At 31.4% G+C, this 144,179-nt stretch overlaps 2 protein-coding genes and 5 long non-coding RNA genes across 14 annotated transcripts; 3 read left to right on the plus strand and 4 right to left on the minus strand.

Annotated features, from left to right (window-relative positions):
* The first annotated feature begins 370 nt into the window (after positions 1 to 370).
* LOC121126907 (uncharacterized) lies at positions 371 to 2,649 on the plus strand. Its single transcript, XR_011782545.1, has 4 exons — positions 371 to 554; positions 600 to 726; positions 808 to 1,121; positions 1,176 to 2,649. It is a non-coding gene; the product is annotated as an uncharacterized lncRNA (long non-coding RNA).
* A 5,995-nt stretch (positions 2,650 to 8,644) lies between these two features.
* Positions 8,645 to 87,584, minus strand: LOC121126945 (integrin alpha-PS2). 5 transcript variants are annotated; one of them, XM_071892024.1, is made up of 16 exons: positions 87,286 to 87,517; positions 57,813 to 57,943; positions 42,215 to 42,637; positions 41,234 to 41,389; positions 40,901 to 41,021; positions 40,786 to 40,847; positions 30,991 to 31,033; positions 14,720 to 14,895; positions 14,453 to 14,671; positions 11,377 to 11,881; positions 11,167 to 11,315; positions 10,896 to 11,107; positions 10,563 to 10,836; positions 10,016 to 10,501; positions 9,313 to 9,964; positions 8,645 to 8,830 (listed from the first exon to the last, which is right to left on the minus strand). In XM_071892024.1, exons 4-16 carry the CDS (start codon positions 41,309 to 41,311, stop codon positions 8,721 to 8,723), a joined length of 3,087 nt encoding a protein of 1,028 aa, XP_071748125.1. In that variant the 5' UTR covers positions 41,312 to 41,389; positions 42,215 to 42,637; positions 57,813 to 57,943; positions 87,286 to 87,517; the 3' UTR covers positions 8,645 to 8,720. The 5 variants fall into 5 exon arrangements, with proteins under 5 accessions (XP_071748125.1, XP_071748123.1, XP_071748124.1 ...); XM_071892022.1 differs by lacking the exon at positions 41,234 to 41,389 and having other exon boundaries at positions 42,543 to 42,637; positions 87,286 to 87,584; XM_071892023.1 differs by lacking the exons at positions 41,234 to 41,389; positions 57,813 to 57,943; positions 87,286 to 87,517 and adding an exon at positions 52,543 to 52,976 and having other exon boundaries at positions 42,543 to 42,637.
* On the plus strand, positions 53,091 to 55,466 carry LOC121126950 (uncharacterized). Its single transcript, XR_005867361.2, has 2 exons — positions 53,091 to 53,574; positions 53,831 to 55,466. It is a non-coding gene; the product is annotated as an uncharacterized lncRNA (long non-coding RNA).
* A 16,215-nt stretch (positions 87,585 to 103,799) lies between the features above and the next one.
* LOC121126947 (uncharacterized) lies at positions 103,800 to 109,238 on the minus strand. 4 transcript variants are annotated; one of them, XR_011782544.1, is made up of 8 exons: positions 108,875 to 109,238; positions 108,473 to 108,679; positions 107,296 to 108,417; positions 105,911 to 105,995; positions 104,892 to 105,837; positions 104,448 to 104,832; positions 104,192 to 104,340; positions 103,800 to 104,095 (listed from the first exon to the last, which is right to left on the minus strand). It is a non-coding gene; the product is annotated as an uncharacterized lncRNA (long non-coding RNA). The 4 variants fall into 4 exon arrangements; XR_011782542.1 differs by having other exon boundaries at positions 104,178 to 104,340; positions 106,050 to 108,417; XR_011782543.1 differs by having other exon boundaries at positions 108,748 to 109,238.
* LOC139906732 (uncharacterized) lies at positions 109,035 to 110,511 on the plus strand. Its single transcript, XR_011782552.1, has 2 exons — positions 109,035 to 109,174; positions 109,234 to 110,511. It is a non-coding gene; the product is annotated as an uncharacterized lncRNA (long non-coding RNA).
* Positions 110,512 to 113,211: 2,700 nt separating this feature from the next.
* Positions 113,212 to 114,091, minus strand: LOC121126946 (peptidyl-prolyl cis-trans isomerase). The gene is made up of 4 exons (XM_040722311.2): positions 113,875 to 114,091; positions 113,609 to 113,825; positions 113,418 to 113,554; positions 113,212 to 113,353 (listed from the first exon to the last, which is right to left on the minus strand). The coding sequence occupies exons 1-4, from the start codon at positions 113,941 to 113,943 to the stop codon at positions 113,282 to 113,284; spliced, it is 495 nt and encodes a 164-aa protein (XP_040578245.1). The 5' UTR covers positions 113,944 to 114,091; the 3' UTR covers positions 113,212 to 113,281.
* A 24,829-nt stretch (positions 114,092 to 138,920) lies between these two features.
* Positions 138,921 to 141,002, minus strand: LOC139906800 (uncharacterized). The gene is made up of 2 exons (XR_011782748.1): positions 139,419 to 141,002; positions 138,921 to 139,360 (listed from the first exon to the last, which is right to left on the minus strand). It is a non-coding gene; the product is annotated as an uncharacterized lncRNA (long non-coding RNA).
* Positions 141,003 to 144,179: the final 3,177 nt, after the last annotated feature.

The following is a 144,179-nucleotide window of genomic DNA, read 5'->3' on the forward strand; positions in this document are numbered from 1 at the left end:
ATTGTCAGTTGTCCCAAAGGGTTTTTTCCTACAAGGACATAATTCCATCAGAATCGCTGTAATCACATACTTCTGAAAATCAAACTTATACTGAGTCACCATGTAAGGGTGTTAGAGAGGATACCCAAACCACTAAAGGACCAATTATACATGACCGTATAACAAGTCACACAGATTTCCAATTCCGGATCAATACTCAAACTGACTTCATCCACTATAAATAATTTCACACTCATCAGGTCTTATTTAATTTAAATTATGTATAAAAAAAGGGGGCATGTTGAATTATGGACTGTTTAACTTTCGATACATAACTAATATTTGTGTTTAGGTTCTGATGAGAGTCCATGTTTATTTTGTAAATGATATCAGTTACATTATTGTAAATAAAGAGATCACATGTGTCTGAGAGTTAAGGGGAAAATAAAACACCTACTAACAAAAAAGGGGGGATCATGGCCTACTTGTTGATCTAATGGAGACTTAACATGTAGTAGTAGCCCCATCACTACCAAATTCCACTATTGGGAGACATCACAACGTCCCTACATTGAGTACGATACTTTTTTAAGCTGGACTTACTTAAGAGATACTTTCAGGTACCAATGAACAATGAAGTTATCCCCAAAATTGTAAAAACGACTATCTTTGGCTCTTACACTTTCAACTATTCATGTTTTGGTCTGCGTAACTCCAGAACACCGTTCTAGAGACTTGGGTGAAAAGGTAATTTTAGAAAAAGTTAATCAGATAAGCTCAGTTCGTTTGAAATTATACTTTCCATTCCACATCCTACAATTGTCCCAGTTGTAGGGAAAAGGGTGGAGTTACTTTGCAAATTACAGGAACTGCAATGTTTTAAATCTCTTGGACATAAAAGAAGTAATTGCAAAGTGGAGAAAAGGACTTTGTTCGATGAGTTTGAAGAAAAGTTAAGAAAAAATAGAAATTAATATGACCAGGAACGTGGATAGATATGATCCTGTCTCTGATGAAGATGAACCGCTATTTTTGGTCGAGAATTTGAAGGACATCTGAACAAATCTTGGAAGTATTCATGCCTAGGGATCTACAAACACCTTCAGTTCTATAGGATATGCTTTCAGAAAGAAACAAAGTTGGTAAGAATGATGAAAAACATTTAACATTGAACAGTTAGAAGAAGAAGTATTTAGGTTGCAAACGCTATTTGCCTCAGAAATAACGGGAGAATTGTATTGAGAAAACAGAAAGAGGTGCTCCAGAAGCCTTCACCTTGTCCTAACCCCCCAAATAAGAAGATTCGAAAAGGACATCAAATCCTGTGAAAGAGTCAAAAGAGAAGAGATCTAAGTAAAATAGCATTATTGAAGATGTAAATCATAATCCTACATTAACCTTAAAATGACGTAGTCGGAAAATATTCATCTCCGAAGGACAATATTATTATAATGGGAGACCTCGATATAAACAGATAGCTACACAGAGACGCGATAGGATCACGAGCAGACTTGTTTTATCGAGGATCTTAGGGAAACTACATGAATTAAAAAAATACAGCTATATGCAGATGATTGTACATTATTTCTCACGGGATCTCCTTCAGAAATACGGACTTCGATTGACACTTTACCCAAGGCCATGGAAAATTTAAGGGAACCGACTGGGTCTTGAAATAAATAAAAAGAAAAAATATATAATTACAATATATATTAAGTTATATAATCAAATTATACATTACTATGTACTTCCCTGAATTTGAAATCGAAGGAAGGACCAAGCTCCTTGGGATTTTTATTGCTTCAAGCTCAAAAATAAGTGAAAAGGCCAACAAAATTGTGCTTATCAATAGATTACAAAAATCTTCATCACATTTCTCAAAAATCCTTCACAATAAGCTTCATAAGACCAAAGCGTGGGGGATCAACATCATGCCAAAAGTAAAAGTGGACTACACTTGCTGCAATACATGCCGTACTCAAAAAACACCTGTGAAGAAATAAAGAAAATATAACGACATTTCATCTTGGTACAATAAAATCCTTCTTATTGTGAAAGAGAATGAACACCCCCATTAGTTACTGTGGCATGGGAGTTACCCTAACGGAGGGAGGCACTCTGGAAATTACTTAATTTCTCCTGGTTCAAACGTTTACGTCTGAGCAAAGTTTTTGGGCGTCACGAATAAAAATGAAACGCATACAACAAAAGGGTGTCAAATATTGTGAAAGGGGGCCAACCCAAATTATTCAAGTCGCCAAGAAAATAGAGACCGGATGGTCGAACATGGGTAGATTTTGATCCTCTATCATGTCTTCAGTCCTCCCACTAATGGATCCAAACTAACCAATAAATTATAATACACGTTTCATCAGTGGCCAAGAGATCTATATATCGACCGGATTGACCTCAATGGGACAGCTATGGATCAGGGGTTTCACCCCCTAGTGCAAGATAATTTCTAACTCTCAGGAGAGTATTATCAAAGTCTAAAAAGAACGAAAGAATGTGTATAGGAAAGGATGGATGGATCGTGGGAAAAAATATATATACTATAAAATTATATGTTTTGTACTTTACACTAATTGTTGGTTTTTAAAATGATATTTTTTTATTCTTATGTTTACATAGCCCGAGGTTAATAGAAATACAAGGTTATACCATAACGCATGTACGATATATGTTTGATTTCCACCACCCTCTTAAAATTGACGTCATGGTAGATGAGGGATTTTGTGTTGTATTAAAATCTGTTGTTTTTTTATCTCCTTTGTTTTGTTACGTTGGAGGAAGGGGGAAATATAAATTGTCTGTATAATTTTTATATTAGTGTATAATAGTTAATGTTGTAATAATGGTAATAATAATTTTTTTTATATATCATTTTCTGCAAAAAAAAGTTATGGTTTTCCCTTTAACACACGATACATAGTGCTGCCAGAAGCTGCATTAGTAAAAAGAGAAAAGTTATGGATAATTTTAACGATAATTTGGAACGTATCTTGAACATGGATTCCATTTTTTTATAACTCCTTCCGGATTGCGAAAATCGTCGAGTTAGAAGCGAGTACTAAAATAGAAAATTAAAATAAACCCCTTCGAAGGATTAAAAACCTTACACACCAAAATATTACTCAGCCTCGGTAGTAGAGAGAATAGAGTATTCGCGTAAAACTTCAGAAAAGCAAGAAGACATTGCTAAGGCATTTCGTAAAACCTTCCAAAAGTTAGTTGGTAAAAGGAAAATAAACTTTATCTTCTCTAACAAGATATAATGTGAATATATAAAGAAAATAATTAGGTTTTTGGTCTAGATAGGATTGGGCGAAATATATTAACGACATACAGAGAAGAGATCGTCCCGTATTTATATAAAATAGGAAACTTTATGGGAAAGGCGGAATATCTGCCAGAAACTATAACTAAAGGACGAATTGTTCTAATCACTAAAAAGGGAGATGGCTTAAACCTTGACAATTGGAGGCCAATCTTTGTACTAAATGAAACCTACAGAACACTTTCAGGAGTTACAGCAAGTCAGCTTGAATTTATTTTAAATAAAAAGATAGAACCAGAGCAAAAGGTGTTTTTAAAATATAGAAAAATATCTGACATTTCCCGGAATATGCAGACATTGATTTAAACATTGAATAGAAACAAGCTTTTTAGAGCTATTATTATGATAGATTTTTCAAAAGCATTCGATTCTTTTTCTCATTCTCACATTTTGAGATCGGCGAAAAAACTACAACCAAGCCGTTTTTTTAATTCTATTAGGGTATCATCGAAAGTAATGGTTGGAAGTAAAGAGAGAAGACCATTATACTTCAGTAAAAGTTGTGGACAGGGTTGTCCTTCTACTCCCTTGCTCTTTGTAGCTGCAATAGAAGAACTAAGAACCACCGTGACAAATAAATATCTAGAATTTGGTGTCAGTTTTGGATATATAAAACATCTCATAGATCTTTATACCGATGATGCCGTTCGAAAGAAAGTTGGTATTGAAAATTCATTAATCAAAGACTACAATACTCCCGATTGGCTTATGTCATCGGGGAAAAGGTTTGAAAATCTCAAATTGTTATACCAAAGAAATGATATCTGTTTTAGGCATTAAATGGGTGGGTTTTGGTACCACAGAATCTCATGGGCACAAATAAAGGATAAATGACATAATTATACAAATAAGAGCACTGCTTATTGGCTTTGATTTTATACCCATATCAATGCTATACAATTCGCCATTACGAAGCTTTAATAAAAAGAATTAAAAAAAGTGCCTTTTTTTGGCCCTTTTTTAGAGCCACCGACAATAAATTTTCAAGTCCTATACAGCAGCATAGGCGCGCTCCAAAATCCAAATGACTGGTATATTTAGTTTTTATAGACCTTGAAGAACGGGAAAAAGTCAAATATTAAAAGTTAAAATTTGAACAGATCTAATGTACAAGGATTGCTGGAAGCAAATGACTTTTAGAATTAGGTGTAGTTCAAAGCATTCATAATATGTATTGTTATTTAATAATTTAAATATAATCAAATAGCAGATGAAATATAAAATATTAATTATTATTATACAATTCAAATCAAAGATTGAATTTTTGACGGATTCTTTCTTTGAGTCGGAAAAGACTTCTTGTAGTAGGTAGACTACGGATAAAATAGAGACCCAAGATTAATTTTTCATGACTTGATGTCCACAGTCGCCGTATCCCTAGATCTTGTCCAAAGTTCCTTGCTCTTGCTTACATAAATGAACAAGTATACTTCCTTCGTATGCAAACCGCATGCTATACCGAAAGATGCGAAGTCCGTGAGTGAATTGTTCATCAGATGAAGTAGTAAAGTTTAATTGTCAGTTTTTGCGTACCCTTTTATAGGTTCCAGTGCCCACGAGTAGGATAGTCTGAACACTGGAAAAGGTGACAATAATAACTGCATAATTTTCTGCATTACAGGTTTGGTTAATCAAATATATTTATCGATGCTTGAAGTCTCTAATCAGTGTGGTGGAAAACCAAATTTTAAAGACATATTTCTTACTATAATATTTTATTGAAAAATAAAGATGAATACCATATATTAATATATATAAATTTGACTATATATTAATAAACTTGGTGGTAGAGTGTACATTTACAGTAGGACTATTGGTTCCTCTGCTTGTCCTTATGAGTACCGATGGACAATGAATATTACATTCAGGGAATGTTTTCCCCTGGTTGTGTACTCTACAGGCGTAGTGGCATCATGAAGAAAGGGACTTGTAGGTTCTTCTAGGAGAGGTGGGGCACGATATTGTGATAGAAGAAGATGTACTAAATCAATTATATTGAAGGAATCGTTGTGAGAGGACATTATGGGTTTTGTATATTATATACAAGTATTTTTCGTACTTATAATTAAAAAACTGTTTCAACAGCTACACTAGTTGTTTTTATTGTATTCATAAAATAATTCCGTGTCAGGAGGGTTCCCCTTGAATATTTTTGTTAATATTGAGCAATTTATTAATAATTATTAATAACCTTCTTATAACAAAGAAATAAATTTTAAATATACTAGAATTTATTTATATTATACAATAAAATCTTAATGAAACTTTTAAAATTCAGCATCACAACTTTAAAATTGAAACTGCTCAATCCTTTTACAAATATAAAATTTATATTAAAAATATGATATTCTCAAATGACTAGAGTTTACAAAAACGACCTTTGAAGACTAAACCTTTTCAAATATATATTTTTCATCAATACATAATAAAAAACAGACAGCCGAAAAAGGGGTAAAGCCTAGTACATACATGTGTTAAGATAGAAAATTGGAAGTTGCTTTTGAGTTTTTATATTCTAAATTTTGACTTACCATTTGTTGATTGACAATTTGTACTCTCTTAAAAATTCATGGAAAATTGTAATTTCATTCTATTTGCATAACTTACATTTACAAAAACTAATAATAACATTATAGTTAATATGTACAAAGATTTATTATATTTAATAAAAATAGACGGAATACTAATTTTTTTATAATTTATGATGTTATTGACACTGGAGCTTCCATATCCTTTATTCCATCGAAAATTTACAATTGTACTTCCAGTCCTATATCAATAATTTTATTCTTTGTAAATGGGGCTAAGGTTAATGTATTTGGAAAATTATTATTTTGTATTTTGATTCACTCTTTAAGGACCTTTCAATATCCCTAGGACATAGTCACCGATGTTCAATGCCCCATTCTAGATATGGACTTTTCTTTGGTCAAAAGCGATTTGTAATAAAAAAATAATTTTAATAATAAAATGTATTCAAACTTTCAAGCTCAAAATGTGCAGTTCTCCTTATCCTATTCAATCGTCAAAGCTAGACAACTCAACTCAAAAAATCAATCGGGTTTTTGTATTTACCAACCACTTGGAATGATTTCTTTCTTTGGAAAGGTCTCAAAACTATGTTTTTCTTCCATTCGTTATGGTCCAAAATCCTCACAGTAAGAGGTAGATGCATAATTGCCACAAATTAACGAGTTAGTGCACACATATAAAAACAAAATAGATATAAAATATAACTAACTGATATTACATCAGCATACTAGAGAATAACTACATATCATAGTTTCAACAGTTGTGTGAGATTATATGGAGACATAAATAATATATATACAAAAATGTCTCCTTATAGTCCGCTGACTCAATAAATTTTGGGAACCCCTTGACTGCCTTGGAGGAAAATTTGACATCTTGAATCCCTCATGATGACAATGGAGTAGATACTTATCTATCTTGTGATTTGGGGTAGAAATTAGGGCTCCTGAAGGGAAAAATATATTTTTATTAATTTATGAGTCACAATTTCGGCAGTCAAAATTATAGCAACAGAAATCAATAGCAAAATTTTGGTATCTAATTGAAATATGTGAGCTTCAGAGGTTTCGTACATAGTGACCATTCATATGAATGTTGATCCAAATCGTTGTATGAAAAGAAGACTGCGTTTGCGAGATCCAATTCTGGATGAATTTTTATGAGGGTACAATGAAAAAAGAAAAGATAAGAATATGAAAAAACAATATGGGATCTTATACTAACAGCAATACAAACAGAATAGCATTGGACATTTACTTCACCCCGAGAGTATTTTACGATCAACAGAACCTCTGCAGTCACTATAACAAGACATGGACATTAGAACACAACTTCCGGGAGTGCAAAAGACTAGAAAAAGTGGTGGGAGTCCTGGCTGAATATATTTTCCAAAATATTGAGAGAACACCAAAAAAGCATAAACTAGTATACTGCTTCTTACCGCACAGCCAAAATGTGGCATTGAGGATAGTGTTCAACGCAGTGGCAAAGTTCCAGACAATGGTGGCGAATAGGGCATCCCTGAAATGTCATATCTCAAGAAATTGGCCTACGACGCAATAAGTGATTTTTTCTTCTTCTGAGCCGCAAGGGCTTTAGTTATAAATATTTAGATGTACATAAATAAAAACTAAACACATAAAAGGAAATTTGCATAAAAAACATTATTTAAGTGAATTCAATATTAAAGAAGTCCTTTGTTGGATAAACTATTGAGATTATTCCATTGTGTGTTTTTTATAAGTTTTGCTATTGTTTATTTATAAAGAAATGCTTTACTAATTAATTCATTACATTTTTTTAGAAATTGACAAAACTCGAATCGATGAATTGTATTTTAGAATATTTAATAATTTCTAGTGTGGTTTTTATTTGTTTTAACGGACTTTAATTAATTTATCGTGTGTACATTATGGATATATGTATATATATTTTATTTTTCTCCATTAATCAATTACTAGTGATATTGGTGTTTAATAAATTTTAAAACAAAGTATAACTCTCCACCATATCCACAACTTTATTCTCCATCTTTTCTGAGTACACATATGTGTGGTTACTATATACATAAATGTTCACTCCTCGAAATTAAATTAATAAAGACAAGAGCTTTGGAAAATAAAAAACACTGTTGGGAAATACTTAGAATTCACAACTCTATCAATAATTTTGACTTTGTTAAATATTGTTTTTTTTTTAACTCCATTTTAATCACATAAACATTTATAACATACAAAATATTTCATAAGTATAATATTAATAGGAGTGTTAAATTTGATATTCGTAAATTTGTTTAATTTACTATATAAGAAAAAAAAGTTTTATTTTATATAAAAAAAAATGGAAAGGATCACTTGCGGCACTCGGACAAAACTATTTGTAGATATTATTTCGTTTTATTAGGTTACATATTTATTGATGTATAAACTTGTGATATTGTATTTATTTTAACCTTAAAATTTTGATTTCAAATATGATTGGTGCTGGAACGATTTCTTAAGTGGGGGGGGGCAGTTTTATAAAAATGAGATCACTTTTTAATGACACAAGAATAACTCAAATTTTCATAATTATTGTTTTTCAAATAGATTATTGGCCCCCAATTCTGGCAGCATTGATGATCCAACTAAATTTTAAGCCATATTTATGAATATATTTATAAAAGAGGTTCAGAGAGAAATCAGAGCTCGTAAAAACTAAGTTACCTATTTTCTTGAGGACAAAAGTGATGATAAATATCGAAATTTTAAGCCTATCTGGATTGAAAATAAATAAATACGAGTAAATTATAGTATATTTTTGTACATATTTATTATTAATTAAACATTATATATTATCACAGTAATTTTATCAATGTTTAGTATATAAACATTTAGAGATCGTGATTAACATAGGAAATATTTATTAGAATTAAACGATTAATCATTAGATTTCTTATTGGAAAGGTTATCCAATAAAAAAACACTTTTTCAGATATATTAGCTTTAACCATAGATATATAAAAATGAAAAATAACTTTACATTAAATCTCAAAAAGGGTGTTTCACCCCAACAACTCAGAATCTGATCAAATTTAGTTTATATGTAGAGTTTAACCTACAAACTCTATTTTTTTTTAATAATCCGATGATTGATTCCAGAAATAAGGAGTCCTTTATTTTTCTAATTTTAGAAAATATAGGAAATTTCCAATTGTCATATCTTTCATATCATGTTGTTCCATTTCAACAAATAAAATTATTATGGAAAGAAAAAAAATCAGGCGTTTGTAAAATTATAGAATTAAAAAAAAAAATTGATTGAGAGTTTGCATATATAAATCTAATCATCAAATTCTGAGGTAGTCGACTTAAAATTTGTCATTTTTTGGACAGTTTTGAATTAGAATGACACTGTTATAAAAAAAATAATTTTATCAAAATAGTAATTATGCCACTATAAAGTGTTTCAAAGCACAATATCACCTGGTTGAAAGCTATGACAACTATTAAATCGACTTTCTTTGGTTGTGTCCAATGCTAAAGGTTGTCTTTCTTCTGAAACTTTTACACAAGAATTATTTTTTTCCACTATTATATTATTATAAGGTCTTTTTCTACGGAAAAATCCAAATTTGTTAAGTAGCAATGACAGAAATGCTAGAAATATTAGTCCAGCAAATATTGAAAGGACTAAAATCCAAGCTGGAATTTTGACAGATTCTTGATTTCCAACTAGAGTTTGCACGTGAGTTGTAATTCGAAGACTTTCAAATCCTAAATAAACAGGATCCATTCCATAAGGGAGATCAGTGACACGGGAAATTAACTTCGATGAAATTTCAAAATCTTTTTGCCCATTAGATTTTGCCAGCTCTGAAATTGTTTTGGACCAAAGACGGGAACGCAAACGAAACAATGCAAACTCTCTTTTATGTAAGGGGCCAATACTACAATATATTAATGTACATTTTGTTTGCCCACAATTTAAGTGACTATCGATATCGTTTACGCGGCTTAAATCCATTTCACTAATGTACGAAGAAACAATGTTCTTCGAATTATTGGTGCGTATACTAAGCTGACTTCTCTTTTCTCTGAATGATTCAGAAATTTGCATGTTTCGTTGTTCGTTGATCTGAAAAAAAAAAAAAATTACTTAAATACTGAGGGAATTTAATAAAATTACCTTGATTCCATAAGGATTTACATCATCTACATAATTACATTTGACATTTCCTCTGATTTGTGGTTGCGTTGTTAGATAAAGAAGTGGTTCGTCCTCATAAGTTCTAAAAGATGGCCACAAAATAAAAACTTCAGCTCCAAGAATGTCTGAAGGACCCTTGTTTTCAACTTGATAAACATGAGTCACCTCAGGACCTACATCATTTTCATTGAAGTTTTCAACAAATTCTTTATTAATCAGAGCATTTTCTTTAAAATCTCGTAAATAACTATCATATGCAGATATATTGAACTCCAGTGGTTCAGGATCAGATCTCCCTCTTATTTTTAATTCAGTCTTTATAATAACGGGAACTGATATATTTCTAATATTGTCTTCAAGAGTATTATCTGACTCTGGATTTGAACTATTCACTAACATTTCAAAATTTAATGAGGAAATTTTTCTTTGATCAAATACTGGTTTCAGAACAATTTTAAATGATATCTGAAATTAAAGATAAAAGTATAAAATTTAAACTTTATATTATTAAGGATATTGATAAAACCTTTGATAATGTTGTCATAGGGTTTCCTAAGTCACACTTTAAATAAAAATTATTCTTTTGAGATGGAGGAGAGCAAAGAATTTTAGGAGTTCGATGTTTTATTATTGAAATATTTTTTTCATTTTGTATATTTATCATTCTCATCTTCTTATAATATACTTTATTTGGTATGTGAAGATAGAATGTTGTTTCGTACGCAGCCTCGCCATGATTAAAAATTGTAATATCTAATTCAAAACGTTCTTCACTGCCGACAAGATAGTTTTCTGTCGATCTTAAATATTAATGAATTACTTAAAGAAATACTCTGTAAGGCATCATAAAAGTTCTTACTTGTTAAATATAATTCCAAGATTGGGCACACATATATTATCAATTCCACAGTCTTTCTGAATAAAAATTCTATCTGTCACTTTCTTTTTTATATCTCTAGGATCTAGTATAGGCTGAAGAGTATTATTTCCATAATATTCTTTTGAAAACTTTTGATAAATTTCACAAGTCATGCTTGCATCAATTGGACTTAACTTATCCACAACTTCAGGCTAACAATTAAGATGTAGTTTATTTTAATACATTAGTTTATAAAATTTTAACGACCTACCAGTAAATATATGAGTGATCTTGAACAAACAGACATATTTCGCTTTAGTTTCATTATTTTTTTTTGAGATCGTGAGTGCTCATTATTTAAAAAATACATACGATAATTATTTTTCTTTCTATAATCGAGCATCCAAGTTACAAGAAAATCTATGAAGACATTAAAAAATATATTTATTGACCTGTATAAAAATATGAAGAGTATGAATACCTAATTCATCTTCAACACCTCGTCCAGTATATTCCAAACAGCTTTTAATATAAATACAGGCAACATGTAATCCAGAACTTAGAGAACAATTACGACTTTCCGATTTGATTTTTCCACCTACAGATTCAAAAAATATTACAGAATTGACTCGTACCACAGCTCTGGATCGAAATAAGTAAACTTGGTTTGAATCGGGAGCACCAACAATTAAATCTGGGTATCCATTTCCATCTAAATCATTTGATCCTGATATTGCAAATCCAAAACCTTTAGGAATGGTTATTCCCTGATTTGAACCATGAATAATTTGATCAGGTTCTTTTGATATTCCCTTTGATGAACCAAGATGAATAAAAACTGATCCACGATTATATTCTGAATATGGTGCACCTATCGCAAGGTCTTTGAACCCATCTCCATTAATATCTCCCAAATTTGTAAGTGAAAGACCGAAACGACCACCTATTTCTTTACCGTCTATTATATCCCAATGTCGAAACTTATGCTAAATAGGATACAGAAATAAAAATATCATTCTTAAATATTTTATTGTAATTTTAAAATAATATTTCAATATGTCTTAAAAAAGTGTTATTTAATAAGTACTTTTTAAATCACCATGGGCACACAAACATAAATATATATTTTTCCTCATTTTAAAAATAATGGTTGACCAAAGAGTATAAATGTCAAAATGTAATAATTCCAAACCAAGAAAATAAATATTTTTATTACCGATAATTCTAATAAATTTAAGAAATGGGTAAATCCAACAAGAATATACCAAATGTTCCTCTACATTACTGAAATTGTTTGTTTCAATTACAAAAACACTTAAAGTGGGGTATCCCATCTGACATCATGATAAGAGTGCACTCAATTTATTTCTAAGAACTTAGCATATTATAATCTTCAAACCTCAATAACTCTACCTGTCAAAATAATGAAGTTGAGTGATTTTAAATAATTATTATTTGGGGGAGGAAAAATGACAATATAATGATTTAAATTAAGTCAATATTGAATGTAGTATTGTTTTTTTTTTTTTCACTAATACAAAGAAGGTACATTTTAAATCAAGAAAACTTTTCCTCTTGAAACAGAGAGTTGCTGGGGTTTAAAGATTATAATATGCTAAGTTCTTTGAAATAAATTGTCCATACACGTATTACGTGTTCACAATAGATGGATTTGGTACCTTACTTTCATTTGCAACTAAATAGTTTTCCATTTCTAATTTGTAAATATGAGAAGTGAATACTTCCTTCGTGGAACTCTAGATATCTGGAATAAGAACGGCATTTGGGCTTTTTTCAACTGAGTCAAATTTATCTTTTGTGTAGTGATGAAAATTGTATATATAATGGGCATATTAAAAAAAAAAAAAAGAAACAGAAAATCAACAAGGTGACCATGACAATTTGAAAAATATTATGAAGGAGATCAGTTACAATCAGCTGTGACAAGAGAGGGGCGAAGGCAATAAACAATAAACATTACTTTTTTTTATTTCCAAAACAATAGATACAAACAATTTCGTGTTTTAATTTTACACTTATTCTTGATGGGAAAAATACTGTTCAACCTAAACAAGTGCTTGTTATACGGACTTTACTCCAGCAAAAATAACAATTAAACGTTGATTTGGGGACTTCTACTGTTTTCGTAGACCAATGATGCAGAACATAGAAGACTTCCAAATGAGGCAGTAACAATAGAATACATAAAAAAACTCCAGAATGAAAACGATCATCATCTCAGTGGACAGATACTGATGAAACTCGTCCAAAGCGTCTGAAAGCCAAAGAATCCGTGGGAATAATATAAGTAGTGTCACACTGAGCTCAATAACTCACAAACTATATAACAAATTGTCATTATATTTTGACTGCTGTCATTTTGAGAGTTGGTACTAACTGAAAATGAAGTATTTTGTGATGTTCATGCTATAATATTTATAGACTACGTTGAAAAGAGAAATACAATCAACAGTGAACATGATATAGCGTTATCAGGTTGTTCAAAGTGCGAAATCCCAGAAAAGCTTCCACATTTGAAGAAGAGGAATGTGCTGTTTCACCTGGATAACACACTATGTCACAAGTCAATCAAAACCATAGCAAAACTAGATGATTTGGACTTTGTATTGCTTCTGTATCCACTGTACTCTCCAAATTTGTCTCCAGCTACTACTGGCTCTTCATGGACCAAAAAATAGTCTTGCCAGAAAGAAATTTCGCTCGAATGAGGAGGTTATCGCTGAAACTAAGGACTACTTTGTTGCAAAAGATAAAGCATTTTATAAAAGTGGCATTGAAATATTAAAGAACTGCTAAGAATTTATTTTTTGTTTTATATAAATTAGTCGTTTGTTTGTCAAAAATTCGTTTTCAGAAAAATGCTTTTAAGTCCGACAGGGTCTTCTTGAAGGGCAAAAAAATTGCTATCAGAACCACCTCTGGACCCTTAAAAAACCTACATGAAAATTTTCTGAAAAATCAATTCATTTATTTGGGCATGATTCCCAGACACATAAACACGCACAGACATTTGCTTTTAATTTAGGGATAACACCATTTAACAGAATTATTGCCACGTTCTGAAATCTACGATCATTATTGCTATTTTAGTTGTAGAACAAGAAAAATGCAATTAAAACAATCAACATATATAGGTTTATAGATTTTTTTTTTTTTTTTCGGAATCCACTTTTTACAGTAAAACTACAACTCAGAGTCATATTGCGACGTGAAATCTCTATACGTAATTAACAATTATAAAAACATTCAAGCATTTGAAAGATAAATTATTAATTAAGTTATCTTGATTAAAACTCTTAAAAATATGTCTAATGATTAAAAAATTGAATAAAATCAAGAATTTTATTTGAAATTTAATAAATTATTTCCCGATTAATATACATTTTTTCAATTTAGCTTTTAACTTTCTAATTGAATATTAGAAAAATATGGAATACAAAGTTGCGTTGAATAAAGCTAAAAAAAAGTATAATTAAGTCGATTTTATGACTAAACAAGTAATGAATACTAAGTAAATAAATACATAATTGACTTACAGCAGCGTTTTGATACACAACATATACTCTGCCAGTCTCATATTTTTCAGAGAGTCCTCCAAGTAATTTCGATGACTGAAAAGGAGCACCAATAGCCAAATCGTCTAAACCGTCTCCATTACCATCAAATGTAGCTAATGAATAACCAAAGTAGGAGCCAACTTGATTTCCAGTTAGGTTATGAAGATTAAAAAGACGTCTTCCAGTAAAAAGAACTACCTAGAAAAATTATTTTAGAGCTATATGGTTTTATTACTTCATATTTACTTTTCCGGTAAAGTTTGCCCCTCGAGGCACACCAACTGCTAGATCTACTGAATTTGTTCCAGTAAAATCTCCCGTAGCTAAAGAATATCCCAAATAGCTGTCATCTTGATTTTCAGGTCCTTCTTGAGAAGCGAAATAGTCTAATCGGTTCTTTAAATTTTGTGAAAATACTTGTCCTAGATTAAACCAAACTGAATTAAAATGGTCCTTTAAATTTTTAAATTATTCATATAATCAGCCCGTTAAAGATTTAGTTTAAACATTATACAATATGTCATACAATTGATGTATTAACATTTAAGAGGCGCAAAAGGATGTAAAATTATAATAAAATCAAAAAATATATTAGACAAAGAGCAATAGTACTGAACTTGCTTGGACTTAAGAGGCGTTGACGTTAAGACAATCATACAAAATAATATTTCTTTAATAATATAGATATGTATAGAGTTGTAGAAACTAAGACATGCTGGTATGCAACAAAAATAAACCAAAAAATAATGCAGTAATCCTAACAGTTTGAAAAATGTTTTGGAGAAGTGAAATTTAGCTGACTCGACGTTGTTTTAGATTAGCTACAAGCAGCTATAACAAGAGAGGAATAAACACAAATCCCACTCCGTATATATCAAGGACAAAGACAAGAATTACTCCGATGTCGATCATTAATTATACCAACATGCCTAACATGGACTTACAATTATAACTCCCCTTCAAATCTTTCGTGTTAATTTCAATCTTTCACGAGTACACGAAGTAGTGATTACTTTATACAAAGAGGTCATTCCTTTCAAGAATTAAAAAAAATATGACAAAACGGTTTTTTTTAAAAACTGTTTTACCATGTCACATATAGGTTCCTTTTTTTTTTTTTTTTTTAGCATACCGGCATTTTAAAAAACTCTAAATGTGTAATCCCCATAACAAAACATATTTTGACATTATAGCTTATAATTAATATCCTTCAAATACAACCCCATTATTCATAATAAAAATTAAGTAAAATGGTTATCGAAAAAACAAACAATTAAAACTACAACAATACAACATAATAAATAAATAGAATAGTATAAAACATGATTTAATACATAATATCATTTTTAACATATTCTCTATATTTACTAATGATAAATTGTACAGCGTTTTCATGTCGCACCAACATCTGTGGGAATTATTTTATCAAATCTGATGCATAATTCCAAAATATACCGTCGCAGGTAGGGATATTCAATGAAAGTGCAGCGTACCTTGCAGCAGTGGCACTTTGTATAGATTTTAAATCAATCAGACAATTAACCTGGTATAGTCTTTTGAGTAATAAATTACTTTTAATTACTAAGAGACGCGTTTATTGCCTTCTCTTTTTGCGAGATCTTGGTCCTTCCAGGATCAAATTTAAGAATACAACATATACTTGTATATATTAACAAGCAAATACAAATTTCAGAAAATATATGACGTATCGAAACTAAATATTAAAAAAAAATCGGCCACCTAACGAGATATGACATATCTCTAGAACACGTGAATATGGTCTCATTAGAATTAAACGTACTATATGGTATGTTACTCAAAATTGTGAACAACTTATACTTTATGTGTAAAGTCTTTAGCTGTCACCGTTTTGGCAAAAAAATCATGAAAATTAAAAGTGACATAATTCATACAATTTTGAGAAGACTAGCACCACCAAACAAGATAAATATTTAAGATCTCAATATTGTAATAAAAATTGCATGCTCTATACTTTTCTCAAACTTTGTCCAAAATAGAGATATTTACAGACTTCAGGCATAAAAATAAAGTTGTCCATAATTCTGAGTTAAATCTGGAAATCTATTTTTATAAAATTCTGATCGAAGCAGGTTCTTGGCTTTTTGCTAATAATTTGATTTTTTTTTTAACAAAACAACATGAATTCCTAGTGTTTTCAATGTTTTTTTAATGTATGGGTTGTCGTTTCGAAAATGAACAAACAACAACAACTAATATTGTACTAATGGAAAGGGGAGAATTCATTTTAATTATCAATTAAGAGATAAGTAGAAGTTGATTGACTTATTGGTCTAACTACCAGACCAGATGATTTCGGAACTTTTTACTGTTTCTTTTTGGAGGAAAGGTTACGTGATACAATAAAGGTAACGATGCGATGGAAGATGAAGAAGGAAAAAAGAATAAATGAATTTTGCTATGCAACATTAGTTTGCCTTAAACTTGGCATAAAAATTATAAGGGTGCCGTCCACAGAGCCTAGCTGGCGAAGCCCGAATAAACGATTGTAATAAAATACAAGATGGCTCATTGCGAGAAAAAAAACAAGGTAAGTCTTTAAACACTTTTAAATCTTTTTATATTGAAGAAATTACATTTTTCTCTTGAAAATAAGGTATATATTTAGATTGAAATAACTTACTCCAAAGGCAACATGGGCCGGCATTGGCATTGCCCTTTCACCCCCACGGATTATGAAAAAAATACATTTTTTTGTGAAAATGATTAATCTGAAGTTGTAGACAGGGTATCTATTAATTTTAACATCATAATATATCTACAAAAAACTGGTTGTATACCAATTAAGTGGATTTTTAATACAATTTACATTCCAGCCTACATCACCTAGTTTCCAATTGTTTAAGAATGGATTTCCTTTAATTCACAGAAAAACGGAATTTTATCAAAAGATTTACATAAGCAATTTCTTACAAATTTATTATGAAGGAGCTTTATTTAGGTAAATAATTGAATATCTTTTCTTGAAGTTTGTTCTTTTGATAAAATACAATTTTTAAAAACCAACAGATCCTTATGAAATCTAAAAGTAAGACATTTGTATCCTCAAGTTCCTCAATATCTACAACATAAGCAAACATTTCAGTATATGTACTTAGCAAGTGTAAACTAACTTGTTCTATTCTTTTTGTAAGTTTATTCAAAAATAGTTTCTTATCATTGTTTTTGCCATTAGAATTTAAGAATAAAATAAATTGATTTATGAATTTAGTAATTATTATGTAGATAGATTATAAGAGTACAAGCTAAGCATAATAAATAACGAATCGTTAACAAGGATATATGAGTAGGAATGTAAAAAGTAACAAACAGTATTAAGTATTATAATATAATGTACTAGGACGTCATTTTCCCTTTTTCTGTTAGGACAATAATTCGTCTCATTAATTTTTAATTTTTTTTTGTGTATTTTTGATTTTTTTTTTGTGCATTTTGGATCTACAAACCATACCTTAAAAAACTATGAGACGTGGGGAATTCATCTTGTTTTATGAAAAAAATCAACTTATTATCGAAAAAACAAAGTTGTTCTCAATACAACATGAATCTGGTCTGATCAAAATGAAACATAGCCTTAGGTACGTAACTCAAAATACAGATTTTTTTTTATTTTTTGTCTATCTGTCTCCGTTTTTGAACTAAATACACTGTTTACGCGTTTTTATTAGCAGACATACATAATAATATATTGTAGTAGATTAAGTGAAAAAGGGAGTCCACTTAAAATTACAATATCAACAATTCAAAAATAGTAGGGTGGTACTAAACACACACGAGTAGCTAAAACCTACTGAAAATCCGATATTTGTTAATAAATTGATATACTAAAACAGTCAATCTCTAATTTTTCAATCAAACCCGGAACACACTTATCGATTGTCTTGATAAATTGGTAGATTATTATATGATAGTAAATAATAAATACAGTTACACCAGGCACAGTAAATGACAGTAACACTTAAAACATTGTAAAATATCACTGGCAATACTATCCTAGTCTTGCACTTTTTATCGGTTGGAATAAGAATATATATGTCGCTGTGTATTTTCTTGAAAAGTTATAGAATGTTGTTAAGTCTGGTTACTTTTCTATTTTCTGAGGTGTTACATAATTATATTTAAAAATGCATACCCCTTTTTCAATTTTTAAACATATGATGAAAAAAAATTTTGAGGGACGAACGATTTTGTTAAAAAAATTTCATGTATAAGCTTGAAACTGCAAAAACAGACAAAATGAACTAAATCTGAACGATACATGAGTAGTCCTCTTTTACAAAGAATATGTATAAATTTCGATTCATATAATACAAAGCCTTTTGTTAGCACATTATAAATGGATCTTTTGGTTAAGTTTTATCGAATTAGGGTTACTATTGAAAGGGATGTATTATTATTATTATTTTTTATTTTTTTGACAAGAATGCGACAAATAAACAGTAATAGATAAAATGACTTCTTCATAGTATATAAGCTCATTAAGGGATAATAAAATATTTAAAAGATTTGTCATTACAATCTAAACATAACCTGAAATTTTGTACAGAGGTGATGCACATTGAAATATGTGATAGCTGATTTCTAGCCTATTCAAATTTTTATTAAGATATCAATCGAATATTCTTTTAAATTTTTAGGAATTGCTTTATCGAATTAAAACAGTTTCCTCTTTAAAAAAAACATAGATCAGAAGTGTTTCTCAATTATATTCTTGCCTAAAAGAACAAATTCAATAGACTAAGGATAATAATCAAAAAATTCAACCATAAACACAATAAATATTTAAACCAAAAAATGTAATGTACATATGATAATTATTAACGTCCAACCAGGAACACAAAACAAAACTTCCAAAAAGAAAGGTGCATGCTATTGTGTTTCTTATTTTGTTGGATACGGATTCAGCAGTAGTGGTGGTAGTTCGTTGAATTCTTCCTTCATTGTAGTCACAAACGTTCTTTATATAACTACATATTATTATTATATAGTGTGAACTGGGTGTGTATTATTATAACAAAGGGGAAAACATTTATATAATGTAAATTCGGTGTGTTTGTAAGCTGACCTGCTAATTTGTAGTATAAAGAAGTTATTTCATTTTCCTTAGCAGTTGTCATTATTTTTAAATTCGTTAGGTGTGAATATCCTTTTCTAAATAGATTCAATTATATTCTAAACCTGTTTGAACGTTCGTGCGTGCTCATAAAAGACGGCGAGTAACCCTGAGAATTTGTTGCAGAGTTATAATTGCAAGTCCTTTTTGGACTCAAAGTAGAATTGGGGATCGACATGGGAGTAATTATTGTGCATATCCTTGTTCATATCATTTTCTCCTTCCTCTCTTGTCGCAGCTGATTGTAGCTGATCTAATGAAACGTCATGAGCATTGCTCTTTCTCTCCTCCAAAACATTCTTTAAATTGATAGTGTTACCATGTTGATTTTTCTTTTCTAAACATGCCTATTATACACTGGATTTTCATCATTGTATATCTTATATTAACAATGACTAAGGGTGATAATTTTGGTAAGAATAGAAAAGCGTGTGAGGAGGAAGGAATAAATCCGCATGGCATCATTGTTTAAATAGTATACATCTTCTTTTATCAAGAACGTTATCATTCCCGCCTATATTCTTCACTATTAATATAATATTAGATACTGATAGTCGATAGAGAACTGAATAAAATGCCTAAAATAACGTCGCCTTCTGTCTGGATTTCTGAAAATGGAGGCCCAGGAATTTGGAAATACTTACCGTCCGAGACACATTATTCTTTGGCTTTGTATGGATCGTCTTGAACGAGTTGAATTGTGTCAAATAAGGAAAACTATCTATGTTTAAGTAGTATCCTTTGGATATTTGTTAAATAAAAAGTTTTTACTAAAGAACAACTAAGTATATTCACTAATTTTCTTTTTAATGATATGTCATCATAGATTGACAAGACAATGAAGAATTCACTTATATATATATATTATCCCTTTTTTTTCCATGACTAGAATCATTTCGTTATTTTAGAGGAAGATATCTTCAACTGATACATGCACCATGCTAACTATTTTTCGGTAAGAACAAGCCATTCCTGTTATTGTAAATGTCAAACCCGTTTTATAAGTTTGAGCTTCATTTCAGTAAAATTTTCCATTATAGTATTAACAATAATTATCATATATATAAAATACTATTTTGCGCAGAGATGGTGATCCAATAAATAAATATTGGGACATATCAAGTTATCCCTTCTTTGGAAACAATTATGAATGTTTTTTTATTTAAATTGTGGGCCGCATCAATGAGGAGATGAACTCACTTTGAACTATCTTAAGGGTGATAAATTGGGTCTGAAAATTACCTCCACACAGATTACGGATGCATAATTTTCTATTTATTGTGTGATTGTCAATAGACAATGTCACAACAGTGAAACCTATTTCCCAAAGAGTCCTCAAATGGGATTATCCTGATTAAACAGTAAATCGACTCTTAAGTTTACCACAGGGTCGAGGGCAACAACGTCCATGTATTACTCCGAAGCTGACTTTATAAGGAGTCTGAGGACATTTTTAGACGTTTTATTATTCATAGTTCCCACAAATTTTCCTCCGACAAACTGTACTCTTTTGGCCGAATAAATCTCGTCGATCATTAGTGTCAAATTTTTTTCCTACTCTTTAAGCCTCTCATTCGTACTTTTAACTAACTTGTTGATTTTACCTTAATAACACTGAATATGGTCCTAAGATATCTGAGAGACGGAAGTGACAGAGCATTGTATGTATATATTTGCTCGTTGAGGCCTGAATTGACATTGTACCATATCCAGAAGAATATCTTCTACCTTGAGGTTGATTGAAGAGATGAAACATTTGCTCCATTATGAATGAGAGCTTGGAAGATTGAATCTGGTCCATTTCTGCCGAGTTAGAAATTAAAAAGCTCTTCACAAATGTTGTCAAATGTCTTTTTCTTTGTCTGACCGTCCGTGGAGCCAAGAAAAGCTCAATTTTGATGGATCGTATCAATCGTTCACCTTGGTATGACACTTAGCTGTTTGGTTAGATTTTTGGAGTCTTTCATGGGGAATTTATGAAAGCTCAAATCCGGATCCTTTGAAATACTATCATAGCCCTGCTTGCATCCAGGAGCAGAACACTTATCACGATTACTAATTAAGAAATAACAAAATAAATTAATTAACCTTTGTGAACCAAGTTTTTCTTTGTTATTATTTATAAACTAGAGGAAGAATGTATCAGCCTCCTCGTGTGGAAAAAAAGTGAGTACGATTATAAGACACACTTCAAGTTGTTTCAGTATTCCTTGTTTTAATTTACATGGAATTCTAGACCAGTGCTGCAACTCATAGGGAATTTAATTGTCTTAGGGATGAGTTATATTATTAGCACCACGTCTCTTACTTTTAACTTGTTGTTCAGGATGTCGTCCCTTTGAAGAACATTTTTGGCTCTCTCATTAGTTCTAATCTCCATTAATTGAAGGATAATTCATTGTAGCGATTAAGAACATTATTATTGTCAAATTGAATTCAAAAGACTCTCCAACGAACAGTTAGACTATGAATTATCTATAAATTGTGTCAAAAATTCTCAAATTTACGATTCCTATCCCTGAGATTGAAGATGACAGTACTAATGTCATCTTCAATAAAAATAATGCAAAGATAGGACTCCAAATTTATATTTTATATCAGTGTTGCAATAAATCAGTTAAATAATTTTACTTATACTCTAATTACTTCGGATATAAGTCTAAAATTACAATAATTTAAAAATAAAAATACTCATTTGTCTTTTGAAATTTGTCGATTTTATATTTGATCCTAGGAGAGTAAAGCTTGTTTAAATTATAAGTTATATATAGAATATAAATGTGCTTAAAAAGAGTATTTTTGTAAGTTAATTTTAATACAGCCCATAAAGTAATGCTTATTACTTTGGCAAGGAGTAAAATAATAGATATAAATAATAATCAATAAACGTTTGATAATTTTTCTTCTATAATACATTTACTCTCATATTCGCTATAAGTTTATATACAAGTTATATTTACACAATCATAGAAAAAGTAACATAAATTGCAGTGTATTAATTTAGTCGAGTAGTCTTGGAATGATTGTTTTTTGACTAGTAGAGGGAAAACATTTTAAAGCCATGAGCTGATCATATCAGAAATTAAATTTCAGTCTTTCATTACAACTCTTCCTCTCCTATGATGGATATAAATATATTAACTGTTAAAAACTTATTCAAAGCTTTGTTTTGTTCTTATTTCTAGAATTAGCATGGCGCATACTATGAAATTCTTATCATACAGAACGAAGAACATATCCTTCTTAACATTAACAGATATCTTGATTTCAATTAGTACAAGAGAAAATTATGACAAGTAGTGAAATGTAAGAAAGTTTTAAGTTATATTTTTAAATGGACATTACTTGGAAGCGTTTTTTTGACAATTTGTGCAGAAATCTTTGAAATCTATGGCACAGTCCTTATAAATGTAAGGAAGCTAAGCTTGAATGATATATTCATTTTTACTTGATATCCTAGTAGACACAGTTGCTTTGGAAGTGGTTCTTTGATATATCCGTTTCTGAGTAGATGAAGATTTATAAGATTTAGAAATTTGTGTTAGCAAAAGGTGGCAAATAAGGTTTTTGAAGTTGGTTCTCCTATATGCATATAGTATTCTCGAAAATCCCTTCGTTTGTCAATAATGTCAAAAAAAAAAAAAGTAAACATGCTGAAAGTGGAGTGAACAATCTCTTGAATATTCAAAAGGGGCATTGTCTAAGAATAACTCATAGCCAGAAACTTGGAGTACTCGTCCTGAGAGAAATAATGAGGTGATATGGAGAGATTTGTGGATTCAGTTTCCTAACCAGAATAAAAATTAAGAAAAAAACATTTTCGGCATAATGAGAAACGAACTTGACGGATATTTTATCGAAGAAAAAATCCAAAAACTTTTAATCTCCTCACTCGATCGACTCAATGAAAATTCAAAATGAAATTATATGTTCAGCTGTGTTTTTTTAAATATTTCAGCAATTTGTTTCTTTACGTCAATTATAAAAAACACATTTTGGACGTATTTTGTCCCGATTATGAGCGTAAGGAAATGTAGGGAACTTTACAAGGAGCTACATTCTATATTTTTGTAATCTTTGACTTCATGTTCAACATACCTCCCCCTTTTTTCGGAAAACGAACAAAGTTCGAAAAAATAAAAATATACCTATAAAGATTAAAAAAAAAGTTTTAAAAGAAAAAAAAAAGATATATATATATAAATTAAAGATACATATGGGTAAGGCTGGACACATTTGGTCAACTAAATTACTGTTTTGAGATTAGAAAAGGAAAACGGGGGTTGCGTGTCCTCTTTCTTTTTTCTTATTTTTTAATTCTTGTTTTATTAACAATTGTTCTGATAACATCTTCCTCTAATAAGGATATCTTAAATGTTGCATTCTTAGAATATCCTTCGCAAGGAAGGAGTCAATCTGCTCTCTTGATATGGATAATCAAGTTAAAAGTATATTTTGTCGATTTCCTCTATCTGTGTGTGGTCCTATCTCTTGAACAACATGTTTGTAGAATTTCTGTATTTTCTTTTCATCAAAAATACAAGCCCTGATTTTCGCACTTGTAAACTATGTTGTAACTAGATTTACGAATAACAACTGCCTGAATGGTCTCAAAGGGGGGCTTAGCTTAAAATGGTGTCTTAAGTGTTTGTCTAACATTAGTTTCTTCGGGTAAACACTTGGGTATGCTCCATGGATTTGAACATATAGATGTGTAATTTATTTAAGATAATTATAAGTCTTTTCTAGTGAATTTTAGTATGATAAGATGAAGACTGATTTTATATCTTTTACTAATTAGTTTAAATATTTCATTAAAAAAAAATATCTCATTATATTTTGTATATATATGTAATTTATATTTGTCACTAATAATTTGTTGAATCCAGTTGTAATATCATTAACTTTTATATTGTAACATTTGTCATCATTAATTTGTTTGATTTTCTATGTATAACTTCCATTAAAATTTCTAATTAATATTTTTTGTAATAGCTTTGTTAAGTTTTTATTTTGCCCATACTTTTTTAACTTAATATCAAAAATATACGTTATTATAATTTAACTTATCGATTTAGTAGTAATCTAATGTTAAGGCTAAATTGTTAGCAATTAGTTTTTGATTACTCATTGTATAAATATGATATTAGCCACTTTAAGGGAAGAAATAGAAGATATTTGAATGTTAATAGATCTATAACATAGAAATATGAAAGTTTTTTAAATTAGTTTCTGAAAAGTAATCAAGTATTCCTGAATTAGTTAATTTCGCCTACTTTTTATAATAAATATTCTAGTGTTACTTGAAATATATAAGATTATCATTTCTATAGCCGATTCAAGGTATATTCTATCCTCCAAACCATAACTTTTAACCAAAAAATGTCGTTAAAACCCTTAATGTTTTTGATGCCACGTATAAATCTCTACTTAACAGTTTTTGATCATTTGCAAAAGCATCAACCTGGGCTTTTGTTAAATTGGACATGGTAGATTATGGCAGCTGTTCTAACTGCGAGATACTAAGTTTTGGAGATTCCGTTCCGGTTTTATCATTTTGAATGGCGATGTAGCAATTGGATGGATAAATAAATATACATATTTATTGATAATCGGAATGGGTCCCCCAATTATTAAATGTATAGGAATGAGATAATAATAGTAAATATTCTAATATAATATATTTCAATCCTCATGTATTTGAAGGGTATTTAAAAAAAACTTATGTGGTATGGACGACTTTTAGACAAATAGTTGCATAATTTAACATAGAGAGGGTAATCCCGGAGGATGCCTAGCGCGGGCTATCATGATATATAAAATATCTATACGATATACATACTTCTTATAAATTGCGGAGGAGTCTGGAACACTAATTCGGTTGTCCTTCAATACAACTTCTCTTAGTCTAAGAAAAAATTGGTACATATAATCTTGTATTCTGTCCAGCTCCTTTATATATTCCATATTTATATTTCAGCTAAACAACATTGCTGTTTGTCCAGATCCTTTTGCTGTTTAATATTAGCTATGATTAAAGGAAGGGTCTTTGTAAAAAAAAACAAAAAAACTAAGTTTAGAATAGGAAAACGGTTGACGCTTGTGCTTTTTTAATAAGTTTGTTAGTATCTCATTCGGAAGGAGAGCTCTTGCCTATCATTGGTGTAATTTGTTTTACAATGCATAATAAAATAAATATAAATTAACTAAAATATGAGTTTCTTTTGTAATTGGAAAACAAGTGAAAGAGAATTCTAGACAGTTACAGATAATATGATTGTATTTGTTTCGATATTTTTCTTTGGAAAGCATATTCTATTCTGTTATTGCACAAAAAATAGGTATTTGTAACTGTTTTATGGGTAACTATGGGTTTAAAAAAAATATAAAAGTGACCTCTTAACTTCAGTAGACTTCTATTGGAGTATCTAAATACCATTACAATTCCCAAACTTATTGAGCTTCTGAACAGCTATTGCTTGACACCATATTGGAATATTATTTTGTATAAAAGTATAAAAAAATCTTAATGTTTAACATACGAAGTAATTATAAGGTGTTTTACGGAAAATAATAGTTAAAATTTCTTCATCTAGGACAAATGTATATTTTTATTTGTGGAGTTTAAGTATTCGTTGTTATTAATAAAACCTTCACTTATTTTGTGATAAATGTTTTTATTGACATACTGTTGGGCCATTTCTTATCTCTGATAATATATTATTGCATTAAAAAAGATCCTTATGAATTTGCACAAATAGTGAATCAAGCGCTACCCAATGTTGACATCAACAGGACTATTAAAGCGTCGTTTTTTACGTATCAGCATATATAGTAATGTTCATTCTAAAAATCAAAACATCCCACGCAAATTATAAACTACTATATCATTTTTTTTATTTATCTAATGATGTGCGCAAGTTGATAGAGCTCAACCATTCAAAAGAAAATAGATAAAATATGAATAATAGAGGTTGATTGGTTTCAACTACTAATATAATATAATTATCTTGTGTGTTCACTGTAAAACTTTGTATGGAAATTATAAACAATGATAAAACAAAGGCATTATTATTTCTATCAGCCAGTCAGTCTTATCTTCAAACATATGATATATAAGTCAAATTCAAGAGCAAACAGAGTTCAGTTCCATATTAACAATTGTATGCGAAGAGGATCATATCAAATAAAAATTTAATGTTACAAGTATATCTATACATGCATATTCGCAAACGGAGCTGTTAACAAGTAATTTTTATGACCACCAATATAATTTCAACTATTGAAAGATAAGCTCGAGTGAAGTCTCAAAAGTCAATTCCAATATCTCCAAATACAAGTCCAAGTCAAGTCCCAAGTTTTTGGGCAAGTCAGTTTAAACTGAGTATCATTAAAAACAGTAGATCTGACGACGATTTAATAAGAATTAAGTACTACCAATTCTGATTATTGGGTTATAATAATAATTAATTGATGATCGAATAAACTGAATAATATTTTTTTCACTTTACTTCTATTAATTGAATGTAACAAAAGAAAACAGCATGCACTTTGAAAAGGTTGCGTGAACCGTTCAAATCCTCAAGTAGAAGATAACTTTCGCCCAGCCTTAGTCATGTATAAACTTTAGACGATGAAGAGAAGGCGTGCAAGAAGTCAACAAAATTTCAAAGAATTTAGAAGCACTTAATTGTAAGTATGTGTAAATTGTAGTATATTATTTAGTTATCAAATAAATTAAAAGGCTTTTATCCTTACAATCTGTATATATATCAAATGGTCCTGGGGTTCGTGGTTCCTAAGTCCGAGAAGTTCATCATCAACTCTTGCAAGGATTTCCGCCCCCGTGTGGAGGCTGTGATTGCTGCTGAAGGCGGCCATATTGAATGAACATGTTCATAAAGGTCGTGTCTCAAAGTTGTTAAAAAAAGTTTCAAAATTGTTTATCAAAAAATAAAATTCTTGTCATTATTCTAAAATCAGTTATTCAGTCCACGTTTTGCTTCCGAGCCCTGTATATATACATATCTATTTATTTTCCACAAAAAAACTTATTATAATTTATTTTTTTCGAAAAAACATTCCAGACACTATAGAATTACTAAGGGGGATAATTTTTGTAAGAATAGAAAAGCGTGCGAGGAGAAAAGAATAAATACGCATGGCATCATTGATTAAATAATATACATCTTCTTCTATTAATCAAGAACGTTATCATTCCCGCCTTTATTATTCAATATTAATATAATATTAGATGGTGATATTCGATAAAGAACAGAATAAATTTCCTAAAATAACGTCGCCTTCTGTCTGGATTTCTGAAAATGGAGGCCCAGGAATTTTGGAAATTCTTACCGGATGAAAAACAGATGGTTCGTCGGATTTGTCGATATAAATGTGCCTTTAATCTCCGGTCTAGAATTACACGCCACTCATTATCCTCATCTCATATCAAGAGCATAGATATTCATATAAAAATCAAGTTAATGATGAATACATCAAGTCAGACTTTAACTCTGATCTCACAAAGATGCTTATTGCATGTAATATAACCTTATCCATTGCTAATCATCTACGTTCAAAAAATTTGGGGAGAAATACATGGGTAAACCTATCCCTTCCCGAGGAACCATCATTAAATTAATGGAGGATGTTGGTACTGATGTCATTTATAGAAATACATATAAAATTTTTTTGAGTCATCCACACCAAATGACGATCAAGTTATCAGTAAAAAGTTACTATATATTATTTATATTTACTAAATTCGAAAGAGAACTCTGAATTTTGTACTATCTAACAGTAAGTATTCAATTTTTTTAAATCTAACCCTAAAATATGATTCTATTTTAGCCAAACTTATCAAGAATTATGATACACAACTCATTAAATAGTAAAAACAACTGCTTAAATGGTCACAACAACGGGGTAGTAGCTTTGGATGGTTCGCAACTAGTTTTCTGAGACTAGTTTCTTCACTTAAAGACTTGGGTATGATAATTAGGTTTGTCAATGTTACATAGCCAATAAATATTACTCTTTTTATCACTTAAGGCTTAGCTATGGTTGATAGGCTCCAAGAAATGGTGTTCAAAAAACTCACAAAAGGCAAAACAACTACTTAAATGGTAACAACAACGGGGATAGTTAAATTGGGTGTATCATTATAATTAGCAATTGTGTATATCCTTCATGATAATAGTATGTTGTTATATAAGCATAAATAACGGGGAAAATATCTTTTTTTTGATACTCTTAATAAGGAATAATATCGCCGGACATTACTACATAATTAGCTTTTGCTCTAAATCTTTAAGATGGATTTATTTCTAACATTTTTTTATTAGGATATTTATTGTCTACTTTTATGATTTTGACATTTACTTTATTATTAATAATTAGTTAGATCTCATCGGTAGAGATATATCTATCCTGTGCACAATTGTATATAACAACTTCCACATGAAGAAGAGGGGTGATTATCGTTTTGATTAAACTCCACGTCTCGCTTGTGTTTTGCAACCTAAAGTTATGACATATTTAACTGGATTCCGGTGTCAGAACAAGAAAATATTATTTGGATCAATCTATAATTTCAATATTCTGTATTTATAATTTATTGTTATTAGTTATATGATTCCAATTGTTTAATTTTGTATATTTAACATAAATGTATGATGGTATATTTTTTATTATGTAGATTATATTTAATTAAAGCCTTCTTTTTTAAACCTGGAACATCAAATATATTTCGAAATACTCTACTTTGTCGCTTTATTAGCTATTATTCTGAGAATAAGGTTCATAATAAATTACAATTTCATGGAGTGTGCCGTTTTCAAATCTACTGAAAAAAGGTCTAAGTCAATTATACGTAGTATATCTTCATGAAACATTTTGCAAATAAATACTTTCGTTATACCCTCAAAAATCATAATAAAGCAGGCAGATGATAATCACATCAGTATTTTAAACAATGATACCATATGTATTTCCCCCCCTTCTCCTTGCACGCGTTTCTCTCTACAATATTATCAATTATAAGAATTAAATATAATACTTTTCCCCAGATGTAATAATACTTATGTACACGGCCAGTTCACACTAGATGTAACTGGTGTTAACAAGACACAAGTAAACTTGCAGTTGAACTGCAAATGTATAACTATATAAATAAAACTTCTGTCTATAATAAAGTTATTATTAAATTAACTATCCTCTTTGTCAATAATACTGTATCCGTACACAAGAATCATACCTTCCTGACACAAGATTTATTATATGACAATTTATTTTTTATAATTAGTATGTAAATAAATAAAATTATGCTTACCTAGAACAAATTTCAAACTCTGGTTATGTCTTATGAGTATTAAAGAATATGCGCTGCTGATATTTTAAAAAAATAAGAAAGCAAAATGACATCGTATACGTCGTTATATTACATAGTTATGATGTTTTTTAACTTTTATAAATAAGTTATCATCTTATCCTCCTTCAGATAGGAAATAAAATGGCATCGTCAATATGATAACATCTAAGAACATTAACATTGTTTTTAGTTTTTTGATTAAAAAATCATGCTAACAAAAACTGTTGTAAAAGTTATAGGAAACTATGTTAGCATACAATTATTATTATTCTTTTATTATATTTAATTATTATAATTCTTATTTAAAAGAAGTTAATGAGGTACAGTAAGGTAAAAGCATCTTCTAAGAAACCTTTATTCTTCTTTTCATTGTCTTACTAAAAATTTACATTTCATTGTATTTTTACACTCAATTATAAATAATGTACTATTTTTCATATGTGTGTAATTCGCAATATTTTTTATTGTAAAGGATACAGTTCAGTCTTTTTGTAAATTCATGTATAATGTCACAACATCCCTATTCAACCGGATGCTTCCTCTGCTATAATTAAGAAAGTATGACGTCAGCTTCGAAAAAAATTAAATATATTTTGATACACATAATACCGCTTGTCAGCTGTCATGATATCAGAGTGATGGGCATACGCCGAAGTATTTAAAATCATAAAAATTTTATTTAAGTAAAATCTCCCAGCACTAATGCATTTTAAATAAAGAGGGTTCTCCTCTCTAAAGCAGTAATAATTTTTTTGCTCTTCAAAATCATTAAACAGGAGACGACGTTTACAAAGGGTATTAATTAATAGTACCATAATTATCAATACATCTTTCTCTTCGGTATCTACAAAAGTCTAATATCTACAGATAGGTATTCAAATCGAAAATCTTATTCCTAATTTATCTTGCAAAATTCACAATGACATAATTAATTAGTAAATAATGTATAATTAAGTAAATAAATGAGATCAGATTTTAATAAAAAAATATTACCTTGAGCATAGTAAGCACCAATAGCACCAATGAAAAGTCGATCCTATTATACAAAAGAAAAAAATAATTCTAAATTAACGATGTATTTTCTAGATAACTTTAACAAAGTTATATATATAGATAAGGTCGTATTAAGGAACAGTTAAAGACAATAAAATATATAAGATTTCTTATATCTTTACAACAATAATGTTGATTATATATAATGAAAGATGTTAAATTCAAGATAACTTTTGAAGTAAGATAACCAACAATTCTCTTAGGTGGACTTTGGAGTAAAAACCAAATTTTTTCAGAAACAAAATAGATTTTACTCCTTCTTGGGAGCCTTTCTAATTTTAAAAGATTAGAATAATTGACAAATAAACACAAACTGGTAATTAAGTAGAGTACACAAAACCTGTAAACATCTTACAGATGAAACACAGTAATAGTTTTTCCATAAAAAAGGAACTGGAAATAAAGTAGTGGAAATTTCTAAATTATTTCCTATTTAGTCCTGCTCTCTTCGAATGAAGTTTTGAATCAATTCACATTAACTTGTCAAACTCAATTATTTCTGTATTTGTTTTTGTTTTTTTAAATGGTTTGCACTTTTATATAATGCATCTCTTGGGCACCTATGAAATGTAGTCAAGTAGTCACTCTGTCTTTCGATCTTCTTTGTATTTGGCCTACATATTAGGCTCCACACTCAAACTATGAGAAATTAATACAATAGACTACTCAAATTATCTCACAGTCAACCAACATGAACAACAGCTTTTGACTTAGGAAATTAGCAACAATTGTATTTGCCCTGTTTGCACTTCATAAATTCTACATTTAACGTCGTAGGTATATTACTTGAAGGTTCCAGAACTTTGTCCAACAAACTACACCTTTGAAATTTTATGGTTGTTTAAATACAACCATCGGTAGATATTAAAAATTCTAAAATACCAGAATTCCACCAATTTTCCCACTCTTATATATAAAAATTTTATTTATATCTTTTTAAAATACGTACAATAATACCTTAAGACAAACCCTGATATCTATAGAGGGGAAATGTGTCTATTTGTAGAATGACAATAAAACTTTGACCTTTTTATTAATATTAACTAACTGCTTAAATTTTTCCCAATGTCTCAACTGTATTGATAATTCGTAACATTGTATATTTTGAGGGGGGAAAAAAAGTATGTTAATTTTTATGAGACAGAATAAGTTATTTGACGTACTTGGGTTAAAATTATAAATTAACTCCTAGTTAGATATGGAGCATATCAAAAATTGAACTATTTCAACATACGAGTATATAGGTGCTACAGCGTTGACATCCTCATGTTATTGTATACTATAATGCAGGGTTTTATAACCTTGAGCTTATAGGCCTATTCAAGGGCCCATAAAAGGGTCACTTTGAGTGAAGCTCTAATTAAAAATAATTTTAACTGTATTTATTAATTAACTACTAAAAAAATTTCAGAGTCCATGGACTTCAGTTTTTTTTTTTTTTTTTTTTTTTTTTTGTTAAATTTTGTTATGAGGAAATTATACTGTAAATAATTTAAATAAGTTTATTGTTTGTTTTTTATTATACTACTTTACTAAACAATATAATTTATAATGGCATGGTTGTAAAAAATTAGTAACAACACTTACAGCATCAAATTTTACATCTGGCTTGAAGACACCATATTTACAAATTGATATGTGGATCCGTCTTTCAAGGTCATCGCCGTTAGAACATATCTTTTTATGTTTTTTTTGTTTCTTACCAAATTTAAACAAACGGATTATATACCATTTAATCAAAGAATATTGACAAATTGTTGAATTGACCATAATATTTATTGAAGGTAAAATGCTAGGTAATTTTAAATTTTTGCTCTCTTTGGACACTAACTTCTGCATAAAAGGCTTATAACTTCTTATTTGCCTGAGAAGATAATAAGTCTTGCTGTTACATGTATTGTTACTTCCAGTACAGAGTTATCTATTAATCATCTTATGTTTATGAAATAAATGCTGATTACCCGGGAAAAAGTAGAGAGAAAGTCGACTAGATATCTGGAGTGGTTCGAAAATTTCATAAAATCTAGTGAGGATTCTACTTATCAATGATGCAGGAAAGAGGAGACTGGGATTAGCATTGGAATACTAAGGTCGTACTATCAATAAAATCAATCAACAAAGGTAGTTATGTATACAATTGTATATGAACTTCTACAAAAAGAGTGACAAACAGTAAAATGATCAGAAAGATACACAAAGTGTACGATTAAGTATGTGATTTCTAGTTTTTTTTATTCTATTAAGGGTCAGTTGCACTAACTCGATTTAAAATGTAGGGTTTACTTAAACTTAAGAAGATCTTTAAATAAAAAGTAAATAACCTTTTTTTATTCTTACAAACAAAGCTAAGTTGTACTAAAATATGATGGTATCAGATAAATCTATTAATTTTCATAAACTTCTTTTTCAATAAGTGCACAATTCAAATATAGGTGGCCAGTATTTCAGATTTAAAATAATAATGGCGAAAGTTAGAAGCAAAATTCAGTGATTCCTTGTAGTATAATGCGGGATAAGCATAGTCTTGTTTAATTTTAAAATAAGAATGATATTATTCATTATCAATTTTCAGAAGAAATAGTTTTGATTTTGAATTATAATATCGAAAATATTGAAGAAAACATAGAAGTGATAAGAATTGAGCTATTTTACATATAATAGAAGTTTAATAGAAATACAAGGTTAGACCATCATATACTTGGGCTTGCTAAAATTTCAATCTGTTGTATTGTACCCACTGCTGGGCAAGACAAGCAGATTTTGACGAAACATGCAACCACTCATAGTTTGTGACGTCACTATGGCTAGAATTTTCAATTTAATTTATCGTACCGACTGCTAGGCAAGAAAAACAGATTTTCACAAAACACACAACCACCATCTACTATGACGCCAATATTGCAAGTGTAGTGGAAGTCAAACATCCGTCGTACGCGCGTTATGGTATAAACTTTTATTTCTATTAACCTTGGTATGATAAAATATTTATTTATTTAGATTTCATAAATTAACTTTTTGTAAGAGAGTAAAAAAATGTCGTCTGCAATAGCCCCACTTAACGAAAAATATATTGAATTTAATCTTTCATTGCATCAATTTCTTGAAAGTTTATTGTATTTAATCAATTGCACCTGTATCCCAATATAAATTCCTGGTATACTTAATGCTATCGAAAGCAGGAAAAAATCATGTAAAGTAAACCCATATGACAAGCTTAGGATTGTAGTTCTGGCTCACTAGGAAAATTCGCCCACACAGATGTTCAATAAGCTGATTGCTTCTAAAGTTATGACTGGTCATCCATCAAACTACTTAAAGGTCTACAAGTCATCAGAGAAAGATTGGAGGTTCCTCAAGAAATGAACCCCCATAAACTTATGTCTGCATGTTCTTCTGACATTTATCATGTTTTAATTTCTAGAGCATCCGATTTGTTAGGGGACCTGGAAGATCTAACTGATCAGTTATACCATTTAACGAAGAAAAAAGAAGATTTTACATTTCAATCGTCTCCATCACGGAGAAAATAAAATCTAAATAAATTATCATCACTGCATCTCGGTCTTGTGCCCTTCCAAAGTGATCAGAGATAAAAAATATGGGGGTCTCATGTTTTCTTTGGAAGAGATGCAAAATATTACAAACTGTGGTGTCATTTTCTTTGTAAATCTGGCCTCAAAATCCAAACATCATCATGTTCCTTACCACCTCATCGCTTTTCTTTAACTTCTAATATCAGTATGAATAAACATAACACTCATTCGGCAAACTAGATGGGCACGTTGATTGGACAGCGTTTATCTTGCCTTTACTTAAAGTTGTCGCAACATTTGGAAGCTCATTTCATAAACAGAAATTTTAATTAACACTGGTGCTTCAGTCTCAATTATTCCTCATCATATGGTGTTTACTTTGTTATCTTCCCTTTACCTCTAAAGCTAATATCAGCAAATGATAACCACTTTGATGTCTTAAGTTAAATTACTACTTTATTATCAATTCGAGTATTGCCACGGCAACTTCTTTAAACTTTTATAGTGGCTTCTCTATCATCATTTATACTAAGTATGGATTTCCTGTGTTTTTATGGTTTTGTTATAGATTGCCGATCAGGACAGATCTCCAATCCTGAAACCAAGATAAAATATATAAGAGAACTCACTGAACGTAGAGGAATGTATTCTGTTAAAAGCAAAATGGATTCAGTACATCCAATAGTCAAGGACCATTTAAAATCATCACCATTTTTGATCTTTGCTGAACAAGTCTATAATCTAATCAATATACCTGAGAACGTCCACCACTCAATTGATGCAGAAGACACTCTCTCTATGTCTTCTAAAGCTAGACGTTTGTCTAAAAAAAAACAACTGGATATCAGTTAGAAAACATTAGATTTATTACTAGATGATTTTTGGGCACTGAATTCTAAAACTGTCTTAGATAAATATTCACTTCCATTCATACAAGGCCTAATTTCAAGCTATATAACATGTAAGCATTTATGAAATTGATCTGCACCGAGCGTATTACAAGAAATCTTGTCGGAAAGGATTACAAACATCAGAGGGCTATTACAACTCTTTCAATTCTGTTACTTGCCTTTCGGTCTGACAAATACCAGTGCAAATTTTCAACGATTCATGGACACATAATTTAGTGACTGTCCGTTTGTATTAGTTTATTTTGACGATATTCTCATTTTTGGTCCACCTCAGTGTACATAGCACAACTATCACGTTCGCTAAGTCTGAGAACCTTCGCCATGTATAACCTCTGATTTGCAACTGAGAAAGGCGAATTTTATTCTGTATATATGTTTGAAAAAATCTTTAACATAATGTTTTCCGTTTTTTAGAAGGGCCAAATATATATGTTTTGCTAAATTCAAATTTTGAGAATAACTTTTTTTATTGTAAAATTTGGTATTCGGTTTTGTGGAACTTCTTTTCTATGTATATTTTAAAATATAAAAGATTACTTGATAAGAACATATTTTTTGATAAATCTGTGAATGAAGGATTCTTAATTTTTCAGACAAAACATATAGTCTAGGAGTCCGCTACGGAAGATTTCATCCCATAAAGTACAGAATATTTGATCTCATGAAATCACTTATGTTACCTAGAATATTTATTTTTTTGTCAGCCTGACCCCCCTGCTAGGTCCAGCCTCCAGACCCCCCGAATATAGCCTCTGGACGGGTTTTTGAACCATAAGGTACATGAACAAAATTTGCAGAATGTATAGTACTATGTCAGGACAGCATAGAAAAATTTTGGTCGCAAACTTGAGATCAGACCCCCCAGACACACACCAAAAAAAATATTTGTTGAATTTACGGTTTATTTCACCCCATAGACAAAACTTGCATCAATGTATGGTACTATCTCAGAGCATTATAATAAACTAATACTGATAAATAATTTTTGTCTGGGAAAATTAAGTCAGAACCCCAAAAACCACTACCCCCCCCACCCTAAATTACAATATGTTGATTCTGCTTTATCAGGACATTATAAATAATCCCAACCTTGAAATGTTTTCAGTTACACATTGTATTATAAAAGTTACAGATACATATTTAAATGAAAATTACAAAGACATTTGCCATGGATAGTGTGGATTTAAGTTTTAAAGTATCCCCTTACAACAGTTCCACTATCAATTAGTCATGTACATGGAACAATGCCCAGAACTCCCAACGCAGCACTTAAGAAGTATCTCGAGTCTCAAGTTTCAACAAACCCTCCGGTATCAATTATTACAACCATCATCGATGCTTCGTTCTTGCTATATCTTCAGATTAACATTGATATTCTGTCCAGATTTGCCTAAAGTTCTCACTTTATTCTCAAGAAGATGCTTTTATCAGATGGAGACATTATTCACTTTGTTTCAGACAAATTGCTTGCTCCATCAATCAAGGACTGGAAGCGAGATTCAAAAGCTTCATCTTCTGTTGCAAACAAAATTACTGGATCATCAGAAAAACGCCAAAGTAACTTCATTCAATCCCTCAAAAATACCAGTTTTAAAGATTCATTGAACAAGTGCATTTTCGACAGTTAGGAAGATGTTAGTTTGGCATATGTGTTGTAACAGAAACCCCTATTTACTAATTAAAGATATAAGTGCTACATGAAGAGCTGAATTCTACTCTGATTCCAACAAGGATTTACAATTATAATTTGCAATAAATCCTCAGGGTTACACTACGTATTTTATGAGTACAATCGAACGTTCAAACAGGTTTTGAATATAATTGAATCTATTTAGGATAAGATGTTCACTACTCAGGAATTACATTATAATGACAACTCCAAGGAAAATAAAATTCCTTCTTTATACTACCAATTACAAATTAACATACTAGTTAAAAAGCATACCAGTTTCACATCAAACTTTCTATTCAGTGAACCATGCAATTAAAGAAATTCCATATTTTGCACTTTATTTGATAAATGTCTGTAGGATTTGATTTGGTACTCACCAGAAAATTCCAATCAGACTATATTGAACAAAGATTTGGACCATATCGAATGATGACAGGGGCAAACGTTTTCAAGCAGAAAAAACTCTTTGATTGAGATCTTTTATAAAACATACAGAGTTGATCGGATTATTTTAAAAACCAATGAATTGGAATGTGAAAAAGTCTAAGATTTTGCTCGTGCCATCTGCAACAACCTCTATAGCACATAAATTAGGTTTATAGATGGAGATACGACACTTGTTAGACTTTGGCTCCTTCACATATCCAAACATATATAGGATCATGAATGTGAATGATTCATGAACATAGTTTTTACGCCAAAAAACAAGGTTTTTTTCGATTGTTATCCCCCTCCCCTATCGGACGGAGGGTTTTTCTTACTGGTGAATTTTTCCCTCCATGCTTCGAGTATGTTTTTTACTTTTTTTCCCTACCTACATACTTTTATTAATTTAAATTGTTATTGATAATGCACAGGCATCACCTTACTTTTTTATATAAGGGAATGTATAAAATTACTGGTCAAATCTTTATATTATATTTTGTTATGCATAAACTTTTTATGGTATTTCAGCACTATTGAATTATTAGTCTTTTTTTTTTAGGTACTACACTTGTAAAGGTAAAAAAATTGGTGGCAATCCCAGTCTATTGGTTATGTTCACATATGGATATTTAACTCATTCGGCGAGTAAAAATTAATCCCTCCTCCCTCTCTGTTCTCTCTGTTTGATGAAGGTATATTTTATAGTAGTTATGTAAGTTACAAAGGATATTTGTTTGAAGATGTCCTCGTACGCTTCAAAATACGTTTTAATATACTTCTCTAGTGATTACACATGTCTTAAATTACGTTGATCATCAGGGACAAAGAGATGAATTAAGCATGAGAATAGAAAGGGAGCTTTCGAAAGTGGATACTCTTTCTTGGTTTAGTTATTTAAATTCTTTGGCCCAATTACCAATGATTATCAAACGGCCTATAATTGTTCCATTTAATCAACTCATCGATATATTGGTCGAATTCTAATTAAAGTCATCACAATACTAAATAATATACTTTATTTTATATTTGATTCAAATTTAAACTTACTAATGTGTGATGTTCCTTGTCATTTCCATCCAATTTGTGAATACACTCCACAACTCATAAATGCCAATTATATAATTACTTTTTTTTTTAAATTATGACCATCAACAAGAATTACATTTTCCATCTCATAATACTAAGTGTAATAATTAGAGTTGTAAAAAAGAGATATTTCTTCACGAGCAGAGGAACAGTCATTAATAATTTTGTAATTCGTAAGTCGACCACTAATGCTAAAACCTGGTATCAAGTTTAAATTATTATTTATTCACAAATTTCTCCTGAATAGGCCGAAAAACTCATTCAATCTCTATAGAAATTCCCCAACAACTATTTTTATCAAAAGAAACAATGTTACAAAGTTTCGTTGAAGATTAATCTCCTTTCTCGTTATTTGTTAATAGATATTTGTGTGATAATCGTAGACGTGATTTTTAGGTTTATCGGGTATTCCAGTTACTGTATTTGTGTAAAAGTTTGTTTACAAGTGTTATACTAGCACAGATTATATAATCCCCTCACTTAAAAAATTATTTAACATCTCTTGACATCGCATAAACTATTAACTAATGTAATTGATGCTTAAAACATTTAACATTATGTAGTCTTCTTTAAGCCATATTTTGAAGTAATTTTTGAAATGTACCATTATTGCCTGACACAAACTTAACTTTTATTTTTATTTATTTTTAGAGTCTTGTACTTGTCAGCTCCCTAAACATAACTTCAATAATGCTCTCGGCTTTACCATTTTCAAACGAAGTCATTAATTAGAGGCGTTCATCAACGCAATAAATTTGCTCCACTAAATGTAAAAAATTTGATATATTATTCATAAGATGAATAATTTCACTTTAGATTAGTAGACTGGTGTATGAAGCATTTTTTGAAATAGTCTAAATGGTTTGAGTCATTTCAGTGTATATTGGAAAATAGAGTAAATATACATTTAGAATTGTACTTATCAATAACAATACACTAAAATTCATAATTGCTTCCTCGTAGTGGAAATTGATTAACTACTTAAAATCCAATTATATCTAGAGGAAATATAGTAGCGATTACGAACTCTCTGTTCATTACAAGGAAGAGATCAAATGTATTGAATCGTTTATTTCTGTCAATTTGAATTAGGTTAAATCGCCTAATAAGTTAAACATTATTTAGGAGCTGCATGCTTAATTTAACTTTTTCTAGTTTCAATGACATATTTCTAGTCATTGGACCTTTTAATTGAGAAAACAGAATCAGTCGATAAGGTTAAAATTCCAACACGAAGAAAAAACTCATTTTTAGAACCAAATAATCTCATTAGGTATTCATTCACTCCTGTCTTGGTTGTTCAATACCTAGGTCACATACTGATGCACTTACAGGTGAACCAGTTAAAACATAACTTGGTTACTCTAAGACGACGTGGATATAGTCACTCCCATCAAAGATTGTATTCACTAAATATTATTTATTTCATTTCCCTCTTCCTATAGATGCTTACTACATAAATTAGGTTTGGGAAGTTATCAGTATTTTCGAGCCATTCACGAATATACAATTTGATTACCTACAAATTGCTTCCTCAGACACTAATAATACACTCCACAATTAGTCTTACGTACCAAGGGCTTGAAACTGTATAGTTACTAACTAATAAGTATAAAAATATAAATAAACCAAGAGACTTCGATTAAAAACGAGTTGAGTCCAGTTTTATTAAATTTAATATCACAAATTATGAAAATAAAGATAGCTTTATATTTTTTTTTACAGATTCTGTAGTTTGGAAGTAAAAAATTTCATTTTTTCTTATTGGGGTGGGAGCACAGGTACCAGCTTGGATGGATACAACCTCCAAGTGCCCCCTCCCGTAGTATCAGTACAGCTTGATAGATAGTGAAAATGCTGGAGTTAAGCATTCAGAACAATAACAACTTTATTAAAATCCTTATAAAACTGAATACAACAAATTTCGTTTGTTTAAGAGTCTTTCTATGACAATTCATCAGACCGTAACAAATCAATTTTGTAGAATTTTGTCAATTTTCTTCGTAAACTATATTCTGCAAAATCATACTACTTTATAAAATAAATCGTAATACCTTACTAAAAAAGAAATTGTTTATTAAACATTTTTAAATAATCATATACTTACATCTGAAATTGCACAGGAAAATCCTGCTTGACAATAGCCTTGTTGATGGAATCCCCATGCCACTATAAACAGTGATGATTTTCATTATTTTATTTATACATGATAATTTATATACCTGTTCTACATGGTGAATATTCTGAAAATTTTGAAAATGAATCTGTTGCAGTGTAACAAGTTCCAACAGGTTCTCTTCTTTGTCTGTTTAATGAAAAATAAACATATCGAGGAGCGCATGCCTAAATAATTGCATATTTTATCACTTAGAAATAAAATCACACTAAGCAACAGCAAAAGTAGTTCTGGAAAATTTGTAAGCTTTATTTTTTATAATTTCATTTTATTGATCAGATGTAGTTGCACTGTTTAAGTAAGTAAACATTATAGTTTTACATTTACTCCCTCTGACTCAGGAACTGCCTTTGAACTCCATATTTATTAAGCATATTACCTTCTTGAAGAACACCCAAGATGCTAACCTACGCTCATTAAGTTCAAACGAATAATTATTCCTCTGCATGTTGTCCATTGAGCTATGCCGTTACATCTTTTCTTGTACAACTATCTTCTTTAATTGTAATTTGACATTATTTTTACGTTACAGTTTCTATATAAGAAGAGTTAAATTTAGATTACATATTTCTACACACATTTTTTTCTTTCTTAATAATTTCGCCTATTTAATCATTCAAAACTTATCTAGAAAGACAGACTCGGAATATAAATCAAAAAATATTTTTAGCCTTTGTAACTATCCTATAAACATAGTTTATAGTTTCCTCTTATTGTTTGATAACAGATGGGGCATTTCATATCAAATCGCACAAAAGTATTCAATTAAATATTTCAGAGTTTATGAAAATTTGGTATGCATGTAGATTTTACATCCAAATACCCAATCCAGTTTTTTTGAAAACAAATCATTTGATTCCGAGAAAAAAATTTATATCATACCATTTTAGAAAAACCTGTAGTACATACCAAAATTTCGAATAATTATATCTTTTGAACCTGAAGTTCAATTTTAGCAAACAAAGTATTTATCAAAAAAATTAAATATTATACCCTTTTAGTTGTAACTTATTATTACGTCATTAAGGAGCCATAATCAAATATATGTTTATGTAATATATATATTTTTTTAAAGATATTTCGATAAATTAAATCAGTCTATTATATAAATACGAATAATTTGTTTTTTTCATATTATTCAAAAGATCAATTTAGAATTGACATGATGGTGGTATCGATGAATATTTATAAGAGGATGTACTCGTATCATCAGAATTTACGACAACAATTTATATTATTTTTTCTATCAAAAACATTACATTTGTATAGTTTATGGGAGAATGTTTTGCTATTACACATGGTAAAAGTACTTGCAATGGAATTGGCAGTATATAAAGAATATTGTTAGAAAAATAAATACCTTTGAGGATCTCAGTAATATAAAAGCAACATGCAAATATTTTATTTTTTTCCATTTCAGAAATTTGCATATCTTGAAAACTAACCATTAGATTGCAAAATAATATACTTGGAGTTTTCCATTAAAAATCTATATGTATAACAAATTTGAGCAGGTTGTTTGAAAACGTTTTGTAAATTTCATATAAAGTAACCCAGATTAAAGTCATGAAAAAATGTATGTAATATCGTAAAGAAAATCAAATTTCATATGAAAAGGTTACAAATATTCCAGAATTATTAAGGTCAAAATTTGTTGCTGAGCGTTTTTTAATGGAAATATTGTTCACCACAACAATTCCGTCTTCTCCTGAACTATACAAGGACGCACCAAACCATTGTAGGGATTTGTCATCAATAGTTGTTCCTGATATATTATTGTTACCTAAAATAACGAAAATATTTTAACTAGAAAATCAAATTACAAATTGTGATTGCTTTAGTTTTTGTTAAGCTACATATGGTGGACCAAGCAGCGCTACCACTCTTAGGGACTTTAATTAGTTGTAGGGAAAAAAACATGTGATTATGGTAAAATAATGCCTGATGCCAAGGTTTGTTTTCTTTACGGAAAATTGTTTTCTCGCTTTACAACTATAATTCCTTACTTTTCCTTTTGCTTTTATACCACCGTTTTAAAGTATTTTTGTCAATTTTTGTTTTTACATCATCAATAACAAAATACATTTAAGACGTAATACTGATTATGTGCGTAGGAAAAAGTAAGGATTTTTAGTATCAGCCAGTACCAAAAATGAAAATTTGAGCTGAAAGTAATATAATATAAGAGTTATGAGGGTTCGACAAATGAGCCTTTCTAAGATAAGTATATACAGGCTTATAACATAATTTAATGAATTTTGGTTTGTTGATTATTCTTTGTGGAAAAAAAAATACAATTTCTTATATCCATCTGACCACTAGGGCCTTACCTTCAATATGAAGACCTTGTGACTCATCTTTATTTTTGTGGTGAGTTAACTGAATTAAGTATGACAGCATATTTTTTCCCTTTTAATATTATTAATTTCTACATAAGCATCATAATAATAATGACGAGAAAGAAGATATGCGTACAAAAAGTTCGATAGTTTGAACCAATTAGTAATGGTTCTTAGATATTCAAAATTTCAAAGATAACACTTTTTATGAACAATCAATTAAATAACTATTTTCAATTATTCTCAGACAAAGATAATCATTTCATTCAATAATCTAATTACAAGACAATATGCAATTAAATTGTGTTTAGAACATGATCCTTCTATTACAAAAAGGATATATATAATTAAGGAAATTCTAAAATGATCCAATGGCTCAGTAGAAACATTTTTTGTAGAAACATTTTTTGCAGATACAATAGGTTTTATCTGAAAGGGATAGATCGATAGGACAAATGAAAAAATCCATGCACAACCAGGTTGATGCAGGAGCATCAATGGTCCTTAAAAATAAAAATAATACAAATTACACCAAATATAAACTACAATTTTCTATACTAATTAATTGAAAAGTGCTAAATAGCAATTTTTAAAGTGTCTAATAGAACTTGAAGGGAAGTAGTTCATCATATCACAAGCGTAGTTCAATGAAAAGATATGTATTTTTGAAGTTTTTTGTTTCATTCAACAACTGGTTGCAGTATATATAGTTTTATCTTCGTTCAAGATTAGAGTAATAGAAGTTATGACATGCCAGTCTTCTAAAATTAAGAAACTAATAATCAACATAATTGTCCAGACATTTCAATGAATTTTTTGGAGCAGAGCAACTTTGTTGTAATGAAATTTAATTAAATTAGTTGTTAGTAGCTATGAGATGACGGAAACAAACACAAATGATACTCCATATCTTGCTAGGACATGGGCAAGATTTACTTTAACTTCCATTTTCAATTCTACTCTGAGTCCACAAAGGACTTAGACTTATACTTTACATAAAATCGAAACTGTTTTCCTTTGACCTACTAATGAGTGATTACCTCATACTTAGATGTTTACTCTTCGTCCAGAGAAAGATCGAAGGAATCGAATGGAGATACTTATAACTTGATTATTCATCTCAAGAGATGATCTAGTTCGGAATTCTGTTTTCCCAAGGAACGAACGGATGAACATTCACCCAAGAAAAACTATCAAACATCATAATAGACTAAGCTTGACTCCGTTCTCGGTATGATATTCAAGGATTGAAACGATGAAGAGATGTATTAACGGAGAGTAGAGATTTTAAATAAGATTAATTATTATTTTATTTGCAGTCACAGGAAGCGCGGTATAATATGATATTAATTACTATTACTTATCACGGAATGTGACGTCATTATAAGAGAGTGAAATTGTAAACAATATTAAGGTAATGTTGTCTTTTTACTAATACACTCAATAAAAAAGAGGATCATTCAAAAATACAGAATCGAACTAAACTCCTTCGAGATGCAACTTTTTTTTATTAATATGTTTACTCTTAAATAAAACATAACATACTTTTCTCCAATAGAAATTATTATTATCCTTATCATAATGAAGGATGAAGAAGTGATAAGCCTTTACAAAATTGAGGTGAGCAATCGATTTTTACTAAAGAAGTTATAACTTCTTTAATCAAAAAGAACTATACAGATTCGAAAGCTTCGAGGTATGATGGTGTTAATGGCAAAATTTTCAATTGGTGTATAGATGGTGTTGTTCCTCACCTGGTTAAGATAGGAAAGTCTTTGGAAATATATGGGCATCTACCGAAATCGTTGACGAAAGAATCCCAAGAAAAGTTCGCCTACGGATGTAAATCACTGGAAAACAATTACTGATCTTAATAAAGGCTATAGAATCATTTCTGGTATTCTTGCAGACAAAATGGAGCCAATTTTAAATTTTTGGGTTGATATGGATCAGAAAAGGATTCCTGATGATTTCCGACATATCAAGAAACATTCAAACTGGAATTTGAGAATGTACAAAATAGGGGGAGCTTTGGTGTAATAATGGGAATTGACTTCTACAAGGCCATTTTGAGATCTATAAATAAAATCCTTCCTAGAAGATTTTTCAACCCAATTAGAAATCTTCTATTCAATGGGACGTCGACTATTGAATCATATTATTTGGAAAGTAATTTAATAGTTCTAAAAAAAAGGGTTATTTCAGCTCCGCTACGTTTTGTTGCAGGGATCAAAGATCTCGAAGATACCATAATAATAAAGTTTGGGGGTTTTGAAGTTGATTTTGCAACTTTAAAGACATATTATTGATATGCACTGTGCTGATGACATCCCTTTGATATTTGAGGCAAAGTCAGAAAAACAATTAATAAGGAAGAGTTCTTTTTTAATGAACTACTTCACGAAATATGAAAAAAGGTATGGTTTGAAGATTAACAACCAGAAGACAGTTATTCTCCGCTGGATAAATGGGATCCCTTTGAAGGAATTGGAATAGCTTATTGCTCTACCAAAAAGAGTGTCGATAATTTAAGAATTAAGGAGGAAAGTAAAAAAAGGCAGAAAGGGGCACCAGTCTTTTTATCACATTCTACTATTGACATTGTGCGTCCAAAAAGTAATAAATAGTTTTTGTTAAAAAAACTCATAGACCCAAAAAAGTTATGAAACTATATAATCTGGGGTTATGATCTTGACCACAACTCTTTGTTCAATAGTGGAAAATTTTTATATCTACTGAAAAGAGTTGCAATCCTCCATCTCACCCAAATTCCGTGGCACTTAAGAAGAAATTTTCCTTCCAACTATGAAGAACTTGTGGATAAAATCTGTCATTGATATTTAAATTGTTTGGATATACCTAAAACATGGAAGAAGAAGTTCACGAGTTCCATATCTAAAATCAGGGATAGAAAGAGGAATTTCAAATATCCTCTGGTTGTTTATTTTTTTAATACTCCTTGTAAGGACTGTGGCAAAATGTTCAATACAGGTATACATGCCCTTACGACTTGCCATATAACATAATATTAGAAGTTCCATTTTTTTTTAAAAGGGTCAAATTGGATAAAAAAAATTGTTTAGAAGGTATTTTCTTACTACAGAAAGGATAAAATTATGACACACTCTGTCACCTACCTTGCTGAAATAAATTGCAATAGATGCTCCGAATTTCTAAATAAAACTCCTCTTGAATATGTATATTCCAAAATGATTATTGCTCAGACAATATAAATATAAACTTGAAAATGCAATTAGTTAAACAAATATATGAAACTTGCAATTAAACGTAAGTGTAATTAAAACTATTAATTAATTGGAGGAACGATAATATAATACAATATACTATGATCAATGATCAATGAACATGGATAACTTTCCTTTTCTCTATTTAATATACCATGCGTTTTCCTTCTTATCTTCAGGTAACAACGAGGATACCTAAGAGTATCATATTTCTTCAACAGAAATACCTCATTTAAGAGTATCATTTATATATTTATTTGGATGGTTTCGACTATTTGCTAAAAAAAAACTCAATATTGTCGACTCATGATGAAATCTAATGAAATAATATGATAAAATGAAATGATATAATGTGGTGTGGAATTAAAGTAGAAGGGGATTATTTTTTAAAAGTCTCTTAAAACTGCAAAGTGAAGACGTTCTTCTCACCTCTATGGGGAGGCTGTTCTATATCCATATAGTTCGATTAAAAAAGCTATGTTGGAGGTAATTCGTATTTGTTGATGGATGAACTAAGTAAACATCGGAGGACGAACTAGTGTTGTACACCTTACCACATACTTTGGGCTTATATTACAATTAGTCAGTCCCTTAATAACTTTTAGCATGATAATAATATCCTGAAGTTTCCTCCTCTTTTCAAACGACAACAGCCCGACTAAATATAAACCAACTTCATAGGATATATCGCCGCATACCATCTTAATACAGCGTTTCTGTACATTTTCAAGAGCTCTGACTTCTTTTCTACACATTGGATTCCACAACTGAGAAGCGTAGCTAAAATAGGCATAACATATGCTTAATAAAGCTTCTTCATCAACTTTATATTTCTGGTTTTAAAACTCCTTTTAATAAACCCAAGCGCTCTGTTTGCTTTTCTAACAATATTGTAAATATGAGTGCTGAATTTCATATTACAAGATGTCAGCACTCCAAGATCCTTAAAGACACCCACATTCTTCATTTCTCCAAGATCAATAGCACCTCCCTGAAAAATCATAAAGGAGCTCTTCTTAAGATTTACAGGAACTCTCCAACAGTTGTTCCACCTCAGAAATTCTCTGAGGTCATGGCTGGACTTCTCTTCTGAGTAGCAAACAAGTTTTGTGTCGTCACCATACATATATATTTTGGAACTGAGGTTGTCACACAGGTCATTAATATAGACAGAGAAGAGGGTTGGTCCAAGGACACTACCCTAAGGTACAGAAGATGGGACACCTATTGAAGCTGATCGAATGCCGTTTATCGGAACTCGCTGTTCTCGATTTCTGATCACTTCAGCAGTTCACCCCCAATCCCAATGCAATATAGTTTGTGTTCGAGCCCACTATGCAGCACCTTGTCGAACGCCTAAGTGAAGTCAAAGTATAAAGACATATGTATCCAGTGAGGAGTCCTTACTTCGAGCGATATCATCCCAGAATAAGAACAGGTTTGTAACATAAGATCTTCACATTCCATTTCTTCATCCCTCACCCCTCCTTGATATTTAACTTATATAACATATCATAAATTCAATCATTGTATCCCTTAAACGCTGCATCATAAAATTTTCGTTTTTCTTTCGTTCTGATCGATCGTCTTAATTCACTATCTGATGATATATAAGTCGTTTGCTTCTCTTCATCAGTCATATGAAGAATAAAAGTTTGTTTACCATTCATTGTCTTCATCAAAGGGTTCGTAAATTTTCATAAAAAACGCCTAATTCTTAATGTCACTCTACTTGATCCGTGAACTTTCCCAATATGATCATTCTTGCCAATTTCTATAATTTTACCTGTCCTTTCCTATTCATTTGGATTAACAGTATATTGATTTTTTTAATCAGCAGTAGGTCTCCAATCTCTAAGGGTTTCTGGAATCTTGATCTAGTAATTTTAAAAATTGTAGACCTATAACTTATCTCAATCAGTGATATAAAATCCTTCCTTGCGTTATAGCAGCAAAAGTTTGACCCTATTCTGAGTAAAAAAACATGGTATGGATCGGAAGGGGTTCTTTCATGAAAGGAAAATAACTGATATGTCAAAAAAAATTACAAACAGCAATGGAGACTTTGTGAAATAGGGATAGTTTTGGTACTATTCACAATTCGTGTTCTTTTAAATACTAAACCTTCCTCATCAGCTATGTCTTCGAGCATGTTCTTAAATAATCTTACATAACGATTTACTACTCCATTTTTTCCTTTCTTTCCTTCTGGCTTTTTCTTCTTTTCCAGGATAATCTACTGCTGCTCGGGACAAAGTATATGTAATAATATAGTCTATTCCTATCTCCTATCTATATTTTGTACTGGTAATGCTGAAGGAACATTCTAATCTTCTGTAATTGGGTTATAAATTTGGTTTAAAGAATAGTTATTGAAGATAGTGCAGAGATAATTATGACCGGTTATTACTTCAAAGTGTAGTAGTCCACTTCATGGCAATGTTTTAACTCGATCATCGCATATCTGTTTCAGTGATGAATCTCGAACCATATTCAACAAATCTCAATCTTTCTTGATGTTTTTGTGATCGAATCCAAGAACTTTCAATCTGTGTGCATCCGTTTTGTAGCAAGTTTCCTTCTTCAGATCAAATTTAGCGAAAACAGGAGTATTCCCCTATATGTCCTTTACTTCCTCCATTGTATGGGACAATATATACACTAAAGCAAATTCATTTTTTCATTTCATCAGATGTCTTAATGGTTCTGCTGCTTTGGTAAATTTTGATGAAAAGCCTACAAGTTGATTTATTTAATCAATAAATGATCTAAACTCAATTCCATTTGTCGGGAATTCATGGATTGCCATTAAATTCTTTCCGTCCTATGCTATCCCATTTTAACAAATTCGATAGCCAACAAAATAGATTTTTTCACGTGCTAATTTAAATTTATCTTGATTATGGATTAATTAAAACGGCCTCTTTAAGTGTCTTCATAGGGTGAACTAATCTCTTTACTTTAGTATTTAATAAAGTAAGATCTATTGTTACCCGTATTTTTCCATATCTTTTGGGTAGAACAACAATTGGATAATACAATTCCGTCACCTCATATTCTATCTTCTTTATTACGTCTTTCTTCACTATGTCTTCTAAACTAGTTTTTTCAAAATTGACACATGTCGCAAAATGGGATTTGTCTCGCCCCATGAAGGGCAAATGGCTTGGCAAAAAAGATCTATTTGGATCAGAGGGAATTTTATCGTCTTTAGTTCTTCATCAGAAGTAATTATATCTGAAAATTCAGCTATCAAGTCTTGTAAAAGATCTTATATGACTCATTCTGATATGTTGGAATCTAATTTTTTTTTTTAATTTAATATTACCTTCACTGACAATTTACTAATCCATTCTTCCTTTAATTGTCAAAGAAAACCTGGGTGTATAATTTGCTATGCAATACACGTATGCTTTTATAAAAGCATATCCTCTTAGCCAATATTATTTACAAAATAGACGATCTCTTTATGCTGATGATTACCGAGTTTAAATATTAGCTTACCACTATTGATAACTTCCATTCTTGAGCCATTCACTCCGACTATCGTGGGGTTAGCAAATGGATGCCATAGTCTTTTTGATGGCAAATCTAAATCATAGTAAACTTTTAAGCCTACAATAGAAGCCATTGCACCACTATCACATATAACAATGTTATTCCCAATTTATTTTATACTTACATTCAGAATATCAATTAGAATTCTATTCAGTTCACATTCACAAACTAAATTCACGAGTAATACTGAACTTATGTTCTTGGACCGGTAAGCTGTTGCAAAATGACCTTTCATCCTACACTTTCGGCATTCCATTTCTTTAGCAGAAAATAGTCTTCCGTATTGATGCGCCTAGAATCCACAATATCTACATAATTCCCTGTTTCTCATCCATTGGGTTTCTTGACTGTTACTTTTACTTCTTTCAACTGCACTTTTATAATTATCGGCCTTTGAAATTCTATTAATAAATATTAATACTAAATCATTTAAACTTTATTTATTACTCTTTGCAGTTTCAACTGTTCTGCACAAGGTAATGGCCACTTTCGAATTAAGTTATTCGGCGTTTTCTAAAAGTATTAGGTGAACATTACCGTCCCTGACTCCACATGTGACAAGAGTGCCCAAAAAATCTTCTGATTGCATTTAATAAATTTCGGCCTCCTCCCCCAACATCTTTAATTTACAATAAAATTCAACAAAATCATCCAAATTCGATTGTTTTCGTCCAACAAATTTATATCTTGCTGCCACAATTTGCTTTTAATCTTTTAGATATTTATTCACATTTTGAATTATTTCAAAAATGTTTTGGTAGTACTAGCTGTAATTTCAACTAAGTAGCGTACCTTGATAGGGAATCCAGGGGAGCAAAATGTTCATAACATTACAATCTGTTCTTCTGTGGTAGTTTCCTCTAAATGTATCAACTTCATATAATTATCCCCAGGTGTCCATCCATTTCAGGAAGTCTGTGTCTTTGATATTTTCTTCAATTTGGTCGGGTAATTTTGTCTGAATATTTGGATGTGTTACTATAGTCACTGAAGGTCCATTGAATTGTTCTAACGTCTTTCAAAATACGTATCTACTCGAGATTCAATTTTGATGAGCTTTCCTCCTATGCTTGTTATATCATTTTCTTCTTTTATATTCTCTTGCGAGGATTCTTCCAGAAGACTTAAAACTTTTTTGGTTTTTTCATTATAGTTACAGCTGCATGTTTAAAGCTGTTTAAGCACGATTGATTATATGAGGGTACAAAGAGAGAATGGGAGAGGTCGGGATCAAGGGAGCTAATACCTTGCAAACAGAGATTGTTTGTAACATTCAGAGTACTTGAAGAGGTGTCCAGTGATGGTAGACCGGAATTTGCAGCAGAGGAGACAAAAGACATCTTCAAAAAATGGGAATACACCACAGATTATCATAAGCTTATCCAACTTGACTAAGGACGCCCTTTGGTGGCTCAGAAAGATGTCCTGAGAACAAGAAATGTGAGGTAACAAGAGCGCCTACAAACTAGTACTAGAAATATTACCCCCTCCAAAGGCATGGAGATAGTGTCTATAATCAAGAAGGACCAAATGCAAAAATTGCGATAAAAGTGGATTGGTTATCCAATTGCGCCATACAAAGTTCCTAGGAATTTTTTTTAGAACCATCGTCCTTGTCCCTAAGGTAGACTAACAACCCCAAACAAGATTCGTAGCCAAAATGATCACCAAACTCAAGAACATCAACCTCAAAACGAATCGTTCGATGAATCTTTGGACCATGGACTCCAACAAAAATACATCAAAACTGGATATAAATGTACCAGAGGTCAACCCACGTCAAGCAATAACTAATTCGAGATCACCAAGCAGTTCAAAGACTTCAACCTCACTGAGACAGTCATCTATGACAAGGGGAAAAAAATTTATGATCCCTCGTGAAATCAAAACGTAAGTCTATCCATGATCCCTCTATTACATTATTAGTCTCGTAATACCGTGGGAAAGATGCACAGGTTCATACCGGAATATCACTAATTTTCATTAGACAAGAAGGGCAGTTGCATGATTAAAATATAAGAAAAAGGTTCTAGATTGGATCCTTTTATTTAATTTATATCATAATATTTTATGTAAATAATAATTAGTCATTGTCCATATTATTATATCTCAGTTGTTCCGCAACTTCGAAGAATAAACATGTACATTCTGAATGGAGGACTTTTGTTAAATTTTGTTCGAGGAAAATTAACTTTCTCACATGCAACAGTCTTTTGGAAGCACAACTGAAAAAGATTCAATATCTTCCGAGAGTCTGTAATAATATTGTCTTCATTGATAATTTCCTTGATGACAGATCTAGAAAAACGTTGTTTAGAAAGAAGGTTTTTACAGGCGTAACCTTTTACTTTAAATTCCAATTGAGGAATTTCGGAAAATCGAAAAAGTTTATAATATCTGAAGTAACAGTTCGTACAAACAAGAAAAAAAATCCCAATATTTCCTGAATATCTAGTAAAAACGACATTTCTTTCTTTACGAACACACTCTAAGGTAGTAAATTTATCTGTATGAAACAGAAGTTGAGCAATTAATTTAAAGGATACCTTTATTGATAAAACGTGTTTGAAATTTGTTGTTAATATTTTTGTCATCCAGGCAGCTTTGGATTCTGGGTGGCATAATCCCGTTCATATGTTTTGCGCGTAGAGCATTTCCGAGACCTTGGAGATAATAATCTCTATTTTGAGACAATCATCATATGAAGGTGCTTTGACGACGAGCCTATCCAGCTGGATTAGTTTCACTTCGAATTGTGGCTAAAATATATGTCCTCCACCACTCTTAATATGGATAAAACCATTTGGCAAATGTAAAAAACATGAAATGATGTCTCGGTCTCATTCTTACAGAGTGAAAACTTTCTATCCTCTGGACTCGCTCTCAATTTATTGGTAGAAAGTGAGGACACAGGTAACTAGTATTCAGCCACTTCATGTGAGAATAGCATACAGGATTTTTCAAAATTACTATTGGGTCTAATTTTTTCATTTCTCTTTTTAGGTCCAGTCTATTCCCTCTTCTCTTAATTAAAGCGGAGGGGTGTTTCAAACCATGGCGGTTGGAGAAAGCTTCTCTTATTATTTTACTAGACAGTTTCTAGTGCAATATATAGTGGAATTGGAGGCTCTAACGCATCATATCTGCTTTTTAGATCCGGAAAAGGGTTTTAGTCCTCAATGAGAATATGAAATTGTTCAAAACGATGCCATTTGAATGGAGCTGACCGACGTACGTTATACCTTGGTGTTTGATACTCATCACAACTTCTCTGACGAGTATTAAAGTTGATGGGCTCATCGAGCCTCAAAAGTGGCAGCACTTATTCCATAATTGATATCCATGATGAGCAGATCTCTCTACAGTTCTGTCTACATATATTCACGACTCTGAAAGCTTCCAGTACACTTGCAATGATCATCTTATTAGAATTGTATTCCGTACTAAGGTGAAATACATATCGAATTTTCTTAGTCAGAAACTGTCGTATATTAGAAATCTTTTGAGCCATGATAGATTCAGTGTCTTCCACATGGCTTCTACGTTTGTCGAGCCAAGTCCCCAACTTTTGAATGCAGGTTTGATGCAGTTTCTTGGAACATATGCACGAGACTGTCCCCACACAAAGGTATTCCCTTATTTTATAAAAAATTTCTTACTACACCTGAGAGTGAATATTTCATAAAGTGAAAAACTATTTGAAAGGATATTTATGTCCCAAGCCTTGATTTTTTTCAAAGAGTGTGAGGGGCACTTTTGTAAAATTTGAATCTTTTTTACTTTTTACTTTTATATAGACTTCGTTTCTAATTGCAACGATCTTCCCCTTCGTAGATACTATAATTCCAAGAATTGACGTTTACGGGGTGAATTCAACATTTTGTAAGTGTATCTTCAGGTGGTCCTCACATTTGGTAAGTATTTGTGTCTTTTGGATATTTATAAATAGACTATATATTTTTACGAATCCATGTATTGTTTCAATAGAAGCATCAATTGATTGTAGCAGTTCCTCTCAAGTTCCTTTACAGAAAAGCGTCAGGACGTCAGCGTATACAGACATTTTATCGACGTGTTACTAAGTTCTATTCCTTTAATTCTACGATAAGAATGGATATTCTCATAAATGTCGTTTATAGCTATTATAAATAGAGTTGGAGAAATAAGATCTCCTTTTCGTCCTCCTTCATAAAAATAAAACGTTTTATAGGGAACTGATATGTCTGCCATGATGAGTTCCTCAGTGTGGAATATATTCTTTTAATAAATCCATCTGGAAATCCATATTTGTTTAGTTGCCCAATTATGAGCTTATGGGAGACAGTATCAAATGCTTTCTCAGTCAAACATAAGTGTAGCAAAGTTTTCATTATCCGAACAGTCAATTGCATCTTGGATTGAGGAGGAATATTTTCAAGGAGCCTTGATTTAATTAAAGTATTTTGGGCTGGAGAGATGAATTGCGGGAGGAATTTGACTATTCTATTATTTAAAACACAAGCAAGGATATGTAAGAGGTATTTAGAAGAGATATTGAAATTTAATTTTTTTATATCTATTCCAGAACGATTTTTCTTCTTTATCAATGCCAGAGATACGGTGCTTATGAAATCTGGAAGAAATCCCCTTTGAAGTATATCTTTATAGACCGCGTGAAGAGTATTCAAATATTTATCAAATTCAAGGGGTAGACTTGAGGGCCCTGGAGACTTAAACTTTTTTTTTGTAGTTCCTGATAAAGTTACTAATCTTAATTTGTGTGATTAAGTCGTCTATACAAATAAATTTATGACTAAACCGCATGATTTTCGCGTGATATTTAGGTATCCAGCATAGATGCATGTTACCTTTTGTAGGGGAATACTTATGTACGACTTTAGAAATCCGACAAGTTTAATGGAATCGCCATATCTCATGGACAGCATGCTCAGGAGTTATTACCTTGAACTTAATGCGTGTACGTTTGCGCCCCGGTGATTCCTAGGGAAAGAAATATACTTTGAATTGCATCCAAAATATTCCTATGTTAGATAGAGTAATTTATGTTTACTTATACTTAATCAGTGAAGTGCCATCTATCCAATTAAAGTTACATAAAAAAATTGAATCGTAATTTTGGCCATATATTGCATAGAGTCTCATGCAATTAGAGGTTGTTTTTATCCCAAGAAAGTCCAAGTCAACAATAACATAATTTTCCTTATGATCAAAAGCCACATGCTGAGGATCTAATGAATATATTATTAATACTACAACCTTCTGGATGGGTGAGACTGCGTCCTTCAATCTTTGGATAGAAGCATACATGTGATAATGAGCTCTTAATATCATCAATTATTGTATCTGTTAAAACGATGATGTCCGAAAGTGAAATAATTTTAAATAATCAATTTTTTTTTACTTTTTCAATTGTTGCAATTTAGTTAACGATATTAGTCAACAGACTAGCCATAATAAATGTTAATAACCATACCATTTTTTTATCCATTTTTAAGACTGTTTGGTTTTTTTTATCAATGACAAATGTGGAGCCTCTTCTTGACGGTGTTGGGTTTATTCTAAGACTATCTTTAGTTTGTCTGAGATTGTTCACCAAAACATCTGTCATGAGTGAGGTTAGTATGCATCTCTTCAACTACCTCGGGCCGCTTTCCTTGACAGAGAGGAGGACACCAGGCAACTTCGAGATGTACATTGCATCTTTGCTATTTTATTGGCCTTAGTGGTTTAAGAACTTAAAACAGGAATCTAGTAGGATGATACATTGGTTAGGTTTTACGATCACTTATATCTGTATTTCTCTCTATTATTATTGATTTTTGATTCCCCTAAAAGATTTTTTTGATTACTTAAGTCAGAAATCTGCAATTTCGTTTGTGTTGGTTTTGTTTTTATCAAAACGGTAACGAAAATGTCTTCCAGATCCGATAATCTTGGCCTTTCAATCATTCCTGTATTTTTAGAAAAATTGTGGTTATTGCTTCTATAATTTTTAACTTTTTAGAGGCTGCGCGTATGTTATCAGGGATCCATTTATTTTGCCGTCCACTTTAAGTTGATTAAATAAATAGTGCCTATATTTTCTTATCTTTACCTTTTCCCTGGTACATATCTTAGCTGCATGATTAAAACGAAAGTAATTTGAACATTGTTTTCTCGCTCTGTTGTGGTAAATTTTGATTATCTGACAAAGGAATGGAAGAGTAGTAGGTCATTTTGAAGGATTCCCTGCACATTGAAATGATCCGTACTAGTACCAAGGGGGTGAGTCGATCCTTTTAGTACTGGATGCTAATCTAAACTATTATTATTCGTCTACAAGCGAATAATGCCCGTCATTTTAATTTCTTCTGTAAATAAGTCAAGTGCATAATTGAGGTCGTCCTTAGATACTTTTCTCATATATCTGAGAGCCTGTATTTGAAACATTTTAGGCCCTTAAAACTCCATGGTCTTTTTTTTTAAATCGGCAATATCTATAAAACACCTTTTAATGTACTCTAAAAGCAGCTCTAACTGTCAAACTTTTCCACAATTTCAATGGATTTCGTTAAACTCCTTTGTTTGCTTTTACGGTCCCATTTCAGAAGTAATGTAGGAAAGATCGTATGCCGGTATCCCTGACTCTATAATGGTTATTGTTACCGCATCAAAATCTAGGAATTCATACTATGTAGGAAAAATTCATTTTATTTTCTTACTAAGAATTTCAAAAAATCACAAAACCTAGATACATTGGCAGTTGCATTTTCCTCTTTATTGAGTTCATCACTGTTAACATTTTGATAGGCGCCATGCACATTATTTAAGATCAGAACTTTAGTTGAAGTTTGTTGGTCTGCTTTGTCATCTTTGAACGGTATTAAAAATATATAGCTCATTTTTTTTAGTAAGCCAATTTTTTTAGTGAACCATTGCTTGGTACGTTTTATGAGAGTAGAATGTCGTTTGAGGGTTTCATTTTCTCCCAGTGAGTGGACATTAGACCCCATGAGTCGAGACAGGATTTCCCAAAATGCACCCTGATGCTCTTCAAGAAAAACTTTTTATGGTATTCTTTTTTGTTATTTGAAGTTTTTATATATTTTAAAAATTATCATAGGAATTCGAGCCAGGAATTACACAGGCAAGTAATTCATAGTTGATCAAAGCTCTATAAAAGATATTTACATATGAAGAGAAAAAATATATTAGTTTTCTAAACAATAATAAGAGGTCTAAGAGTACACTCTCGCAGAAAGAAAAACAAAAACCGGCCGAAACAAAGAGAAAATATCTTCAATTTTATAACTTTTCAAAGCCCAAGGGTCTATTCCTAGTTGGTTCTTGGGAGGAGCTGAAGATCCAGTCTAGACCCCTCAAGATGTAGTCTAAGGCGTCCAAACTGAGAAAAAACACACTAGAGCAAATTTTCACATTTTCATTCTCTAACAATATAATACATAGGTATTTGATCATTGTTAATTATCTTAGATTTTTTAAAATACAAAAATGAAACACTTTATTCTTCAATTGACTTTTATTTTATATTTAAGTAAATGCATATTTAATATTCGGTTAGAAAAAACCAATCGTACTCTTTTGCAGAAATATATTCTCTTTTTACGTTCTATAAATCTATTAAACTCATCAAAACCGGATATTTCATAAATCCCACGGACGCTCTGTAAAAGACGTAAGAAGAAGATATTTCCGAGAAAATGAGGACTATGGGTTAGTAATATAGCAGCAGTTTTTTAAAATATAAAATCTCTGTTTTTTAACCCTCAAATGTCATAAACAGAGAGCGGAGTTTTAATTAGGAAATGTAACTTACCCATTGTATCAAAAGGAATTTGATCACAATCAAAAGGCCATACAGTTTGACATTTGTACACAGAACCGGGTCGATTGATTCCAACTTCACCTTGAAAAAAAGATTCGTCCTCTGGTGCTCCAACAATAATCCTAAAAATGTATAATAAAAAATAAGCTTGTGATTTTTCCTTTAGTTCAATAATTTATAATTCTCTGAAGAAATATTTAAATAATTGTTCTGATATATTATATTTTTAGTTCTATTGTGATTACACTATGCAACAACAGATTGATTCTATGGAATTAATAATTTTATTATCTTTTCTTACACTTTGAAACATAGGAGAAATTTTGGCTTTTGTTTTTTACATATTGGTTTTTTATAAACGCATATTAGAGACTCTGACTGCTTCTTTAACATGAAGAAAATTAGAAAAGGAAGAACCAAATACATAAATATTATAGACAAAGGTATAATATATTACGATTATATAATGTATTGTTTCTTCTGAAAATTGAATGTTTCCTTTTAATATTGTAGAAAATTATTTATTTTGGTCAGGTCGTCGACCAATACATAGGTAAATTTCTATATCATTGGGATCCTATAATCGTATTAAAATAGTATACCCTATTCGTCAGTTTTGGTTTATTTAAAACGCCAAATCTACCCCTGAGGATCTTCAGTAACTTTTTTTCCTTTCGTCTGCTTTTCTCCCACTCTTGAAGGAGCTCGTCTAGTCTTACCATGTGTGTGAGGGTTCCTAAATATATAGTGGTTAAAGTGACAAATCTATCTATGAATTTTCCTTTAAATATTAAAAGAAGAAAGATGTAATTATCAATGGAAACCTGATTGTCCTTTGAAAGTGCAAAAAAAAATAATACCTGGATTGTCTCATGCAAAGGATCTTTCGAGTAAAGAGCAAAATGTAGATGAAACATTAAAAAAATTATGTTTATATTGGAAACGTTTGTAATCTTTTTAACATAACTAGACAAAAATCGGGGGGCTTATACTGTTAACTTAAAGCCCATTGAAGTGTATACTCATCATTTCAGGTTCAATGAAGATTAATTAGCAGGTCTCAGACCGGTTATGATTCTGGTTTGGCATGCTTTCACATAAAACTTCCTATGGACGTGTAACCCGAATATATATTTTTTAAAAGCTATATAATCCAGTAGAAGGATCAAATGGTCAAATTTAATCCATAGTTAGGAAAATATAGATACTGAAAACTTTCAGCTCGACAGCAAAATAAATTGTAAGGACTTGATGAAGAAATGCACCGAAGTGGTCGATTATTACCCCGAATTAATTTCTGAAGCAGAAAAAAAATTAAGAGTTATAAGTCTGATTGGAGGACGTCCAACTTAACTTTCGACGTGAATGGCGACATATCCAATATATCACAAATAATTACTGAATGGAGTGCCTGGCTAACTTGATGCTTAGTGGAGTACCCCAAAAATATCAGAGATGTTCTAATATTGGTCACACTTGAAGTAATCATCTTTGCGTGAAGATCAACAGGATTGTGCAATAGATTTAAAAACGAGATATCTCAAATAAAAAAGTAGTAGGAAACCTATTTCGAAATGTATAAGTGATTCCAAAGAGTGCTGTCCTTCGAATAATGACTAAAACTTTCCTTCCACTTTTCTTCGTAGTGATTGCATGTCCCTATACTAGACACCAAAAGGAGATAATAGGTTGATCATAGCTGGATTCAACCAGAGAACTTTTGTCCTATGATTGCCTTGGCCATATTCCCTATCCGAGAACACTTGGAGGCTTTTTTCCAAATGCTCTGTCCTGGTGATTCCTTGATTAAAATTAAGACTTAGGTACTCCATATGTGTGATATTTACATCATATTGCCATCTATTTTTAATTGTGGAAAGTATTTTGATCCAAGTTTATATTTTCGAAAAGACTATAGTGCTTGATGTTAACACATAATTCTTTTCCCCATTGTATAAAAGTATTGATAGCCCTTTGTATTTCAATGACAAGGTGTGGGGATTTCTTCCACTAGTTAAAGGAGTATGTCGTCTGCGTAGCCAACGACCTTGATTGCTCCTTTTTTAAATTTATTAAGTAAGCTATCCATAATCATCTTCCAAACGAATAGCGATAGAATGCTCCGTTGTGTGCTCCAACGCGATGGATTGACACAAATCTCTTCGGCTTAAAGCCTGGCTGTAGCCTTATGGGTACTTAATATATTTTTGCACCAGGATCTGATGCACTCTAGAATACTCAGTTTTTCCATTGCTGCATCAGCCAAATGAAATTGTATATAATCAAATACTCCTCTGCAATCAAAGCTAACAAGTGTACATTGCTCTTGATAGATCTCTATGTCATCAGTGACTCGTGAAAAGGGTGTCTTAGTTGATAAGCCGTGTGTTTAGATATACTGTGAGTGGAGTATTGGACTGACTTCTTCAACTCCCCGATGTAAAATCTGGTCAAGTCCTTTAAGCATAAAGTTGGAAACAGTTATTGGTCTGAAGGATATGGATTTATAATCTTTTTACCTGGTTTGGTAGAAAACTTACTTTCATTTCTCTCCAGCATCTTGGTGTATAACCAGTGATGAGGATTACTTTATAAAGTTATGAAATATAAACGACGATTCTTTCCCTAAGTTGTTACAGTATAACTATTTTCTGTTCATCAGGTCCCAAACTTTTTGTATGAACTGAAGGAGTTGAAGGATACACTGACATTGTTGCTATGCAAGAAGGCCATGTTAAAATCATTTACTTGCATGGATGTTCCAGAACACGTACATTGTGAGAAATAAGTTTCCATGAGTATTTTTGCTAATTCGGCAGGTGACTGCGTGTTGCCCTGATTAGTTTTAAGAAGACCAACAGTACTTCGTTTTTTGAAATTTATAAGTTTTGGACCTTCCGTCTTGCTGGATAAACTCCTCCAAGATTCTCTCTGCTCTTTTCAAAGCACTGAACAAACACTGTGGTAACTACTATGACGCTTCCGTTCGAGTTTATTGAGTTTATACCTTAGGGTGGTAAGATGTTTGGTCCACTAGGGAATTGATTTTATCCTAATAGTTTTTCTTTTTGGACATCCAATATATAATGCAATGTTGATTACCTTATTAAGTGTTTCAGTAAACTCATCAACAACATTTGGGTTTGAATTTATAACAGGTAATAATGCTGATTGTGTGTAGGTTCTGAAAATGCCAATTAGCTGACGACGTATGCAGTCTGTGTCAAGTATTTTAATAACTTTGTACCATTCCATGATGGAAATATGGTCGCTGTTCTTTCTTATTAATACAATTTCGTTTGCCACTTCAGTATTGTAAGCGTAAAGAAGCTTCTTTTAGGGCCTTATTTCTTTTTAGTATTTTATTTTGTCCTCTGCAGAAATTTGAAGAATATAAGTCCTCTTTGAAGGAGGAGTTTGTTGGGCCTTCTCTCCCTCGTCTCGTAATGCTAGGGACTAGCATTGAATCTTTCCTTTTTTAATCAGTATTTTTCTTGTTTTTGGCCTCTTTCCGAGTCTCTTTTTGGGATCTAACCCTCTTGGTTTTCCCATTTCCTACTAATTGTTCGGTCGATATTTGAATCATCTCCATATTTATAGATTAAATAATTTTAGTAATATATTATATCTATGATGACAGAGGTTGAGCGATATTGAAGTCTAAAAAGTTCCGTTCATTATATAATTATTTTATTTGTAGTCACAAGAAGACAAAGTAACAGCTGATTTTCTTAATTCTTAACCCCCTCGATAACTTTCCAACGAAGAAAAGGGGAGATCAAGGTAGTCCAAGTAAGCCTAAGTCCTCAAAAAAGTTAATAGGCTTTTATATCACAATTTAATCGAATGGAAAGGTAAACAAACACTTCTGTCTTCTAGATTTACATTTAATACCACAGATGTCAGACAAGAAGTGTAGCTTGTTAAACGTAGGTTTCGTGTATCTCCATTCATGCATATTAAACGAATAAAGAAAGGATGAAGCGGTATGATGCGAGTTTTATAGCCCTCAAATCCCGTGCTACATGGCGTTAGAAGCCATACCTATTTTAATTATCTGCAAGAAAGCCATCAAAGGCCAAATTATGGGTTATCCGGCTGATTAAAGGTTGTAAACTTTCAGAAGATGTACTGAAGAAATCAATAAAAATATTGAGGAACCCTTTAATGGACTCAAAAGAAAAGTGGTTCCACTACAGGATGGCTACTTCCACCCTTTTTACAAATAAATCGAGTTTCAAAGATACAGAGAGAGACTGCACACTCTATAAGTCCAGCTTGGAGACTTTAAGACATCTGTTTTAGGATTGCCGAGAATGGTTAATATTGTGCACATGACCACTGAGATTTTGAGAAAATACTACAATTCAGAAATAAAGATTGGCGATTGGCTTGTAATGTCATCACCTAGACATAGATTTACTTCAAAATAGAATACTTTATAACAAAGGTGCTATTTATTATCTAGGCTGCAAGAGTAAGAATTTTTTTCATACTAACTAGTCCTCTTAAGATCCTACAAAGTGCTAGAGATGTTCGATATGAATGGAAATGGAATTGTCCCATAGTTTTGTTTTTAACTTAATTGTTGAGCAGATTTACGTTCAGATGTTATTATCCTTTTTCATTTACCCATACTTTTTTGTTTGTTTGAACAATGAATAACAGATGATTGTTCTATTAATTAATTAACATTATTTTTAATGAGGTTGCTATGTGTTTTTTGGAATGTATAGATATATAAAATCAATGTAGAGAGAATAAAGTAATTATGTAATTGAAAAGAAGAAAAGGAAAGGAAAAAAATACAAGTCAATTATATTTTTTTTAAATACGTTATCACTTAACAGTTCCCAATTACTATGTATATGTCATAACTAAGGGTGATAATTTTGGTTAGAATAGAAAAGCGTACGAGGAGAAAAGAAGAATTACTTATGGCATCATTGATTAAATAATATAAATCTTCTTCTATCAATCATGAACGTTATCATTCCCGCCTTTATTATTCAACATTAATATAATATGAGATGGTGATAGTCGATAGAGAACTGAATAAAATCCCCAAAATGACGTCGCTTCTGTCTGGATTTATCAAAATGGAGGGCCAGGAGTTTGGAAAATACTTACCGGATGAGAAACAGATGGTTTGTCGATATAAATGTGCCTTTAGTCCCCTGTCTAGAATTACACGCCACTCATTATCCTCATCTCATAACAAGAGTATGGATATTCATCTATAAAATCAATTTGACGATGAATACATCAAGTCAGACTTTAACTTTGATCTCACAACGATGATTATTGCATGTAATATAACCTTATCCATGGCTAATCATCTACGTTCAAAAAAATTATGGAAAAATACAAGGGTAAACCTATCCCTTCCCGAGGACCCATCATTAAATTAATGGAGGATGTTGGTACTAATGTCATATATAGAAATACATATAAAAATGTTTTGAGTCATCCACACCAAATGACGATCAAGTAATCAATAAAAAGTATTTACGAATATCGAAATGGAACTCTGAATTTTGTACTATCTCACAGTAAGTATTCAATTTTTTTTTAAATCTAACCATAAAATATAATTCTATTTTAGCTAAACATATCAAGAATTATGATACACAACTCAGTAAAGGGCAAAAACAACTGCTTAAATGGTCACAACAACGGGGGTAGTAGCTTTGGATGGTTTGCAACTAGTTTGTCTGAGACTACTTACTAAGCTTTAAGACTTGGGTATGATAATTAGGTTTTCCAATATTACATAGTCAATAAATATTACTTTTTTATCACTAAAGGCTTAGATATGGTTGATGGGCTCCAAGAAATGGAAATTTTGATGCTCTTAATAAGGAGTAATATCGCCGGACTTTACTACATAATTAGCTTCTGCTCTAAATCTTTACGATGAATTTATTTATAACATTTTTTTATTAGTATATTTATTGTCTAATTTTATGATTTTGACATTTACTTTATTATTAATAATTAGTTAGATCTCATCGGTAGAGATATATCTATCCTGTGCACAATTGTATATAGCAACTTCCACATGAAGAAGAGGGGTGATTATCTTTTTGATTAAACTCCACGTCTCGCTTGTGTATTGCAACCTAAAGTTATGACATATTTAACTGAATTCCGATGTTAGAACAAGAAAAAATTATCTGGATCAATCTATTATTTCAATATTCTGTATTTATAATTTATTATTATTAATAGTTATATGATTTTAATTGTTTAATTTTGTATATTTAACTTAAATGTTTAATGGTTTATTTTTTAGTATGTAGATTATATTTAATTAAAGCCTTCTTTTTTAAACTTTGAGCTTCAAATATATTTCAAATACTCTACTTTGTCGTTTCATTAGCTATTATTCTGAAAATAAGGTTCATAATTAATTACAATTTCATGGAGTGTGACGTTTTCAAATCTACTATAACAGATAAAAAACGTGGAAGTCAATTATACGTAGTATATCGTCATTAAACATTTTGCTAATAAATACATTCGTTATACACTCAAAAATCATAATAAAGCAGGCAGATGATAATCACATCAGTATTTTAAACAATGATACCATATGTCTTTCCCCCCTTCTCCTTGCACTCGTTTTTCTCTACAATATGATCAACTATAGTCATAACAGAGTAGAATTTATTCTACAGACCATAATATTGAGAGAAGGGAGGAACAGTAAGGATCTATAATTATTTTCCATTTATTAAAGAGACTCACAAGTAATAAAGAAATTATGGCTGATAGCGATGAGTGATTTCTGTGTTCTATACATCAAGTACACTGAAGGAGTATCTAATCAATTGAATAGGCTTGGTTTTTTTTAGTAGTAGACGAAGGAAAGTTGACTTAATGATGAATGGACCCAATAATTCAAATAAAAAAGATGTGAATGGAGGATGAGAACTCCCTCTGTTCCTCACTTTTACTTTGAGTCAATTATTCTGGCTTTTCATGGAACTCTTTCATTGTAATAGAAGTATGGAAGAACATCTGGACTAAATTACGTGGAGAGGCAATGATTAAACAGGTCAGAAGTTACTATCACAGACCTTGAAGAAAAGTGTAATCTCCACAATGAACTATCCTTCCATTATATAAGATGAGACACACCGAGTGAGGTACACAGAAGGGAAATCCCTTCAACAGAAAATAACGTTGAAGAGAAGATGAGAAGGCATGTTGCTAGGATATACATAGAAAAATATAAACTCAGAGTAACAGGAAAAATAGATGGATAGGATCGATTTATTTGAATGCATCGTGCAAAATGTCCATCTAAATGACCATGTATTAAATGTCTTTCCACGCAGTTCCAACTCTTCTCTTCTTCTGGGGAGTAGAATAAAAGCAAAAAGAATGCATTAATCAGTCATTTACACAGAGGATTTTTATCAAAACAGCTGACTCAGTTTAGTATCCACTCTTCACTCATTCCTTATAGTAGTCCTTCCTTTAGCTGATCCCACTTTCCCTTATTTCATACACCTTTGCTACTCCCCATTCAGAATTGCTAATACATATATTATTATATGCAATTTAATTCCCTAGGAGTAGCAGATAATTTATATTCAAGTCTGACTAGAGTCACAAGTCATTCTTTACCAAAGTCAAGTAAAGAGTCATTTCAGTTCGAGTCAGACTCGACGCACAAGTTGTTATATTAATGACTCGAGTCTGACTCAAGTCCACATCTCCGGCTATTTCTTATTTTCCACAAGATGTATATCCTCTTCCAAGAAAGTTAATTCACATCAAAGTGTAAACTGAAAATATGGACTATCCAAGTTACTTTTATATCTTGTTCTCCCTGACGTAAATATTATAAGTTGTACAAGTTGCAGCCAGAAGAAAATTTATTTTTCCAAATTGTGGTAATTCATTTAGGGGGTTTAACGGATATTCATTGCACCACAACTCCACATGACTCATTTAAGATATTAACCAGACTCAATTTACTAAAACCTGTGCAGTCTCCTTTTTTTAGAATGAGAGCAATTTTTTCTTAACAAAAAGTTTATACTTACATATTTTCCAAAGATTAACTTACAATTAAAAGAAACGGTTAAGTTTCGTCGTAAGGGCAAGATACATTTATTCCAGATAATTCAATATCTATATTATTCAAGCCTGGAGATAGAGTAGAAAAATAACGCTGTTCATGCTGTCTGTTCATTATTGAGCGTCTGAACAGAAAAAATCTATAAATAGCGTTTACTTAATGGCACATTGTTTTATAACTTTTTTATTAATTCTCAAGGGAATATATATTTTACCTGAGGAAACGAACACCACATGATCCATGTATGTGCTAATGTAGTTTGCAACTTATTTTTTGCCATGGCATCATGAATTGATCTTCAAAACTTAAGGTAACTACCCAACCTCCATGAATTCAAAAGGTAGCAAAAACATAGCATAACTCATAAAAAAACGAATAAGTCATCAGCGGAAACATTAAAAAGCGTAGCTTACTAAAAAAAAAGTTTCTGGTCTTTTTATTAACTATTACATTTTTACTACAATTAATAATTAAATAAAATACCTAGAGGAAATGCATTATAATAATATAAATGAACATTTTAGTTTAAAATTAGACTTCCAGTGATAGACCAATTCATCTGTTCTTTTAAATATATATATGTATGTATATATAAATTCAAAAAAATTTACAAAAAAATAAGGTGTTCATTTAACAATATTGGAAGTAAAATAAAAATGATAGAATTAACAAAAATGTTAAAAGAATTGACAATAATACTAAGAAAGCGTTAAAAGTTATAATAAAAATTACAGTAATAAAAATTTCCAAAGCTATAGCTTATCTGAGAGACGATGATGCTTTCTAAAAATTTTCACAATATGTTTTAAATTCTTCAAGTGACGTTCTGATTCAGAGGGTATGAACTTCACTATATCAGAGGCAAAGTCCAATAGCTTTCCATAGACTCTTAGTTTTTTTATATTAAAGACAAAATATCTTGCTGTGGCATCTATTAAAATTTCTCTAAAATCTTCTACTCTGATCGGCGCTCTGAAAGTGAGTTTTTTGCCAATATATACCTTGGAACTTAAAAGTCCATAGTACAGTTCCTTACTTTCTGGAGGTGAAGTTTTTGTCACGGATAATCCAAAAAAGAATAATGGTCGACAGATAAATTTACTTCGTATTTATGAAAGCCTTCATATTTACAGCAAATAGTCTAAGTATTTCCAAACGGGGGCACTCAGCGAATGCCTGGATAACTGAGTTATACATTTTCCCACAGTCTTTACACGGTTCAAAGAAGGAGATACATCCTGCCGAGATCTGTAACTGAGCCTTAAATTTACGACTGTCCAAGATTCCACATGTGGATCTTAATATTCTTTTGATACAGATTGGTGGGAGTTTTAGTAGTATTATATATTCTTTGGACAACTTAATTGGTTCGTCTTATGTAATTTATCCTAATTTAAGTTTCACTGACTAATGTACTCGGGCTTGGTTCCACTTCGAGTATCTCATTAACGGACACAGTAACTTCCCCTTTAAAAAAATATTGTCTGAGAAAGCGTCATGGACAGAGATAATATTTTTCTCCACCGCTTCCTACTCGAAAAATGCTGAATCTTCTTGAGCCTTGAAGAAGTATTTCTTTTTATAATTTTGGTAGATGATATCCACAGTGGAACTCCAGTCGTACACTGGAGAACCTCGCCATAGAATTATTTTCGCTATAGTCAGTGATTCTGATATATCCCCACTAATATTATTGTTTGATAAATTTGTACCCAACCCAATCTACTTAAGATTTCCATTCAGAATCTTGACTTTTTTTTTTAGATCAATGAACATATTTTTAACATTTCTGGCACAACTTTTTGCAACAAAACAAGGCCTCCACTTAGTTACTTCTTCGGTCATTTGAGAGCAGGGATATATCTACGGTGAATTTTTTTTTTAACAAAGACTTTTCTTCATTTAAAATTAATTCCCCCTATTTTGTATTTGATCCCGCCTTATATAAAACTAAAGAAACTACCTGGGTATTGTAAAGGTTAATAGGTTTTTGAGATTCAAATGTCTCGAATCATGCATTTTTATCAAAATGTGTCCATTCAATTTGGACCAATTTTGGTCGGAAACTCCATTTTTGTTCCATTATAATACAAGTATTGAAGCTCTTTCATTAATAAAACAGCCCCCCCCACATGCAGTTATTCCAAAGGCATCCATGAACTAAATAGAAAAATGGAAGAATTCTTCGTGTTTACTGTGAGACAAGCTCTGACATGAAAAATAGCGAAAAACTTCAATATAATTTCAGTCCTCTTTTTTAGTTGTTGTTTTTAGTTTGCCTCAACCATTAAAGTAATATCATCAGCATAAAGGTTGATAACATAATTTTGTTGTCCAAAACTTACTTCAAAATCCCTATATTTACTTAGAATTGTTTCCATAAGTTCGTTAATAGCAGCTATGAAGAGTAGCGGTGACACAAGGCAGCCCTGACGACAACTTCTCATTATTTTGATCGCCTTTCCTTCCATATTACATAACGTGACAGTCGATGTCCCATTATAAAATAAAGTTCTTATTGAATTAAAATATTTTTTTGGAAGAAGTTTTTTTACAGCTCTCATGACATGTCAATGTTGTATAGAGTCAAAAGCTTTGCAAAAGTCAACAGCGATCAAGGCTCTATATGATGCTCTTTTAGACACTGATTCAATTGCAAATTGGATATTCCATGAAATATCTGATATAGTCCTTTCTTTAAAAAAAAAACCTTTTGCTCAATAACAAGCTTCGCGTTCAAAATAGGCTCAATCTGTTTAGATAATACACCTGCTAGAATCTTATATGCAACGTTTAATGTTGTAATTGGACTCCAATGGTTCAAATCGGTACCGTTGCCCTTTGTCAGTAATAAGACTATTCTGACTCTAGTAAGGGGCTTTCGTAACCGTCCTGATTTTTCCATGTATTTTCCCAAAAGGAAGAGATAGGGACCTATTTTTTGTCCTTTTTGCCGAAACAAAAATCTTTCTGCTAATACCATCTGGTCCACTGGCCTTATCTGCCTTGAAATGTTGGTTTCTATATTTGATTATATTGTCCTCCGAAAACACGCTAAAATTCCAAATTACCCTTCTTCTTGGGAAGTTATTACGCCTCCCTCCAAGTGTTCTCTCAAAATTATCATGAAAGTATCGTAAAATATCTTCGTTCCTCTCCAGAACTTTTCCGCCCGAATGTATTTTTTCCACTCAAGGTAAAGAGAAAATATTCCTGTCTGTCAGGTATTTTAACTGCTGGCTATGATTGTTTTCAACTTTGATTTTTTCCCTGGTCTCTGCCTCTGCAATTTCAGAGACTCTATTAAGATTTATTACTTCCGATGTTAATATAAAAGGAGAAAAAAAAACATGTTATTTAAGTTTACATTAAGTTCATTTCATTCCTCTTTTTTTTAATGAATTTACACGAAGTTAATCTGATTATTCGTGTGAGACTCATAGATACAGCATACGACGAGTCATACAAATTGAAGTGGTCTTTCAGCCGTCGCCATAGTATTTGATGAAATATCTTGTCGAGTATTACACATAGCGGGACTTTAAATTCATATCTGGTTTTCGGGTGTAGAAAATCTATTACCATTAACTTGTGATCTGAAGAGGGTTCGGGACAACACTACAAACATATTTTTTTTTTACAAGAGGTCCAATTTTTTTCGTACAACTTCAAAAGGAATGACTACGATATATCCAAACAAACCCTTCCATTTATGGTCAGGGCAAATAAATTATTTAGTAATACTGAACTATATAAATATAATTTTATAATATTATTAAATTAACAATATGATAAAAATACGAAAAATAACTCTTTCGAACATATACGTCCATACAAACAAAAAAAAAATATCAAAAAAAAAGGTATATATTAGAGATGAAAACAAGGAAAGAGTATAGGATTGTTTTTCCTAAAATCAGCCAAAAAAAGTTAATTGCTTTCATTGCTTTTATACTACAATTTATTACAATTTCCTAAAATCAGCCAAAAAAGTTAATTGCTTTCATTGCTTTTATTCTACAATTTACTTTCGATAAATATTTCAATTATCCTTCTTTAAGGATAGGTAATTAAGGTTAATTATTATGAAGAGTATTTTTCTAAACAATTGGAACTCCGAAATTTAAAAGGAGGTGCTTCTTTATATGCCAAAAATAACATATATCTGAGTTTAAGGAATCAAACTTTAAAGACTCCATCTACCCCAAATCTCAAATCCATTGGCCAATTTTGTGAATTTGTGTCTTTTTATGATGTGAGTTAATTGAATACAAGAAAGAGGACTAGAGTCCATAGTTTGAAGACGTGCGACTCAATTTGATTCTCACAATAAAAGACTTGAGACTTGGCATGGACTAAATAGTTAACATTAGCGATTCCACATGTACTCAAAAACTTGTTATACTAAACTCAATAAAAGCCTAAGCTCTATCCACCCTATACTATAAATTAATTATGGACATGAAATGGGCTCCAAAAAAATATGAGTACTTGATTAAAATATTGGAGGAGTTGGACTTGTTGAATTCTATTAAAGAAGAGGATTATTTTTTCTCCGCAAATCTTACAAATTAATAGTGAATCTTTAATCTAGCTTATTTTCTTGCTTTTTTGAAATATAAATCTACTGATTTACAACATCTTCACTGTCATTGAAACTTTCATCGTGTAATTACAGTATATATTACTTAGAAAGGAGGATCGCATTGCTGAAAGATTGGGAATATCAGAAGTAGATGCCTTACACTTCGAAATAAAAGTTGTTAATCTATTAGATTCAGATAAATTTTAGTTCAGATTATAATATATTACTAATTTCACAATAGTTAGAAAAGTATTTGGGCTCAATTTTAACAGTAAATAGTTAACAAATTTGGTTTCATTTTATAAAATAAAAATGTTCTTACTTTTTTATTCATTGTTGTGATAACATATTACACCAAGAAAGACAATTAGCTACTTACCTTAGTGCGATAGAATATAATTAATGTGATTAATCAAATGCCTTAAAAAAGTTCCCCTACACCTGGATTGTAATTTATAAGATCTCCATCAATCCATTGTTCCTAGAAGTTCAGGTTTTCCATTTAGGTATCCTAGCCACAGGCCTTCTGATCCTCTCTTCGACTTCATGTACAAGAGATCTCGCATCTTTGTCCCTCACTCGGTGGATCTCTTCTCCTTTAGTGGAAGGATCCTTCATTGTGCAAATGTTACTTCCCATCAAAGTCTGTGATAGCGAATTCTGACCTCGTGAATCATTGCCTCTATGTTCAAGAATACATAAACTCCTCCAGATCTTCTACGGAATCATCGTATACTTACATAAGAACTAAGGAGTTCGTGAATAGTTAAATTTTTATTTGAATATCCTAGCAACCTTACTTTTGACTTGATCTTCAGGGATCTCGTGCTTTTGAGGAAGGTTTTTGACACTCTCATATCCACTTAAGCATAAATATCCATGATAGTGACTTCCAATCCCTTAGATCATCGACTCAAGAATGTATCAGCAGCTCCGGAAATTATATAGAATCGTTGTATACTTCTATAAGAACTGATAAATTTGATATAGAGGAAGAATAATCAAATAAAAACCTAGTGAGATATAGAAGAAGTTTCTTCCTCCAGCTACTTCATTGAAACTCCTTAATCTATTCCTACTAAAGTCAACTCTACTTTAAAAAATTCCTTGATCGATTTAAGTCTTTAATATATATAACAAGCAAATTATTCATATCTAACACATTTATAAGTGTTCTCAATTCTATTTATAAGGCTGATTTCTTCCTATACAGTTATTACAAACAATTACACATTCAGTATATTTCACTTCGCTAATAATTATTACTTCAATTTGAGTGTCTCTTATTTCATTGAAAAAGTGGATGGCGATATTAGACTCCCAATGTCATTGCTAAAGATATGGATGGAAAGTAGGGCTATTTTTCGTATTCAAAAGGTGACCATTGCATTTTCATGATTAGTCTATTGGAACTTTCTGGCAGTCTCCAAATGATTTGAATAAAAAGCATGATTATTGTAAAATTGGATTTATTTTTGTTCAAAAGACACTAAAATGAACGATAAGACCATGAATTATATTAATCATAAATAAATTATGTCAATAATTCTCAAGTTTAGGATCCTTATCATTGAGATTGATGTATCAATACCAATTTTTGTATAATCTTAAATTATAATGCAAAGATAACCGTCAAATAGGACCCTAAAAGTTATATTTGTTTCAATGTTGAAATAAATAAGTTATTTAATTGTACTTATAAGCTTGCTACTTCGTTTTTATAGCTTTTCAAATTTTTTCCTTTAAAACTTATCGATTTCATAATTGATCTAAAGAGGCTAAAGCTCGTATAAAATAAAACTTATTTGTAATAATGAAAAAAATATTTTTATTGAATAGTTTCTAAGGGAATTTTAATACCAGCCATTAAGTTATATTTATAATACTTTGTAAAGAGTAAAATAATAAATGTGGATAATAATAAATAAGGGTATATTGATTCAATTTCCATAATGTATTTACTCTTATTTTAATTATGATGTTATAGATCAGGTATATTTAGACAACCATAGACAAAGTAACGTGAATAGGAATGTATTAATTTGGCTGAGTAGTTTAGTCTTCAAGGGGTTTTCTAGTAGAAGGAAAATATTTTAAAACCACAAGCTGGTCATATCGGAAGTTACATTTCCGTCTTTCATTGCAATTCTTCCTCTTCTGTGATGAATATAAATTTATTGGCAGTAATAATTTTCAGTTTGGTATGTCCGATATAAACTTAGAGCGTGTAGATTGAGCAAAACGCCAGATGAATATCAAAAACTTATAGTGCTGAAGTACGAAGGAAGAAAATAATGAATAAACTTGATCAAATGTCTGAAATTTTTAGACGATGACTTTCCTTTTCACTTTTGACCAAATTTGGCATTATAGCCAAATTTTGGAAAACGTTACTATTTTTTTAACTGTTATATAACAGATTGACTAGACTTAGCTTGAGATTGAGTGCTTCTGATCCTCTTTCCAACTTTAGGTTCTGTTCAAGGGATCTTGCCTCTTTGTGTCTCACTCGGTGGATCTCATCTCCTTTAATTTATTTCAAGATAAGTATTGGTCGTTTTAAAAACTTAACGAATTAATTAACTCATCTTTTTTAGTTTTTAATCTGCCTTAAAAGACAAAGAATGATGATTTTACAACCAATTTGAAGTGTGATATGTAGAAGACAGACTTTACATATCCTATAATTAGCATATTTATTTCTATAAAAAATGTTTCATAAATCTTGTATATGTATAATTTATATTTGTCAATAAGTATATGTTGAATCTTTTTTTTTTAAACTTAATATTAATAACTTCTATATTGTAACATTAGTAATTATTAATAAGTTCCCGTAAACGGTTATTATAACCCTGTTGTATGATGTACTTATATATAAGTATATAGAAATTCAAGAAACCAAACTATATGATGGGTATCTATCTCATGTAACGTTCATTTGCCAAGAATTCCTAGATTACTTATCATCCAAATTTAGACAATAATGTTAAATAAGTTCAAACCTCAGAATCTGTTTCTGTTTTTTTTTTTTTTTTTATTCTGACCAAGGTCCGACTACCAAAAATAAGAAAGAGCTCATATCGCTTTGGATCAGGATCTTTCAAAAGAAAGAATGAAGTCTATTTATGAATATCACATTGTCACGTAGTTGAGGAAATTGACCAATATTTTTTTCCCCAAAAGTCAAGATAAGTTTGTTTGAGAAATTATAACTTTGTGGCTCCTTAATAACGATAACGACAAGACTACAAACAGAATCCATCAAAAAGATTTTTCATGAAATTTATAGAAACCTAAATACTAAGTTTATCAGAGGCTCTGATCTCTTGTATAATGGAAGGAAATATCGATATGTTTCTATTTTGATTTAAATTCTTAAATACAAAGTCGTTTGTTCGAATAATTAATTAATCCACCATAAATCACCCATGACCTTAATCAAATGAAATCAAAGAGTTTTCCTAGACTCGTATAACTACTAAAAGGACTTCTTATGTCAACCTATGTATTTCCGAAAAATACGTGCACTCTCCATGTATATGGTGCTCCCTGGATGGATGTAAGGAGGAGCGACGAAAATAATCCTTTAATTCTCCGAGAAGAATCATCAACCATATGATCACTACCCCATCTTAATACTTTAGAAAGTAGAGAACTTAAACACTTCACGCCTTACAACTACGGAATACCCAGTATTTTATTTTCTATCATCCCATTGGTGACTGATGTTTTACCCCACGTTAGAGTAAACTAATTCTTACAATGATTAATGCCTTACTCTTTAAGAAACGAAATAACTGCAAAAGTGTTATGAATAAGGCCTTCAATTTATTATAAGGTAAGTTTCAAATAAATTGAGGGGTGAACGGAGCGAAAAAGTGTACAAAATAGAACACAGAGTTAACTGAACTATTAAAAAGAAAGATAAAAGTATTATAATAAACCAGATAATAGAAGCATTAACAGTGACTATGAAGAAATGAGGAGATACCTAAGGAGAGTGGACTGGACAGGTCTTCTTGGGTCTCTACTGAATGTCTATTTTTGAAGATATATGGTCAGTATTCAATAATGTTCTATCATCACTTTTGTACTCAGATGAAGTACTAAACGATCCAACAGACACTAATTTTTTGAATCTCCTCTAGGAATGTAAAAACCCTCTATTCATATATCAAGGACCAAAAATGGGACTATTGAGTCATTAAGGAACACTGATGGAATAGTGATCAATGATGAGTAGGAAATTGCAGACTTTTTCAATTTGTACTTCGCATCAGTATATCCACATGTATGCCCTGTCCCTCTCCCTTCAGTATTGAAAGACAACAATGCTGGGCTTATAAATCATTCAGAGCGGTTCTTCACTGAAGATGAAGTTCTAATTATTAATCCCTCTCCGTTCATCCTCATCCCCTAAACTTGACGACATTTTTAAGAACGTAGGGACGTTCTAAAAAAATTGGTTCACACTCTGTCTCTTCTTTAAACGATGATATTTAACAAATGGATTAGAAAATTGCATAAAACATTCCCAATTTAAAAAAAAACGATAAAACGAATCCCTACAACTATCATTCGATATCACTAAATATTCATGTGGGGAGGCTGATGGAAAGACTAATTAATAAACGGATTCATGATTTTCTGGGGTCAAATAGTTTATTCTCAACAAGAAAAAACAAATATTTCACAACAAACTTAAATCTTTTTGTTAGGAAGGTTGATGCTCATATGGAATGTGTTGTTTTATATTTGATTTTAGCAAAGCATTCGGCTAGGTTCCTCACGAGAAAGTTCTGATTAAGCTTAATAGAATAAGGATTATTGTACGTTTCCTGCGCTGGATTAAATCATAGTTCCAACACAAGACTGGAAGTGTCGTAATATACTCTGCGAGGTCCTTCATCTCACGACTTACCTACTCTGTTCCACAGGGCAGTGTTCTGGGCCCTCCTCTGTTTGCAATCTATATTAACAATGTAGTCCTTAACCTTCAAAATGTTTGTACACCTTTACCTTGATGACACCAAGATAATTTGTTACAATGTAGATGAAGCCTGTGAAGTTTCAAATAATGCATTTCTGGTAGCAAAACTTGGAAGCTATCTATTAATACAGAAAAAAGCTCTGCAGTATTGTTCAAAAGAAAACAATTTTTTTTTTCAACGAATGACATCAAGAATGCTAATAAAGTACTACGAGTCATTAAGAGGACTTTCAAACTGTGCAACTCCTTTATATTAGAAATAATGAAAATGAAAAATGTTAGATGGACTTTATTAAAAACAAATTTTAGGATATTAAAGTGTATAACTGCATTTTTCTTTTCTTTTTGTTTTGTTTTAATTATTATTATTACATCTTGTTTCTTCCTCTCTTGTTTATTATATGATATAATTGTATTTACTTGTGTTATAATGATATGGTTCAAAACTTTGAGGAACACTGGTTTGAACATTAAATTGTTCAAACCTTTATAATTTCATCCGTGTTTCTAATTTCCATACGGCTTTTTAACGGTTTGTTTTTTGCTTGAAGGGAGAGAAATCATATGAAAATGATTGAAATTAATGAAAAAGGAGAGGTTTTGGCAAAAGGTCCTCAAAAAATATAATGAACTATTTCCTTACAGATGGACTGAAGAATAATAATAATCAAAATGGAAAAATTTATTTACGAAAGTATTTCAGTAAGGACCTGCCGTGAATGATAGAATCCTAAACTATAAATACTAATTAACGAGCTTTAATGTTGTTTGAACAAAGTAAGTACATTCAAATATTTCTGTATTCTACCTCCATCTTTTAAAATCCCCTTATCCCGGACAATCATGAAATCTTTGTAAAAATAATAGACAATTTATATCGTACTATTGTTTCTTTCTCCTTGATATGTAGTACAGTGCTTTCATTGATGCTGTAATGACAAGCCAAGTCGGCAAAGGGTTTCCCACTCTTCAACATTTCAAGAAAATTTGCCTTTTCTTGGAGGTGTCATAATTAGTAATAAAAATTATTTGTATTTTTGGCATATTAAAAAAAGAAAACGAAGATCAACATGGTAACCGACAATTTGTTTTGGAGGAGAGCAGCATATCTGGCATGACTCTTCAGAAGATCAGCTATAATCAGCTGTAACAAGGGAGGAGGGAGAGAAAGAAATACAAAAGGTCGATCCTCAATTCAACTCTTGTTGATCCAAAATGTGTCTTGCTTGTAGGACTGAAAATAGCATGATAAATAAAATTTTGGAAAACACAAATATTACTAAAGTGGCATTTACTTTTAAAATTAATAATTGCGATTTTTTTATAGTTGGTAATCTGAAGAGTATTTTTTTAAATATGATTATGGAACAGGGAGCAACTTTTTGTAGTTGTAATTGAAAAAGATGTTTTTTTTTTATTTTCCAAACATGTTATAATTATTATTTAGTTCTTGAAGGGATAACATATAAGTATGAAGTGCACTCATGAATGGAAGATAGCAATAATGAGGAGCTGTTGTGGAGTTATAAGTAAGTCTCTGTTGGACTTGTAAAATTGAAAAAAAAATGATTTGTCGGTATTCTAAAAAAAAAGACAAAAATTAACGTGATCACAGAGACGATATCAATAATATTTTGTAGGAAAACATCTTTGGTGTCTGCAAGTAGCCATGAGATGAAGGAAATACACAAAAAAAACCACTCCAGATCTAACAATCATATAATCTGGAATGACTTCTCATTTCTACTCCAAGTCAAACAAGAACTTATACTTAGAACTCCGCAACATGTCTTCAGTTTTGTTTTCGTCTTTAAGGCAATAGTAATTACTTAATACTTATGTTATCTCCTTAATATTAAAATTCTAATGAAAACAGCTTTAGAAAATAAAAAAACATTTTTAGGTTGCCACTTCAAAAATTCCCTCCGTATTCCATTGTGACATTTTAATCATCTATAGTTAAAAGCATAAGTCTTAGTTGTCCTTAACAATCGAATTGAGGATCAACATCGAAGTAATTCCTGTCTTTCCTTGCTATATAGGGAATGGAATACGGAATTTCCTTTCTCTCATGCCTGCTTCCAGCTATTCTAATGAAACGTCATGAAAGCTTCTTTTTTAATATTTATCCTTAATACTATTTATTTTACAGAGAGTGTTTATGTGATGTCATAATTTTTTATGCCAGCCATTTTGGTGGCTTAAAAACAAAGTTTTATAACAATAAAAAACCTTTTTTCATTAATCAATAATAGTGAACAGCTGCATTTCAAAATCAAACCAACCAGTAAGAGGATTTTTATAATGGAAAACGGAAAGTACCGAATGAAGAATGCTGAATGCTCAATTAGTATTCCTAGTGACGATATAATTAATTATTTTGATCTCTATGAGATTTTTTCAAAATGTTGCATCTCTATTTTTTTTAAATACTTTTCAATCTTCAAGTTCGAATAAGACATTGAATATATCCCTAAAGCATACTCAAGTTAAAAACTGAAGGCAAACGAAACTGTCCTTCCACCCATTTTCACCTCTATACTTCTTTCTTTATTATGCTAACTAGAGGTGTAAAAAATATGTACTAGAAAGCGGAAGCGGGTTTTTTTTTTGGTTGGCAATCTGGACATAATTTTTTATTTTCCAAAGATGATATTATTGTCATTTGATTCTTTAAACACAAAACATATAATTAATAACTAATGCGTTTGCCCATTAAAGACGGAGAGTAACAATGTGGGTTTGTACGGGAGTTGCAAGTGTAAGTCCTTGTTGAAATCGGAGTAGAACTGAGTATAGACAACGGAATAATTCTAGCTTATATGTCCTTGACATATAATACAAAAGAAAAATTTGCTTATCAAAAATGTCGAAAGGAAATACTCGAGTTTAAACTTCAATTTCGCCGGCTCAAAAGAGTTTTATAGCTCGACAAGAAAAGAGAGATCTAATGCATCTCAGGGAGTGAAAGATTTCCTTCATGAAAAAGGTAATGCTAGAAGAAGAGTTAACTTTTTGGGGGAGGGGGGTTATTGTCCTGGAAATGTTTAACACAGGAAGACTTTCTTCTATTAACCATATTTCTGAAGGCATACAAGTTTCTCTGGGGTAGAAAAATGGTTTGTCTTTCTGCTCCATCTCTCTTTCAAGTTAGAATAAAGAAATAAAAGTTGACTTAGGATTTTTGTGGAATGGAATTGAAGTTATAAAAATACAGTACTAGCGTTTAAAGACAATTACAATTTTGATCAGACCGTTTTATCTTTCGATGAAGATAAAATTTATCAAACAATTTAGTACAATTATACATTCAACCAAGTCTTTGATCCATTCAAAAAGTTGTAAGTTAAATGTGTGTGTAAATTATTTTTCCCCTGGAAGTAGCTCATATATTTGGGCTTTGAGCAACCGATGCTAAAATAAATTTTATTTCCAGACATCATAGAAATCGAGAAAAACAGTGAGAAAGAGAAACAGATAGTAAGCGATATGGATCCCACTAATCACAGGCCTTGGACGGAGTTGGGAATATCAAAGAATAAATCCTATTTTACTCATCCATGTAAATAATCAATATATTTGTAAAAAATTTACTATAATGTAAAATTTTAATTTTCTTGAGAAGATTTTGATCGAAAAAATGTTATATGACAATATCCTCCCCATCTAATCAAACTTGTTATAAAAAAAATTACTTTCAAGTAGATTTCGACTACTGAACAGGGAAATTTTGGATAAAGAATTGTTTTAAAAAGTACTTGCACCGCAATCTGGAGAAGTTATAAATTCATAAATAAAAGCTCTTTCAAATTAATTACCGAGGAAATGTTCCCCAACGTGTCTACATTGCAACCTAACTACTTAATTTTGAAGTTTCAATAAACTTCATTAACCCGAATTGAAGAACAAAATTAATTTACCCTGACGCAGATACGATGGCGAAAAACTAAAATATAGTTATGGCGGTGTTTGTTTTCATGAACAATTATATGTAAGTACAATGTGGAAGTCGTGAAAAAAATTGGGAAATTACGCAAATTAAGTGCTCACCAATATATTTGGCCTTTGCAAAATTGAATTACAATGACAACAAGTGCCGTGATACAATTTTTTTCATATGTCAAAGATAATTATAGAGTTGAATTTATAATTATTTCTCGCTGAACTCGAGACTCTCTAGATTTTTTTTTGATTTTTTTTTTTTGCAGTTGAGTCAACTAAGTTGCCCCAATAACTATCCAACTTCTATATATGGACTCAATCGAAAAAGTATACTTATGCTTGAGTGACAAGTCGCATTCACTGTCCCATCTGCTCTAGTTCAATGTAGCAATAAACAAGAAGCTGGGACTACATTAAACAAATCCAACTGATTTGATTATATTGAAGACTGGCAATTCGTTACAGCTGTGATGGTTCATACGTCCAAGGTCAAAAATATAGTATGAATCTTGTGTTGCTTCAACACCTAAGGATTATCTTCCTGAGTGTATTAAAAACCAAGCATAAAAGGCTTAAGACATTGAAGACGATAATATGGGCAGGGATTTATTTATTTATGTGGCTAGATTGCCTACTAATTTAAGTATATCCTCATTGATCTGAAAGAAACTAGTAACTTGAATCCGTCAGTCATATCTCTCTCTGGTTTCAAAGTGTATCTAAAGGTGAATTTAAGTAAACACAGAGTACCGAGTAAAAGCTTTAAAGAATATGATTATATTTTTTTAAATTTTATATTGAGATGGAGTTCGATGAGATAAATATTTTATTCAAAAGCTTAATCATCATCTTCAAAAATGTAACAAATCAGAAAGTGAAATTGTACTTCCCTCAGACGTGATGAAAAAGTTTGCTAGTTTAAGAACTTTAAAGTATTGAAAAAAAGAAAAAATTAGGATACATTTAAAAATAGACCATTAAAATCTCATCGTAATGTAAAAAAAAATATCAGTATGATTAATTTATTTTTATTTATATAATTGTATATGTATCAAATTCAATAGTTTTTGTTAATAATAATTTGTCATTAGTAAGAATTTTGGACTTGTAAAATTTATGGGTATATTCATAAAAATTTGAACTAAGACTTATTTTGAATATTACATAATAAATACACAATTTCAAATAAATTTTAACAGATTCTATCCATTCCAAAAAAACTTAATTTAGACTCGAAAAACAGAATAGGATTGAATTAAAAATTTATTTTCAATACATACTACCATAACACCAATTTTTAAATTGAACGAATTGAAAAAGAATGTGTAGCTCTAAAATAACTATTAATTATAAAAATATTTCTGTGTTGGAAGAGAAGGAGAATAGTTAGTGATGAACAGATAGAAAGATAATGATATCCACCAGTATGTTAATAAAAAAAGAAACCGAATATTAACATGGTAACCTTGATAATTTGAATTTTTTTAGGAAGAGCAGCTTAGCTGTCTTGGGCAATAATTACTTTAAAGTAGATTGTATATTTTAGTCTTATTTCAACAATGAATTTTATCATAACTTCCCAACCACAAACACATTTTTGTCAAAATTATCATCAATAAAACCTACATTGTTTAATATAAGAAACCAAATATTAGGATATTTTTTTAAAATTATATTCGTATTTTTTCGTGATATTCATCATTCTTATTTTAAATCTTCTTCATATTCCATAAATAACTGCTCATTCTAAATAGTAAATACCAGGCTTGTAAGCGTTCCGTTCATTTTTTTTCTTTTTCTTTCATTCAGTATTCATCATTCAACCATTATTTTTGTTCCATTAAGCGCTCCAATCATAAGATATTACTAGGTTTGTACAGTATACCATACATACACTAGAGTGCTCGACAAATGAAGTTGTACAGTTTTTGAGGCACAAAAAAGTCGGATATCCCAAATGAGATGGCTAAATAAGATTGAACGGAGAAAAAAGAGAATGCTTACATGGATGTTTGGGGCACCAAATCTTTTTTGTCTATTCTGTTAAAATGTCTATGAGAATCATACAAAAAAAAATCATTCCCATGAGATAAATATGTAAATTATATTCTTGGAATGTATTTTTTTTCTTTTTCTTTCATTCAGTATTCATCATTCAACCATTATTTTTGTTCCAAGAATTTCAATAAAACAGCACAAATTTATTAAACATAAAGTGAATTAAATGAAATTTTCATGAATTACTAAGTACAGTATTGTGTAAAAGATATGTTTAAATACATGCAATAGAATGGTTTAAAATAAAATTTGAGAATATGAATATCTTCCCACGCTCTCTAGAAAATTAATGACAGTTCATGATAAAAAAGGAGAGGTTAAAAATTAAAACAAAGTGCTTTCATATTGCGTAGTAATAAGGATTGAAGGTGCTAATGTCGGGTTGAAATTGATGTAAGTCGCATAAATTGATTTTTGGAAACTTAACAAAATACTAGATAAATAAATTATTCGAAGGCCATTATAATATTTATTTCATCTATTATACTTTATTTGTGATTTTAAAGGCTATCTTAAGCTGAATTATTTTCAAACGAATGGTGCGATTAAAATAAAGCAACAGATTGAAAAAAAAATTAAACTGAGTAAAAAATTAAGAATTTATCTACGTTAAATATAAATTAAGTGAAATTGATTTCCATAATTTAAGTAATAAACATTTTTATTTCTTTTGAAAAAATATTCGTATTCCTATGGATTGTCAATGCCCTGGCACTTGAAAATGGAGCATCCGCGGCAGATGTAGATGAAATTAAGAAAAGTTTTTAAGATGACTTTGTGCTATAGAATTCTTGGCAAAGTCGAATTTTAAAATCTCTTACTGGTATAGCAAATGGTAAGAAGTTCACTGCACAATTTCAAATATCCTCAGGATGTATTTATTTCAATTATCGCTGTAAAGACTGTGGTAAGCTATTTAACTCTGTGGTTCATGCTTTTAGTAATTGTCAGGCTCTACAGATACTGAGAGTTTGTTTTGTTTAATTTGAAGGGAGTTACAGAAAATGTGGTATCTCAAATTCTATTATTTGGATTATCGAGTAGAAAATTTAATGCTCTAGAAAAGACCAAAGTAATAGAGTATGACATTTTAAATTGCAAAGCTCTTATCATGGAGAAACCGATACATTTGAAGCCCTATAAACGTAAGATAGTTAAGAGTAATTCTCATTGCTGTAGCTGCTCGCTTGAAAGTTAAAATTCCAGATGATAACATCTCAACTTGGAAGCTTGCTGGAGATCTAATGAAATTTCATTCTTTATTCTCAGCAAAATATTTTATGGTTTTGTGTACGATCATTCACAATTTTAAAAATTTCAATTTTTTTAGTTCGAAATAGTTATTAGAATATTTTCGTTATTCTAGTTGTTTTCTGTTAATTTTATAGTTGTGTTTTGAACTTTTAAAAACTTGTTCTTGGTATATTAGTTAGTAATTCTTTTAAACGTGTGAATTGGAGTGCATTTATGTATTTTGTTGTTCTGTTTTTCTAGGAAAGTAATTTTAAACAAAAATATTTAAACTTTTCTAGATGAATAAAGAAAAGAAAAAAAACATCTATATTAAATTCTACATTAAATATAAATGAAGTCAAATTGATTTCCCTATTTAAATAATGAAAATCCAGCATTTCTACGAGAATCCCCAAAACACTTCTATACTTCCACGCACACTTCCTGCAAAAAATTTCCTCTCCGTAAATCGGAATTATGTAACATACCTACAATCTGTCAATATCTAATGTACTTTTTCTCTTCTCCTTATCTTTATAAATATGAAGGAAAAATTGGTATGATGAATTCTGATTAAAATTTATCTAGTTTTTTCAGTACAAACTTGGTCCTTAATTGGCACCAACATTTTGTATCGTTATTAATTTGTCGTAATTAATACATAGCAACAGGAAACGATTGTCTTAAATAATGGGAAAAATTATTTTCAACATGAGGTTAATAAAAAAATGTAGATTTACAAGTCATTCATAGTTGAAAATAGACAATGGAGGATTGAGAATCTAGACTGAGAAAAATTGAAGCAGTGTCTTGGTTCTATTGAATCAGATCCGATTCTTACGCTTTAAGAATTGGAATCGCTCAGACCGAAATGACAGGTGCTATAATAATTAAGCCGTTTTTATAGAAAAATTGCTAGCAATTTTTTTATGGGATTTGTTTTACAAAAATGAAAAAATAAATTAATAGGAAATACCAAAATAAAAATCATAAATAAACATTCCAGTTTAAAATTATCCCCCCTCAATTATAGCCGATTATCCCATTAGTATTCCTTTGCACCAAAAAATACCAAAAATAATTTTAATAAAAAATGTAAAAACATTGAGAGGGCTAAAAATAGCACGTAATGATTAAAATTACTGTCTAAAATCGAAAATACACATACAAACGAGTAACGTATACAACTCAGCCAAACTAAACAACTAAATTTTATAAAACAACATTCATAATAATAATATGAAAAGATCCTAAAGACGTTGCTTATATCATTCATTACTTCTTCGGAATCTATCTATTATAGTTTTTAGTTTATGATAATATCTAACTGACCAAGAAGGAAAATTTGGAACCAAATCTGAGGCGAAGTCCCAAACCAACTAATACACAAGAAAAAAGCTGCATATCTTGCTGCAGATCAGGGACATCTGCAAAGAATGGGTTAAATGGGCTATAGCCCACCCAAATTAAGAATTTCTTTATTTTTGCTAGATTTGTTTTTCTAACAAAATATTTAATCTCTCTGAATAGCTGTGCATTTTTGAATTTTTTTTTTTTGAAATTTTGGTTTTCTAAAAACCTAATATTTGAAATTTAATTTTTCAAGTTTTTTTTTTTTTTTTTAATTTAGTTTTTGTGGAAATAGATATGGATATTTGTAATCTTTTCCAAAAAATTTAATTTTCAAAGTTTCAAAAAAATATAACTTTTTGTTAATAGCTATGAATTTTTTAAAATTATTTCCAAAAAAATCTTAAGAACAATCCCTCCCCACTCTATAACCCTATATAAAAAAAAATAACACATTAAAAATCGATTTTTTTAAATTAATAAATTTAAAAAAGTTAATTTTCGCCATATTTCAGACATCTTTGGTAACTAACAGGTAGAATCAGGTAAACTGGGCTTTTGTGTATCAACTAAAAATTTAATTAAGTTATATTTGCGACAAAATAATTTTTTTTTAAACCAAAATGCTCCCCCTCCCCCCCTTCCCAAAAAAGAAGCAAAAATACAAGAAACAGCAAGTTTTTCCATATATTAAAAATATAAAGAGGGTACAAAAAATTAAAATTAGATATATTTTCATAGGTATGTTAAAAAATCTAATTTTTTTTTTAATTTTTTAATATTATTACGTAATTTCAGCTGAAGAACTTTACGATACCAAGGATTACTTTATTTTTTTGGATATAGATGGATTAATTGAAAATTTAATTGGTAAAAAAAATAAAACTTTATAATACACGCAATCATCACATATTCTATGATAACACTGGAGAACAAAAAATTTCTACCAATAAAATGAATCCAAAAATTTAATTTTTCCTTGAGCACAAAATCCAAAACGGATCTCAGTTTTTCTTTCAGTTGTCTGAATTCAGAAATATCAAGGATTATAGTAATTTGGGACTATTATAGTTCAGAGTCATTTTTCATCGATAAAACAATCAGCAAATTGAAGTAAGATTAATAAAACTGATGTAAAAGTGTTTTTATGATTAGAAAAATGTTTGATTGATTCTGCATCTTGTTGTTACCTGTGTAGTTTGTTTGTTTAGCGTATTTGAACACTAGATGGTGCAGAAAATTTTAAAATTTCATAATAAACATAACAACGCAACTTTTTAATATTAAAAATATTAATAAATTTACCTTGAATATTCTGGTTTGGATAATAAATTTATTATGATTAAATTTTGTCATTGACTAAATAAAAAACTAAAATTTAATTAAGATATATTTAAATATTCGTCCGACAGACTAGAGATGCTCGGATGCCGAACGATATCATTAATATCGGGACAAGAATTTGATGAAAAAAAGTAATTTTACCTCACAAAGTTTATAATTTTTTGGACAGTGATTGAAGTCTACGTTAAAAAAAATTATATTGAAAATAAAGTATTCAAATCAAAGATATTCAAGGTGTTAAATAATGATAATAATTCATTCAATTATAAAAACTAGTTTAAAAATGAATCCTATATTCGAACTACTTAATCTACATATGAACAATCTTGTGGTCTCGCCTTCTACATTTTTACATAACTACATTTATTAGTAAAATGTTTATTAATAATTTAAAAAAATTTTATGGCTACGAATAAATAGTTTTGTCATATACAACTCTTATAAGCAATTTAGAAAATTTAATTTTAAATAGCTCTATTACATTCGAAATTTACTTTTTAAATTTGTGTTTCAAAAAATTTATTTTCGTAAACTTCAGCACATTTCCGGTTAAGTACGGGCAGAATTCGGTAAACTATCAAGTGGCATAATTTCATAAAATTATATACTTAAATAAACATTATTGCACTTGTTAAATTTTATTTCAAAAGCACAAAATATGAAACAAAATATATGACGTCATCTATATGAAAAAAAATTCAATCGAAAGTGTGAAGTCATACTATGAGGAAATGTCTTGGTATGTTATATCTTTTTAATCATCATTTAAAATTGTTATTTCCAATTGTATTTTATATATTTATGTTAGATATATTTATTAATTTATAATTTGAATCATAATTTATAACCTTTTTAATTTAATAAAAGGTTGCATTGTAATATAAATAGTAAAATAAACGTAAACAGATAGGACTGAGTATAGGATGTGACATCTACCTATATAAACATAAAATTCAAAAGAACAAGTGACGTCATTTTTATAGGAGGTATGAGAAGAAAATTCAATTTTCGGCTTAAAAAAAAGAGGAATAACTCTGTGCGTCTACAACAAATAGAAGTCATGTTAGTGTCAAAAAAATTGTTCACTCAATATAAATTGTAGGAACCTATTTAAAGCCCTTGATTAATTTATTTTTGATTTTTGGTAACCTATCTATTTATAAACATAACTTTCAATAAAACATGTGAAATCACATTTTGAAGATGTATGATAATTTTTCTTAAAGTTTTGACTCGGTAATAGTGTAATAATTCAGAGTTTCTCCAACAATATATGTGATTGTGTACCAAAATAATTCTACACTCAACATAACTCAAAGTAACCTATTTACCGGTCTTGATCTAGTTATTTTTTGATTTTTTGTGACGTATCTAATTATAGTTTATATAAAAGTACATCATATTATTTTAATATTATCTCAAGAAATAAATGAATCATGATAATAGAAGTCGGACATAACTTTTTTTTCTGATTAATTACGTGTATTATTAAAGAAAACTTGAAAGAATATTAGATATATATGTACTTTTAGAAAATAACTATCGGTTTTTCTATTAAAAAAATAACTATTTCAAAGTATGTTAGAAATAAATTTGAAATGTGTTAACAATTGACTCATACTTTTACCTAAAAACACTACCGTTAAATTAAATCCACCTATTACTTAGTTTTATTTAAAAAAAATAATAAACAATAGTGTTTGTTGGCTCTATCATCATCTACATATAATTTCAAATCTTGTTTTATTGTATCACATCGTAATGATATATTTAAATTTCTATAAAAAATAATAGAGCACAAATGGAGAAGTTGTTGAGACTTCTTAATTAGTGAAGTTGTACTATAAAAAGAGGATAACATTATTACCATGAATTATTGTTGTCTTTGTGTCCAACAACTGAAAAACCGAACATTATTCTAGAATTCCCCTGATAAACAACTTTGGATTGCAAATCCAGATTGAAGCATAACACATTTCCAACAACAAAGAAAAAAGGAATAATAAACATAGTATATAAAAAACACATCATAACATTATTAACATATAAAAGTTATGAACAAGAACGAGTATTCCTCCACTTAATGATAAACCATTACTAAAAAGAAAGTAAATGTATGTATGTATTTTTTTACATGTGTGTGACTTAGCGAGCGCGTTTACTTCTAATTTACTCGTCACTTCATTCTCATGTATAATATTTTTGAAAGTTTACATCACAGGTAATATTTTATATGTAATATAATTAATAATTTAATCTGTCGTATGGATAAGTTATATTATTGAAGGAAAATAATTCGCTACCCGTATCCCTGCGTAGGGATATTTTATCTTTACTTTTTCTTTAATAAGTAGGAATGTTAATTGTGACGGAACCTCGTAAGGTAAAAATACGTTTTGAATTTGACTATATGAGTGAAGAGTTTGAATTGTGTTCTCGGTAGTTCTGGGTTATCGTTTTACTTTATTTAGATGGACATTTTGGACGGAACATTCGTATATATATGAATCTGCATCCACCCATTGTTCCAATGAATTCCTATATTTTCATTTTAATTTAATAGAATATCCTAGCAGTGCGCCTCTAACTTTTAACATGATGTTTAGGATATCGTCCCTTTGACAAGGATCTTTCGCTGACTCATTAGCTATAATCTCCATTAATGGAAGCTTTATTCATTGTGGAGATACACTTTAACATAAAGTCCAATGACTTCTAATCTTGTAGATCATCAACTCAAGAATATATCAACCGCTCCAGATCTTATATTGTAATTTGTATATTCTTATGAGAATTGATGAGTAATGAATTGGATATAGAGTTAGAATAATAAAATAAAAACTCAGTGAGAAATAGAGAGAGTTATCATCTTCCAGCTACTTCATTGAAACTTCTTAATCCATTCATCCGAGAGTCAACTATATTTCGTATTCTACCCTAAGAAAACTCTTTGATCGATTTGAGTCCTTCTTATACAAAAAAAAAACCTCTTGAACATATTAATTAGTTAATATTAATTCCGTGTATAAGGTTAAATTCGTCATATTCAGTACTTACGGACAATTACACATCTAGTACACTTCAATTCTCCCTTCTAGTTCCCTAATAGTTATTACATCCATTAGTCAGTCTCTTTTGTCATTGAAAAAAGTGGAATACGATATTAGACTCTCAAGGTCATAACTAAACAAACAGATGGAATGTAGGACACTTTTTTGCATTCAGGAAGGTGACCATTGTATATTCATAATTAGTCTATTAGAACTTTCTGACATAGTCTTCAGAAGAATTAAGAACAAATTGTCAAATTGGATTTATTTTTATTCAAAAGACACTCCAACGAACAATAAAGTTATAAATTATCTGAATGATATATAAATTATGTCAAAAATTCTGAAGTTTATGACTCCCATCGTTGAAATGGAAGATTACATTACTAATGCCATCTTCAATAATAATAATGCAAAGATACGACTCCAAAATTATATTTTATATCAGTGGGGAATTAAATCGGTTTAATAATTGTACTTACTTCTTATATAAGACTAAAATTACAATAATGTATATAAAATACTCGTATACCCTTTTAAAATTTGTCGATTTTATATTTGATCCTAGGAAGCTGAAGCTTGTATAAATTATAACTTACATATAGAATAGAAATGTACTTGAAAAGAGTCTTTTTGTTATGAACAGCTTTTAAGTTAATTTTAATACAACCCATAAATTATATTTTCCAAGGAGTGAAATAATAGATGTAAATAAAAATCAATAACGTTTAATCATTCTTCTTCTATCATTCATTTACTTTCATATTCGCTATGAGTTTATATATATGTTATATTTACACAACAAAGAAAAAAAAACATAAATTAGAGTTTATTTATTTGGTCCAGTAGTATTGTAATTATTTTCTTAACTAGTAGAGAGAAAACCTTTTGAAGCCACGAGCTGGTCATATCAGAAGTTGAATTTCAGTCTTTCATTGCTACTCCTCCTTTCCTATTATAGATATAAATGTATTAGCAGAAAAAAGTTATTCAGAGTGATGTTTGTTCTATTGTCTAGAATAAGCCTGGTGTGTACTTTGAAATTCTTATCATACAGAACGAAAATCAAATCTTTTTTAATATTAACAGTGGTCTTTATTTCAATTAGTACTAGAGAAAGTTATAACAGGTTTTGAAATGTGAGAAGGTCTTCAGTTATATTTTTAAACGTACGTTACTTGGAAGCTCAAGATTTACATAACGTTAACTGGGAGCCTTACAGGTTAATTAATTAAGAATAAATCATGAAAGGATAAGTTCACTTCTGTTTTAAAAGAGATTCCATGTGGAGGCTTTATTCACAAAATTATATATTTTATTAGTAGTAAGTATATTGATTATTTAATTAATGACGGTAAATATTTCATTATGAATCTCTTTTAGCATGTAATCATCTTGAAATATATTGTTTGTTCAAGAGAATTTTTATTCATGAATACATTTAATTAATCGAGTTTATGTCTTCGTGGACCTCAACAGATTCAACATAATCCCTAAAGCACCAACAGTTATCAATTGTCACTTCTCAGATTGTGATGAAGTTATCGAGAGCGACTCAGAGATGGCGATTGCTCTCTTCTAGGAATAAGTGATCTTACAGCCCATTTGAAGTCAATCTATTAAGCTTAAAATTATTGTGCAATACTTCATCGGAAATCAGAATGTGATCAATTCTCCTCCTTGATTTTCCATTTGTATTTTGTTTGATAAACGTGGACTTATAGTTTGCATTTATATCTGCCAAGTCATATGCGTCGTTAGTGTTTTTCCACGCAACAAATTCCTTGGAAATTGAAAAATCCAAAGGGAGATGTAAAATCTCTAACTGGGTTTTCTGCAGTATTAAAGTCTCCAACTATAATTACTTTTTCACTCATAAGCTCACATCCAAATTGTGCTAGTTTAGTTCTGAAGAAAATTTTACCACCAGAAGGTATATATACCCTAATATTTTATAATGCAACTTCTGAAACCATACTTTAGCTGATATATAGTTTACATTTTCATCCACAATCACTGACTTTGATAGCACATTAATTCTGACAAGGATTGTGACCCCCTTGCAGGGAATTTTTATCCAGTTGTTGTTGTATTTGAAGAGTGATTATTATATTTCGATTGAATGAAAACCACTCTCACCTATGTTGCATATTCTTGTGTCATTTAGACACACTACCTCTGGTAGGTAGATGGCATTCAAGTATTTAAATAGATTTATTTTCTTTTTATTTGACGTAATTCCGTTTGTATTTGCCGGTAGTATTCTCAAGCCACTAGGATTTTTGCTTAGCTTCATAATGAAATATTGTTTTTGGTTAGATCTTAGGGTTGATGTTCATCTGAGCTATTAGAGCTATTTTTCTTTGTGAAGATATATAATATTTATTGTTTTGAATTTTCCCCATTATTTAGTTGATGTTTATTTTCAAAAAGAGGCCTAACTAATCGTTTATTAAACTGAAGGTGAGACGAGGGGCAATTCTTGTTTTGCTTGGACACTGGTGGAAGTTTCATAATTTGTCCCGGGAGATATTTTTTTTCTGATTTATCCTTAGGATCCTCTTCGTCGGAGTTTAATTCTGATTGGTTATTTTGGCACTCATAGACTGATTCTATATTAGAATTTTCGTCTGGTTTCTGTAAAGTTTTCTCCTTGTGTCCTTTTCTGATTTGGTTGACTTATTTATTTCGTATTTTCTAGAGATGTATTTTCATTATTTCCTTTGCTCTCACTTGTGTCCTCATCTTCTGATATGACCTCGCTACTTCCCTCACCCATACTCTCTTTTCCTTGCTCCATTACTGGGTCTTGCTCGTGATTAAATGATATTGGAAAACTATCGCCCCTTTTATTTACTCTATTGATCCTTCTGAATACCCACCTTCGATATTTAGAAAGAGACTTAGCCTGATTAATTCATGTCATATATAGCAAAGATATAAACACGTCGAACATTGTTTGTTCTCAATCTGAAATGTATAGGTATGATATGTTTTCCAATAGGAAAATACCATGGGATATTTTCTGGTCTTCCAATGACATTAACTATTACGTGTAGTGTATTCGATGACACCCTTTCAAGTGTTTCTTTGCGGTAGAGGCTTTCATTTTCTTTTCGATTATCTGCCGTGCTCTCCCACAAGCAGTAACATCTGCAAAGAGTCCAATTGCGTGTAATACATGGTCAGAAGGAATCACTAACCTCACTTCCAGTACCCTTATTTCAAAGGATATTGGCAAATTTTTGACTTTCATCAATTCTCTTGACTCGACTAGCGCTACATAATGTTTCACCACATTTATCTTCTGATTTAATGGAGTATGAAAGTTTGATTTTCGGAAGTTGTTCACTACGCAATATCCTTCTGACCGAAGTAAATAAGGGTCTATAAGGGCATCTAATACATATGGAATCCAGGTCATCTGGGTTCAACCCTAGTACTTGGGTCCATAGAATTGCCGCATTCGTATATGTCATAATCGTTTAGTGTTGTTTTTCATTTCCGTTTGTCAAAAAAAAGAAGGGGGATCGTGAACAATCCCTTCTTATGATTGATGTCGTCTTTTTCTGCCTTACTATATTTATCTTTGGCATAAATGGATTATTTTCAGAGATTCCAGCACTGACCACTTTTTTGTAACTCCTTTGGATTTTAACACTGATTTCTTCATTTATTTACGTTATAGAACTTGACACTTTTATAGATCTTGTCTTTGTTCCATTGAACATAAGTCTATTTGAATATTTCCCACTTTTTCAGTGAAACCATATTCCTGATTTTTTTTTACTTTGAATAATAAAATCCATCATTGTCGTTTGATTTGCATTTGGAGCCGATCTCCCATTATTTTGTGGGTGTCTACCCCTAACTTTGGACCTATTACCTTCCTTTATGCAAAGTCGAGTTCCAAAATATATATTTTCCATAAAATTACTACTAAAAGTCTTGTTTTGATCGGCTGCCTGTATTTTTTTATTTTTTTCGACATATTTATCTTAGTATCGATGATAAATTTTAAATATTCGATGTACCAAGATAGACTTTATAGTACAGGGTCCACCCCACTAGCGTATTCATAGAGGTATGACTCTTCACTTCTTTTTAGTTTATTTAAGTTACCACAATATTTTTGAAATAGGCTATAGTTATATCTAAATTATTTTTGGCATAGACATAGGCTCCAAAATAAATATATCTATATAAATTATTCCTCATGACCGTCATAAGCAAATACTGTAGCTGACAAAAACAGTTTAACAATTAATCCTTTTTTGAATTATAAATCATGATTAAATTCATATGAATTTGAACATAATTTAGTGTGGGGGTTTACCCTTTTGCCGTTATTATGTACCTCTTTATCTTTATATTTTACTCAAAATATAGCCGTAACCCAATTAGTGTTGCTTGCATTGTCATTTGAGGGAAACAATTTGCTTTTAATTTATCAAATAGTGACATGTATTATCAGAGGTCAATTTAATATATTTCCTAAGATTAACAGCATCCACAAATGTTAGATACAATAAATGAAAGAATTCAAATGAAGGAACTTTATCTTCATTTGAAAACAATATTGCCATGAGATATCCTAGATAATTTCAAGCTTCCCAACATTCAATTAATTCAAACAGAGTTGTAAAAGTAATTGCTCTTCTTAAACTAACCGAATTATTTTATCGACTGAAGATTTAAAGATTTTGATATGATCAAAAGATTGATCATATCTAAAGTTCAAAAATGTATTATATCATTTCTTAGATTAAGTTATGTGATCGTGAATTAGAATTTCAAAGGTCAATGATGGTGATCATCATACAAAATTAAGACTATAATAAAACGTCAAATTTTGTTTTATACTATTATCTTTCTACTGGGCATTGAAAGTTAAATATAAATCAACTGAAAACAATCAATCATTCTTAATCATGCCCGAACTGTTACATTTTATGAAATTGTAATAGTGAGCAATTTACTTCCAATAATAAATATGGCTTCTTTTAAACGAAAAGTTTATTTAAATAAGTCATAATTTATTGTATTGTATTATGGGATGGGGTTTCTGACTGCAAATCGATTTATATTGTACACACCCACTCATAACTAATTTGGATACCATCTGGGAAATGAATATAGCTATATTATTTAAAAAATATTAAACACTGGTTTTGGTATTTTTTCTTAAGTTTAATACCCCTTTTTATTTATTCTTTTACTTCATAAACAGTTTCCCTCATTATCTATTGTCCAACTATGGATTGATAATCAAATAAATAGCTTGATTTGGCCTTCTTTTTCGAATAAAGTTTCAATCTTTCATCTTTCCCATAGATATTGGAATTCGAGCATCTCTTGTTGAGGATAAAGTATCTCGAATCCCTTCTTTTGTCCTAATTTGTATAGAATATGGAAGTATTTCTGTATTTAATGAATGAAAATAGATCATGTATATGAAAAGCACATCTAAATTAAAATGTGTCCCTCCATTTATCCAATTGTCTGTGTGTATTATGTTTGATATATTACAACATTAAAATAATGACTAATTTCAATATTCACATTTTATGTAACTAATCCTAAGTAAAGAAATTGATAAAGTTAACTTTTATGATTATCTAAATCCCCTTTAACAAATTTTTTGATTTTTTCCCCTCGATATATATTTGATCTCAAATAGTTGAAAATTACGTATTTTTTAAACAGCAATAAACCAAAAACAACGATCAAAATCACTAATATGATTATTTTTATGGTATTGATAAAATTAACTTTTTAAGGGCCTTTGAAAAATTATTACTTTGGTTAAGATCACCATAAATGGAATAATACCCACCATGATTAAAAGAAATAAAAAATATTTTATTTCTCTATAATAGGTAAACCTAGAGTTAAATAGACAAAAAGTTTCACAATGTCAAACTTATAAAATAAAATTGGTATTGATATTAAGAGTTATATAAGGTACCTGTAATCTTTCAGGCCCTGAAACCTTCCCATAGACTTGACCCCAACCATACATGCCGAAATTAACCAAATTATATAATTACATGAGGGACGAATAAATTTTTTTATAGGCGTTTCTGTCGTCATTAAATATTTATTCACATTTATTCAATAAATTAATTAATTGATAGAATTAAACATTGACAAAGGCATTTACATTAATATTTGTTTTACAAATAAATAAAGTTGGAGCCGGATTCTCATTCTAAATTGAAGTGAATGAATATATAGAGTTGTAATATTCATACTCATTGATAAATATCACTAAAGACTAGGTTGTGCCTGTTTCAGGTTCAGCAGTTCTATCGGTCCCGGTTATTTCATTTCAACAGTTTCGGTTACGGTTTAACTATATCGGTCTTGGTTAAAGTTCTTTTTTATACAGGCTCAGTTTGGTAAGAGGCACTTAAAACAAGGTGCGTCGCTCAAAAATTCGCCCAAAAATGGGGACTTACCTCAGACAAGGTACTCTGGTTGTATCAAGGTATGCTCAGACTTATCATGTCCTATCAGTGTCTAGTATGGGGTCATGCAAGCACTACAAAGAAAAGTGTAAGGAAAATATTAAACACCATTCAAAGAAAATCACTCTTGGGAATTACTCATACATTTCGATCGACACCAACCGTAGGAATGGAGGCAGTTTTGGGTATTGCTCCTATGGACATATACATTAAGGAACAGGTAACGAAATCAAGATGAAGAACGAAGCATTTCTGACGTGTTTCCTTGGATGGAATTGGTAATCTTCCGGGCATTAGAAACATATCGATAAAATACTTATAGAAGTCGGAATAGATCAACCAAGTGACTTCATAAAAAGTAATCTCATTTGGATAGATAATAGTCATATTAAGAATCCTGACACGATATACGGATGGGTCTAAAGACGAAGACAGAAACACTGAGGGAGCTGGTCATAGCGAAGATTGGGAACCCCTAGCTTACGAAATATTATAGTTATCATATTATAGGGCCTCAACATATATAGTAGCGGACCTCAATTCATAATCTACACCAACCTTCATTCTTCTATTTACACTATCTGGTGCCTAAAACCACTTTTCCAGACCCATAAGAAGCTCTTAGCTTTTTGGAACTCAGACACATCTGTATCACCATGGTGACATAAAAAATCATTGGAAAACGCTACAATTGCACAAAAAAAGTTAGAAAATTAACTTATTGATTAAAACTAATTTATTCTTTATAATATAAGTTTTATTTTATTTATATATTCTATATAGGAACAAAAGCACAAGAACCAAGACCGATAAGCAATATATAGCGGTGTCACTTCGACTTTATCGGTTCCAATTCTAGCGGTTGAAGCACCAGAACCGTTAGAAGTGCAAGACCGCTAAGGCACAACCATGCTACAGACCATTATTATTTATTACAAACATAGTTGCATATTGAGATGTCATTGTATCATAAAACAACAATACAGATGAAATTCGTTGAAAGAGCCTATAAGTCACTTATTATGGTTCTTATAACTTGGCTTGATACATTAGTAGTATGAATTGACAGTCTTAGATAAACAATTTTGAGAATTTGAGTCCTTTAGATTACTATGTAATGCAGCCTGTTCCGTTCTCCTTGAACAAGAAAGAAGACTTATGATGAGACAAAGAGCATAGTTCTATTATCATTTCGATTAGCTCCAACTTAAAGCTTTAAACCAAGTAGCAAAACACGACCGTTAGCCTGAAAAAATAGTATTATCAGTATTTTCATATTTTTTCGCTAGATGTCACTTTTTTCCTTTTTTTTATATTGTGAAGACGGTAACACGTGTTTTTTGTTTATGAATTATATCATATGGTAGTCTTAAAAAAGTATTTAGTTAATTATATTACTAAAATTGTTTAAAAAAATAAGAAGACAGGAGGTTAATTTAATGAAATCAGAACTTTATATAAGTGGCAGCATCAATCATGATGACCTATGATTACGGGGCTTTGCTCCAAGCAGGCCAACTTAAACCCATGTGTCTTGGTTCCCATGCTAGTCCATAAAATGTTTAGTTATGTTGTGGACAATGTGTGCTTTACTATTTGATCTTAATAAAGAGAACTTTCATGCCCCTTATAAACCATAAATAAGATTGGCATCTTAGGGTCTGTATTAATTAAAATGATGGTCAAATATAACAGACTTGAGCTCCTCCTCCTCCGTGAGTTATATCCATATTTTGAAATTAATACGTCTGGCTTTGGCATTTTTTTTTTGGATGGGATGTACGAGCAAGGACAATGGTCTCTACCAGGAGATAAAGTTACACATCAATATGCCTGAAGGCATAAATTTTGCGTCTTTGTGTTTCTTGAAGTGATCCACTCACTCCCTTAATCTAGTAGTATATCTTCTGAATCTTGCTTTCGATGACAAGTTTTCCCATGAATTTGATAAGTGGCTGTAAACAAAGATTGCCTTGCAGGAGTTGATGATTAACTTATCGGACAAGTTCTTGCACTCCTTCCCAATGGTAGCCTTCAGGGAATCCACGTTCGGGTGATATGTTACGCTAGTCTCCATCTCCAATGTACCTAACACAGCAAAGCCCATCGGGTTCAAATCTGGCGAAGATTAGACCCACATGTCCTTGTCTCAAAAAACAGCCCTGTTGTTGGCGCATAACTTCTGGCATTTGACCGATGTTTGTGATGGTGCACCACCTTGGGTCCACGCATAAGTGTCATCTGGGTAGATGGCATTGAGCCATGGCAGTATGGTGAACCTAAGCACCATATAGTAGGCCTTTTGACCAATTTTCTCCCCAGCTTTAAAAAAAAGGGAGGCATCTTCTTACCGTCGGACGCCACGAACCCTAGGACCATTTTTTGGACCAAATGTTTACTACGTAACAATCCCTTGACCTCCTCTGGTGATCCCTTAAGCCAACGGTCGATCTGACGGTTGTAGACCTGGTGCAAGGTGAAAATCTTCTCGTCTGATAAATTTTATAGTGTGGATCCATTTACCTTGATCCATGCAAGAACTTTCTTGCACATCTATAGTATATTTTCCTTGTGTAAGAGGAAATCCCTAATTCCTCCTTCACAGCCCTCCTGGTTATCCCTTCATCCACGTCAAACTCGTTAGAGAGGCGTGGGGTCTTCCTCGATCTTCTTTTTCAGGTCCCCAAGAAACTTAGAATCCCTTTTCAAGTTGTGCCCCTCACTTCCTTCTTTCCCTGAGAGGTATTTTCCATCCATTTTCATATACGAAGCACTTCATAATAAAACAAAAATAAACTCCGGAATGTCTGGGATCCTCTGTCTTTTTCCTTCTTGCTCAATCATGATGAAAGATTTGAGAAATGTTTATTATTGTTTACTTATGCAGAAAAGACAGGAGATTTGGAAAATTTAAAAAAATCACAAAACCTCTCTATTTATTTTAATTACATGATTAGCATTTATTAATAGCCCACGTTTTGCTTCCGAACCTTGTACTTTAAAATTTTAGTATATTCTGAATTCACTAAATCCCTAATCTGTTATTTCGTCTTGAAGATTCCATCATTATTTGACACATGGAGTTCCAGGGTCCATTTGCCCTCTTTTCGGTCTAAAGTAACAGCATTCTCTTTGCAGACCAGTATTGAGATGAATGAATTTTCATCAATTTCTCCACCTCCAGAGATATTCTAACAAATTATTGCATGAAAGATGAAGCAGCCTTGAATATTGAAGCCTTGCCAGAGAAAAAAAAAACTCAATACATCTTCCTCAAGAACCTCCTAGTGAATTTTAGAATTAAACTACTCCAAAACACGGATACCATCCAGACTAATGTTCCCGTAGGTATCATCCCATAGTGGGAAGGGATCAATTGACTAGCAGAGTTATTCTCCAAAATTACTCTTGATATGGTCTAAAAGCTCATCTGCTTCCTTTAAGGACAATTTGTAGAGCTGTCAATGCCGACCCTTCTGGGAGGACTCCCATATATTTATCTTATCAACTCATTACTAAAATAACAAAACTATACTTTATAGCTATTTATCGATAGTAGAATTAGAATATATTCAGTATTCAACTTTGTACAATTGTGACACAATCAAGCTATATTTGTTAATACACGAATACATTTTAGTTTATAGCTAGAGTTGTATTATAGAAATAATAACTAGATAATGCCCCTGGCCGATCAAAAAGGTAAATTCTAACCCAGACATTTTTCACCTATTTATTTTTTTCGTGCTCGTTTTGCAACTTGGCTTAATGCTTTACTCCAACTGTACTGAGCTTAACAGTGGTCCTCGCACTCTCCAACGACTCTACCTAGGGATGGGCATCGAGCAAGTGCGTGTAAAAAGCGGGAGTGTCACATATGGTAATGTTTATTAAATTTACGGTTTTGGAGGATAGAATGTCACGTTGCTCTACTATAGAAATATATATTTTTTATCTTTCAAATTATACTAGAACACTTAAAATAAAAAGTAGTTCAATATTTTCAAATTCAGGAATACTTGATTTACTTCGTGAAACTCATAAAAAAAGATCTATTAATATTGAGATCTCCTAAATTACTTTCCTTAAAGTCGCTAATATGATTTGTTATACAATGAGTAATCAAAAACTAATTGCTAATAATTAGAAATAAAATCTGTGTTCATCCTATCATGCTTTAAATACACTAAAATAGAGGTAAGCAACCTATGGTACGCGTGCCACTGCTGGTACGTGGAGGCATATTCACTGGCACGTACAAATTAGAATTGCTTTCATAGTATAGATGAAATTTCTTGAGAAATTTCATCTACACTATTACTATTTATTATTACTATTACCGTAGTTTGTATGTGTTTTATACCATTATTGTTGATCATGCCACACTCATTGATTTGAAATGTTGAAGTTGGCACTCCATGTCTCAAAGGTTGCCTACCCCTGTACTAAAAGGACTTAAAATTATCTGAAATAAATTCCACATATACATGTTCAAATAAATAGAGCATACCCAAGTGTTTACCCAAAGAAACAGATGTTAGACATATTATACCTCTCCAAAAACCCTCTATATCATTGTCAATTTAGGATAAGGTCACGACAATATTTAAAGGAAAAAACTCATTCTTAAATTGATCTCATAATATAAGTACATAAGGAGAAAAAATGAGATAGAAACAAAAAGAGAGAAAAGGAGAAAAAGAAAATATATATTATACAATTTTTTATAACATTAAGCCTCATATCTCAAACTATATAAATAAATTATTTCAAGCTTCATGAACACAAGATGACTCGTAGCATACCCGTAGTGAGTGAGGGATTCCAAAAAAACCGACATTAAAGGGAGTCCTCCCAGCAAATCTTTTTTCTTTTTCTCTCTTTGTTTCTATCTCATTTTTTCTCCTCTATCTGTTTGTATCTCTTCTCGCTGGGGCATACGAATACTTATACACTTTTATTATAACATCAATTCAAAAATGAGTTTTTTCCTTGAAATATTGTCGTGCCCTTACCTTAAATTGACAATGATATATCTCTCAAACAGGCACACTATCTTTAAGAGTCTGTAACTGTCTTCCACTTTTTTTCTAATGACAAAAGAGGTACACAAGTAATAAAGAAATCAAAGGTCCAGGATATATAATTATCCATATAGATTATACATCACAAACTCCACCTTATAAATTGAATTGTGATAGAGATAAGTTATATCTGCGTTATATACATCAAGGAAACTGAAGGACACTTATAAATTAAATATTTTTCTTAGAGTAAGGGGAGGAAGTAAAGGACTTCAGAATTCAACGAAGGAGCAATAGAAGGAGGATGAGAATTCTTTCTATTCCTCACTTAGACTTTCAGTCGATTATTCTGTCTTTTATAGAAATCATTAGTTCTTATAACTGTTTACAATTATTCCGTGGAAGATTTGGAGGAACTTATGTATTTTTGAGTCTATAGGCAATGATTCATGAGGTCAAAAGTGACTACCACAGACCTTGAAAGGGAAAGGGCATCTAAATAATGAACAACTCTTCCATTAAAGAAAATGAGATCCATCGAGTGAGGCGCTAAGAGACGAGATCCCTTGAGCAGAACATGAAATGAGGATCAGAAGGTGTGTTGCTAGGATATCCAAATGGAAAGATATGAACTTCGAGGGAAAATGTATAGGTGAAAATACAATTAAATGTAATCCAGGTAGAGGGTGAAATTTTTTAGGGCATTTGATTTGATTAATAAAATTAATTATATCTAATATTGCACTAACGTAAGTGGCAAATTATAGTCTTTTTTAGAGGGAGATGTTGTACAAGAATTATTATTAAATGATGAAGAATAACTGTTTTCTAAATTGTGAGTAAGCACTTCATTGAAATCGATTCATGTAATTAATGTATCATCATTATAACACTATAGATTGAATACAACTATTTTTATAATAATGGAGTTTAAAAGAGACGTGATGAACTGCGCAAGAGATAAAATAGCGCGAATACAAATTTTAGACAAATCAGAAGTAGAAATAAGAAAAAATATTATTTATTGATATACATGAAGCCCATATATGGCCCTGTGATAACGCCTCTTTCTCTTTTAGTATCTTTACCCATGAGGAAAGATAAATTGTCTGACTATTTTTCAATTTTTTCTTTTGATCCTTCCTATCTCAGGCACCAAAATGTCATAATACATAGACTTTATGACTCTATGAAGAAATAGAATACATATCTAAGTATTAAACAAGCTGAAAAAAACCATATGTGTAATCAAAACAATTAAAACAAGGAATTTAGTTTCCTAATGTATCTAATAGACCTAGAGAACAAGAACAACCATTTTCGAGATACCTTATGGGATGTTTCTATGTTCCGAAGTTTGTATATTAGAGATATCTTCAATAGATGAAGAACAAATAGGGGAATTCATGCCGAAAATACATTATATCAATATAACAATGGCGTCGAAAGATAGAAAATATAAGCATAATGATAGTTTTATAACAGCCTGTTAAAATCATTATCCCACCAAAATCAATTTTAACTCATCCTTATAATCTATGCTGTGCTGTCTTCAAGAGGCTATTGCGGCTTTTCTGAAGTATTAAACCATAGAGAAATAAATATATAGAGGCAACAAGTCGGGAAATATCTTAAAACAAATTTCAGCTATTCACAAATAATGGTCTAGAAGAAGGTCAGCTGTTTATTCTTATACTATTTATTTATTATTTTAGTTTTTACTGTTTACTTTTTAAAATATCTTTATCATTGTATTTTTCTCAATGCGTTATCTCTGATATGATGGATCCATAATCAAAAGTGAATTGAGTCGTGTTCATCATTGTCGTCTCTACGAGTAACAGCGGTGGATAATACTTTCGTCCCATGATTGATTGGCTTCTGTCTATAAATACAAGAATACTTAATAAAGGATCAGTCATTTATTTTAATGATGGATGACGACGTAGTCATTCCATTGATGCTATGAGTAGGTATGTTAACAAAGTAGAGGGCGCCACCGTCATTTTTCACAAGGGAATTATCTAGCTCTACCATATGGTTAATTTTTAAACCAGTTCTTCAACAAATGTTTGATTATTGAAGGATTAAACATTATTTGATTTGAATACTGTATTTGGCAAAGTTTCGCAAAAGTGTATTATATTTATAGAGTTTAATGTTTACATAAAGATCCCAGCCACATCACTGCCCAAAAAAAATATTCAACTGCTTGAGATATAACTGTATTATTTCGTCATTTAAAGTAGTGCCTTCAAATGCTTGTCACAGATAGCTTTTATGTTTTGACTCCCGAATCTCTCCAGTTAACATGTAGATTTTTTTATACATCTTACGTAAGTAGTAGGGTTTTATCTATAATCTGTACAAATTTCAGCATATATTATACTGTTTATTGACCCTCAGGGCGTCCACAAACTATGGTCATAATTATTTAAGTTGAATGAATTTGATTGTTTTCCTTTTATTACAAAAGCTTTGATATAATTGAACGATGTCTCCTTCTAAGAAGGGGCAAATACCTGAAAGTGCTATTCGAAAGACTGGAATCGCTAAAAGATTTATTTTGTCCAAATTTTAACTCATTTCCAGAGTAAAGCGAAGATCTCAGAAATGGACACATTCTTTATGTCTATGTAACATCCAGAAACTATAATGTAATTAAATCTTCACGCAAGTTGAAGGAAATATACGAATCAAGATATGGAATGTCAAAATATTTTTTTTTTACTTTTCTGTTAAACGGATTGTCTTGAGGATATATATAAAAATTCAAGAAACTTTCGAATAAAAATATGATGGCAAGATTATCAGATGAATGTAATAAACCGTTCCTTTGGTCGCCTAACTCCTTTGATTCCATAAATCCTTCTCCGTATACCTCAAACTTAAATGCCCCTCAGAATTATCCTTCTCAAAGTACCACCAAAACAGCTCCAAATACCTCCGAGTTAAATGAACTCCAAGCTTCTCTTTCCCCAAGTGTCCTTAAAACATTCAACGAAATATTTGTGTCACTTTCTTCACTCCAAAAGAAAAACACAGACTTAGAAATTTTATTATCCAAATATAAGGCAAAGTCCGAAAGACTGGAACATTCCATTTATGAAGATTTTTATAACCCTACTTGTTTAACCCAACTTTATGTTCTAGTTGTGCTGGCCAAACTTCTAACGTGGAAATGGATGAAGAAACTTCACAACTTATAAGATAATCAAATAACTATCTTGATGCGATTCAAACAGTTCAAGAAGTTTTCGAACGATTAAAAAAGAGTTTATTAGTACCTAAATCGATTTCTAAATCAAATAATGATTTCTTTGGAGAACCATTAGCTATGGAGAGCACCTTTCGTAAATTTCAAAGAATTAAAATGAATTCTTCCTTTAATGATATGATAAAAGCTTGCATTTCTTCAACAATAGTTGCTTTAGAGAGGCAATATAAAAAGTATTTTGAATTAGACATTGATAATTTATCTGCAAGATTGTAGGAAAAAACTACGTCTGTAAGGTGCCACAACATGGACGCTGAAGAACTTGTTGGTATGTTTTCAGGATTAAAATATAAATATTTAAGTGCTACGATGGACTATATATCCTTTCAATTAATTGATTCAAAGAAATTATACATTATTTAGAAAAAATGGATACTCTACTTAGAGTAGCATCATAACAAAAAGTGTCAAATTTACAAGAATATATTTATGAATATTTAATATAGTTATGCAATAGCTTAGTATTTACTTCTTTGTAAATAGAGATTATTACTGAATTAATAATTATTGAACTATATAAACACTAGAACGGTAAAAGATTCGAACTTAATGCTACTGTGTTGTGATCATATGTATATTAATCAATAATGAATATAACTAATTATTAAGAAAAATATTTTCTGGAAAATAACACTAATTAATTTAATTAAATTCATATGTGTAGTATATGAACAATAACAATCAGACAATTTAACAACCACTCTTTTTTAATAGAATTTAAATATGCAATTCAATATATCAATATAGTATTTATTAAATATTATGTTTCGCCCAAATGTCCCAAATAACCCGTCGGCAAATTGGCATTCGACAAAATGTACATTCGGCAAATACTCTTCGGCAAATTGTCCTAGAACTGTAAATAATATATTAATTTAAATTTGTAAATTTTTTATTTTTTCAGTAAGTTTATTTATTATTAAAAATAATAAGTATACGTCAGGTTTATTACGATTTGTGATGTCATTTTCAAATTTGCAGTTCCAGCTAGTGTTGAAACAGATGAAACATGACAAGTTGCTCATAAACAAAGGGAGATGATTACGAGACAAGATTTTAATTTTTTGCAACGAAAAATCCAATTGTTCAAGATATATCCAACTAATTAAGGTTATTTTTGCATCATTACATTATACGGATAAAATTGCATAATTGATATTATATAAAAATGCAACAAATTATGCTGTTTTGATTTTTTGTTAACATACCTACTATCAAGGTTATACCATAACGTGTTTACGACTGATGTGTGACTTCCACCACACTTTTAGTAGTGACGTCATAGTGTATTAGTAGTTACGTGTTTTGTTTACATTTTTCATTGTATAAAAAATAAACAATCTACATTCTTTAGTCTACATTTTGACAAGGTCTCCATTTTATTAAACGACATTCAACCCCATTGAGGATCTTCCACGTCGTAGTAAAGCATATGAAGCTAATTCTCAGTTTCTAAGGAGGATTATTTTGAGATAGTGGACTACAGCGAGGAACGAAGAAGATTGTCGGATTTCACTCAAATCCGTTAGAAAAATTAAATTGAAGGTATATTAGTTATTCTGTGTTAACTCTTCACCCTTGTCATCATCAATTCTATCATTCATTCCAAGAACAATATATTCAATCCATATATATGTATTGTAATTACTTACATGTTATTTCTGTTGACTGTCATTTGTTAGGATGGCTATAAGTTATCATAAGCATTCTTCATCAAATAGAAGATACTAGATAAAGATTCTTGGGAGAATGTGTGGAGTTCAATCGAACAAAAGATCGTGTTACTTCGTCCCCCTCGGCATTAAAGAATTGGAGATTGTGATAAAATGAAACATAATTACATCTACTAGGAATCATGAATTTAAAAAAAAAAAAATATTAATATGCATTGTTATGTAATGATTTAATTAAACTTAATTATCTTAAAACTAATACTTTATTAAAATAGAACTTATTAATCCACAGTCAAACAGTTCCCTTATTGACTCTTTGTGAATTTGACACAAGAAGAAAACTTCGCTACCAATAGCATTGCAGTTGTGTTAAAGAAGAACTATTTTACTTCGAAAAAAATGTTGGCTATCCAATTTCCGAAGAATTGCTTGACAAGGTTTTTAGACTTAGCCAGAATACAGGCACTCACATTTCGAAAGTTTATTGTTTAAAATTAAATAATAAGCTTCAAAAAAAAATATATATATACTTTCGGTCTCTATTTTTTAAGTAATGAGAAGAGCAGTTTTTCGCTCGTTACTTGCTATTTTTCTATATACTAATGAATGTAAGAGTGCGAATAAATTTTTTGATAACTTCATACTCTTCCTTAGGATACTTTCCCACAATTATGCTGATGAGTCGATCCATCACATATGGTTCGGTATCAAAAAAATTCCATTGAAACTTTATGAAATGCTTCTCTATTTTTTTTTAAATTCCAAAAAAGATTCCTATGGTTGAAGCAGTCTCCCTCTTGGCAATGTTTTAAGCCATGGACTTGGACGAACTTGGATGCTGGAAGTATTACACACCAGATTGGGAAATTTTTGATGTAACAATTTGGCCACATATCCAGCAACATAAATAAATCCTTCACAGATTCTAGGAAGATGTAAATCATTAGATGGTTGTTTTATTGTATTTTCATGATTACTTCTATCTTCCTCAATCTCACCTTTAATGATTTGAGGATAAATTATCATCAAAGTCTTGATAAAATTCTATGTTATCTTTTGAATCTGCTTCGCTCAAAATAGGAACTAAAAGGAGATGCAGGATTAGTATACAGGGTGTCCACGATAAATTGGAACTACTTTAAACTTAATCCAGATCCATAATGTGGATATTCGGGGTTAAATCATACTATTATAAAAGGTTGCATGAACAATACACTATAGCTTTCACCAGAATTGTTTTGACAACAAACAATAGTCATCATGGAACAAGCAAGGAGAGACGCCATCCTCAAATTGGCTCGCACGGGACACAAGCCCTCTGCTATCTACAAGCTTCTTAACTACCCCAAGACCACGGTATACCGGGTCTTCAATGCCTGGGAGGTTGAGGAGAAGGTCTGCCGCAATGCCCACAACATGAGAAGTGACAGAATCCGCACTCCCCACTTCCTTGAAGGCCTCCGGAAGTCCATCAAGGCTTCGCCGGGGACTTCCTCGTCCAGGTTGGCCAAGAACCGTGGAATGAGCAAGCAGCTGGTCTCCAAGGCTGTGAATGAGGACCTCAGGTACAAGTCATACCAAATGGGCAAACAACACATCCTCACGGCATCCATGAAGGCCACCAGGATCACCATTGGTAAGCGTCTCGTTAATGACCTGAAGAGTCATGGAGGAAGAATCATCTTCTTCTCCGACGAGAATAACTGGACTGTTGACAGAAGCTACGACGTCCAGAATGACATGTGGCGTGCCAAGGAGAGAGAAGAGATCCCTGCGGTCTTCATCACAAAGTTCCCGGCCTCCGTGATGATCCTGGCTGTCATCTGCAGCACCGGTGAGGTGATGCCTCCTTTCTTCTTCAATCCCAAGGAAAGGATAACGTGATAAGGTACTGCGAAGTCATGGAGGAGTTCCTCATCCCCTGGATGAAGGATACGGCCGCTGGGAAGGAGTTCATACTCCAACAAGACTCAGCACCCGCACACATCACCATAAGGACGACTAACCTCTTCAACTCCCACGACATCACTTTGTGGGATCGCAACACCTGGCCCTCTAACTCACCCGACCTCAATCTGTGTGATTATTGCTGGTAGGGGAAGTTGGAGAGGGAGGTGTGCAAGGTCAGCCTCAAGAGCATCACTGGGATCTATTACGAGGGAGTGGAATGCTGTTGATTCCGTGGAAGTAATCAGGGCATGCAAATCCTTTAGGGGCAGGATGGAGAAGATGGTGGCTGCTGATGGAGGACATGTTGAATAAATTTATTGTTTAATATCATGTCTAACTATTTTATATTAACAAATACACTCCAAATTCCATTTTTATCAAGCAGGTTGAATTTTAAGATAGTTCCAATTAGTCGTGGACACCCTGTATATACCTGTAATTTGTTGAAACATAGAAACAAAACATTAGCCTTTCTCAAATCTGACGGGGGCATTCTCAACAACTATTTTTTTCTGAGCCACTTATTACGAGTATCCGAAATCGATCTATAGCATTAGGCTAGGGAGTGGCTTCGTCCAATATATCTTATTCTTGGAAAAAAAGTTTTCAAGACAATCTTAATTTAAACGAGATGTCAATATATATGGAAGGCCAATTTCATTATTTATGTATGGATACAATGATATCAAAGATTTTGAAGAAATAATTATGCCCTTTTGACAGGGCTTCCAAGCAGATGACTCAGGCAACACCACTTCACCATTTTTATTTATCTTAATTTGTTTCATTGTTCCAATCACATTTACTATGCTTTGGAGAATATCCTTTTTTTACATCCAAATTTACTCCATAGGCACATCTTAAGTCCTTTTTTAATATTGGTCGGAGCTTCATCTAATCAAAATACAAGCAAGGTAAGTTTCCCCTTCGGAGTTTCGTTGGATTTCATTTGTTGAGCAATAATTTTAATAATATTTGATTGTATTCCAGGAACTGTTTAAAAATTTCGGATCCACCATTTGAGGGTTGTTACACTAGGAACTGGAGGTAGACCATTGGATTGAATGTAACGGTAGGCTTTTGAGGAGACTTCAGTATCAGTCCGTTAGTAAAATCCTCTTCTATCCATTTTCTAAACCTTTCACACTGATAATGAGTTTACATTGAGATTTAGTAAATCTCTTTTCCAGTTCTCCTTTCATCGCTTCCTTAAAATTAGATTTGGGATTTTAATTATCTATTTTCCAATTGAAGGATTTCCCCTTTTTCGTGTAAATCTCCATTCTGTTTCCTAAGTGACCCGAGCTCTTGAATGAGTGGATCTTTTCTTGTATTAGGAGCCCTAATAGTTTGTATAATCCGGGATACATATGCTTGATTAGATGCGTTAAACTTTCCTAACACAAGTGTTTTAGTTGATTTAACGTTGGTTTGGGATGATTTGACTAATGTCTTCAAATATATTTCATTAGAACCTTCTTCAAAATGGTCCACTATCTTAGTTCATTTTATTTCCCTTGGAGTTTGCACAAATCCTTCTCCAGGTATGAGACATCTAGAAAGGATAAAATCTTTCAATTTTCTTTTTAAAAGTAGTATCAGCAATTCACCTTTTAAATCCTTTTTATAAGCATTTTCCTCAAAATAACTTTCGCAAATTTTCGGGTATTTTCTTTAGTGGTCCTTTCGATGACAAGCTCTTTCCCAATTTTTCCTCCTTGAGGCATACTTTGGAAAATGATGATAAATTATGTAGTTAAGAGAATTACAAATGGCAATTGCACAACTGACAGTTTTATTGTTCCAATACATTGTACCTTTTTTGGAATGGCAAATAGGTATTATTATAGTAATAATAATAATCAGTTAGTAATAATATATATACTGTAAAATGTCAAGGACTCCTGTAAGCAGGAGATGACATGAATTCAAATATGCGTGCAATATAGGTCTATTGAAAAATAGTGTTGCAACGTGTTTGGTAGAATAATAAGTTATTATCTATTAGTTACTTTGTGGACGCCATCTTTATTGTGTTTTGTAATTCCGATCAAGCTCACTGAGTGTTGTCTAGAACGGGCTATGACAACAAGTCACAAGAGTCTAGTGTTGATCCATCTGTGGCCAAACAAAGAGAGAAACTCCAGACTTGATACTGCTTGACTGAGAGCCGTTCAAAGAGAAACAGATCTGAAGAAGACAGATTAGACATCATCCAAAAGTACAAAGCTGTTTTTCCAGCATTTTAACAACTCTGATTTCATCTGTGAGTCTTAAAGAAGTCAGACCCTTGCCAAGGCTCTAAACAAGAGGTAAGACAGCTGTTGACTTTTGATGTGTATGCTTATAACTATAGTTGATAATATTGTAGAGAAAAACGCGTGCAAGGAGAAGGGGAAAACAAAGACATATGGTATCATTGTTTAAAATACTGATGTGATTATCATCTGCCTGCTTTATTATGATTTTTGAGGGTATAACGAATGTATTTATTAGCAAAATGTTTAATGAAGATATACTAAGTATAATTGACTTCGACGTTTTTTATCTGTTACAGTAGATTTGAAAACGTCACACTCCATGAAATTGTAATTCATTATGAACCTTATTCTCAGAATAATAGCTAATGAAACGACAAAGTAGAGTATGTGAAATATATTTGAAGCTCAAAGTTTAAAAAAGAAGGCTTTAATTAAATATAATCTACATACTAAAAAATAAACCATTAAACATTTAAGTTAAATATACAAAATTAAACAATTAAAATCATATAACTATACATTTATATCGACAAATCCGACAAACCATCTGTTTCTCATCCGGTAAGTATTTTCCAAATTCCTGGGCCTCCATTTTCATAAATCCAGACAGAAGGCGACGTCATTTTGGGGATTTTATTCAGTTCCCTATCGACTATCACCATCTCATATTATATTAATATTGAATAATAAAGGCGGGAATGATAACGTTCATGATTGATAGAAGAAGATGTATATTATTTAATCAATGATGCCATAAGTAATTCTTCTTTTCTCCTCGCACGCTTTTCTATTCTTACCAAAATTATCACCCTTAACAATACATCAAATTGAAAATTCTAGCAAGCCCAATTACATGATGGTCAAACCTTGTATTTCTATTAACCTTGCCTACTATGAGTTATAACCACCTTAGTTCAAGGAAGTATTTGTGAATTCGTCTCCATCACTCCATGCCTCTCTCAATCAATTTTTTTATGAGCATGATTACTTATCGGATGCCTTTGAGGCATCATGACTTAGACTTATCTTAGACTCGGTTGTGTTTGTACAGGGATCACCAACTATGTTAAAAAGTGCTAATTTACATAAACTACACTTTATCATTTTTTAAAGAACGAATACAGTAGTTATTCAACTAATAATAAAAAGGGTTTTGAAATTTTTACTCGTCTGAAAAGAATTTCAGTAACGAAATAGCATTTGCACGTCCAAAATAAAACCGAATGAATCAATAAGATAAAAAAATGGAGAATTCACTTATAGAGAATTTAAATGTAGAAGAATAGTTGATTTTACAATTATTTGTATTTGTTAAACTAATACTCAAACAATCAAATTATATGTTGATTAATTTTAACTATCGTTTTCAATAAAACAACTTATTATTAGCTCGTATGGTATACGTTTGGTATTTTTTTTATTATTGTACAGGTCCAAGATAGTAATATTCCAATAAGCTAACAAGCAAATTACCTGTTTATAAGATGACTCATGAGTCAATACGTTTAGGAATTGCGAAGAAATTCGAATATTCCAATAGAAATCTACATAAGTTAAGTTACTTATATTTTTTAAAACTCATTATCACTTAACATTTCCCAATAACGATTTATATGCAATATCAGAAGAGAATATGCTTTGCATACACAAACCACCAGAAAAGAGAGACACATTATCTCATAATCTTCCAGTTGTTTGCCAATCACAAAAGAGACTCACAAGTAATTAAGAAATAGAGGCTATATAATTATCCATATAGGTCATACCTTTCAGCATGATTATATTCATCAAGGACACTTATAAATGAAATAGATTTCTTTAAGTATGTAGATAACGAACAGTAGACTTAAAGTGAAAAGGACTCAAAAACTTTAATTAATTAGTGGTAGATAGAGGATGAGAACTATACATGTTCCTCACTGGATCATTGAGTCGATTATTCTGTCGTTTTATGCAACTCCATAAGATGGAAGGGGTGAATGATGATTAATATTATAATAGATAGTATTGTGTGTACCATTTTCATTTTTCCACTGAATATTATTAATTAACTCTGTGTTTTTGAAGGGCTGATTCTAAGATATTCATCATTAGAAGTATTCTTCAATATTTTAATTTAAGTATGGAATGTACACATTACAGTATTTTGTATATATAAACCAAAAATATATTAAAAAACTATATAATAACACTGCAATTATTTATTGCATATTACGCAGGGAATTTTATGATATTTTTAAGTCACAACTCCAGTATGCTTTTTATTTAATATATGCAATTATTTTAATAAGTATTATTACACAAAATTTTATTCAGTATTTCAAAAATGAGGCATTGTTTTTATATCTAAAATAATAGCAATTCAATTCAACCTTAACCAAATGATGGGGGGAACATCTAAAATAAATACTTTCTAGGATTTACTTCTTCAAATTTAATTCACTATTAAAAAATTTCAATAATTATTTAATAATAAATTATAAGTGTATTAGAAAAAAATCGCCAAATAAGAACAAAGGTTAATAAGTTCCATTAACATCAACAAGATAGGTAAATGTGAAACCATGAAACTAACTACATATTAGTGTGAATGTTATATCTAAACTTGACTTCAGTATTTTTTTAAGTAATGGACTAGCAGAATAATGTTAGAGGTAATACCTGTATCCCTCCCAGATTGAAACACTTGCTCTACACAAGTTATAGTATTCAAAAACATTGTATTGGTAGAAGACATATTATTTGGTGTACGTGACTTCACAGATTTTCAGACGCTGTTAAATAAAAATAAAGCTATTTGATTTATAACCATTAAAAATGCACACCTTCCACAATAAGATAAACTGATTCACTCCAGATATTGGTAGAATTAATTGTCTAGAAATCGCCTCATGTATTGGGTTATACGTATTTAAAACAAAAAAGGGATTAGTATTAACATACAAACTTGTTATGTTTTACAAAAACATACATTTCAACTGTGTTGTAACAGATGCAATTTTCCCTGAAAATTTAGTAAAATTGCATTTTTTTGGTTTTGTTTGGTAGTCCAATAACGAGCTTTCAGAAGAATACACTTAAAACAAAATTTGTCATTATGAGAAAATTAATCCCTTTCTAAGAGGAGTAAAAAATAGGACTCTTGAAGACCTATAAAAATGGGTTCTTTGACTCTATACTAATTTTAGAAGTAGTTAATGGCACCACAACGGTGATAATAACCATAAAAGTAACTAAATTATAGGAGAACCTCCGTAGAAAGAGAATATCCATATATTATATGGGTAAAGTTTGGTGGCAACGTCATTATATACTACTTTCTTACACGAGGCTAAATAGAGAAAACAGCCTGGGCTGCATGCTAGAATATATCTAATTATATTAACTAGTTACACTGAAATGTATAGCAATCTTTAATTAATTATTTACTTTCTGCCTTGATCAGAAACCGTCACTTAGGCAGTCTGTAATATAAAGTTATTAATGGCGTTTTTTTAATAGCCATTTGATGGAAGTTAAGATTTATTTAAAGTTCATTAATCTTATGCAGTGAAGATATTAACCTAGCACAACCAAGATGAAAACTTATGAAGTAATTAATTGTCTGTGAAAACTATCTACGCTCATATCTAACATCGACAACTAAGGATTACAAATCTGAACGATGTAATAAAACAAGTAACATTAACTTGTTACTCATGAAATGAGAAAGTATACCTGGAATGCAAGTACGGATAGATTTGCGTAAGTAAACATTTCCCCAAGCAACATGCTTACTGTCTAAAAACACTACTTACTTAAGTTACAATAAAAAAGTTGAATGATCATGCTAGTGATTCCAGAGCTGGCACACAACCCAAATTAACCACTTTTCCATCTCTCATTAATTAAATTTGTTGATCACACCTCAAAATAACACAGAAATGATAATCTGAATAGATATTTGTCGACACACTAACTCTCCTTAAAAAACCGTTTAATTTCAAATAAAAAATACCCTCATAATTCCCAATCCTTTGAAGGCCTTATAGAACTGTTATTAAAGGTATTAAGCAATACTGAAGCTACAATATTGATAGTAACGCAAGTACAAAAAATAGGGAAGATGTATTCTAAATTGATAAAGTTTTACAACGCTTCATGTGCAATGAGGCCCAATTAAACCTGACCACAATTTTGAACTACGATCCGAGCAGAACATTTCCCAGATTGTGATCCGTAGGACTCCACCTAAATGAGGCAAAAGAACAAGTTAAAAGGAGACGAGTGTAAAGGGTGGGGAAGGAACACTCACAGCTTTCACCACTTCCATCCCTTGGACTACTTGTCCAAACACGACGTGCTTATTGTTGAGCCACGTTGTTTTCGCCGTACAAATGAAGAATTGAGATCCATTGGTGTTGGGGCCCGCGTTGGCCATGGAGAGGATACCTTAACAATAAACAGTATTTCTAACACATGTGGCCAGACATGGAATCAACTTACCGGGTCCGGTGTGTCGCAGAGTAAAATTCTCATCCTCGAACTTGGAACCATAGATGGATTTCCCTCCAGTCCCGTTGTGCGCCGTGAAATCTCCTCCTTGGCACATGAAGTTGGGGATCACTCGATGAAAGGTAGAATTCTTGAAACCAAATCCCTTTTCACCAGTGCACAGGGCACGGAAGTTCTCCGCTGTCTTGGGCACCACATCCGAACGAAGCTAAAACACAACAATCACCATCCACTCCCTCCACGCTCACACTACTTACCTCCATTATTATACGCCCCAACGGTTTCCCATCAGCACCCATATCAAAAAACACTCTCGGCAAACTCATCTTTAATCCACTCCAATCTCTTTCCTCTTCCAATCACAATTTCCATGCAACTGCTTCTCACATCAGAGTCTTTTCTAAACCCTCTCTGTCCCTCTTTTCTTCTCTCTTTTCCTTCCTCTTTTCTTCTCTCTTTCCTCTTCCTTTCTTCTTGTGTTTAAGAACATTCCAGAAATCAAATTCATGCTACCGCTTTCTTTTGTATAACGTTTAGGCAAGGAATACTTATACTCATAGTTGATAATATTGTAGAGAAAAACGCGTGCAAGGAGGAGGGGGAAAAAAGACATATGGTATCATTGTTTAAAATACTGATGTGATTATCATCTGCCTGCTTTATTATGATTTTTGAGGCTATAACGAATGTATTTATTAGCAAAATGTTTAATGAAGAAATACTACGTATAATTGACTTGTTTTATCCGTTACAGTAGATTTGAAAACGTCACATTCCATGAAATTGTAATTCATTATGAACCTTATTCTCAGAATAATAGCTAATGAAACGACAAAGTAGAGTATTTGAAATATATTTGAAGCTCAAAGTTTAAAGGCTTTAATTAAATATAATCTACATACTAAAAAATAAACCATTAAACATTTAAGTTAAATATACAAAATTAAACAATTAAAATCATATAACTATTAATAATAATAAATTATAAATACAGAATATTGAAATAATAGATTGATCCAGATAATATTTTCTTGTTCTGACACCGGAATTCAGTTAAATATGTCATAACTTTAGGTTGCAAAATACAAGCGAGACGTGGAGTTTAATCAAAAAGATAATCACCCCTCTTCTTCATGTGGAAGTTGCTATATACAATTGTGCACAGGTTAGATATATCTCTACCGATGAGATCTAACTAATTATTATTAATAAAGTAAATGTCAAAATCATAAAATTAGACAATAAATATACAAATAAAAAATTTTTATAAATAAATTCATCGTAAAGATATAGAGCAAAAGCTAATTATGTAGTAATGTCCGGCGATATTACTCCCTATTAAGAGCATCAAAAAAGATTTTCCCCCGTTATTTAGGTATGCTTATATAACAACATACTATTATCATGATGGATATACACAATTGTTAATTATAATGCAACACCCAATGTAACTACCCTCGTTGTTGTGACCATTTAAACAGTTGTTTTTGCGTTTTATGAGTTTTCTGAACACCATTTCTAGGAGCCCATCAACCATAGCTAAGCCTTTAGTGATAAAAAAGTAATATTTATTCACTATGTAATATTGGAAAACCTAATTATCATACCCAAGTCTTAAAGCGAAGTAAGTAGTCTCAGACAAACTAGTTGCAAACCATCCAAAGCTACTACCCCCGTTGTTGTGACCATTTAAACAGTTGTTTTTGCCCTTTACTGAGTTGTGTATCATAATTTTTGATATGTTTAGCTAAAATAGAATCTTATTTTATGGTTAGATTTAAAAAAAATTGAATACTTACTGTGAGATAGTACAAAATTCAGAGTTCCATTTCGATATTCGTAAATACTTTTTACTGATAACTTGATCATCATTTGGTGTGGATGACTCATACATTTTTATATGTATTTCTATATATGACATCAGTACCAACATCCTCCATTAATTTAATGATGGTTCCTCGGGAACCAATATGTTTACCCTTGTATTTCTCCATAAATTTTTTGAACGTAGATGATTAGCAATGGATAAGATTATATAATAAGCAATAAGCATCGTTGTGAGATCAAAGTTAAAGTCTGACTTGATGTATTCATCGTCAAATTGATTTTATAGATGAATATCCATACTCTTGTTATGAGATGAGGATAATGAGTCGCGTGTAATTCTAGACAGGGGACTAAAGGCACATTTATATCGACAAATCCGACAAACCATCTGTTTCTCATCTGGTAAGTAATTCCCAAATTCCTGGGCCTCCATTTTCAGAAATCCAGACAGAAGGCGACGTCATTTTGGGGATTTTATTCAGTTCTCTATCGCCTATCACCATCTCATATTATATTAATATTGAATAATAAAGGCGGGAATGATAACGTTCATGATTGATACAAGAAGATGTATATTATTTAATCAATGATGCCATAAGTAATTCTTCTTTTCTCCTCGCACGCTTTTCTATTCTTACCAAAATTATCACCCTTACTTATACTACGATTAACATTCCTTGTGTAAGAACTAAAGCTTTAAACCCAAGTAGCAAAATATGCACGAAAACAATAAACAGATTAAAAATGTCTTGGTCAGAATTTACATTTTTTGTCCGCTAGGGGCACTATGTTGTTATTATTATTTCTCCCTTCAAGAAAATAACTAGCTATAAACTAGAATATATTCACGTCTCAATAACAATAGATAAACTTGAGTGACATGTGTAGAAAGTAGAAAATATTCTAATTCTAGTATTAATAAATTGGAAATCGGGACTGCTAAATATAGGTCTGCAAAGGGAATGCTCGTTTTTTAGAAGGCACATAGACCCCGGAATACATGTGGTCGATATTGAAGGAACCTTCAAGATGACAGTACATAAGAAGCCACTACTGAATACGGAATTTATTAAGTTTTTTGAGTTTACCTCAGATGAGGGATATACTGTATGCGCCATAAGTCCTTGTACACCTTTTTTACGGATAATAACGTTTAAATTTTGGGCATTTCATAAAAAGGGATAAATAACAAAAAAAAAAAAAAAAACAGTTTCCTTTTAGTTAGTTATTTATGAAAAATTTAAAATCAGCTGCAGGTATTTCAGGAGTTCCAAAAAATAGTAATTACTGTAATACAAAAACTTCTTTAAAAAAAACGATGCACGTATCAAAGCCGGAGACAATATCTCGGTAATTGCACGTAACTTTTGGATCAGTAGGACTACTGTATACAACGCTGAGAGACTCTACAACAAAATGAATCCCTTGTCAATCTCACAAAACGAGAAGGCCAAAATCGGTCTGCACAGAGAACCTCATAAGGAGTGTGAAGGCGAAGATAGACACACACCCTCGTGACCACATCCGGCAAATGGACAAAGACCTCAGAGTTCACAAAACGGCTGTCAGACGCATCGTAAAAGATGATTTGAGCCTCAAGTCTAGGGTCGTTTCAAAAGTTCAGGATTTGACGGCTTTACATAGACATAAGAGTTTGGAATGATCGAAAGTTCTCCTTAATAAATGGGAGAAACCCAATAGGAAAGTCCTCATTTTTCCGGATGAAAATTTTTTCACAGTAATGCGTTTCCACCAATGTGGATAAGAGGGACCTTAAAGGCAAATGAATATAAAATTATATTGGCCAAGAAGGTGCTTCCCGCCTTCAACGCAACTTACGGCATTGGAAATTAGGTATGGACACAAGATGGAGTACCGTATCACATTTACAAGATCCCTTTAAAGTATTTTACTAACAAATTAGGGATAGATGGATTTTGGTCCAAGGAGATGTGGGCGCCCAACTCTCTCAACCTGAACTCACATGACTATTACATATGGAGCACCGTAGAGAGGAAGGCCGTGGAGGTCATGAAGGCCAAGGTGGAGGAGGAATGGGCCAGCATTCCGGCAGATACATTCAGGAAAGTCTGTCGTAAGTTTTGAACCTGCCTGGAGCATTGTATTGTCGAAGATTTCTGAAAAATAAGAGAATTTAAAATATCCTTCAACTCCTTTTTAATAATTTTTTTTTATAATTTATGATAAGCCTAGTTGTTGTTTCTTTCTTTCTAATAAAGTACAAAGTGTACAAGGACTTATGATGCATACAGTATATTCCATAATAAATTTTAAAAAATCAAGTTTTTTTGTAGAGCTTTTTTGTTCTTTAGTTTTAGATTCATTTATTGGAAGATACTCACTTCACACATGCATCACCATTGGGGAAAGAATTTACCCACTATCATATATAAAGAGATGTCCCCTTCCATATTATCTCAATCAATAAATATAAAAATGTACACAACAATATATAATAATATGGAAGTCATATCTAGCTATTGAAGATCCTGATCTGATGTTACAACAGATGCTCCCTCCTTGAGGTAAAGACAATCTCGTCTTTTCTATATTAACGGTTCATCAGGATTTCACTTCATTCCTGTACAGCCCTCCTGGCCCATATTTTACAGAGTAGTGTCAAAAAAAATCCTGAAAATATAATAAGTTGTAAAGTTTCAAGACCCACTATACCGTAAATCCAAAAACGATTCTCTGCATTTAAATCTGCAATGACATCTTCCACCTCATCTAGAATAATTGTTTGCATGACCCTTAACTTGATCTTGCTCACTACTGGTTCTTCCCCAACTAAATATCCTCCAATTCTAACATTGCATCTATTATCCAATGTTATCATCCATTGCCCAATCCCAAGCACTTCTTGATATTTTGTTATCTTCCCCAAAGTACTTGTACACAACGCTTTGATCATTTGTGCTTTCTGTGCATCAACATATATTTTCCCAGCGTCAATTTGAGACACAAACACGTCGTCCGATCTATGTAACATTATGTCACATAGTTCCATGGCTAATTTGAAGTTTCCACGGATCAATGCTGGTAACCATCTATTTTGTACTATTTTGAACAACCTTAGATGTGGACACAGACAAATATCTTCCAGATAAACAAAATCTACCAATTCATTCGTCACAAATTCTTTACTAAAACCCTTTAGAAGATCAATCACCAAATATTTACCAATTGGTCATCTGTATGACCTTGTTCTACTATTTCCTTATTCTTATATAAATCGTATACATTATTTTTGTATTGTAAAAGTAATCGAATTGCCACATCTAAACCATTTACTATCTTCTCTAGTTGAACAGGTAGAGAGTAAAAATTCCCAATACTCTCACCTTCAACTAGACTGATTGATCCATCATGATTTCTCTTTTTTAACATGTCCAATATCTTCCTCACATCCTGAATTGATAGCAAGTCCGGTGTTAATCTTCCAGTCATTCCATTCTGAATACCTCTTATCCATTTATCCACTTGTTCAGAAATACTTGTTAACACCATAATCATTGTTTCAATTTCAACTTCCACTAGTTGATTGTGAAGCATCATTTTGACATTCTTCATGACTCCATATATAATAACCAAGCTTTTGATTGCATTACGGAGTGCTCTTAGTTCTTCCTCTTGTTTTGCTAACTTATCCAATATCTCTTATTCATATCTTGAATGTCCAGTATCAGAAAAGAACTGTGTGAACAATCCTTTCAGTATCCAGCCTCCCAATATTCTGAGGCCCACAATTACTTGTTTTTTCGTTTTACCATTGGACCCTTGGACTCATATTTACACAATATCACTAGTTGATTAATTTGCTTGCTTCGGCGTAGAATATCACTTAAAGGTTTCAGGAGACGTAGAATACCCATATGCTTTGTCGTTTCCTGCATATTATCCAGAACCCTAACTAATCTCCTGTTAATTTCAGACAGGCGAAGTCCGGTTCTTACTTCAATCAATTGCACTGATGTTCCACTCTACCCATTTCTTTTAACATCATTGGAGTTTCTCCTTTCCATCTTTATTTGATTTTCGGAATCTGTCCCAAAAACTCTCATTACTGACACAAGTAATTGCAATGTAATAAGTAACTTCATATTTTATTTAAGTTAATTCTTTTTTTCTTGAATTCGATTCTTAATTATAAATAATTTACTTATTCCTTTAAAGAACAGTCTATTGTTCATCGACCTCTTCCTTATTCATTTGCGGAACTTCGTCAGTAGGCGCATCCACAGTATTTAAATTATCATCTAAGTCGGATTCATTATTTAAATCCCCTTTGCTCTCTTCAAGGCTTGCACCTATACACATTTCTTTTCTTCCTTGTGCATGTGGACTGAGAGGTTTTCTTTTAAATGACTTAGGGTGTGCCTTGCTATCCAACAACGCACAAAGTTTATCAAAAGCAGCACTCAATATTATTTTTGACTTCGTTGCCTTTCCCAACGTTGCTTTTCTTACTTTTTTCGACAGACATTTGCATTTCAGCAACCTTTTCCTCATTCTCTGTTTCTTCTTCTTCCCGCACGTGTAATTCTTCGAGCTCATTTGTATCATAATTTTTCATTTTATCATATCATTCTACTACTTTGTCAATAATTAACGATTTAGAAATATCATAATCCCTACTATTAGATTTTGGTGTAGGATGATAATCAGGATATGAAAATTGGATCACTCGTTTTGGACTATATTCTTCTTTTTTTTCTTCATCTGTTAGCCTAGGTTCATTTCATTTATTACGATAAAGAGGTGCATTAAGCAGAATTATTTCTTTAGAATTATCCTTTTCTGAAACTACTCTTAATCTATCCTCATCTACATTCTTTGGACTCTTGTTTGTTTTATTTTCAACCATTCGGTCATTAATTACTTTTAAAACCTTAAAAGGTCCATTATGGTAAGTAGCTAATTTACGATTTATGTCTGTTTGTGGTGCACACAAAAATACATGATCCCCAGCATTAATAATTTTTTGGACAACCTTCATATTATATCCCTCTCTATCTTTGAGATGACTCTCTAATTGTTGTATCTCGTAAATCTCGGTACGATAATAAATCTTACTTGAGCTAAAGCTCTTTTGTAACCTAGAATATGGCTTTATTTTACTTAATTCTACTACAAGTAAGATCCAACTAAAGAATCTTTATATAGATAAAAACTTTTCCAAGAAACACAATATCAACAAGATAGATAGGATCAACAACTACAAACGATACATAAGTAATATTATCACATCCTCATTTCCTTAATTTAATACGTCACAGTGTCTATTCTTTTATTTTTATTTAATTATCGATTCCCAATAAGGGGGGACCCCATCGATCTCTATTAGATCTCTTGGGGTCTGTATTATTATTCTCCACGACAGTCCTCATTGGTTCTTCCTCATCTACTTCTTTTAATGTACTTTCATCTCCTCCATCTACAACTTCTGATCCTGGAGCTAAATGTTTTAGCGCAACTGTTGTTTCTCTTCCATTTTCGAAGCGGACATGAGCGTACGTAGGATTCACTTCTATTAAGTCAACCTCTTCGACTAAAGGATTGTTCTTATTGTTCCTTACGTGATTTATAAGAAGTTCAGTCTCTGCTTCTATTAGCCATGTTGGTATTGTCTGATGAAGGCCGATCTTCAATTGATAACGAAACATCCTTTCGTGAGGAGTATGATTAGTAGCAGTACAAAGTAAGCCTCGTATAGATCTTTAACCTTCATTGAGTACTTATTCGCATTCTTCTATTGGCAGTTCCCCAAACATGAGAGCTAATGTCACAACCTTCAAAACAATGCCGTTATATCGTTCTACCTATCTGTCCCCTTACGATTGTAAGGGATAGTACCACTTTTTAGCTACTCCTCTTACACTTAGATAAGTCTTCAATTCTTTGGAGATAAAAGCAGATCCGAATGAATATATTCCGGCTAACTGAAAATGGCACCAAAATCCTGAAGGCATCTAATCACTGATTTAGAGGAGAGGTCTACACCTGGATAAACGAAAGGAAATCTGGAATATTCGTCTACTAAATCAAGACTCACCCTTTCAAGAGGCTTAGTAGCTTTAATTAATTTTTTACCGTCATTTTTTATAAATTTAAGTTTCGGTTTTTGGCATTCCTTGCAAGTGGAGCTCACCTTGTTGACATCTTCAAAGGAAAATGGGAAATTAAAAGATCTAACATAGTGAAAAATTCGTGTATTCCCAAGATTTCATAATTTATTATGGATAATGTGCAGCTTATCCGATGATTTATCAAACGTTATTTCACAGGAAACTGATCTGTAAGAAGCAACAATTGTTTTCCTATCAGAAAATACATCCAAGTTTGCAAAGCTTCTACAATTGCATAAACTTCCTTTTCTACTGCAGAATGATGTCTCTCAGACTAATTGAACGATCTCGAAAAGAAAGCAACCGGTTTTCCAAATTGACTCAAAAAGGCCTCAATCGTACTCTCCGAAGCATCTGTCTCTACTGTTAATCTTTCCATTGGATCAATAACCATAATGACTGCATTTCCGATGGCCTTCTTCATTTTTGCAAAATACTCTTTAGATTCTGGATCCAAGGGTAATCTTGAGGATGTACAATAGACTGTAACTTCTTTGAGAAAGAGGGTATCCATCGAGAATGATGTGCAAACACCCCAAAAAACTTTTTCTTATTCCTAGGTTATGGAATTCTCATAAGTGAGTCTATCTGCATCCGGTTTCATCGTAACATTTTCTATCTGACACCCCAAAAGCTTTATTTTTGTGGTTGAATATTCGCATTTACGCTCATTTATTACTTATCTATCGCTTTCAAGAAAGATTTTAAATTCTTATGGTGTTCATTTTGATCTTTTCCGCAGATAGTAACGTCATAAATTCTCTTTGGCTATAATGAAATCAATCACACGTTGAAAACTGGAGACTCCATTAGTGACCCCAAATGGTATATGACGAAATTGATAAAATCGACCACAGGCTTTACATGCTGTCTTTCACTTTCTTGAATCCTGACCTTATGATAAGTACTTTTAAGATCCACCGTCGTAATTTTTTTTTGTTTACGGCCACTTTACGCAGTACCTCTTCAATTTGTGGAGGAGGATAGGCATCTAATAAGGTAAATTTATTAATAGTTTGTGAATAATCGATTACCATTAGTGTTTTTCTTCTATCATTTTCAGTAATCAGCACTTGGGCCCTCCATGATGTTGTACTGGGCTCGATAATTTCCTCGTCTATTAATCTCTTTACTTCTTGATGAATAAACTCTCTATCTTCTTCTGAACGTTTTCGTGACTTTTTTATGATATGCTTAAAATCTGGAAGAAGGTTTCGAAATAATGCAGGTGAAGGAATAACTGTGATACACATCACGCTGATAACTGAAAAACACTCCCTCTTTCCTCCAAAAGTGATATGCAATCCTGAATAAAGGTCTAAAAAATCCAGTCCCAAGATCACATCAGTACATAATTCTGAAAGAACAAACAACTTGACATGCTCATACAACTCTGTATTATTGAACTCATGTGCAACCTGCACATGAACCAGATCCGAGGTATTAGTTTGAAAAAAATTAGAAGCCATCCTAATTAATTTGTCTGACTTTTTCATTTTTAGATTAATCTCTCTGACTCTACACAGACTAAAAAACTGTCAAAGCTACCAGAATCTATAAGAACATTTACCTCAATACTATTAACACAAATCTTGTCTAATTTTCCTAAGGATGTGGACACCACAACGTGTACATTCAGTTCAGCCTCTCTTGACCCATGGTTCCCAATTTGAATACCAGATTTTAACATTCGAGCAAAATATCTTAGTTCATTGGCCCTTCTACAACGAGCATTCCTAGCAAGGCAGCTGGACCTAACATTCCTACCATTTCCATAGAAGAAACAACGACCCTTTACAGCATAATGGTATCACTATTTGTCGATGCCTTCCTTTCATCTCTTGCGACGGTAGCCAAACGTACAGAATCATAGGTCACTGATTGTTGTAGTATTTAGCTAAATCAAACGACTCGTTTAAAATGATTTTTAGCGACCACCAAGATTCTTTGTCTGATTTGAGAAGGTTGAAGACCACAAATGAACGCATCTAGTATATTTTTATTTTTATTAAAAAGCTCGAAATTAACAATCCTTCGCCAATATCTTAAAAGCTTGCAGAAATTGATCCAACGACTCGTTTTCTTTCTGTTTACGTGAAGCAAGCAAATTTCTATCAAATATTTCATACTTTTTCTTTATATTTATACTGCCCATAATTGTAAGTGCCATAATAGCTTTCAGCTGCTTCAATAAATTAATAATTAGTCAGATTCACATAGTGTTTCATTAGTCTTAATTTGTTCTCTTTTTGCAGTTCTGCTAAAGGTTAAGAAAGCTTTTGAAAGTAAACTTCCATTAATTCCAATACTTGTCCAGATCTGGTGAGTTCAGATTCCCGTCAAATCGGTCTAGACGGAGTAACTATTCCATTTTGTTTAAAACTTCAATAATTTTAAAATTAGTCAAATAAATTGTTGTAACCTAGCATATGGCTTTATTTGACTTAATTATACTACAATTAAGATCCAACTAAATGATCTTTATTTATATAAATACTTTTACAACAAGCACAATATCAACAAAATAAATAAGATCAACAACTACAAACGATCGATATGTAATAATATTACCACAAGCTCCACCCAGGCATGTATGCAATTTATTATCAGGGGTATGTTCTTGTACCATTAAAGTTCTAATAGCTTGACCAATATCCCTATTTAATCTTTCGGCCGGATTAGTATACGGTTGATCAGCTTAAGTTTCAGTTTTAATAATCCCCAATTCATCACATACTTGTCTCATAACTAAAGTTGATAATATTGTAGAGAAAAACGTGTGCAAGGAAAAGGGGGGGGGGAAATACATATGGTATCATTGTTTAAAATACTGATGTGATTATCATCTGCCTGCTTTATGATTTTTGATGGTATAACCAAAGTATTTATTAGCAAAATGTTTAATAAAGATATACAACGTATAATTGACTTAGACGTTTTTTATCCGTTACAGTGGATTGTATAACGTCACACTCCATGAAATTGTAATTAATTATGAACCTTATTTGCAGAATAATAGCTAAGGGTGATAGTTTTGGTAAGAATAGAAAAGCGTGCAAGGAGAAGAGAAGAAATACTTATGGCATCATTGATTAAATAATATACATCTTCCTCTATCAATCATGAACGTTATAATTCACGCCTTTATTATTCAATATTAATATAATATTATTAGATGGGGATAGTAGATAGAGAACTGAATAAAATCCCCAAAATGACGTCGCCTTCTGTCTGGATTTATGAAAATGGAGGCCCAGGAATTTGGAAAATACTTACCAGATGAGAAACAGATGGTTTGTCGGATTTGTCGATATAAATGTGCATTTAGTCCCCTGTCTAGAATTACACGCCACTCATTATCCTCATCTCATAACAAGAGTATGGATATTCATCTAAAAAATCAAGTGAATGATGAATACATCAAGTCAGACTTTAACTCTGATCTCACTAAGATGCTGATTGCATGTAATATAACCTTATCCATTGCTAATCATCTATGTTCAAAACATTTACGGAGAAATACACGGGTAAACCTATCCCTTCCCGAGGAACTATCATTAAATTAATGGAGGATGTTGATACGATACTGATATCATTTATAGAAATACATATAAAAATGTTTTGAGTCATCCACGCCAAATGACGATCAAGTTATCTGTAAAAGTATAAAATATTTACTAATTTCGAAATGGAACTCTGAATTTTGTACTATCTAACAGTAATTATTCAATTTTTTTTAAATCTAACCCTAAAATATGATTCTATTTTAGCCAAAATTATCAAGAATTATGATACACAACTCATTTAATGGCAAAAAAAGTGCTTGAATGGTCACAACAACGGGAGTAGTAGCTTTTGATGGTTCGCAAATAGTTTGTCTGAGACTAGTTTCTTCAATTAAAGACTTGGGTATTATAATTAGGTTTTCCAATATTACATAGTCAATAAATATTACTTTTTTTTATCACTTAAGGCTTAGCGTTGGTTGATAGGCTCCCAGAAATGGTGTTCAGAAAACTCATAAAAGACAAAAACAACTATTTAAATGGTCACAACAACGGCGGTAGTTACATTGGGTGTATCATTATAATTAGCAATTCTGTATATCCTTCATGATAATAGTATGTTGTTATATAAGCATAAATAACGCGGAAAACATCTTTTTTGATGCTCTTAATAAGGAGTAATATCGCCGGACATTACTACATAATTAGCTTTTGCTCTAAATCTTTAAAATAGATTTATTTCTAACCTTTTTTTTATTAGTATATTTATTGTCTAATTTTATGATTTTGACATTTACTTTATTACTAATAATTAGTTAGATCTCATCGGTAAAGATATATCTATCCTCTGCACAATTGTGTATAGTAACTTCCACATGAAGAAGAGGGGTGATTATCTTTTTTGATTAAACTCCACGTCTCGCTTGTGTCAGAACAAGAAAATATTATTTGGATCAATCTATTATTTCAATATTCTGTATATATTGTTATTAGTTATATGATTCCAATTGTTTAATTTTGTATATTTAACATAAATGTATGATGGTATATTTTTTATTATGTAGAGACTATATTTAATTAAAACCTTCTTTTTTAAACCTGGTACTTCAAATATATTTCGAAATAATCTACTTTGTCGTTTTATTAGCTATTATTCTGAGAATAATGTTCATAATGAAATACAATTTCATGGAGTCTTACGTTTTCAAATTGCTAATAAATACTTTCGTTATACCCTCGAAAATCATAATGAAGTAGGCAGATGATAATCACATCAGTATTTTAAACAATGATACCATATGTATTTCCCCCCTTCTCCTTGCACGCGTTTTTCTCTACAATATTATCAACTTTAATAATAGCTAATGAAACGACAAAGTAGAGTATTTCGAAATATTTATATCGACAAATCCGACAAACCATCTGTTTCTCATCCGGTAAGTATTTTCCAAATTCCTGGTCCTCCATTTTCATAAATCCAGACAGAAGGCTACTTTATTATAGACATTTTATTCAGTTCTCTATCGACTATCACCTTCTAATATTATTATATTAATATTGAATAATAAAAGCGGGAATGATAACGTTCATGATTGATAGAAGAAGATGTATATTATTTAATCAATGATGCCATAAGTATTTTTTCTCTTCTCCTCGCACACTTTTCTATTCTTACCAAAATTATCACCCTTACTCATAACCATTATACATCGGACCCATTAAATCCGAATATTAATGGTGGTGGAGGGTTGTCCCGTATTTTTAGACGCACATTGTTTTCTTTGCTTTGCACAAACACAGACTTTGCAACCTTTTACCTCATTCTAAATATTTCTATCCATATTCTGCCAACAAAAAAAAAAAAATGGCTAACAATTTTGACTTTGTCATCCCAGGTTGTGGTGATAAATGATGTACATGTATTGTTGCAATAACCATACGTTCCATTATTTCTGACACACATATTCTTAAATTATTATTTGCCTTATCTTTCAAATACATTTTCCGGTCCATTATGCATAAATGCTCATATACCGTAAGATAAGCCTATATATCTTGAGACAATATATTCTTTTTTTTCCTTTTTTTTGAGTGAATTTCTTTTAACTCTTTATTCTTGCTAAATATATTAATGCCTTAATATATTTCATGCATTTATCCTTACATTGTTCTTTATAAAAATCAATGTCTTTAAATTTATCTTTTGAAATGTTACTTCGAGATCACATTCACCCTTATTATTAACCTCATCATTTCTTTTTCAATTTCCTTGATCCTTTCTTCTTCTTGATTAAGTTCCTTCTTCCTCCGCCGATTTGTTACTGGCACGACATTTGTAATTGGCTTGCCTATTGCTTCGGTTATTTTGAAATTATATTCATAAGGCTCTTTCTTCTCTTCGATTACTCTTTCGTGATGATCAGGTCTTCTGCTTAGAGGAATCAACATCCTCTTCCCCCGCTTATATTTAATTTCAAATTCAAAATTCCATAAGCCTTTCCTTCCATCTGGGAAGCATTCCAGTAATATCCACTGACATCATAAACCATTCTAAAGGTTGATGATCAGTACTGACTTCAAACTTTCTTCCCACAATAAAATATTTAAAATGTTCTACAAATGCGGCAACTGCTAACAACTCGTTCTGCGTAGCAGAATAATTTAATGTAACTGATTAAGGGACTTACTACCTTACGCAATTTCTTTACCATCATCACCTATTTGCACTAAAACAGCTCAAATGGCAAAATTTGAAACATTTGTTTTTTAAATACACTCTGTAGAAAAGTTGGGAGTATTTTAAAGGTTTTGCTGATAACTTTTCTTTTAATTCATTATACGCTAGTCAATGCCATTTTACTTCTTTGCAGATAACTTTTGTAATTGGTTCGGCTAATTTAGCAGAATTGGGTATACATTTTCGATAATAAGAGGTCTTGCCCAAAAAGGTTTTCATATCCCTTTTGTTAGCAGCAACGGGCCATTGTTGAACTGCTTCTATTAACCTACCAGCCGGAGCAACATGTCCTCCCCCCTATCTCGTCTTTGGAGTGAATAAATCTGTTTTTGTGGCCTTAATCCTAAGATTAGCCATCTCAGTCCTGAGCAAAAATTCCGCAAATCTACATAGTGTATGCATGAACGTACATCCTAAGATGAGATTGTCATCAAAGAATCCCATGGTCCTCGCCGATCAATTTGGGGACCATATACTTGATGCATTAAACGTGCATAAGTTCGACAAGCATTCTTTGGTTCAAAAGGCATCCGGAAGAATTTAAAAGTGCCAAATGGGGAAACAATTGTTAACTTATCTTGATCTTCTTCTTTAACAGGAACAACAAAGTATGCTACAGGCATATATACTGAAACGAAGTATTTTGCCTTCCCAATTTTGGGGATCTGTTAACAATTCAATTGAATATGCTATAGGATATGCACCCGATTTGGTAATACCATTTAAATCTCGATAATCTGTTGGAAATCTCCAAGTTCTATCTTTTTTTTTTACTGGAACCAATACTGATCCCCATTGACTTATTGTCAGTTCCACAATTCCTTCCTCAGTCCAATATTGTAGTTGATCTTTAAAACTTTCCTTAACAGCTGGATTCATAGGTATAACCTTGCCTTCGCCGGTTCTTTATCACTAGTATCGACTTTAAACTCTAATATTTTAGTACGGCCTACATTTGAGGAGTCTTTTTGACAACATACCATAAAATCTGTATAATAACGTTTCTACTAGTTTTCGTTCATTACGGCTAATATAATCATTTTTTTCGAACTAACATATTATCCATTTTAATTATAATTTTCTCCACTTCCCTAGCTACTCTTCTTACAGGATTTCCAACATACTGAAATAACCCATCCTTCACTAGTTTATAATTAAGATTTGGGTTTAATTCTTCGAGTTATTTAGATGGGGTGCAGATTTTTCCAATCTCGATTGGAGCTAATATATATTCGTAAATTGGCAGTACTTTTTCAATCTCCAAATAATTCAATTCATGATGAATTTGTATTCTTCAACTAATTATCTTCCATTTCTTTTAATAAATTATTTTCATTAGTCCTACACAAAACCCGTTATTCTTTCTTAAAGATTGCAAAAATTTACGGTACAAAAAAATAAACATATGGTGTCCCTCATTTAATTTTCTTTTGCTATATTGAATATAAATGAAGATAACGAAAAAATCATAATTAGTTTTTCTTTTAATTTACGATCATTTTTGATAGCATTATTATGTTATTTCTGCGAGTCGATACTAGGATTTAATAATGAAGAGAGCATTTGAGCCGCTAATCTTCAATTAAACACCTAATTTGGAAATTTTTATTTAAGGATCTCATCCTTTTAATATAATATGAAGTTCGTAGTCGAGATTAAAGAGTAAAAAGCTATTTTGACTATTGTCTACTTCGACTCACAAGTTGAAATACAAATAATAAAACGATAGTCTTGACTAATTTCGTACCTCTTTTCCCAATGAATCTTCTGAATCCCTTCACTTCAACTTCTCCTCTAGCGTTTGTCGAATATAATTTTATTATTATTGAGATGAATATCAAATATTAGTTAGGATCTATGGCATAAATTGCTCTTAATCCTCCGTTTTATGTTATATGTTCTTTACAATAAACTCAATTAAATATATATTACTTGTGAGTCACAAAGAAATACATTAATATGGAATAAAGTTTAAGATTATAAACATTTAGATTTCTCTATGTATTTTAAGAGTTCAGTGATTCGATAAATCTGCACAAAGGGATAAATTATTCAAAGATTCTGGTTTTGTTTCCATAACTTTAATCTCAATGTGTAATACTCATTGCACAGGTTTAATTTTTGATGTATAAAAACTTTGGAAGAAAAAGTATAAGCATCCAGATAACAGTATTTCAAATATTTATTAATGTTTTTACAAATGAATCTAGAAATCTAGAAACTCTTTCGGAAGAAAATTTGAAAACTGAGGCAAGAAGACGAATAGATGGATTCATTTTAATGGGTTTAAATCCAAATTCAAAATTGTTATTCAAAGAATACTATCAAGAAGGACTTGAGACGTTTCTTATTTCTTCATAAGAGTAGAGTCTTGAAATTAACTTCTTCGGCTGTCCAGCTCCTCTTTTACAGAACCACTTTACGTCCAGGAATACTTTCAATGTAATTATCACATAATAAAATCACTTTCATAATGCCTCAAATAATAATGGGAATTGAAATTAAAGTACTTTGTCAAATGTGACTAAATTTATCTTTAGTCTTTATATAACTAATATTCCTTTGGCCGGATTATCATAATTATTATTCAGCTAGGGAATTTTATTATTTTTCTGCAATACAACGCTACTGACTGTTGCATTGTTTACAAACTAATCTTGTAAGATACCAGTCTATACTATTTAAAAAAAATTGTCAGAAGGACTCTGATAATTTCCAAATATATTCTAAAAAACAAAGTTTATTGGAATTAATGTATGAAAAACAGTCACCTGTTGCATTGTATATAGGGCTCCCTGATGTATCTTATAGACATATTTTGATCTAAGAAATAATAATGTAGTCATATTTATGAATGCTCACGGGCGTTTTACATGTAGCATGAGCGTGCTATAGGGTGCACAGTATATAGTTGTCTCTGATGTATATCATATAAATATTTTAGATCTAGAAAATATAATGTGGTCGTGTTAATGAAATATCACATGTGTGTAAATGTAGCTTCGGATACATAGCACTGTTTCTTTTTGTCATTGCTCACTAATGTATACCATTATTAGAATTGAGAACTTTTTTAATGAAAAACTTACCTTTAAACAATCAAAAGGAAAAAGGGCTGTTGCGGATAATCTTTTATTCTTTTTTTTATTCATTATTTAATCGGTCGTTGTGCTATAAACATCTCTTCTTTAAGGAACAGTTCTCAACTATCTTTGGTGTAAGCTATTTTAATAATTCATCAAAATTCAATATACATCAATTGAAATATATTTATATTATTATTTTCCCTGCACTTATACTTTTTTAAATGTAGAATCTCCTCTTTATAGCAGAAATTCATTTTCTCTTCCCACACGCCACTCTTAAATACAACAGGCAGTTGATATGAACAAGGATTTTAATTCAAGTATACTCGCTCTCATCTTCTCCCTTTTTTCATTACAAGCTACTTAACCCTACTGTAATTCATATGCAATTTCAGTATATGTTGAGATTTGAATACTATGTAAATAATGGTATGTAAAATAAATTAACTATCACAAGCCTTTTGTATATAGCTTACAGGCTGCACTGTTATTGTTAGTGAGTGCTCTAGACACTAAACTACTCATTAGTCATCATATATTGCGGAAACTTGAACCATGAAATGTGATAGAATATATATTATTATCATATTATCTGTTATTAACCCAAGTTATAAAATAAAGCATATATATTTGTGCAATAGATATACACTGTTACGTAATATGTATCCAATTAAGTATGAATTACCAGAGAGATGGATAAGCCGAAGTTTTAAAAGTCAAAGAAAACTCATAAGCTTACTTTCTTCTATTAAGTTTAGTTGAGGCCTTAGAGCATTGTCGGGCCTCCGACAAATCTCCTCATCGACAGGATGAGGACCTTAAGGCTTGAAAGATGCAAAAAAGTCCTTAATTTCTTGAAGAGTCACCTGTCGACTATGAAGATCTTTTCTGACAAGAAAATCTTCACAATCGACGAGGTTATGAACCTCAGAAACAACAGCTTTATAGCAACATTACCTGAGGAAGTCCCGGGAACATTTAGGACAAAACATCCTCCCAAACAATGTGATTGGGAGTTGTGGCTTCTGATGGGAAGAAAATGGATCCCTTCTTTAAGCCCAATTAGAAAATCGGAGCTGAAGCCTGCAATAAGGTCCTGAAGTGTGAAATCTTGCCCGGGGTGAAGGCTAAGTATCTTGAGATAAGCTTTGCGTGGACCCAAGATGGTGCCCCAGCTATTCGACCTTAAAGACACAGACTTTTGCAAGGAGCACTTTACTAACTTCTGGGATAATACCTATTGGCCCTCTTCCAGTCCTGAGCAAAATTTTAGTGACATTTTTCATTATACCTTTCTACTAATCAGTTATTAAGGTTTTGTTTTTGCTTCTTCATCGCAGAAAATTTCCTTGTCGTACTATATATATTTAACAAAACCTTCCAACTTTTATGTAGTAAAACTAAAAGGGGAAGAGAATAGAAGAAATAAAGAATAATTCATTGGAAGAGGTGAAGGTGCAACTTTTACAACTTCCGACAGTTATGCCTCACTTTTTTTCCCTTTTTTTTGCGTTTTGTTGATATTGTTCCTTTAATATGGGAAGAGTAATTCGAACCTTTTTTAATAAAAATCCTCTGACTATATGGTTACATTAAAATAAGTAATAACAACTTGGAATTACGAATCCTCACATTCTCCTCTCAACAAAGATGTTACCACAGACGAATCTTCCTTGCTTGGTGTAGTTACAATTGTCCCGTAATATGCTATATTTGGGATTACCATAAGACCAATTAAATAATGTATAATATAATCTTATATAATTAATTCTATTTTATTCTCTAATTTCTCACGTGTATATCTCTCTACCCATAACACAATAATAATACTCATTCATATTGATGGAATGTTCTAGTCATCGTCAGAGATGTTCTCTGACGTCAGAGCGTCGTATAATTAGGGATGAGGCGATAGCTCACGAGCCGAGATCTTAACGTCTATCCTCACACTATATTCATAACATCCAGGATGTATGTTTGCTTTAGTAGTCTGTAGAAAAGGAATAAAAGCGTCATGGAACCTTGCACGACGTTCCAAGGATTGATAACAAGTTGTAGCTCCAAAGAAAGTTACGATTAATACTATTTTTATAGAGGAATTATGAAGATTCTTCAGGATATTTTCTCACTCTTAATTGATAATCGATCCTAAAAATCCTTGACTGGATTAGTCATTAAACATTTATAGTTACATAAAAAAGAAAAAAAACCATTTCGAATGTGTTCAAATGGAGGGGAACGACTACAACACAGGAGTTAGTTATCCTAAATATAATAACAATGAAGTGCAATTGTTGACAATAGACTTTTCGGAGGCTCAGTCCATTTCATATTTATTTATTCAAAGAGGAAACCCCCACTTTTTATTTTTATATAAAGTCAATTTGCTGTTGAAGATGAAGGAGTAGAGACATTTCACATATAAATGTTTAATCAAGTGGAACAAGTAAAATTTTATATTATTATTTAAAAAAAGAAAAAAAATCCTACTTTCTTTATACTTATTACAAGAAACTTGCAATAAAGGTTATAATTGTACTGCACCCATTTATAATATGAAATAACGCATTATAATGTTGTTCCTCGACCTGAAATTCAATGTAACAACTGCTGGTAGGTCATTTGTTTCTATAATGTTTTTATTTGTTATTGTAGTGTCCGTGTCATATGAGATAACAAATTCATCATGAGAGGACCATGATAAAATGACTGAACCTGATGTCAATTACTAAGCACGTTGAGGCACTACTAGGGAAATAGTAGACGTGTTTACCTTCTATTGTATGAAATAATTTGAACCTTGATGCAGGGTTTATCATTTTATTTAACATATTTCAAGTATTTAAAATATTAATTACGCACAAGTTAAAATATATATTTTGTTGTCGTTGACTGACTTTGACGTTTTTCAAAACAGATGATTTCTTTTAAGTACTAATACGAACTGTCTTGCGCATGGAACATTTGGGTCTATATATAGTGCTCGCTCTGATGAGTAATCAATGTAGCGAATATTTTTGCCTAATCTTAATAATTAATTTCCATAATAAAATTAAAATTAATAGGAGTAAACAAACGTCAAATATCGTAGATCCAATAATCCAAACCCTATTCTTCGTCAAATAAGATTATTTTACCATTTGCTTAAATTCTTGTAATGATACTTTTCCACTATATCTAGTTAATTCCAAAAGTTTGTCCTTCAGCTCATACCCAGTAATTGCATTTGTTTCAAGTAGCCAATTACCATTTAGTTGCAAAATGCCAATTGCTGTTACAGATTAGTTGATCCTTCTTCTATTAACAACTAGTGATCTCATTTGCTTGATTTCAGGTATTTCATTTATGTAAAATTCCCCAATCTGGACACTACAGTGGAAAAGCAATATCAGTTCCCATGGTCCTTTCTTGAGCATCAAGGAGTCTTTTGGCAAATGACCTCCTTTGGAACATGTCTAACAAATAGTTACTTCTGGGTGTACAGCCATCAATAACTTGCTGTTGTCTATACTATTTATGAATGACTGTTTGTGAGCTTGTACCATAATCTTAAAATGTTTGTTGGCGAGATCAATGTTCGAGTTCTTAATTGCGTGTAAACATGCATCTTTTTCTATAGAGAATACATTCATTTGTGGACACAAATAGGCATCTGTAAAAATAATGCAATTGGATAATTCGGTTCCATCTATCTCCTTATATATTTCCCTATTTTCATCTATTACCAAATAGTTTCTTTCTTTTGAAAAAAAAAATTCATGACACCATCTCCAGCCATCATTGGAATGGGTTGATGTCTGTACAGTTCATATAGATGCGTTGGGTAATATAGAAGAACTCTTACCACTATGTCTACTCCACTTCAACTCTTCTCCACTTGTACTGGTAAGGAATAAAATTAACCAATACCATTACTCTTCATGGGGCTGATAGATCCATTCCAATTCCTTAGTTCTACTTGATCCAGGACGTTCCTTACATCGTATGTTTAGAAGATCGGGTTTTAGCGTACTTGTCATTCCCATTTGTAATCCTCTGATTAGTCTATTAATTTCTTCAGAAAAGGAACACAATATTACTAACATTGCTTCAATCTTCTGAACTTCAAAAAAATTCCACCCTGACTTGATTTAATTGCTTATCTTTCAGTGTTGATCTAGTATTCAGGAGCTTGACCTCCCGTCGAATTAATTGCAAAGATTCTTCTTGTTTGACCTTATTAAGATAAATTTCTTTGAGAAATTAGATGTATTCCAAATGGGTGTTTACCTTAAATTATCTTTTAATTCCTCAAAAGCTTTATCTTGTTTATCCTCCCAATGCCATTCAATATCTTTTCTTAATAATTTGGAAATTGGTTCAGCCACCGTAGTATATGAACCAATACATCTTCTATAATAGGAGGTCTTGCCTAAAAAGGTTTGGAGATCATTTTTGCTAGCAGGCAAGAGGTCTACTGCTTCGATCAAACGATCGGCATGGTGACCTAACCAATTTGTTGAAGGCACAAGAAGATGAGTTTTGAAGCTTAACCCTGAGATTTTCCTTCTCAGTTCTGAGTAGGAATTCGGCAAACTTAAAAAGGGTTTCCATGAACGTTCGTCCGAGGATAAGATTATCATCCTAAGAATCCGAGAACTCCTTTACGATCAGCTTGTGAACCATAAATTTGATGCATTAACCGTGTATATGTATTTCACGTATTATTAGGACCAAAAGGCAGCCTGAGAAGTTTGTAAGTTCCGTAAGGGGACACAATTGTTAAGTTACTCTGATCTTCTTTAACGGGTACAGCAAAATATGTTTCAGCCATGTTCACTAAAACGAAGTATTTTGCTTCTCCTAGTTGTCGGTCAGTTATTTATTCCATAGAGTATGCAACTGGATATAAATCTAATTCAGTTACACTGTCGGGAATCTCCATGTTCCATCTTTCTTTTTAACAGGAACTAATGCAAATCCCCATTTACTTATAGCTGATTCCACAATTCCTTCATCAATCCACTCATCTAACTGTTCTTTGAAACATTCCTTTAGTGTTGGATTCATGGTTCTTACTTAAGATTTGACCGGTTCATTCTCGCCTGTATCAACTACTAATTCTAAAACATTTGTTCTACCTACATTGGAGGAATCTTTTGACAATACTTTATAAAAACGGTAGAGTAGATCCTCCACATGCTTTTGTTAGATAACGACCAATTTGCCACGACTCCCACCTTTGTTTGTTCTTTTCACCTCCGTTAGCAGTGTACTTACTATAATAGATCCGTCTTGTAACCTTGGCGTAAATATTACCAATTCATTTAATTGATTCCCATCCCATTCATACCCAGGAACAAAAACTTCTATTTGTGGTGTTTTCTCAATAACTATGATTACCTTTTCCCCAAGAATAACATCAGTTACAATATCTCGATCAATAAGGGTCTATGCAGAGACATTTTCAATACATTTATTGAATCCGAAAGAGTCTGACAATTCTATTTCTGATGGACTTTATCCAATCTTTGCTACAATTTTATCACAAAGTTCCAACGAGATTGAGAGATCTCTCATCGTTGTTATTGATAAAATAAAGGGAATCCTTGACCATACTAGGGCCCTTAACAACCCGGGCTTTAGATATCGTTCTACCATGATCTTAACCGGCTTAGTTGGTTGACCAACAACATTAAGTTGATGACTTCCAACTGCACCTACTGCAGTCTCAACCATCTCTAACCTTTTCCTAGGATAAATACTTCTCCAAAGATCCCTCGACCGATTACCAGTGTCAGCAAGTTCCCATTTCCCAACGTGGCCCCGAATCAAATAGGTTGTTCTCTAGGCAGATTCAAACTTGATAGTGGCTCAATTATTTTCTATTATGAACTCTTTTTTAATTGCAGGTATTTCCGCGCTAAGGCTTACGTCTATCCTCCCTTTATCTGTATCAATTACATATTTACTAATGATTGCTACTGGAGGGGTTTTTCAATGGGAGGTTCTTCGACCTCCCTTAAGAGTTTCACAAAACTCCTTTATATATTTTTTTTAAATTCTGGCAGTTTCTCTTTATATGAACATTTTTATTGCAGTTCAATTTTTTTTAGCACATCAGTTTTCACCATGGGTGGCTCTTCGTTGTCGTTTTCATGACAAAACAATACTTCGCCCGGTGCTTACCATTAGGGTGTATGAAGCATTTTTCATTACCTGATGAATTAGCTAATGGAGGAGGCGGCACTGCAGTGTTGATTGCCCAAATGGGCATATCTATATTTATTGGTTCGGTCATCCCATAGTCATTTACTCTTGCTGTTATAGGCTTCAACCGATCTCTGTCTTGTTGTCTTGTTTCCATCAGAAGACCTTTGTTATTTAATTTCGTCCTAATGAAACATTTCCCCTTTTCTTCTTTGCCGTCTCGTATTATTCGACACAGTTAACAGGGTCTTCGGTTAATGCTTTAGAATAGTTCATTACAAATCTATGACCCTCTATGGCTAAATCTGAATCCAGCAATCCATCTAAAAACTGTGTTTTGAGCTGCGACTCGCTACTCTCTTCCATAGTACCTAATACAGTTCCCCAGAGTCCCGGTAAGATACCAAAATAGGTCGTTCTTACTGGTTCGTTTTCTCTTTGGATCCTCTGCCTGAACTCTAGCATCACCTCTTCTCGATTATTGATGCTACTTATTGTTTTACCTAATCTTGACATCAGGTTAGCAAAAGTAGTAATCTTTTCAGAGAGCTCGCTATTTGAATTGTCGAAAGTATAAGTTACGTCCAGCATTATGGATATAGTTACTTTCTCCGCTGGATATCTCAGGGAGTTCATAACCCACTTCATTTTTTGCATGTACTTTATTTCCAAACCCCCCAGACACATTATAACTTTAGCCTTCTATGTCCGAAAGTCATAACTTCCATAATATGTCGGGATAGGATTTATGATATCCACCATCTTTTTAGGACCAGCTGCAGTAGAAGTCTTAGTATTTTGATGGGACATCGTAAAATCGGGTCTCAAAAGCAAAAGTAGCACTTACTAAAATAAGTACACTATCTTATATACTATTTAAGTTTTTATTCTCACTAACTTTTCAATGTACACCTCCTTATTGTTATATGTATTTATCATTTTCCCCAATACAACTTTTAGAATGTATCTTAAATATATAACCATATCAGAGCAAAGATTAAATACTAATTATCAAACGTTATAAATACACAAATATTTTAATACACATAAAATATACTCAGGAACTTAAAATCCGAAATTGAATTTTCATTAGTTACATAACATTTAAATCATAAAATTAAAAGGAACTTAAAACCGGAAATTGAATGTTCATTAATTAGTTACATAATATTTAAAACACAAAATGACATAAATAAACGTTTACACAATAAAAAATTTTCAAATGAATATGTTTAATAATTTTTAAAATATTTTACACGAATATAGCATTCATTAAAATTACATGTACATCCTGCTCTAATTATAATTATGTATCATTAAATGATTGATCCTTACATTTTTTAATTCAATTATAATTGCTATATCCTCAAATACTCATGATTAATATTAGACATAACTCTTCCACTCTCATTATTTATAAAAGATAGAAACGCAAAGTTTAAAGGTTAATATTCTAAAATATTTGTAAGCTTTTTGACATTTACATATTTATTTTAAATATTAATATGAGTTCTTTCCCATTTCCATGGTTCAGACCCTGTTACTGCTGAAGAAATATTATGTAACATATAATTATATAATAATTCTCGATAAATAGTTTGAATTATTAATATAATTTCTTTCGTGAAATAAACGGATGGGAACAATGCCAATGGATGAATCCTCTCTTAGTTGGCCTTGGCGAACAAAAATAGTGGACTGTATTAACTTTTGAAACTAACTTTCGACAGCCTATTATTACAATAATAATAACCCCCAGAAATAATTAATTAAACAATAGATTTAATGAAATAATGACAACAGAGATACTGAGGAATTAGAACTCAAGTCCAATATTTATGAATTTAATTAGAGACAAGCTGTATATCAAAACAAGACCATAAAAAAAACCAACACGCCCCTTTCAGCTATCACTTTGCGTGCGTAGCTTGAAATCCTCCAATTACCTTGTAGGCGCGTACAAGCTTATGAAGAATACTTTATAGCCTTCTTGTTTTTGACACAAGGGACGAAATGAATAGGAATGAACTTGCAATGTTTGCTAACGTAGATTATATAATGTAAAGTGCAATATTTTACTAAAATGATAGATATGCCGGGACAGACTTCATCTTCCATTGATTACCTACAAAATAAGATGAGGTGTCTTCCTTTGGGTTATTAAGAAGATATGTAAGGGATTTGTAGCTTAGGTGTACTCAACAACTCGATCTGGCTTGCTTAATATATAGGAACGAAAAATCCTCCACCTATAAATAATTCATATTTAATTATACATTTTTATTTCAGTATGAATTATATTGGTACCTTCCTGTCAACAAGTCAAATGCATTTTCTATTACACGTCTCGCCCTCGAAATACAGTAATTGTAGATTCTTTCATTAGAACATAAGTTCTCCTTGGTTCTGCCCTTAACAAATTTGGTTTCAGTGGAAATGCCACATCACCAACAAATACTAATGGTAATTTGTTGATATTTGTATCAGGTAGACACCTTCTAGGGGAAACTTGTTACGTCTTGACGAGGGAGAGACACAAACTTCTTTATAAGGTGGAGAGATCCAGGATGACCGAGAGAAATGAGGAGAAGAATGACGTGGAGGAATGAAACTACACTGTTTATATGTTCATGTGTATTCCAACTATACTCCAATATATTTACAAAAGACGATACTATTTATAACACGTAAAACACAGTACTTATAATACATAGACGAATTTACAGGAAGATAAAAACATGTAAGGAGATATTAAATACATAACATCACCCCCCAAGCACCAAATCCATGGCAGTGCTTTAAACAGGTTCCTCTCCATGAACAGCAGCCTATAGATCCGCTCCATCCATGTCCAGGCGAGGACAAAACATTCTTCCTTGTACTGCAAAAGTTTATCTCCATAGACGTGCCGTGCTCTCAGCACGCGCACCGGAGAAAGGAGGACAAGACTCCTCATAAAGGTTTTAAGGACCCGAGCACCTTGCTCGTCCCTGGGAGAAATAACATTCACCCTTGTTGAGGTTTTAAGGACCCGAGCACCCTGCTCGTCCCTGGGAGACATCTTGCTCGATGTACCCTCATCCAACTCGGGATGATCCAGAAGAGAGACCATTCCACATCCATTAACCAATGATGTGAACGGGAGAGTAGGAACAGTAGAGAACCAAAATTGTGTAGGACTAAACCCATTTTTAATTATGTGGTCCCTGACCCGGACACACACTTCACTTCTTGAAAGTGACCAAGGTTCTCTTCCTTCCTCCACGAGGCCCAAACATATGCACAGTCCATATTGCTCCGCCTTCCGTAGACGAACGAGCGTTCTCCCCATCGACAAAAAGGGTTACCCAACTCCAACAGGGCTAGCTTCGCCGATGATCCCACAGCAGGGAGGTGACGTGATCCTGATCCCATCCTCGTCGCCAATGTTGCGTCTTGACGAGGGAGAGACACAAACTTCTTTATAAGGTGGAGAGATCCAGGATGACCGAGAGAAATGAGGAGAAGAATGACGTGGAGGAATGAAACTACACTGTTTATATGTTCATGTGTATTCCAACTATACTCTAATATATTTACAAAAGACGATACTATTTATAACACGTAAAACACAGTACTTATAATACATAGACGAATTTACAAGAAGATAAAAACATGTAAGGAGATATTAAATACATAACAAAACTTCAAAGTGGTACCAAGCAAGGCATCTCTAAAGTTAGAGTCTTTAAGAACTCCACCACCCCAATGTCGGTCAGAATCTCCTTTATGAATAATTATAAACCTAAAATAACATACATTAAAGATTAATTATAGAAATACGAATGAATTTTGGATATATTAATTATTACTCATAGTTAAAGTTGATAATATTGTAGAGAAAAACGCGTGCAAGGAGAAGGGGGGGGGGAAGATATATGGTATCATTGTTTAAAATACTGTTGTTGATTATCATCTCCCTGCTTTATTATGATTTTTGAGGGTATAACGAAAGTACTAATTAGCAAAATGTTTAATGAAGATATACTACGTATAATTGACTTAAACGTTTTTTTATCTGTTACAGTAGACTTGAAAACGTCCCACTTCATGAAATTGTAATTCATTATGAACCTTATTCTCAAAATACTAGCTAATGAAACGACAAAGTAGAGTATTTCAAAATATATTTGAAGTTCCAATTTAAAAAAAGAAGGCTTTAATTAAATATAATTTACATACTAAAAATATACCATCATACATTTATGTTAAATATACAAAATTAAACAATTGGAATCATATAACTAATAACAATAAATTATATATAAAGAATATTGAAATAATAGATTGATCCAAATAATATTTTCTTGTCTGACATCGGAATCCAGTTAAATAAGTCATGACTTTAGGTTGCAAGACACAAGCGAGACGTGGAGTTTCATGAAAAAGATAATCACCCTCTTCTTCATGTGGAAGTTGCTATATACAATTGTGCACAGGATAGATATATCTCTACCGATGAGATCTAACTAATTATTAATAATAAAGTATATGTCAAAATCATAAAATTAGACAATAAATATACTAATAAAAAAATGTTAGAAATAAATCCATCTTAAAGATTTAGAGCAAAAGCTAATTATGTAGTAATGTCCGGCGATATTACTCCTCATTAAGAACATCAAGAAAGATTATACCCCGTTATTTATGCTTATATAACAACATACTATTATCATGAAGGATATACACAATTGTTAATTATAAGGCAACACCCAATGTAACTACCCCCGTGGTTGTGACCATTTTAAACAGTTGTTTTTTTTCTTTTATGAGTTTTCTTAACACCATTTCTTGGATCCCATCAACCATAGCTAAGCCTTAAGTGATAAAAAAGTAATATTTATTGACTATGTAATATTAGAAACCCTAATTATCATACCCGAGTCTTTAAGCAAAGAAGCTAGTCTCAGACAAACTAGTTGCAAACCATCCAAAGCTACTACCCCCGTTGTTGTGACCATTTAAGCAGTTGTTTTTGCCATTTAATGAGTTGTGTATCATAATTCTTGATATGTTTAGCTAAAATAGAATCATATTTTATGGTTAGATTTTAAAAAAAAATTGAATACTTACTGTGAGATAGTACAAAATTCAGAGTTTCATTTCGACATTAGTAAATACTTTTTACTGATAACTTGATCGTCATTTGGTGTGGATGACTCAAAACATTTTTATATGTATTTCTATAAATGACATCCGTACCAACATCCTCCATTAATTAAATGATGGTTCCTCGGGAAGGGATAGGTATACCCGTATATTGCTCCATAAATTTTTTGAACGTAGGATGATTAGCAATGGATAAGGTATACTACACGCAATAAGCATATTTGTGATATCAAAGTGAAAGTCTGACTTGATGTATTCGTTATTAACTTGATTTTTTAGATGAATATCCATGCTCTTGATATGAGATGAGGATAATGAGGGGCGTGTAATTCTAGATAGGGGACTAAAGGCACATTTATATCGACAAATCCGACAAACCATCTGTTTCTGATCCGGTAAGTATTTCCCAAATTCCTGGGCCTCCATTTTCATAAATCCAGTACGTTTCCATCTTGACCTTTTTAGTAAGTAGAGTGATCTCACCAATAACTATAAACATTTTATTCGTTTAGTCCTCCATCCTTTCATTTACTTTCTTCTACGTAGCCCCTCCCATCCTCCCTTATACATATCACTATAGTTGATTATTTTGTGTAGAAAAACGCGTGCAAGGAGAAGGGGAAAAAGTACATATGGTATCATTGTTTAAAATACTGATGTGATAATCATCTATTATGATTTTTGAGGGTATAACGAAAGTATTTATTAGTAAAATGTTTAATGAAGATATACTACGTATAATTGACTTAGACATTTTTTATCCGTTACAGTAGATTTGAAAGCGTCACACTCCATAAAATTGTAATTCATTATTAACCTTATTCTCAGAATAATAGCTAATGAAACGACAAAGTAAAGTATTTCGAAATATATTTGAAGTTCCAGATTTAAAAAAGAAGGCTTTAATCAAATATAATATACATAATAAGAAATATACAATCATACATTTATGTTAAATATACAAAATTAAACAATTGGAATCATATAACTAATAACAATAAATTATATATACAGAATATTGAAATTATAGATTGATCCAAATAATATTTTCTTGTTCTGACACCGGAATCCAGTTAAATATGTCATAACTTTAGGTTGCAAAACACAAGTGAGACGTGGAGTTTAATCCAAAAGATAATCACCCCTCTTCTTAATGTGGAAGTTGCTATATACAATTGTGCACAGGATAAATATATCTCTACCGATGAGATCTAACTAATTATAATAAAAAAGTAAATATCGAAATCATAAAATTAGACAATAAATATACTAATAAAAAAATGTTATAAATAAATTCATCTTAAAGATTTAGAGCAAAAGCTGATTGTGTAGTAATGTCCAGTGATATTACTCCTTAGTATGAGCATCAAAAAATATTTTTTTCCCCGTTATTCATGCTTATATAACAACTTACTAATATCATGAAGGATATACACAATTGCTAATTATAATGCTACACCCAATATAACTACCCCTGTTGTTGTCACCATTTAAACAGTTGTTTTTGCCTTTTATGAGTTTTCTGAACAACATTTCTTGGAGCCTATCAACCAGAGCTAAGCCTTAAGTGATAAAAAAAGTATTATTTATTGAATATATATTATTGGAAAACCTAATTATCATACCCAAGTCTTTAAGCGAGAAACTAGTCTCAGACAAACAAGTTGCGAACCATCCAAAGCTACTACCCCCGTTGTTGTGACAATTTAAGCAGTTGTTTTTGTTTTCTGTGAGATACTACAAAATTCAGAGTTCCATTTCCATATTAGTAAATACTTTTTACTGATAACTTGATCGTCATTTGGTGTGTATGACTTAAAATATTTTTATATAAATTTCTATAAATGACATCAGTGCCAACATCATCCATTAATTTAATTATGGTTCCTCGGGAAGCGATAGGTTTACCCATGTATTTCC

The sequence above is a fragment of the Lepeophtheirus salmonis genome, chromosome 12, assembly GCF_016086655.4.
Source record: "Lepeophtheirus salmonis chromosome 12, UVic_Lsal_1.4, whole genome shotgun sequence".
NCBI classification, from domain to species: Eukaryota; Metazoa; Arthropoda; class Copepoda; order Siphonostomatoida; family Caligidae; genus Lepeophtheirus; species Lepeophtheirus salmonis.

Coding starts and splice junctions, on each gene's coding strand:
- LOC121126945 (XM_071892022.1), bottom strand. CDS start 87,449: ATGATGTGTTTTTTATATACTATGTTTATTATTCCTTTTTTCTTTGTT. Junction 41,022..42,542: donor GAGAAGACGGAATTGTTGTG/GTGAACAATATT, acceptor GCAATTATTTAG/GCATGCGCTCCTCGATATGT. Junction 11,882..14,452: donor TTGTGTATCAAAACGCTGCT/GTAAGTCAATTA, acceptor TATCCTATTTAG/CATAAGTTTCGACATTGGGA.
- LOC121126946 (XM_040722311.2), bottom strand. CDS start 113,943: ATGAGTTTGCCGAGAGTGTTTTTTGATATGGGTGCTGATGGGAAACCG. Junction 113,555..113,608: donor TCTGCGACACACCGGACCCG/GTAAGTTGATTC, acceptor TTTATTGTTAAG/GTATCCTCTCCATGGCCAAC. Junction 113,354..113,417: donor GGATGGAAGTGGTGAAAGCT/GTGAGTGTTCCT, acceptor TGCCTCATTTAG/GTGGAGTCCTACGGATCACA.